The 127,491-nt window shown below is 38.4% G+C and overlaps 3 protein-coding genes across 4 annotated transcripts; 2 read left to right on the top strand and 1 right to left on the bottom strand.

The window, feature by feature from the left end:
- The first annotated feature begins 1,050 nt into the window (after positions 1 to 1,050).
- LGALS8 (galectin 8) lies at positions 1,051 to 13,391 on the top strand. 2 transcript variants are annotated; one of them, XM_065729884.1, is made up of 10 exons: positions 1,051 to 1,320; positions 1,622 to 1,746; positions 4,667 to 4,755; positions 5,497 to 5,707; positions 6,329 to 6,445; positions 8,329 to 8,385; positions 8,465 to 8,495; positions 9,810 to 9,894; positions 11,822 to 11,987; positions 12,389 to 13,391. In XM_065729884.1, exons 2-10 carry the CDS (start codon positions 1,705 to 1,707, stop codon positions 12,536 to 12,538), a joined length of 948 nt encoding a protein of 315 aa, XP_065585956.1. In that variant the 5' UTR covers positions 1,051 to 1,320; positions 1,622 to 1,704; the 3' UTR covers positions 12,539 to 13,391. The 2 variants fall into 2 exon arrangements, with proteins under 2 accessions (XP_065585956.1, XP_065585963.1); XM_065729891.1 differs by lacking the exon at positions 8,329 to 8,385.
- Positions 13,392 to 14,303: 912 nt separating this feature from the next.
- HEATR1 (HEAT repeat containing 1) lies at positions 14,304 to 47,600 on the bottom strand. The gene is made up of 44 exons (XM_065729903.1): positions 47,428 to 47,600; positions 44,867 to 45,083; positions 43,849 to 43,990; positions 43,380 to 43,481; positions 42,731 to 42,871; positions 42,186 to 42,397; positions 41,487 to 41,620; positions 40,528 to 40,636; positions 40,061 to 40,171; positions 39,512 to 39,629; positions 38,385 to 38,492; positions 37,890 to 37,994; positions 36,818 to 36,906; positions 36,293 to 36,504; positions 35,899 to 36,020; positions 34,670 to 34,867; positions 33,594 to 33,777; positions 33,286 to 33,434; positions 31,712 to 31,904; positions 31,026 to 31,198; positions 30,352 to 30,519; positions 29,797 to 30,039; positions 28,932 to 29,063; positions 28,447 to 28,553; positions 27,539 to 27,682; positions 26,599 to 26,717; positions 26,202 to 26,323; positions 25,291 to 25,419; positions 24,931 to 25,161; positions 23,878 to 24,004; positions 22,964 to 23,130; positions 22,379 to 22,425; positions 21,447 to 21,570; positions 20,611 to 20,751; positions 20,112 to 20,401; positions 19,388 to 19,538; positions 18,706 to 18,864; positions 17,720 to 17,854; positions 17,407 to 17,511; positions 17,144 to 17,312; positions 16,283 to 16,437; positions 15,756 to 15,914; positions 14,941 to 15,049; positions 14,304 to 14,517 (listed from the first exon to the last, which is right to left on the bottom strand). Exons 1-44 carry the CDS (start codon positions 47,567 to 47,569, stop codon positions 14,429 to 14,431), a joined length of 6,483 nt encoding a protein of 2,160 aa, XP_065585975.1. The 5' UTR covers positions 47,570 to 47,600; the 3' UTR covers positions 14,304 to 14,428.
- A 10,836-nt stretch (positions 47,601 to 58,436) lies between these two features.
- On the top strand, positions 58,437 to 121,750 carry ACTN2 (actinin alpha 2). Its single transcript, XM_065730025.1, has 21 exons — positions 58,437 to 58,794; positions 79,851 to 79,965; positions 80,607 to 80,726; positions 88,143 to 88,229; positions 89,174 to 89,261; positions 91,318 to 91,396; positions 94,133 to 94,214; positions 97,165 to 97,250; positions 98,640 to 98,732; positions 99,186 to 99,416; positions 100,470 to 100,617; positions 102,222 to 102,372; positions 108,021 to 108,129; positions 108,484 to 108,624; positions 109,007 to 109,189; positions 110,860 to 110,994; positions 111,470 to 111,649; positions 112,566 to 112,712; positions 118,297 to 118,362; positions 119,282 to 119,440; positions 120,376 to 121,750. The coding sequence occupies exons 1-21, from the start codon at positions 58,660 to 58,662 to the stop codon at positions 120,532 to 120,534; spliced, it is 2,694 nt and encodes an 897-aa protein (XP_065586097.1). The 5' UTR covers positions 58,437 to 58,659; the 3' UTR covers positions 120,535 to 121,750.
- The last annotated feature ends 5,741 nt before the right edge of the window (positions 121,751 to 127,491 follow it).

The raw sequence follows: 127,491 nt of genomic DNA, 5'->3' as shown, positions 1-127,491 counted from the left end.
TTCTTGTGTCTTTCTGTCTCCTTGTTTCTCATTGAACAGGCTTTATTTAACTGCTTTGCAGCCTGAGATAACAGCCAAGCATGCACGACTACATAAATTCTACTTATACAGGCAGAGAACCTTCCCTTAGCGTTGCAGGCTTAAAATTTGCCATCACATTTCCAGGCAGCAGTTCTGCGATGGAAAATTTCACGGGACCTGGCAGTTCTGTGCCCATCGCTTGTTTAGCGAAATGGAGCCTGGCTTGCAGCTCCCCCTCCTTGCTGTCACCTTTCCCATAAAACAGCCCAACAAATGACTTTGGCATGTTGCCACCTGGTGTGCCAGGATTGACCTCTGTAAGAGTTTAGGTGTATGGCACTGAATTGTGGCTGCGGTTCTGTTCTTTGTTCTCATTCAGTGAGAGCTAATTGCATGCCAAGGAAAGCTCAGTGAGCAGGCTGCTGGGGACTGGACTTTAGATCTAGGTGGTGTTTCTTTGGTTTGCTGTTAGGCTTGCCAGCGATATAGTCAGAATTACTTCCTCTGTTGCCTTCGGTTCCTAATTTTAAAAGTGAAAGCGTTAGGATTTTCCTGCTTCAGCACATTCCTGTTTTGCACCTTTGATCTTCTCAGAAATCCACAGCAAGTGCGCAGCGTAGGCTGGATATACAACACTGGTGTTCCCTAAAATGTGTTCCCTAAAGTATGTTCTCGACACTGGTTCTAAGCAGGAGAGTGAATGCCCTTCTGGCCCAAATCTCCCCCAAGATGAGCCAGATGTTGCAATGGGTCACGCCGCTGATGAGTCATTGCAGAGGGTCATAGATGATTTCTTTATTTAGTGCCTAGCAGTTTCACACAGTAAAACCTTCTCCTTTGTCTTTTTCCTGCCTGCCACTCTTCACTACACAGCTTGCTTGCTAACTTAGGGTGTTTCTCCAGAATGTGCGTGAAGGAACAGCCTAGCAGCTTTGAAGTTGGCCTATGAGCTTTGGAAACTTTCTTAGAAGGTGTGCTGAAGAAATGGCAGCGTACTTGGATATACTCATAAGCTGTTGTTTCTTTTCTTGTTCGTTCTATGTATTCAATTTAGGTTTTGCAGAGTCCTGTAGTTATTTGTGCAGTTCAGGAATTGCATGTGTTAGGGGAAGAAATGCCTTTTGCTTCCTGCTGTGTCAGTATCCCGTAGCTTCCTGTAAGATAAAGCTGGAAAAAGCACATTCTGCCCCTCGAACCTGGCCTTATTTACTCAATGGTAACAGCACTGGAAGTGAAATGAAAATGGGTATTTATTTTGGAAAAACACATTTGTAATGTGGACCTTTTCCAAGGTTGCAGGTAGGATTTGGCAGTAAATGTAGAGTTGTTAAGGCCTAGCTGAGGGTTATCTGTGTTGCCCTGTGCATTAGTGATTTTTATATAGGATTCTGTCTTTGTATGCATAATCTCAGAAAGCATATGATTAAGAACTGTACCTGTGTGAACTATCCCTTGCTGGGATGGCATGTTATTTCTTTAACTAAGCCTTTAGGTTTGATATTTCAAAACTTGATCACATTTCATGGAAAGATGCTTAACGTTATAGTTCAGAGAGTTTTACTTCATGTGGTGTTACTGATTAAAAGTTTTGGCTTTTCAGAGGGATCTACGCTTTGGTGCAGAGAGATCAGTACGCTCTGAGAGTCGTCACACAGGACTGAGACTTGAACTGGAGGAGGGAAGATGATGTCCTTGGATGGAATGCAGAAGAAAATCAGTAACCCGGTAACTCTTATGTCAACGACTCCTCCCTTGGGAAATGGGACTTAGCTTTATGTCAGCAGTTAGCAGAGCACTGCTATGGTTTTGTACAGTGATGGTGTTACTGAGAGCTTTTGGGTGCTTGAGAAAGAGCCACCCATTAGGTTCTAGTATTTTTCTGCTTGTGCTCTGGGGCAGTAGCCTTGCACTGGCATGAGGAGTGGGCTGGAACTGTACTTTCCATTGTCTCTTTAACAACAGTACTTCTGAGCCTTCAGGAGAGGAATTTGTCATAGTTCTAGCACAGAACGTTGAAAAAAAAATTCTAGGTCTATGCAAAATCTCTGTGGAATGTACAGTGCCACGTACCTGTACAGGACTTCCTTATCTCTTGTAGTTCTGAATTGATACATTCCAGTGCCCTCAAGTGCATTCTGTTGTTCAGTTCCACTGCTTGCTTGTTCATTGCTTGTGAAGTGGATAGACTAATGAGAGATGGGGAAATAGCTTCTGCTTTCTTCACAAGAATCCAGCTGGGAGAAGAGGGAAAGCTGTGTGGAGATGGAACTAAAGCTGAATTGCAAATGGAAGGGAAGGCTGGAAGTTGTAGATGAGGGTTTTGGAGCCTGATTTTGGTGGAGGAGGAGGAGAGAAGATGTGAAGAGGATTAGTAAATGTGTGGGTGAAGTTCTATGTGTAAGGAAAAGAGGAAGAGTTCAGCATAACTGGATGACTGTTGGGGGAGTGATGAGTATGGTGGGTGACAAGACCGAGCTGGAGATCATAACGGGATGAAACTGGGGCTTAGGCATCAAGAGCCTAGGGAGGGAATAAGAGCGATTATTTGGGGTTGGAATGTGGAGACAGGTGTGAAAGGTTGTTCCAGTAAACTCAGGACAGCTTTCAGACAAGGTCTGAGCAACTCTCTCTAGAAGACCTTGCTTTGAGGAATTAATTGAGTTGGAAATACCAATGGTGTTTTTCAACCTCAGTTTTTCTGTGAAGTTCTGAACAAGCTGAAGGGAAAGTTGAAGTGCAGGTGAGGAGATTAGCAGAGGAGATTGTGCCCGTGACAGCAAACTTGAAATGGGACCTGATGGTTCTTCAGATATGTATCGCACTGCTTTGCAGTTTGTATGAAATATCTCTCGTTGGCTGGTTCAGTCCTTGTGAGTTGTTGCACTGGGGTGCATGATGAGCTATAGCTTCAGTCTTGCTCTTGAGCTGAATGCATGGAATCACAAGATAAACTTCATAGGGCTGTGAAAACTTCCCAGTTAAAGTGAATTTTTCTATGAACAGCAACGCTTAAAATTAAATGTTTGACTTTTAGACGTTTATTCACTTAATGTACTGTTTTGAAACATCCAGAAATTCCTACTTTTTCTCTTATGCCCTTTAGTCTACTTCTCTGGCAAAAAAATGTCACACCCCATCTGATGGGACGCTGTCAGCCATCTGGCAAGCTGGATAAAGATTGTACTGTTACAGCCCTTTTGTTTTCATCTGTCCTCTCATTTATGAAAACTGTCAGATATTAGAAGCAAATTGATCTGTGATACCTTTCAAACTGAGTTAAATGTCAGCTAGTTGGCTTCATAGAAAACTTCTGAAGGTTTGTAAGAGAACTGGGATGAAGATAAATCAGGTAGTGTCACAAGCATTATTTTCTTAATGGATGATTTAAAATCAGCACAGTTCTTGAGACGTGAGGAAATTATAGGCATGTTCCATAATGATGGAACCTTGTTAAGTCTGTAGCATTACGCCCAGGAAATGCTCTATTATGGCCATGCAGATTCCATGTCTGAGCTTCTGGACAATGGATTGCCAACCTTCTTTTCTACTAGATGTATCCTTCCGGATGCAAGAAAGGGTTTTCTTGCTACAGTGTCTCCTCTGAGTATAAATAACTTCTATCCAGTGGGGTATTCAAATCCCAGCATCTCTGGGCTGCCTCCGTATGTTTCTTATTGGCTCACCTTTGGAGTCTGAACCAGTCATTTATACCCTGCTGTGATTCTCAAAGCTACTGCCCCCTCAGGATCAGTGTGTTTAAGCCACATTACGCACAGAAAATAAGCAGGATGTATTTTTTTAGTTGTTATTTAGATAAAATTGAGCATCTTTTGTTCAGCTTGTTGGTTAGGGAACTAAGCTATTAGAGTACTGGCAGTAAGCAAAAGGATTCCTTCAGTCTATTTGTTATTTCACTTGTAATACCTAATTTTATGTTGTCACCCTCCTCTACTGCATCCAGTTAAACCAGTAAAATACACAAGACTTTAAACAATTGGATCAGTTGTGAGTTTATAATACCTGTAAAACAAGTGTACATTATATGATGTAGGAGATGACTGCAAAGAGAGGTTTTGTGCAATATGTGGTTAGCTGAAGAGGAGAGAAGGTGGAAATGAACAATGCTCTGGATTTAGGGTTTTTTTTCTGTTATTCCCACTCTGCTCTTTGACATAGTTGCTTCTTTTCTAATCACTGTTTTTCGAAAGGGAACAAAAACAAGCAAATTGGCAGCTGCTGTAGTCTGTTGTTAAAAATGTTCTGGAAGATACTTCCTGCAAACAGCAAGGGACAGTAGTTAGTCCTTGACAGTGACCTAATTTGAAGTGGAATTCTCTTTATTAAAAGTGAGACAATAAAATATTGGCATTATTTTTTAGAGAGGTAAGTGTGAAGGCTGTAAATGTTTAGCTTTAATTTTATCTGAGAAGGCTGATCTTCAGTGATGAACATTTCCTTGTTTTTTCCTTCTGTTTGTAGCTTGTATTTAATGATTTACTGGTGTTTTGTTTAAACGGAATGCTGGTTGTCTTTCTTTCAGTGTGCTAGAGCACCACTTCAATAAATATTAAAATATTGTTTAAAAAACTATATGTATTTTGCTTCCCTCGTCAAATGTAATGTCTTTTTTCCCTCCTTATTCTAGGTCATTCCCTATGTTGGGACAATTCTTGGTGGCCTTGTTCCTGGAGAGCTGATTGTGATACACGGAAGTGTTCCTGATGATGCAGACAGGTAGTGACCACAGTATCACTTTATGAATTATCATCAGGTGAACAAGCCTGTAATGAATAAAATGTTTCCAGGTGTCCTGTGTAGGATGGCAAAGACTTCATCTTAAATCCTCGTGATAGTGTCACAGAGAATACAAGCTTAAGTGATAAATGAAGGTTTTGTGATGAAGGTTGGAAAATGAACTGATTTTTGCTTTCCATTGATCCTCTCTTCTCTGGTTTTACTTTGCCTGCTTTGGCATTATTTCCCTGTCATGTCATTCCACATGGCATCTGAAGAGGTTATCTGAGACGGACAGAAGTGTTAGACTGAATGTCGAACTAAGAGACTGAATGCATTGCTTGAAGGAATTAGCTTACATCTGAAATGAGGTGTGAACTATGGCTTGTGCCAGGTGTGGAGGTCCTGTTCCCTGACTTGGCCCGAAGTTCATTGGGTTATTTTGCTGAAGCAGTTAGTGGGTGGAGGTGGTAAATGCAATAAGTGAGGAGCTCAGGTGGTAGGAATGATAAGTATGATTAGTGCTTAACTATTGTAACTCATTGCAGCAAACCTTGGGAGAGCATTTCACAAATGCTTAGAAGATGGACAAACGTTTGATTTTTTTCTTCCTTGTACTGCAAATCTCATTGTATCACGTCTACACGCCCTGAGGCTCATCAGTAAAACTCAGGTCTGTTGAAACTGTATGCAATTTCTTGACAGACTGAAGTGAGTGAATGTGGTTTGTCTTATGTTTAGGTTCCAGGTGGATTTACAGTGTGGCAGTAGTGTAAAGCCTCGAGCTGATGTAGCCTTTCACTTCAACCCCCGGTTCAGATGGTCTGGCTGTGTTGTTTGCAACACCCTGGAGAGGGAAAAATGGGGCTGGGAAGAAATCACTTATGAGATGCCCTTTCAAAAAGGGAGGCCGTTTGAGATTGTCATCATGGTTTTAAAGGATAAATTCCAGGTGAGTTTGGGTTGATTCTTGTTCCAGTCGTCAGGTCAATAAAAAGGATGTGTTTAGCATACATACAGTATAATTTGAAGCCTTGGTTTCTTTGTTAACTAGTCATGGTCTAATTATAGAAAAGTTTAGGCGTTTTTCTTTAAAGAGATGCTAAGTAAATCACACCTCAGGTTTTTGTCTGGTTCCCTTCAAATTTGCATGAGTAGGCAAGTAACTTTCTGCCATCACAAATGATTTTTCCTCTGTTCTATTCTCATCTGTAAAGGACAGACCTGACAGTAAACCTATTTTATGAGTAGTGTAGGACAGTCCTCTTGGTGGGAATGCACAGTGCATTTTCTTCCCCTGTTAGACTTCTAACAGAGCAATTAGGTTGGTAAAACCACAGTCATAAGTCATGGAGGGATAAAAACTGAAGGTGTGAAATGTGAATAAATCAAATATCCCTCACATTAATGGAAAGAGAGACTGAATGGTGGATGAGGTGAGCTTGGTTGCTTTGAAGTTTCCAGGAAATTCTCTGCTTCTGTACCAAAGCACTGAAAACAGATACACATGTATAATTTGATTTGCAGACTGTTTAATGCGATTTTTTTTCCTTTTTTTTCCCCATCTCTTTAGGTATCTGTAAACAAGAAGCACTTGCTGCTCTACAATCACAGAATTAGCCTTGGGAGCATAGATACTCTTGGAATATATGGCAAAGTGCAGATCAAAAGTATAGAGTTTGTTTCTAATGTAAGTTTTGTATACAGCTGACTCTTAAGATTCCTTTTCTCTGTCTTGCTAAACTTCAGAGTAGGAATTATGGTGAAAAGGTAATTAAAAAAAGCAGCTACTTAGTCTAACTTCAGTAATAAGGGTGCTCCCCCTGCCCCTTCCTCTCAACAGCTAGCTCTGTTGAAGAAAGTAAACCAAGAGAGAGGGTGTGCAGAGAAATCCCTTGATATGGAAGGGTGAGAGAACAGAAAGGGGAGGTGGTAAATACCAGGGAGGTAAATGCCTTGTCCTTTCATTCTTCCTCCTTGCTGCTCATTGAGGCAGCCTATCTGTTTCTGTGCGATATACTTTGTCTCTTCTGCCCTGCCCTCACGGTAATATGGGCAAAGCTTGGGTTTCCTGCTGCCAAACACCAGGTCTATTTCAGGTCGTTAAACTAATAACCTGTTCTGAAGGAAAGTGGAGATTTGAGCCTGGCCAAAACAGAGCCTGAGCTTTAAAGATAAGTCTGCTCACTGGTCATTTGTAAAGCATGTGTACGGACTTTTTTGTTGAGCCCTGCCACCTGACCTTGGGTATGTTGCTGGAGAAACGATGCATCAAAGCTATAAGAGTCCCAGTCTTGAAGAGCCCGAGTGCAGGCAGGTGCAGTAGGTTGGTTTCTGTCCTAAGCACAAAACAAGAGTTGCTTTTGTCTGTGGCTACTGATTCCATATCCTTTGAGGAAGAGAGGAGGGGATGAGTGATTATTTCCTTTCTGTCTTCACTTCTGGTGCATACTTTTCTAAGGAGGATGAGTGAGTGTTTATCCTGAAATAAACTGGATACAATATGCTGTGGATAGGCTGGAATTTTATCTGTGCATGTCTATGTTGTTTATATGATGCACAGTGCCAAGGGACAGGGATGTGGAAGCTGAGAGGAATCCCAAGCACACTCCCACCCCTCTACCTCCCCATACAATCTATCCATGTATCTGCCCTGCTGATGCTTTTACGCCTGCCAGGGAAGCTGAGTGGGGTATCCTCAGATGCTAAAGGGTTAAGAGTGCTCTGACTATTAAGTAAGGATTCAAATGTGATGAAGTAGTCTTCTGTTGTGGTTTAACCCAGCAAACAGTAAACAGTATACAGTCATTTGCTCACCCTTTTATCCCCCACAATGGGATGGAAGAGAGAACTGAAAAAAAAAAAACCCACAAAAAATGAAAAAAAACAAACTAATGAAAAACTAAGTGGAACTCTAGTTGAGATAAAAGTTGTTTACTAAGAACAGGAAGAGGAGAATAGAAAGATAATAGTAAAGTTATATGTTTTATCCAAAACAAGATGCACAAGCAATTGTTTACCAACTGCCCGCCAGTGCTTCTAGCCACACCCCCAGGCAGCTGTTGCCTGCCCAGTCAACTCCTCACTCTTTTTTTTAAGGCTTTTTTCTTTTTTTTTTTTCTTCTTGATATTATGATGGTATTGGACATCCCTTTGGCCAGGTGCTGTCCCCTCTCAGCTCCTTGTGCCCCTCCAGCCCCTCACGCATAGGATGGTAGGAAAAGCTGAGAAGCTGAAATGTCCTTGTCTCAGCAAAAGCTAGAAGCATTGGTGTGTTATCAACGTTATTTGTCTCCAAAAACTAAAACATAGCATCATACTATGAAGGAAAAATCAACCCAGCCGAAACCAGGACATCTCTGAAAAGTCTTGATTTGGCTTTAGCAGTTGATGTTCAAGACTTCTCCTTTGCAGGAGGGCTTTTATTAGGGTTCAGCAGTGTTTTTCTGCACCATAGCCCAATTTCCACATTAACAATCAAACCGTCAAAGCAATACATACTCGTTATGTTTCTAAAACACCTTTATGTTCCATGGTGTTAGCAATGACATGTAAATATCTCTCTTTCTGCAGTCTGTACAGGGCTCTCAGCCATCATCTGTAGGAGTAACAAAGATAAACACAGAAAATGTACGTATGTTTTTAAAAGACTGAATGAGTCTCCCTGTTGTCTGATAAGCTACTTAATGTTGTTTGTTTTCTTTTGTAGGGGGAAATGCCAGATGGTTTGCAATTTGTAAGTATCTCATGTAGACATAGGCACATGAAAAGAAAAAACAAATGAACAAACCCCTTAATTATTCAAGAAAAAAAAGGAGCACAGAACAAGGGAATTGAGAATCAACTGGGAAATGATCATCAGTGAGATTTTATAGAGAGCAGTCCACTCTGTTGGTACAAATAAATGAGAAGCTATTTGTTAAACCATATAGAAAACCTAAAGGATAGACATGGTATCCATAGCCCTAAACAGAGGAGTAAACAGCAGAGTGCCTTAAACTTTAAAGGAAGAACCAAGTAATATCAAAACCTCTGTTCAAATAAGCACTCTTAGTTTTCTTTACATTAGGGAATAATTTCAGAACAAACTTGTGTTTAAAAGTATTCTGCAGTCTTTTTAAGCCAGATGACCTTGTGTTAATATGTGTATCTCAGGACTTCCCTGGTTACATATCCCTCCTGGTGACTGGTCTGTGCTTACCCTGGCTGTGCCTCAGGTGGCTGGATGCAAGCATTGCACCTTAGGGTTGGTTCTACCTAGCACCCAACTAGCAAGGAGCATAGGCCGAGTGAGTGCTCATGTTTTTGTAAAAAATTGCACAGAAGGACAGCATCCAGAGTGGAGTAAAGACCACACTCAAATTCAAAAGGAATTGGAAGCCAGCTATAGATACAAATAGAATTGTGGAGAAAGTGGAGCTGCAGGGTGTGCTTTGTTGGTTAACAGTGCCCTCCTTAACATTCTTAAACCAAATTCTAGGCAGTGTTGTCATTTACAAGTGGTGGACTTGACAGAAAAAAGAAACACAAAGTATTTGTCTTTTATTTTACCATTCATTCTTTTTCCTTGATCAGAATAACTTTTAGCACAGTGGAAAAGTTGAGGTGGGGGGGGGAGAAGTAAACATTGCTTTGTTTGCCACTGTGTAACTTCTCCACGATAGAGTTAATATCCCAGAATCAATATTTCTGTCAATAGAAATAACTTAAGCTGTGAGTGCAGATCACAGAATCACAGAACTGTAGGGGTTAGATGGGACCTCTAGAGATCATGGAGTCCAACCCCCTGCCAAAGCAGCTCCCTAGCCCAGGTTGCACAGGTAGGTGTCCAGGCGGGTCTTGAACATCTCCAGAGAAGGAGACTCCACCACCTCTCTGTGCAGCTGTGCCACTGCTCCGTCACTGCACTGTGAAGAAGTTCCCTTTCATGTTTGTTTGGGAAGTGATGTGAAACTGTAGGCCAGATTTCTTCCTGCTGTAGTAAAGCTTAGCTTGTTTGTTGAAAAAATGTAAGTCACAGTCATATTTTTCACTGATGCTGTACTTTCAGGCAGTTCCTTTTGTTGGGAAACTCGATTCTGCACTTCATCCAGGATGCACAGTTGCTATTAAAGGAGAAGTGAATAAAAATCCAAAGAGGTAAATCTTACCAATTTTCTGCTGTTAACTGACCTGCTCTTGAGAAGGAATAGGCTTTTCTATTGCCTTGGTATATCCTTACTCATTTAGAATTTTGCATCTGGAATCAATTGAAACTACAGCGCAGTTTTCTTAGGTACCTGCAGGATGCTGCTTTAGGAAAGACTTAAAGAACAGCTCAATTGAGAAAAGGAAAGGTAAAATCTGATTGTCTTACGTGCTAACCCTGCATCATTTGTGAGGTTGTGTGTCTGTTCTGGATTTCAATTGTGCAAGGCATGCAAGCACATATGCAGTACAAAGACAGCTTTTCATAGAATCATAGAATGGTTTGGGTTGGAAGGGACCTTTTAAGACCATCTAATTCCAATCTCCCTGTTATAGGCAGGGTTACCTCCCATTATACCAGGTTGCTCAAAGTATTTATTCTTAAGAGATCTAAGAATGAGGAAAGTGGAAGAATTGGATGGAAAAATGAGTGAGAGTTGAGTTGCTGATGTGCTTAAATGCTGCCATTACAAGAGATCTCTGTATACTTTGGTTAACCTTGGGGATGTAAAAGATTGAAGGTACTTAACTGACAACAATTGGTTTTAAAATTTAATTGGGGAGTATGAGCTATCATTTTGATAGCAAATCAGAAACAACAGATTGCAAAGAAGTTATTTTCCCAATGTAATTTAAAGAAAGAAAAGGGAGTGCAGCATGGTCAGCATAAAGTTGAGGAAATGTCCATGCTTCAGTGTGCCCTTCACTTTAAGGGTGGTTTGTGCAAATTACTAGAAACGTGTTGTTATTTTTGTTTTGCTTTGTGTCTATGCATCTCACTTCTTCCTCAGAACACCTGTCACCTTCCCTGGTTGTATGGCCCTCAGAGGTCATCTTATTACTAGGACACAGGGACTATAAATCTCATCTATGAAGTCTGAATGGACTTAGAATTGGATGGGAGAATGGATACTGACATAGCAGCATTTGTTCTCTTGGCTTGAAAAGCTTATTTGCAAATTTTAAATGCTGTCTTACGTGTGTGAAGAGGCTGTTGGGTGTTAAAGTACTGTTGCGTTGTCTGCTCTTTGCATTTGTGCCTTGAGCATTTAGACTTTTATAGAATTTCTAAGTTAATGCATTTCACTCAGGTCACACAACTTTAGGTGTTCCTTGTTCTCTGTGGAAGAGAGGTAGCAATTGCCACTCTGCAGCTATGAAGATGTTTCATATCTTATACTAAGTGGCTCAAGGCTTTGCAAAAGGAGGGAAATAGCATGACTGCTGCAGTTAATTTGGTGAGAGGAATATTTCTTCGGTTGCAGTGAGGTCATTGCAGCAGGTTGAATCATTTGGCTACTTTTTCCCTCTAACCCCTCTTCTTCAGAGTTACCCTCACAGGAGTCCTTTGCCTTGAGTTGATGTCAGATTACAGGATGTTTGGTCAGCCTGGGCAGAGCTACTCTGTCTACAGCGTAATGCTTTGTATGCACACTTTCCCACTGATGTTGTACATACAGGGAGTCCTCCCATTTTTCCTTAGAGCCAGTTGGAATTGCAAACATAATGTTTGTAGGTAAAAGAAAGCCTCCCACTCTCCATTGCACAAGTATAAGGAAAAGAGATAGCGGATGAAGTAGCACAGTGTTTCTGCCTGGTGCTGTAGGGACAGCACTTGGCTCAGGACCTGGCTGAGACATAAGCAGAAAGCTGTGGGTGATGAAGCAGATGTAGCAGGAGTTATAGTCCTACATGTGCTTCTCCAGCACAGCTTATGCCAAGGACAAGTGCATGTTACCTGCATTTTTGGTTCTTCAGATGGATCACAGCCCTGGCTCCAGAGCAAACCTGAGTATTGGCAAAGGGTGTGGTAAATACTGTGGACTGCTTCATGTTTATTAACCACTGGTCTAATAAACTCTTTAAAAATGTCTTCCAGCTTTACAATAAACCTGAAATCAAGTGACTCAAAAGACATTGCATTGCATCTGAATCCCCGTCTGAAGAATAAAGTCTTTGTAAGAAATTCTTATCTTCATGACAGCTGGGGTGAAGAAGAAAAGGAAGTCGCTGATTTCCCTTTCAGTCCAGGGATGTACTTTGAGGTAAGGTTAACTGAAATGCAGGGTCAGACTTGTAATTCTACCAAAAGAACAGTAGCATTGGTGCTTAAATGCCATGCTGATGCAGATTTGAATAAAACTGCCATTCTTGCATTTCAAATGCCCCAGGAATGTTAGGATTTAATGGGACTGTGGGATGCAAAGATTTGGCTTTGTTTTAATGACAGCCATCTCCTCCTGTTTTCTTCTAAATAATTGCAAAAATTCAGTGCGAGAACAAAGTCTTAATTGAATACTATTGAAGTTTCACTTTTTTAATGTTTCTTTTACATGAGGTTTTTTTTTTTTTTTTTTTTTTTTTAAGAGAAGCAGGGCTTGCCCAAGTCCACACAGATTGTCATGTTGTTTTCCATGTCTTAACCAAACTCCTTTTTATTTTTCAGGTGATCATTTTCTGTGATGCTCACCAGTTCAAAGTTGCTGTTAATGGTGTTCACACCCTGGAATACAAGCATCGTTTTAAACAACTTGAAAAGATCAACCTACTGGAAGTCATAGGAGATGTTCAGTTATTAGATGTGAGGAGCTGGTAGTTCTTTTCAGTCAGTACTAAATGAACTAATCCTATTCTTACAGCAGTTCTTCTGTCAAGTACAAACTAGTAGCAGCTCACACTGAGCCTGTCTTTATCTATCCAGGCTTCTGTGTCAGTCTGAGTTAGGTGAGTACCAGAACTGCTGTGAGATTAAATCCTCCATTAGTTTCCAGTATCCTGGCAAGCTAAACGTCTGCTCAGATAAATCACCTGCATTACTGAACCTAGCAATATGAAAATGGTGCATCGTACTGTGTCTTAGCAATTGCGCTCAGTATGATTAACTACTATAGTCATTCCTTAACAGTGTACATTCAAAAAGTGAAGTAGAAGTAGAAATTAGACTGAAATAGAATGTGAAGATATATCTATTCACCCTCAAAGGGTGATGGATTAAACATAAAATTATTATGAAATATATTCTGCTTAATTTATATTAGTGATTGCAACCTTTTTGCCATAACTGGTTCTCATGGAAGGCAAGGAGGGATGTGATCAACTTAGCCTGCTGCTGCAGTAGTACCTTCTTTGACTCTCCTAGTTATGTCATCTCCTGCTCGTAAGTACGTGGCTTAAATCAAACGTAGAGCAGCATTTCTAGCTTTTAGTTTTCCAAAGTGAAGCAAATGAAAATGATTTAGCTGGTTCTGATGCACTGACTTTGGAATGCTTATTTGATCAGAAATGGCTCCCAGCTGTGCTGTGATTGCTCAGGGACAAAAGTAGATGTCTGTTTGGTTTTAAAGTGAATGAAGCCAGATAGATACCCCAAGCTGAGACTTGGATTCTCATCAGTAGAACAGAGAACAAATCCTTTTGCAGTCTTGTATTAAAACACTACTTAAAGCTGTTCCTATTTGACCAGTTTTCCTTACAACTGTCAGTCTTTATTTTTATACATGCTTATTTTTAAAAATAAGTAATTACTGCTGGTTATCAGTGCTTGCCTAGGGGTTATTTCTATTTATTTTAACAGCTCCTGAAAGAATGAGTTTTGAGAATAAGATGTACCTAAAAAGCTGTTTAAGATAAAACTACCAGGTTGAGTATATAAAAAAGCATAAATAAAAATAACATCTGTGAACTCTACTTTTCTCCAAATGCAGTTAGTTATAATCCCTGTTTGGCCTGTTTTGTCTCATTTTGCTTAGTGTCAGTTTTGTCTCATTTTGCTTACCCATTTCTCCAAGGTGGCCCTGACTTGAGGCCCATTTCCACTCTGACAAGTTAGTGAGCTATAGAGCAGTTACTGTGAGTAGGCCTGCACCTTGGCTGTGCCACACATGTGGCCTGGCCTTCATGTGCTGATTGGAATAGAGGAGCCTGTAGGCAGCTTCCACTTGGTAAGGGCTGTTACACCACCTGTGCATCCTTGCCTTTATCTATTTAAAAGTTCAGCAAGATGTTCTCATGTGAACATCAGTACGAATAGAGCTGTTTTCTTTCAGGACTTTCTTTTCAGAATCTTCAGTGAGTTCATTTTTTACTTCAATAAAAAGAACAGAAATGTACATTCTCAGAATTGCAGTGTATGGGTTCACTGAGTACTGTGCTTCTGTTGTAGCAGAACTGCCCCTATGGAGATAGGGAGTGCTGTTGCAGGTGCAGGATATTCATGGACAGTCTCCCACGTTGTCTGTCCATGGACAGAATCTGTTTATAGCTTGCTTTGCATTCCTAATGTTAAGGGAAGAGCAAGTTAAGGGAGGTCATCTGATGACAAAAAACTGAACCCTAGAGCATCCAGAAATAAGAAAGCCACATTCTTACAGTATTTTTATTAAAAGATCTTAGATCAGTAAAAATCAGTATGACAATTTGCCTGTAACACATGGCACGTATGAAGTTAACACAGTTCAGACAAAGTATAAAAACAAAGGGGACAAACTTAGAAGTAGCTTTGGAGTGGTTCTCCCAAAATGACTTCCAGTTGCTGAATTGTTTTCTGACACTGTTGTTCAACTTCTTCACATTCATCTAGAAAAAGAAAGAAAGCAGGAAGTAAGTAGAAGAGTGATTACAAATCTACCCTAGGAAGACCTCATCCCTCAAGGTTTGGAACTGTCTTCGAACACCAGGTCTGAAATTGTTCAAAAAATATTCTGTCACCATCTCAGGAGGTAGGCAGTTCATTTATACTGTAACAGTGATCTGAAATATGCAACTTTGGAGGTTCTAATGCTGAGGATGCAACCATAATTTAACTAACTGAACTTCATAAGGGGGGTGGATATGACCCATTCCACTTTGCATCCTGCAGTTTAAGGTACCCTATACTAATGCATGCAATTTTTGCAACTACAGCAATTATCTTGTCTGAATCTTTGAATTATACAAACTGTGTTCCTTTTGGTCACAGGCCAGTTGCCTGCCTTCAGTAAGGTCATTTTAAAATATTACCTTCCATAAGCTCAGCTAAAAATGGAATAGATTCTGGTAGCAGAACCAGGTAGTTCTCCTTCAGTTTTTCTGCAACTTCGAGCAAAGCAAGCAGAGCAGCAAATCGGACCTAAAACAAAACAATCTCTATAAGGAAGCAAACATCTCCAACATCTTTCCATCTCTTGAAAACACACCTAGCTTTTTAAACAAGCCTTCCCTTACTGAAGGAAACTATTTTAAGCTAATGTAAACCTAAACATCTGGATTAAGATGTTGTATGTGGAAAAAGCATTACTCTGTATACAGAATAGCTCTGTATTCAGAATAGCAGCTGTTTCTTGAAGTTCACTGACAGAAGTCTTTAACTTCCCTTTACAATGCTGCTTTGTTCCACTGTTTCACTATGTCTTAACGTAGTACAATCTAAAAAACAAGTACTCCACACGATATAACTAAGTAAATAGGCAGGTCATGGCAAAGCTTTCTTTTATAAACATCTCCAAAGTTTCATAAATAACTCTCTTCTAGTTTCCTCTCTAAAGCATCTCTTTCCTTATAATCAAATAGGTTAGTTCTTAGTCAAAACAACTACTAGATAAATTAACAACAACAACAAAAAACCTATTAACACAAGCCAACCATACTGAAGATATTCAAAGGTGGAAGATTAACAGCTAAAGTAAGAGTAGAAGGATGTGTTGCATGCATCTCTGGAACTTGGCAAAACACAATCTCAGTATTTTAGTAGTGATTTCACTAACCCAATTCTGTTGTTCAGGGCACTTAACATTTTCTAATGCAAGAGAGAAAAATACATTCTGATGGCTCCCAACCTTAGAAGAAGCGTGCCTCATTTTCAGCAGGATGTGGTAATTCAGTGGTTTCCAAAGAGAATCATCTGCCATTGCCACTGAGAACTGAGCTATGCAGGGTACCAAGTGTGCTGTCACTCTTTCCTGGAATTTCTTATCTCCGCCAAGCATGTTCTCCAGCTGTGGAAGTAAGATGTTTGTCATAGAGATCCAGGTTCAGATAAACCTAGTTCAAAGTGCTGCTTCTAACGCGGGCTTTCAAGTACTTGAAGAGATGGGTCAAAGAGCAACCATCAGTGGGAATGTGCTGAACAATATCCATGAACTTCATGGAGTGAAGAAGTTTAGAAAGAGGATAAAAGAATTAGTAATCCAATGCTTTAAGTGTGACATTATCATCAGTAGCCAAAAGGCAATTAATGAATCCCTCCTGTTTCATGAAGGGAGGAGGACTGAGGCCTGAGAGGTGGTTGTTGAATTTTTTTTTTTTTTAAACCCTTCAGACAAAAATTACCTGACACACATTGCTTTTCTGAGTTTGTAAGTACCTGATCAACTAGAGGCATCATCAGAGTTTCTGCTCTTTCCTTACTTAGGAACTTCTGGGTATCAAACAGGAATAGCTTATGCAGACAGTCCATGGTGAACTGCAGCAGCAAACAGCTCTTTTCGGTGCTGTTCTCAGAGTCAAAGAAAGCTTCATCTGTATAGCAAAGGAAGAGCAGAAAAAGAAAAATCACAAAAATGAGAAATGCCTAAGCTAGAAGTTAGCTTTGTTTACAACAAATAATAAGGTTGTTCTATATAGCAATTATATACTCATCGTTTAGAGTGATAAAAGTGGACACAGTATATTATCTGACTTTTAGCTAATGCCCTAGAAGGTCTGTTGCTGCAATGCACAACCAGCTAGTTTGTAAAAGGAAATACTCTCAGGCTCCAGGAAAAGTCCATGGCTGTACCTGTAGCTATGGGGAATTTATTTAGGTTACTACAAACAGGAAATACTTCCTCATACAAAAAAAATGTAGTATCTACTTTTGTTAATAAGTAGAGGAGTCTAAATGCAACAAGTAACAGTAGTCTGGCACCTCAGATAAGTGAACAAATGAGGAAAAAAAATACAAAAGTAAGGGCAAATGCCAGAAGCAAGTCACCCTCCTTCCACACAGTTTCGTTCTCATGGAACTCTCTGGGACTGACACTGAAAGTTTTTCTGTGGTTTCAACTTTGTAACAGATGAAAAACATCCTTTGGTTCCATCAGAATCAGAAAGATGCTTTATTTATGAAAGAAAGAAGAAAGAAGTGAAAGATAAGTGCAGTGAAATTAAATGCTGTAAGGTTAAACTTTCACCAGCTACGATTAGTCTGTCGGTGTTTCTCTGTAGTTAGTAACTGAAAACTTACCAGTTTTTGAAACATTGAGCTGATTCAGCATCTCAGCAAAGGGCTTCACTAAGTGACCAGCAAACAGGGTAAAGAGACCCTTGAGCTTGTCTGCAATGCAGTCTGCTAACCGGTGGAACGTCAGCAATCTGTCCTTCAGGGCACTCTCAGTTTTGGACCAGTCAAAAAGCTGAAAGTGAAGGGCAGGTTAGCTCATTCCTGTGCCTGTGTGCTGGAGAATACAAAGATGCTGATACTGATAGATTGTATTTAAACTCCTTTACCTTGAAGAAAAGGGGTCTGAAAGATGCTTCAGAAAGTTTCATAATCATACTTATTAGACAATCGATAATGTAAGTCTCTGTTCTCCCAACTTCCTCCAAATCATCCTAGAAGAATTAGAAAACACAATTCCAAGTCTAAAATGTAAGAACGAGAGCTTCCAAAGCATGTTTCTAACTTAGGCAAAATACCTGAACGTATTATTCTCTACCCTCACAAACAATTTCAGAACAGAATAATTACAGCTCAAAAGACACTAACATAATTGGCAAGCACAAGCTGATCTGCCTCTGTTCATTCCCCTGTCCAAGCTACCTCAGCATGCTCTGTTCGGAAGTCCAGGGCTTTCAGAAAAAATGCTGTCAGCTCTGCCTGATGGGAGATCAGGTGCTCCTTCTCCATCACGAGTATGTGCTCCTTCAGAACATTCATAAGGGGACCCAGGCAGTTCTGACAAACAAAAGCAAGGCAAAGACAAATGTCATGCTGACACTAGCCAAGAAACAAAATAAGGCGGTTTGTTTTTGCACTGCTCATATTTACTCATGGGAATGCTAACAATAAAACCTCTCTTTGCTGTACTTTTTTGGGGGAGCAGTTAAGTCAGTAGTATTTCTGAAGAGAGTCTGTTCTCACTCCCACCCTGGAGATACAGCAGTGAAGTCTGAAAGGGCTGCACCTTCAGGGCCAGAAGCAAAGCCCAAATGAAAGCAATTCCTAACTCATATTCAAGGTATTTACAAATGGGATTATCTCTGAAGCACTCATCATTTAACACTCTAATGACACTAAACTAGTGCATTTCTCCTAGATCTGATTTTCCTGACTTGCTTTTGCAAGTCCATAGCAGTGCACATGGTGTCTGTTTTATATTTGTAAACAAAACTTCATGGATAACACACACACACACACACACAAAGGTGTTTTAGCTGTTGCTGAATGGGATTTGCACTGATATTTTTTAATGCCACCCCAGTGAACAGGCTGGAAGTGGGCAAGGGGGTGGGAGGGGACACAACTGGGACTGTTGGCCCAAACTGTCCAAAATGGTGTTCTGCACCATATAATGCCACTCTCAGCAATAAAACTAGGGAGTTTCTATAAAGAAGCCATTTCTTGACACTGGCTGGACACCTGTCTGCCACTGCCTCTGCACTGCTTGTTTCTTTCGTACTAGTTATACTGTCTTTAAATCCACCCATTTTTTTTCTCAGTTTAGCCCTTCCAGTTCTCTCCCCACCCTCCAGTGGAAGGTGAGCAAGCAACTTAGTTACAATGCAGAAGAATGAATAAGTTCTCACCTTCTGGGTTTTCTCCACTTCGCTGTAACACTTAGTAACTGCAGGCAGGAGTATTCTGGGAGCAAGCTTTGTTGCTAGGATAGTTTTCAATGATGTTACCCGTAGGCTTATCTGGGAAGAAGGACCAAACTCGACCACGATCTTTTCCAAGCGGACAACCTGTCAGGAAATCCAGCAGAAGTTGAGCAACTAACACAACTTCAGTAAACTCTTTAACAACTTATTTTCCAAATTTTACAAGTGCAAGCGTTTTGGATTTTTGTTACCACCTGGAGCACAGTACAGCAGGATTTGTGTGTGCAGTCTTGTTTTCAGAGACAAAGGCTAAAAAAATGCATGTGTCAGTGGCAGATGGTCAGAATCACTTCACTAAAGCTGCTAATCAGATAGACACACTGCTGAAATCATGGACACTACAAGATGATCTTTCAGGATTCAGCTCTGTTCCCAAAGAAGCAAACCACAACCTAGGAGAGGGAAGAGGAGACTCCTGTGCTCAGTATCTTAGTGATCTGGGTACGAACATGAGTACAAAAAGTAACAGGTAATGAACTTACACTTAAACAGATGGCACGCACTCCTACTTAAGTTTCAAAGTGAGACAAAAACAATCTCTTCAGCTTCTAGGAACTGGAATAATACTGTGGGAACCCTACATGTCTGCACGAGTCAGGTGGCTCACCTGCAGCAAACAGTCTGTGAGGTAAGGACTGAGGAAGTGTGGTAATGTTTCTGCAACCTTCAGCAGAGCAGTCACAGCACTCAGCAAGTAAATCTCATTGGAGATCAGCTCCTTCTTATTTTTTAAAGTCTTCAACAGTGCTGGCATCAGCCTGTGAATAAGCAAACATAAATACAGAACAGTGAAAACACTGAGCATTTGGATGCACATTTAATATCTCAAGATACAATGTTTAAGCCTTTAGGGACAGCTTGCACATCCATTTTTACATGTGCAATTATGAAAAATCAATTCCGTACTATTCTGGTTTTTTTGAAGGCTGCTAGGTTTACTCAAAAGATTTAATGACATTTAAGAAATTTCTGTTTGCAGTTAGAAATAAGCCTCAAGAACAACACGTTAGATGCTTGAATTCAGCTTGAGCAGACAGAACAAAATAATACCATGCAGGGTTTTCAGTGGTACCGTTCTCATGTTTTTAAATACAATCAATTCCATCAGAGCAGCAGAATCCCTAACAGACATTATAGAAGTCTCCTACAATTTGCCTGCTATCTTAGTTCTATGGGCAGGAAGCACCTTGAGCACTGTGAATGTCTTTGTTTCTATGTACACAACACACACAAGGGCAGACTGCTGCTTAGCCTGCATCAGTATTCCTCGTTTACCAAAACATAACTATTGCCTCCTGCTGTTGATGCTGTTCAAAAAAACCCAGCTATACCTTGGAAGCTGAGGGATTACTTGGGCCTTCAGCATACAGGTGACCTCAGCTATACAGAGCAAAGCACTTCCCATCACGTTCTTTTCCTCCTTCTCTGAAGAAACCAGATCAATGGCAGTTTTCAGAACAGGTACAAATGGCAATGGATTTTCTGTGCCAAAACCTTTGCAGAGCAGCTTGAGGCTGAACAGAGCAGTCTGCCTGTTGATGACTTGTTCTTCCTTCTCTTCCTTTCTTTTACACTGCACAATAGCGATGAGCTCAGGAACTAGTTCCAAAAGCTGCCGCACCTGAGAGCACAAGTGAACACACACTTCAAACATGCAGTTAGAGCTCAGTCTCTCCAAGGTAATTATGGGCAGATAGACTGTATCTCACTGCCTTTCAATGGCTGCCTGACAGCCTTGGCACTGGTGCTTGACATTACACAGAACAAACCACTCTACAACAATCTCTCTGCTTTTCTGCTAAAGGAATGGGTTTAACTGCTTCATCTCACCTGGCTCTTCTGCCACCTCGTGCGCTGCTGGATCTTGTTGTTCAAAAGGTCCATTGCCTTACGTCTCACGGATGGGAGCTGATTTGTCATTAGTCCCCTAATTACAGGGATGAAGGTTTCTGTTGGCAATAAGGCATTGACCTGCCGGAGAACACAAACAGAACGATGCTATGAGTGCCTTTCTGTGCTCTGCGACACAGCATTCAAAGTAGGGCAGGCAGACACTCCTCAACTTTCTACATAGGTTTCAGAATGAAAGAAGAGGATAGACCAGCAATGCTGCATCTGAAGCAAGCAAAAAAAACAAAGAAGGTTCCAGTTACAGCACTTAAGGAAGACAGAAAAACCTTCATAAGGAAGACAGAAAGAATTTCTTCACAGCACTGTTAATGCTACTGGGTAATCAGCCCTATTCTACAACTATACTTCTGATCAGAAAAAGAGGAGAAAGAAAAGCATACTGAGCATTTCTCCATTCAAGTTCCATGTAGAAATGTACAGCAATTCTTTAAGAATTAGTTAAAACCACTTTAAGAGTTAACAGTGATAAACACTGCCTGAGGGCTACTGTTCTCCACTAGACAGGTGCTGAGATGACTGCTTCCAGCCAGCAGAATACAAAGTAGATGAAAAAGGCATTCCTGATTTCTTTTTCTGCTTGTTCTGTCTAAGCTGTCATATGTAGCTGTTAAAGCTCCTATATGAATTCAAACAGCAATGCACCATGCAATGAAGATTATTACTAATCCAGCAAAAACATTCCTATGAGTTTTACAATTGTATTAATAAATAAAAGCAGGAACATCCCACTGCTAACAAGGACCAACAAGACCTACTTTATCCAGCATATCATAGGACTTGTTAAGCAGAACCCTCCAAAATTTGGCTGTTGGTTTGTCTGCATTTCCTTCCACTGAGGATGCCACTGTGTTTATATAGTGAAGAACATCTTCCAATAGCCTAGACAGAAAGGAACAATCTTTCAGTAAATAACAAATACTCTTAGGTAATTAACTTTGGAATGCACGAAATTTTACAGACAAAACAGCAATAATAAAGGAAAATGAAACACCCACTGGAGAGACTGGCAGATCACATATACATATTGACAAAACCTTATGGCAGTAAGGAAAATCATACGTGTGTGTTAAATAAATCTACATGGCACCCCCCAAATTAGCACCTACCTACAAAAGTAGGTCTACTTAAGAATGAGAAAATAAAAATAACCTGGGAATACACCATGTTTAAAAATAAGCATTTCAAATGTGTCCTACATCCCTTTTCACTTCGAATAAACATGAAACTTCAGCCTCCCCAAGAGAAATCCCCGATTTTGCATCATTCACCATTGCAACCCAATAACTACAATTGTAATCTGCATCTACTGTTTGTTTGTTTTTTACATCAATATAGGATCATCCATTAATAATATTTTCTCTTTTTAGAAATGAAGCAATACATTTTTCTGAAAATGTCAAATTATTTTAGACTTCATCACCAACAACAAAACAGTTACGGACAAGTAGGTAAATAAGCACAATCAGAAATACCGAAATAGTATCTTTTAAGAAGAAAATACTCCATGTAAAAAAAAATTAGAAATGTAACCTTAATGTAATAAATACTGCTTGTTGCTGGGAGCCATATTAAAAGTACCCTCAGAAAATATTTGGGAAAGAACATTCTGATGAAACTACACTGAAAAAAAACAATGCCAGGTTGCAGTAAGGGATAAGAATAGGAGAGGAGCAGATGTAAAGCATACCTCTGTTCCAACTTCTGTAGCTCTTCTGTTTCTTCACATTCAACTACCTTGTTTAAAATGGAAGAATGAAAATGTTTACTGTGGAAACTGAGGCTCTCCATATTTGAAGAAAATCAAAGAAATGCAGGCAATTTAGCCATAGAAGTAAATCTGTATTTCATGTTGGTGATTAATTCTCAGTTGAAATGCTGGAAAGCACTTCTAGCTAGATCCACTGACTAACTTTTAACAACTTTGTTTTTTTGGAGTTCATAGTGTAAGTCCCAGAGGAAGCTAGGAATTGCACAGACTGTGAATGAAAATTCAGTCTCTGTAAAGCCAGTGAGAATTCACTGAGTCCCTTCTTTTTTACCTTTTCAATTGCACAAACCAAGTCTACCTGCAAACGCCCTTTTAAAAACTGATGAAAATTACTGAGATGTTTCAAAGCTGTGTAAATTAACGTGTCAGCAATATACACTGAACAGTGCATTCTTTCCACCTTTTTGAAAACAAAACTGTACTAAAAATCAAATTAAATCTTATCCATTACAGCACAGCACAGCTACTTAATGTGATCAGTTTAAAAGCAGTCTGCCATATTACCTTTTTCACCAAACTCTGAGAACTTAGAAGTTGTGACATGAAGGAGACTGACAAGTATTTGAAATGCCGAAGTTGTTTGTCTGAGTGAGACTCAACATTAAAAAGCTGCCCATCCTGGTTTTTTAGCTTTGTCTTGCACGTTCTTGATTTTTTTGTCCCAGGATCATCTGTTGAAAACATTCCCAAATCAATTTACAGACAAGAAAGCAGGACATTTGATTTCTGATTACAGAAACAAAGGAAAATTACAGTCAAGTGGCAATCAAGGACAGTTCTTCTGCAGCATTCATAATCATGGTGAAATCCCAAAAAAGATGCACTGAAATGCCACAAAAGATATTTTTTTCTGTTCCAACAGCTGCAAGAGCAGCAGTGCCATCTGATCATTTTACATTAACAATCTTTCTTCTTGGTGCTAAAGCTATAGCACACTGACTACAAACAAGAGAGGCTTCTGAGAAAGACAAGCACTCTATGTAAAATAATTGTAAGATCTGCTTTCACTGTCTTTAGCAGATCCTTCCTGGCTAAGGAAACAGTCAAACAACATAAACACCAAGTCCCCCCTTAGAAAGAAGCAACCAACCTTCACCTCCATCTTCATGCTTATGTTAAAAAACAAAAACCACAACAGACTAATAGGCCTCATAATCTTGTTGCTATGAATAACAGCTTATTTCAGCTAAACGATTTACTGTACCTTCTAATTGAGTACCATTTGATTTTAAGTGCCCAAATGAATCTATAATTAAATGTATGTCAAAAAAACAAAAAACCAAGAACCTAAAACAACCCATATCATAACCATTTTATTAAAAAAAAAAAAGGGAAGAAGACATCAGAGCAATTCTGTGTTGCCCAGTTTTCTAACTAGAAGGAGGTTCACATGCTTCCACTGTGTGTTCTGTGGTTACCTTCTTTGTTCTCTGGTAGCTCTGTCAAGTACTGGATTATTTTCATTACGCTTTGGAACTGACAACGTACACTGAATTCACAACAGATGGAAATCCAAAATTCAGTGTCTGCTTCCAGCACAGCATCCTGTTTACAGTTGAAGAAGAGAGAAGTGAATATTTCAATAATTAATAAAAGATAAAATAACCCCACACTCTTCAGTCACTTTGTGAACATGCCATGATCAGCTGCAGCGAAGGCTGGCATGAGAGGTAAAAGCAGCAAACTGCTGGAGAGAACCTAGCTCCAGAGGGCAGAGGGTCAGCTCACTCCATCTGCATGGCAGTATCAGCATGCCCATAGAGGGTAACACCTCACCTGCTGGCTAAGTTCCTTGTTTTAAACCCCAGCTGGTGACTAATGTTGAAATAATGCATACTTTATCAAGGATACGTCCAGCCACTTAATACCTTGCTGAAAAACTACTTAAAGCAGGGAGAAAAGTTGTATTTCCTCACTATTTTAATCGTATAAACCAGCCAAAACTTAAACTTTTCTAGGCAGTTTTCAGTGAATAACTCAAAATGCCCTACACGATGGCCAAGACTGGCGCATCTCAGTAGTGTCACAACCAAAGTTCAACAAATAAGACGATAGTAATAGGATGCTCCAGAAAAATTATTTGAAACATAAAATGAGCTTTTATCCTCCTTTTAGCAGCCTCCTCCCCATGAATGACACTTTCACTTACTGCAAGGGCCTGCCAATACTAAAGCCACAAGAACATTTACATATTCCTGCCATAGTTCTTAACTTGGTTGTATGGGAAGACCCGAATGATGTTTCAAAACACAGTTAAAGAAAAAAACTTTAAAGATACTGAAGCCATTCATAATTTCATAATTCATAGTTAGCTCTTTAAGTCAAGGATTGCTGTATAATATGATCTGATGATACATTCATGCTCAGAGCTAATTATTTTAGCATAAACTACAGCCTTATCTTGCAAGACTATGAACAGGAAGGAGGAGATCTATCTTTGAGGAAGAAGTTGACCCTAGTGGTCTTCTAACCTTGTCTGTGCTTGCTGTCACAGTCACAGTTTTGGTCACATACTGCTCAAACAGCAGCACCAGGAGAACCCAGAGGAATCTGTCTCCTCCCACCGTAGTAATCAGCTGGGCCAGGATGGGCAGGCGCCGGTGCTCTGGCACATGGGGCAAAGCATCCACAAACACACGGATTATTTTTATCACCACCTCTTCCACGCCGCTTGAGGGCTCTGACAAATCACTGTCTTCAGCCTATTTACAAACAGGTAGAGGAGGTAAGCAGATTACCAAACTTAAGTTCTTCCTTATAAATTCAGCAGAGAGAAAGCACGTGGAGTTCAATTTTTTTCCACCTCTTTTTCATTAAGTAGACAAATGTACCTGTATGAGAGCAGGAATAACCATCTGCACTGTCTTATTTATTACTTGGAATGTGTAAGTATCATCCAGACGCAAGACGTTTGCTCCCATGAATGTAAAAATGGGCATAATGTTGTGGAGAACTTTATCCTGGAGAGAAAAAAAAAAAAGACATGAGATTAGTTTCTTTACAGTGCTGCTCTGTATATTATATCTTAAGATCTCTCTTATTCCTAAAGATGTCACTTGATTTCTATAAAATAAAATGAGAAACATTGTTATCTTCCCAGAATTGGCAATAAACCAATTTTAAATATATAGTATGAGACTACTCAGTTCTAAATACTATTTAGAGACCAAGACACACTCCCAAGCAAATCATTTAAGAGTAGAAATTGAGCTTAGTTTCATAAGATGATCTGTACTATTGAACTCAGTCTTACGGTGGTATGACAAGCAAAATCAGCTACGAGGAGACCTGCAGCTCCTCCCCAACCTTTTTATACTTTTAAACATCTATAATGATACAACAGAAAGCTCAATTTAAATATTGGCTCATTTTAGATAGACTGTAATCACAATATTATTTTAATAAGAGCTGGAGTGGTGGTATCACTAGATCAAGAATTAGATTCCTACATTTTATTTCAGCTTAGAGCAAGAAGGTAAGGCAACATTTCTCTTTTGGGTTTAGCGAGCTAAAAGAGTGTTTTAGATTTAAAAAGAAAGGTAAGACTGATGCCAAATATTTGTTTTTATTCTGAACTTGGAAATCTGTCAAAGTCAATATTAATGCATAATACAAGCTCAGCTCTAAGGTAATAGTAGTAAGATGGCAACAAAGAAAAGTTACTCCAAAAAAAGAGGCCGACTCAAACTGAAAGCAAAAGTTCTCCCAATGAAAAAGCTCTGTATCTTTAGGTAATACTTACAGGAAACATGCCAGCAACAGCACCAAGGAGAAGAAGTGCATGGTGATGTGTCTGGGGCATTTTAGATATTCTGATACACTGAACTATCAGTTCCACATTGAATTTTTCTTTGTCAAGGATATCTGTGAGCAAAAAATAATTCATTAACATAAGTTCTAATGGTCAACCATGCCAGAATAAACACAAGTACAAGCAATGGTTTCCATCTGCAGATCATACCTACGGAGTCTACAAAAAAAAAAAACCCAAATCCAGTCAACCAAACAAAAAAACCCCACAATAAACAGTGAAGATATCTTAGCATCACAATGTAGACTGCAGGAAGAAAAAATGTAGAGGCCATTGTTTAAAAGCTGTACTGTTGATAGTACCAAGAAATACATTTGGCAACTTTTACCTGCTGGGATCTTGCTGCCATCTGGAGACAGCTTCTGACAGATATTTAACAGGCAGCTGAGGATTAACTGTTTTGTATATTCCATATTTTCTTCTTCTGATGCCAGAGGTTCCAGACACCTACACATTCAGGAATAAATTCATGGATAAAAAAAGGAGATAGGAAAATAAGTGATTGAGCAACATATTAAAATGCAAATGAGAAATTGCAATGTTTATTCTACAGAAACTTTAATCTGAGGCTTCTAAAAAATGGGCACTTGGTATATTCTTGCAACCAGTTTCTCATCCATTAAACAGTCCACCCATCAAATCCAAATCTTACCAATTTGGACAGAAGGATGTTATGGGGGACCATCTCAAAGTTCTTAATCAAGTTCAGATAGATGACATGAGTGGCTCTTCTCTTGTCCACTGGAGCCAGTTATGCCATCACAGAAGACCATCAGGTTGAGTGGGTAGGACCTGCCCTTGGTGAAGCCTTGCTAGCTGTGTCACATCACCTCCCTCTCTTCCACATGCCTTAGAATAGCTTCTAGGAGGACCTGTTCCATCATCCCTTGGACAGGGATGAGGCTGACAGGTAGTTCACTGGGTCATCCTTTCTACCCTTCTTAAAAATGGGTGTGATGTTGCCTTTCTTCCAGGCACTTCACCTGACAGCCATGACTTTTCAAATATTGAGAGTGGCGTAGCAACCACGTCAGCCAACTCCCTCAAGACTCTGGGATGTATCTCATCAGAACCCACAGACATGTGGATGTTCAAACCTGATCTTCACTTACAGCAGGAGGGATTTACCTATCTGATTTACCTAAAAGAAATTCCAAATAAAAAAGGCAAAATACAGAACCTGGCAACACAACAGAGAAAAGTAGCTCACATTTTAACACCTTACAAAGTCTGCTGCAGAAGAGAATGTTTTACAGAGGCAAAATTACCGGCTCAGAAGGTTAAAGAGTGCAGGTACCAGTGCCTGTGGACGTTTGATTTTTTTCTTATGCTGTAGTAATTCCAGAATAAGCATAACCCTCTGCCAGCTGAAGTTACTTGTTTCTGGTGTCAATTCTGCATCTGGAGGCTTTCTAAAAAGACAGGACAAACAATCAGGATATACAATTGCAAAGAAGGTAGTACAATGTTTCAGAAAATAGAAACATAAGTTAAAAAATATATACACTTTCACAAAAAAAGTAATATTCTGTACTGCTTTTCCTGGGAGAGGTGACGATATTCATACTAAAACTCCAACATGGATCATTTTAATAGGTGATGTTTGTTAAATAAGGCCAAGTGAAATAAAAAAAGAACATAAGAACAGCTATTCCAGCCAAACCAAGAAAACCAACCCAATATCCAGTGCTTAATAGCCAATGCTTAACGTACAGTGTTCAAAACAGCTTCTTCTTCGTGAGAATGGAGAGAAGAAACAAGATGAAGCTGTCTAAAAATTAACAATTAGTTTCCATTTTAACTGGAAGAATACTGTCTTTCAGTTCACTAACATTTTGAAGAACACTGTTAAGCTCCAGCCATGTGCACAGTAGTCTGTCCACACGTCTTCATTACTGAATAAGTTTTATACCTACAAAACCAAGAGCAAATGTCAACATGAAAAATTGTGTAAGAACGATTTTTTTAAAAATTAAATTAGGACTACAGTTTCATCTGTTTTAAAACAGCAACACTGGTTGGTTTTCTGTTGCTGAAAGTAGCTCAGAGCTCTTTTACAGCACGGGGAAAATGAAGAAAAAGATATTCATGCTTTCAATACAAGCTGTGAAATGTAGTAAAATAAGAGGTGTTTTCAAACTTTTTCAAAACATATTTCTATTTCTAGTTATTTTACTTCTGTTGCTGCATTTTCTGCCTTCTTGTTTGCTGAACAGTGGTCAGACTTTTGGATTTCCCAGGAGGATCAAGTTCTGTAACGATCTGCTCAGCACACACTGAAATCTGGAACAAAAACAATACTGTAATTACACACGAACAATGTGTCATATTGTACCACGTACCTATGGCCCCTCCTTTCTCTTTAAAAAAGTGTCCTTCTCATGAAGATATGGGAATATAATCCACATATTCCTATTCTTAAATTATATCACCATAATATCTGAATGCCTCTCCTACTTGTAGTTATTGTAGTATAGAAAATGAGTGGTTTCAAGTGCAAGTAATACAATAAATTACTATATGCCACTAACAATTATATAACATGTTGTTCTGATTACTTTAGTGCTATAAATGATATAAACAATGGGCACTGCATGTTGCAATAGAGAACCACTGCAATACGTTTGAACAAAATCCCATCTTCTGGAATTTACCACTTACCCCTTTAAACACACTGCTGATTGTCTGGGCACAAAGTGGGTTCTTACAATTTAACAGTAAGTCAAACAGTACTTTTAGTAGCTTCTGTTGCACTCTCCCATCTGATAGAGCTGCAAAGAATGGTTTTGTAATCTACAAAGGAACAAATGAAAAGACAGGGAGAGATTTACCATAAGACAACAAAATAAAAAGCACCGAAACGTGGACATGCTAGATTATGTATCATACAGACAATCACACATATGCGTATGAATATATATAGTGAAAACATACTTATTAGATAGGTATTTACATACATAAGAAAATCTTTAAATTAGAACATACTTCTAAAATATCAGAATATATTCTTTCCTAAAATTTTCTTGAATGCTTTGCCTGATGGAGGGAGTGAACCTGGTGCTGCCTGGCACTTATTTCTTAAAATATAGGGTAATACCTGGCTAATAGAAGGTCTGAATCTGTAGATGTCCCTCAAATAAGACTTTCTAAACTAATATACTTCCTTGACAATTTTTTTTTATCAATTAGAAATAAAGCAGGAAGATCCTACACCACTGACAAAAAATACCCTAGGGATCATAGAACAGCAGTATCTGCAGGCAATCATACAGGTATTCAGGTGCATGCAAATACAACAATATTTCTACTCTGTACTCATCCAAGTACACGAATGAAGGAAGCAGCAACATCTCCTTCCAGTAAGTTTAAGAGCTTAGCAGCCCGTTTAGCTGTTTCAAAGACACTATGGACACTGCATAAACTTGTAATGAAACAAAGACAGGTCAAAAGCCATGAACTCCTTAGCACAGACTTCTTGCAAATCCAATTCTAAACACTACTATAAAGATCTTTCAGAAAGCCAGACCTGCCCAAGTGCTGTGATCTGGAAAGGTGGAACTTCTTCACAGATCTTTGTGGCAGCATGGAGACTTTTGACAAATAAATCCAGACTCTGCTGATTCTTGCATAGGAGGGTTGCTGAGTGTTCATTAAACTTTCCAAGTATGAGATGCAAGAGAACAACTTCATCTTTCAATACTGTCTCAGGTTCCTTCAAGACTTTCTCAAGCAATCGGTCTAATGCAGGCAAAAGGTGGGTGAGAATCATCTGCAAACAGAGGAAATTTGTAAGAACAGTTTGTTTTCTTTTTTTCCATTCTTCTTCTAACAAACTTCCAATAGCACATCTTCATTTTACTGCAACATCTGCTCCCTCTCTGGTATTATGTTATATATTCTATTTTATTACTATAAAAATACATCTGCCTATTACTGGAGTGTCAATGCCTAATAATCTACAAATTATGAAGTTACTGAACAGCATTACTATTAAATGAAATGTAAATTAAATGATTCCTCTGTATTTCAGTTAGATACAATAGTGACAAAAGAAATGTGAAACTATCAAGACTGCACTCACCTCACCATGGACTTCATGAAGAATTTTCATTAAGTTTCTTGCAACATATGATGGGCAAATAGGGTTTTGAACACAATCAACTATACTTTCCAAGGCTTCTGACAGTTTTTTCTTCTGGGATTTCTGTTTTGGTTGAGTCTGAAGCTCCTCAAATAGGGTTGCCATAATCTAGTTCAGTAACAAAGTGAAAATTAAGTTCTCTCTCTGTAATAAAAATGCCTTAAAACAACATTTATTCAATGCTTTTGTAATAATGCAATTCAGATGAATTATTCATCTGTAAATAAACCACAGATTAACATCACTTAAATGATATTCTCAATTTTCCATATGTGACACATTATCTGAATATTTTTACAGTCCTTTAAGGTAAACAAATAAGAAGCATGTTAAAGCTCTTGCTACATTTCCTTTTTTGCAGTGCTAGTGGCTTTATCAACTCTCATCAGTTATTCAAGTGAAATCCACTGCTTTTTCTTTCAAATTTGCAATTGAACTGGTCTGACACACATGGTCTTGGTAGCCCACCATCTAAACCATCTATAAAAAATCATATTCCTTCAAAGCTGGCAACTTGACAGAAATGATGAGCTCTTCCAGTTCACTTGATTTCCTCTTCAGGTAATCCTCACAGCCACAGACAAAACCAATGCACACCTTAATGTCAAAAATACCTGTGTTATGTACGTAGGGTCAGATATGATCTCCTCCATCTTTTGTCCCAGATGCTGAAGAACAGGATGAAACAGAGACTCTTTCACACTGCTCAAGGAATGGAAACAATTGAGAGCAGCCCTTCGAACTTCACTCACAGGGCTACCCAAATTAATTAGCAGAGATATCACCACTGCAAAAACAGAAAAGGAGGAGGAAAAGTGAACAGAATTGCACCTTCAGAATTTTATCGTAATTGTCTCTGAAGAGGCACTGACATTACTTTGGAATTAAAGAGTTGTCTTCTCACTAGAAACCTCCAGACTACAAGAAGACAACATAGCTCTGAAACACCTTCACCACACTTCTAATATTCACATTTAAACTTGCAGAATATGTATACTGCTACTGACTGCCACATCCTTTTACTAAGCAGAAGGTAAGGTGTTGTAACTGACTTCCTCAGCATACGAGCTTGTTTCTTTAACACCCTGAAGATTAAAAAAATAAGTGTTTCAACTGCTTCCAAGACTGCGCTATCTACTACAGCAGTGAATCAGCAAGAAAGAGCTATCTTAGCCTTGCACTCCTGAACAAAAATGACTAGAGATACCCTTCCTGGTATAAAATACAGGAAAATGACATGAAATTAAGAAATTTAAAAATACTGTGATTAAGACTTAGATGAGATGCCATTTTACTTTACCTGGAGAAGATAGTGATAACAGTTGTTTCTTCTTTTGGTAAGTCTGAGATACAAGCACTGCATAAGCAATATACAGAGCTCGAGTCTGTAGCATTGCATTGACTTCATAATTCAGATGATTTGAAAGGCTAAAGCCATAAGTCCATAAAACTGAAAGGAATTTGAAGAGAACCTCTGCATCTTTTAGATGTACCTAAATGCAATGAAAAAAAAAATAGAAGGGGAAAAAGAAAAGCATTTGTTGGAAAACTTTAATTTATTTGGGCAAATATTATTCACAACATCAGGTAAACCACCTAAATTAAAGGAGTACACATAAATAATAAAGAGTGATGCATGTACATACAGTATATTTTCCCTTCTCGTTGCAGACTAAATCCACATCCACAAGAATACTTTTGTTTCAGAAATCTGTAAGCCAATATCTCAGGATGGGCATTATAGCTTCCTTGTGTGGCACAGTTTCTCTACTGAATATTCACACTAAAGGTTAGTCTTAGGTTTTTACTTCTGGATTTTCTATATAAGCCTTTTTATAGGACCAAAATAAACCCTGAATCATACCTGTATTGCTGTACCTTGTCAGATACAGGTCAGAGCACTCCTGCCTCTTTCTCCCCGCCTCTTCAGCAGGTAGCTGCTCCAGAAGATTTGATTCAGTTTTTCACACATCTACATCCAATTATTTCCTCTTTGCTTTATGACCATTCTGTCAAAGCTTAACAAGGATGACTTCTGATTTTGAAGCAGTCTTCCAAATGAAATTATAGTTCTTGATTACTGCATGGTCTGACAATATCTAACACTCTTCCTGTTTGAAGACTGCCCTCTGGAATTCTCAGAGGTCTCCATTCAGCAAACAGGAGTGCCCACTCACTATCCAGCAGACTGAACAGACCTTGCTGGAACAAGAGACAAAGCTTACACATACTCTTTCCTGTTGTCTTTTCCAGGATTCCACCAAACTCTACCTTTTGCTTCAGGTAATTACTCTGGAGCAGGAAAAAATAATTTTCTTCTCCTTTTCAAATTAAACACTCAAAATCAGAGGTCAGCACTAATCCAAAAGTGACAGAAGCAAATTATTACTGCAGCTGTCACCTTCTCCTAAGGACATTAGTAAATCCATTCCTCAAACTTTGTGTAATCCATTCTCCTGTCTTGTTATTCATCTAAGACTTGCAGAAGTTCTCCTTTCAATTTTTGTATTTAAAAGCTAGCAAATTTTATAGAGCAACTGCTTGTTTTGCTTCAGGTAGGACCAGAAGTTCTAACTTAAGTTTAAGTTAGCAATGAAGGAAATCAGTGTTATGCATTCACACTTTTGCCCCAGCTTGTCCATTTGATTTTTGCTCTGGTTTTCTAGTGCATTCAATTGGAGTGAAATAATCAGCTGAAGCTTAGGACTCTAATTTGCTTGCAGCATTTGCACTCCACAAGCAATGTTGCATGATCAATTCTCAATTTTCTCACTTTTCTTTCAAATTATGTGTTTCTGAGTAATATTTGCATAATATTCAGCATAATAACTCAGAACAGTGTTCTAACTAAGAAAATAGATCTAAATATAATACCTTGAGTAAGAGATTCATCAATACTCTGTACTGAACAGCATCGCTCCCCTCACTAGCTCCACAAACAAGTAGGTCAAACAGCCCCAAAAGGAGGTGCAGGTAGTCCTTGCAATCTTGATTTAGAGATTCAGGATTCCACCAAGTTTCTTCTAAAAAACACAGATTATAACTCTGTTACAGCAGATGCATATAACAACTTGAGGAACAAAGAGGAAATAAACAGCTTTAGTTAAAATAAGACATGAACAGATTTCATAGTCACCTCAGATTGTTGCATAAAAGATGACAGTCAAAACCTTAATGCCTACCTTTTGCAAAGGATGGAGGAGGTTTTAGGTGACTAATGAAGCTTCTCAATAGAAACACAAATATAGCTGACTCCTCTGCATCAACACTTTGATCACTGTTGAGCTTTTCTATGTATGTTGTTAATAAGTCCACTGGCACCAAACTTTCCTGTACTGTTTCAACAGACCAATTTGAGGGAGTTTCCTGTGAATGAATATTTATTTAAATGGACACTGTCACAATCTCATCCAACAGAAAACAGAATTTAGCACTAACATCCAGCAGTATTTCATTTCTAACTTCAAAATGGATATTCTTAGGAAGTGAATTCCATTTCTAATTCCACATTGCTACATAATGTATGCAAGGGAGGTGTACATTAAAAGACACAGCCCTGCTCAAGTGGGTTTCTTATACAGACAAGAAAGCAAACTGTCTCAAATAAATAAACAAACAACATCAGCAACAAACCTGCTGGGAAATATTAATGAAAAGAAAGATAGGTGAAAGAGGCAGCAATAGTGTTTCTGAATGTTGTTCCTGCTCACCCAATGGCTGCTCCTAATTCTGTGTCATCTCCAAATAAACATCAATACTATTGCTTATGGAGTTTCACAAGCTAGGAGCTTTCAGTATTACTCCAAGGATTTGCAGGAAGCTGTAATTAATATAAGCCCTTTTTATACTCTGCTGTATTTCCTTCCTTCCCATATCAAACAAGACACCAAAGCCTCTACTCAACAACTAAAAAAAACCTTGCATTCCTAAGCTGAATAATGACAACACATGATGACACAAGGTAGCTGTTAAAAATGATTCCAATTTGGTGCCAACCTCGCAGCAGTGATGCACTGAGCCACTTGGTGGGGCACAAGGCAAGAGTTCTTCATTTCTTTATTTTTTTAAACAGGAACTCACTGGAGTGGTAAAATGTAACAGCAACTCTTAATGGCAGCTTCTATTACTGCTGTCAAGTGAAAGACTTTGCTTTGGAAACAGATTTTCAGTTTAAGGTTTTTGAATTTCCTGTTCCTATAATATAAAGCATTTTCTTAGTAGTAGAGGAAATGTATTACCCAAACTGTTTACATCTTACCTCTTCAGGATGACAAGCTCCAAGATTTCGTATTTTTTCATCCAAGAAACGAAAGACTCTGAGCGCCACTGAAAAATATTTTTCCTTAATCTGTAAATTGCAGCAGCACTGAACAAGCATGGAACCAACTACATGTGCAGTTACTTTCTGTCTCACACTGTCAGATTCCGTTTCAGCAACAAGTATCAGATCATCAACCTTGGAAATGGGAAAGGAGAAAAAGTGAGTCTGTAAGACAGTGTGACTTCACTATGACTTTCATAGAAACACAGGGGTTGGAAAGGAGCTCTAGAGATCATCTAGTCCAACACCCTGCTAAAGGAAGTTCCCTTGAGCATCCTCCACTACCAAAGCACCCGCATCATTCAGCAGCACACCCACATTTTCCCTAGCCTTCCTTTTACTACTGACACACTTAACACACTTAAATGAAGCTTTTCTTGTCAGTGCCCTCCCTTGGCAGATTTAATTCCAAGTGGGCCTTCGTCTTCCTCATCACATCCCTTCATGCCTAACGATGTTCCTATATTCCTCCTAAGCGGCCAGACTCCTTTTTCCACATTCCATAGATTTGCTTCTTCCATTTGAATTCTTCAATGAGCTCCAATCTCATCTACAAAGAGTCTCCATCTTTGCCTGATTTCTTACTCTTAGCGATGCACCAATCTTGACTTGGAAGGAGTGGTGCTTGAATGTCAACCAACTCTCCTAGGCCCCCTTCTCTTACAGTGCTCTAACCCATGGGATACTGCAAGTAGGTTCTTGAGAGGTCAAAGTTGGCTTTCCTGAAGTGCAGGGTTGCAACAGCTTCACGGCATGTTTTATTTGCAAGTGTAAATACATCACTGCTACTTTCTATCATTGGTAAAAAATTACTGCCTGCTGTAAAGGTATTCTTTGGAACCTAGGAATGCGCATACATGTGTGTGCACTTCTACTCACATGTAAACTTATTAAATATCCAGATTTTTTTTTCAAGAAACTAAAAACGAACCAAATTGAATTACACAGATAATCTGTCCAAACAGATAATAGCTTCATTTTTAATTTTCCTTATGAAAAGACAGAAATGTGTTTTATCTAGCTTGCACTGGGGTTTCTTATTGAATATATCTCCCAAGAAGCATGATGATGAGATGTTATGAACAACACAAAATTCTTCTATACCACGCCTGCTCTACTAAAGTGACCATGTAGGAATTCAAATTAGGGAAACATGGTATGCATACCATTTGCAATAGTAAGGAAGAGTCCCCTGAAGTCATGTTTTTAGAAAACAGCAGAATCATTTTCTTGTTGACTACTCCAACCAGTTCTGCAGACTTGCTAGATTTAACTGCTTCCTGAAGAACTATTCCATAGGAAAAATAAATAAATCAGAGAACACAGGTACACAAATCACATATTAAAACACTGACAGCTCAATTATAAGATGCAGTCAGAAAAATACTATACAACTTCATTTTTACAATGAGTTTTTTGAAGAAATCTATTCACACTCCTAGTATGACAGCATGATAACAACAGCCAGTCTCTCTCAATAAGCATTCAAGTTCAGTAAGTATTAAGTACTAAACTGTCACAATTCTTTTGTCATCAGATTAGTTACATTTAATACATTACCTTCTGGCCAATCCTTCAGTAAAGGGTGTAAAGAGCAGAGGTCAGATTCTGATAGACAAACAGACATTTTCCACTCTGAAGATTTTGAATTTGCATTAGTGAACACCATAAAGGGCAACAGCTGCATTACTGCCTCATCCAGTAGTTCCTTCTTCTCTTTTAAAATCTCCTCTTTGACTAAAATTTGTAGTGCTCGCTCCAGAACCTTATACCTAAGAGAAGAAAGTGATGTTGATAAGCCATTTTTTTTGCATGTCTGTTACATTTCCTTGTTTTATTCACCATTTTCCGTGACGTTTCCGAAGTTTTTTTTTCCTTTTTTTGAGAATCCAATTAGCAGCGAGAACAAACAAGGAACTCACTGGAAATAGTATACAAACAGCTGAAAAATCCTCTTATAATTCAGCACAGATAAAGCATAAGAAAAAATATTTAAAGTGAAAAGCATTTTAAACGTTCTTTGGAGTTACTCTCTTATTTAATTTATACAGGGAGAAAATAGCCTGAAAAAAGACACAGATGTACCACTTTCCATCCTTTGAGAGATCAGCTCTCTGGAAGATGCTCAGTAGGCTTGATACCACTACTTCTGGATTTACTTGTTTCCTGAAAATCTGGAAAGTAATCGAGAAAAAGAAATGTAAGTATAATAAAATTCAAAATAATTTACTGTTCACAATGGACAATGTTATCTGCTGTACCAAGTGGAAATACAAGTCAAAAATCACTAATGAAACTCCTATTGACGACCATGTAATAAAATTATCACTGGGGTAAGCTAATGTTATAAGGCTGCCCAGTATGGCCTCTCGATATGATGAAGTATGGAGAATTCATTAAATGTAGAAATGTTAGGTAAAACTGGTAAACTAAAGCAAAGCATTCTGAGTAATAACTGCTTTTACTTTACGTATTACATTTATGAAAAAAACCAAACATGTTAATAAAATATATTCAAGTTTAAATACAATCATGTCTATTCCCATATTTTAGTGAGGATGAATGAACACAAAAGGCCAAGTATACTGCTGCTAATAATATGTCCCACTACTACTAGTGGAAGCAGTAAAGACAGACTGTTACCCTTGTTGGAAACAATCAGTACAATGCATACCAGAATCCGATCCAGTGAACCTGAGCTGGCACTTAGTACTGAGCTCATATCAACTGACCAAATGACTCCCATATGGAAAAACTCAGCTGAATATTTCTCACTAGTGAAATGACTTGTCATTGCGTCATTTTCCATACAGAAGTCATTTGACATTGCTTGCATTTTTATAGTGATACGGATAGGATAAGCAAGATATCAAAGATTCAAATATCCTTTAGTAGCTACATAAGGAAATGTAAATTCAGGCTAACTACAAACTTGAAGAAAGATGAGAAAACTGCAGGAGAGGGGTATGTAAGACAAAGTAAACAACAGCCTCCAAGTCTATGCTGTTTCACCTTGTTAAAAATACCATACAACAAAGACAGGAGTACAAGAAGAGCAAAAAAGATAAGCAGAAAGGAAGTTATAAAGACTACGTTCCAGACATATCCTCGGAAGCGGCTGGAATCTCACCTAACTTATCAAAAAAAATACACATACCTCCAAAACACTGAAAGCAGACATGACAACATCTCTATTGTCATCTTTGAGGCGCCCAAAAATTGCCTCTTCTATGAATGACTGATCAAATCCTTCCTGAAGAAACTAAAGGAAAGAAGAGCCAAGAAAAAAATACGTTAGCACAATTTACAGGCTTTTGGTGAAGTACTGGAATTGTAGAACTAGAAAAATCATGTAGACTTAACCGCAAGTAACTAAGCTAAATTTCAACAACAAAAGGAAGAAATATAAAAGTAACCATTGACTTAGGTTTTAACTTAGTCTACAAGCAGCTTATTATACAAGAACTACATGCAGACTTCAGAACAAAGGAAAATGCTGCCAGAAGCCTCCAGAAAATATCATGTCAGGATAACACTTATGAACCGTCTAACGTGTCTACTGTCTTTAACCAGTACTTCTGGCAAACAGCTTTCAGATGTTATATTTGATATGTTAAGTAAGTCCTCCAAGTGAGAGAATTGGGACACAAACCTTTGATGTTTCAATAACATCCTTCAAATGCTGAAGAGCCAGGACTCGCACAGCTGGCTGAGGATGATTCAAACTAAGCAGAAGTGAGGTATCAGAGTCTTCCAGAAACTGAAATACAGATTTCAGAGTCACTCACCAGATGTTAAAAATACTCATACTGTATGTCAGGATAACGGAGGAGATTCTTTCTGCAATTTTTTGGAGAAGAGAACCTGACCAAAAAACTGCAGAACAATGATGTCATATAACTGTTTCAAACTTGGTCTTCCTCATTTTGGAAGACAGTTTTGGAACGCAACCTGAAAAGTACCATCAACCACAGACACCTTTTTGTCCTGGAAAAACATTACTCTTATCTAAGGATTCTGAGAAGGCTCTGACAGTGTCAGTGTGACAGACCACAGACAGAAACTGTTAAAAAAGGCATCCCTGCCAGTACAATTGCCTGCCTTTATCTCACAAACCTTAAAGGCCAGAAAAAGGGTCATACGCCTTCATTCTGTGTGCTTTGTTTCTCTGTTTTTCTCGTAATCCAAGTGTTATTTTGTAACATAAACTGTGTCTTTAGAAAAATCAGTACCAAAACATACACAAAACACTTCTTTTCCAAAGTGATTCCAGCCTTTCAGTCACTACAAACAAAACTCACAATACTTACCATCTCTTAATAATACAAAATAACAATAATTTCTTAAACAAATCTGTTGCACTTACAGTTATTCTCTGTTAGTCTGAGTTTCAATTACTCTTTAGAAATGGCACAGGAAGAATTCTGTAGATAACTTTATTCTTCATTCCTTGTTACTGAATGTAAGCATTTGTAAAATCAATGCAAAGTTACTGATAACAACAAGGTGGAAATGAGTACATTTTAATCATCAAAGAAAAGCCAGTACTCATGACCGTTCATAATGAACATGAACTTAAAAAATCCAAAAGCTTTTGGTTTTATTATAACTTAGATCAACCACCTTCCCCCATTTAAGTAAGGTCATGGGCATTTATGCTGGAGAATGGCAGAGACAGAGTATAAAAAGAGGAAGACAGACTAGAACTTAGCCACAGCATCATAGTTCTGACAGTGTAACCAAATAAGAGGTAGGATGAGGAATGAAGCTTCTACCTACCTTGTATTTTCCACAGCTTAATGAAAGAGAAATAAATTGGTGAAAAATATTTTGGTTGGTCTGATCTGTAGCACCTTCCAGATGCTCCTCCAACACAGAGTCTAAGGCTTTGGGATACCTGCCAAAAACAAAACCCCGTATGTTTTTCACAGGGCATTGCAGAAGAGCATGTATTTTCTAAAGAAAAATAGAGGGAAATGCAAGGAAGATGAATGCACAGGCACTTTTCCAAACCATTTATTTTAAGAAACTTTGCAAAGGCAATCAACCATTATGTCTTATCTTGGACGGTTGATATGCAGCCCACTTAAGTTAAATGATGAACAGAAATAAAAATGGGCCAGTATGTCTGTGCTCAGGTATTGCAGTGATGAGAAAACAGATAAGGACAGATCAGTAAAATAAAACATAGACAATGATCAAGAGTCAGTTGTTCTTATCGTATTTTTTTAGGCAAGAAGATAGTGTTTACAACACCCAGTAACCAAGATCATAGCTGATATCACTAGTCTACACACTGTAGGTCTGCTATAGAAAAATGGAACTTACTTTCTCTCAAGCAGTCTGATAAGAGGAAGCAGCTTTTGACTGATTGCAGCCATTTTGGTGGGATTAGATTCAATCTCTGTACCATAGGAGATAAACTCTTCAAGAAACTTGCTGAAATAACAAATAAAAGAAAAAGTCATCATTTTTAAGACAAGACAGTTCTCATTAATGTTATAAAATACACTGTTAAGCAGGTAATTAATATGCATTACTTACTGCAAGTACAGATTTGCTCATGGCCTAAAATTTCACACTGTTCTGTAAGTATTTCTACAAGTGCTAAAAGCATGATAAAAACATGGATCATCTGGATAATCATTATCCAATTATCATTCAGATTATTGTTTTTGAAATCTAAGCTTGGAGTTAAACTTGTAAGTAGAAAAACATGACTCTAAAAGGGTACTGTTATTAATACAGAAATAACTGTAGTACTCCAGGAAAATAATCAATCTAAGTTAACTCACGAAGCCAACAGATGATCTAAATCCTTTTCCAGTGGTATACTCTGAAGAATAGCTTCAAGATGTTTGATGTAAATATGATCCTCTGTCTCCTCAGAATCTTCTTGTTCCTCTAAGAACAATGAGTGACCATAGAAGTTGAGCAACACTTGGAACATAACCTTCTCATATTGATTAAAACTAACAGCTTGTATAGGCAATATTACCTGGTGAACCAAATGCACAACTTAAAACCACAGCTTCCACTGATTACTTGCACTAACTCTCAGTGTGCTACTAGCAGTGCTTTACACTAACTTCATTAAAATGTCAAAAGCTCTATTGCTACCATTAAGCTCAGGTACATTATTGAGCATTTCAGTTCTGCTACCACAACCTATACCATCAACTTGTGAGAGCTTCCTTGTATTTAATTAAAAGTTTACTGCTTTTCAACTAAAAAGCTTTCCCAAACATGATTTGCCAGTTACAACAGCTAACAGCACAAGTAGACTTGCTAGTACAGGCACAGGCTATGCACACTAGCCAGCCTCATTTTCCAGGCACATTTCCAGGCACATTTAATTGACCAAGCAAAGAACTCTATCACTTAAACTACTTACAGAGTACATGTAATCTATCTATAAATGATCTATGCAGAGGATTCAAAATATGGATTTTGTAATACTACACTACCTCTAAGAGTCAGAAATTCAATACTTTAAAATTAAATTAATGATGAATACTGAAAATCAACACTTAAGTTGAAGTGACACAGACAGAACAATGCCTGAAACAGCATCTTCTGTAAAACCTGGAAAAACAGGCACCATCCACACACACAAGCTCAACGACACCTTCATGTGTACTGATGCAGTTTTAGAGGCAGAAGCAAAAGGAAAATGGCATAGCTGAAACATTTAGAACAGCTATCTATCTGTCTGTGAGACTCGATGGAACTGTAAATACACACGCGAACTTACCTGTGTCACGTTTCATGATACTGCTGATCAAGTGAGGCAACAGGTAGCGCAGAAGAGGAGAGATATCATAGCCTTCTGAAAGGCCTTGTAGAAGTGTTACCAGCTCTGGGTTCCTGCACAGATGATTAAATGGCCTGCACAACAGAATGGGAGGTGGGGGGGGAAACAAACATATAGTTATCTGGCTTACCAACACTTTCAAAACATTCCTGAGGATTCAGTTCTTAGAAGCAAGTAACAGCACTGCTGAAAACAAATGCTGAAAAGATTGTAAGGGTTTCAGTTTCAGAGCAGCCCTTGCATAAGAAGCTAATACCTTTCTGCTGAAGGGACAGAACTTTTTTTTCCAAGCTATTTAAATAACCCCAAATTTGTGCTATTGTTATTATGCTAGCATCACTTCCATGATTCCCACTTTCACGAAAACCTTACTGACAGGCTTGAATTTTGCACATGGATAGAAATCCTGGAAGTGGCAGGAGACTGAACAATGACAGATTTGAACCACTGACATTCCTTAGCTGTAGTGACCATAAACATTTTTGAAGAGCCAAAGACACCTCCAAGCCCTTGGACACATCAACTACTAACATTTCTGACACAGAAGTTCGCCTTTAATGAGCAAGATGAAAACGTTCAAATTCCCAAAGTGCAACCTGAGCTTTTAAGCAGGGGGAGTTTCAATTGATGTAGACTTACTTTTTCCCAAGACTGTCTCCTCTCTGAGTTTGCAGAAGTAGGTTCAAGCAAGCAACTCCTTCCCTGGCTAACGAGGGCACTTTAGATAACGTCTTGCTTATCTGGAACATCAAGGAATGCACCAAGGAGGAATCTACTGTCACTTTTACTGTCATCTGGCATATTATCATATATGTTGCTGCTCTGTAATCCTGCACAGAGGACTTCAAGCCCTTGGAAAAGAGAAAAACAAGGATGTACTATTTCTGACATGCACTTTTTTTTTGTTTTTAAGTACATCAACATACAATTCCTTTTCATCCTGACATCCATGGAACTACATTACCTTTTTCTCCATGTCCTTTAAGTAACTATAAACTTTCCAATAAAGGAAGAGAGATACATGAGTTCTTAGAAGTGCTTACCTGGGCTGTGAGAAAGCATGATTAATCAAGGAACTTCACCTGCCTAATGTTCCAAACCATCTTGAATGTTAGCAACAGAAAACATGTTAGAGGAACACATTATGCTTCAACACACAGGAAGGAAAACAAAACTTCGAGTACCTTTTGGATGTAGGGGAGCAGCATGGAGACTATAGTGTCTGTTATCTTCTCTGCAGCTCCAAGAGCTGATACAATGGTGGAGGCATAAAATGCAAGAAGAACTCTCAGTTGAGCATAGTTGCTAGTACATTCTGAAAAGACCTGGACCACAGAACAATTAGTTGTTGGGACACAAAGAAAAGTGGGAAGACACATACAGCTTCCCAAAAATGAGCAATATCTCAAAACTTCAGCACATAAATTCTACCAGCTCCTGCTGTAACAACTGAAAGCATCACCTCTCCCTAGCAGTAAACTTGGCCAGAGGTAACTGCCCCCTGTTGCAGATAAGGTACAAATATATTAATGCTTTTCTTCAGCTATTATACTTTATCATAAAAGACCATTTACTCTGTGTAGTGCTCATAACTGTGAAGTGCACAGCCACACAGCTGCCATGCATCATTGGTTGTCAGCCACTTCTTCTTAAGAATTTCCATAAAGTGTAATCTACATAAACAATGAGAATTTTTCATGTTGCTTACATGCAAATGAGCTTTTTACTATTCAGTATACGATTCCAAATACTAATAAACATCATAATACTGATTTAAAGATGGAAAAAATCAAGCGACAACACACAAATATTGCTCTAGAACAAAGGAACAACCTTCACAGATTTTGCCACCAGTCTGCAGATGAAATCCATGAAATCCAGGTCTTTGTAGCAGTGCGTAATGAGAGTACCCCTTGCCAGAGGGACACCAGGTTTCTTTTCAGGGTGAAAAAACACGAAGTTAGAACACTCCAGGGTAAAGTGAAATGCCCAAAGTAAAAAGATTAATATAAGCCCTTTAAATTAATCCTACTGATCAGCTAACAACACCTACACCTTTAAAGCATTCTTTAACTTTGTCAAAAGAAAGAGTGATTATGATTGACACGTTCTATAACTGTACTTAGAAAAATAACAAGCAAGGAGTGGGGATGCAGGCTCCACTTCTGCAATTATATCTTTCAGTACAATCCTACAACTAATCATATGATCAGGTGAACCATATTCTTAAACTTAGAAATGAGTCAGGATACTAATGAAGTTTTTCATGTTTCTCCCAGCATGCATCTGTTGAGTACTTTACCCTTATTGGATCCAGCCAGTGCCATTTACTAGTTGGGCTTTTTATATTCAAAAGTTGAATAACTCTCACAAACAATTTAGTCTCGTGATATGGCAGAACACAACCAATCAAACTGTCTTGATTGTAGAGGTGAATATGAAATCTAAGAAACAAACAAACACATACGTCAGTTAAAAAATAACTGTAAGTCCAAAACAAAGACCCAGCCATGTTCTTCTCAGAACATCTGGTTTACTTGATTTCAAGCAAGATCAGAGGAGACTGTCACACTGACTCAGGCATCTGGTCTGCCTACAGTGCAGAACCCAAGACACATAGCCCATAAAGGAAAGTACTTCATACTATGGTTTAATGTCCCTTAGTATTAATATTACTACTAAATCTAAAGTTACAATAATGAACCACAATTTTCAGAACTATATATATGTATAATTGTGATTCAATCTTACACCAAAAGCAACTGCCCACTCTTTCATGGTATGAAACGTTATACTTTTCACAACTTGATAGGTCTATTTATATAAATAAGGACAGCACCTCATAAAAGTACTTGGCTCATTTTTATTTCACACCTTCTTAATTAACTTTGAAATAAGATGAATTAGTTCTTGTTATAATACAAGAACGTATCATTCATGAGTTCACAGTTTAAACTGAAAATCTGCTGTTACACGGCTCATTATCTCAAAGTGTATTACATAAATGTCTCTCTAGGTCCTCTGTAAGAGGATTAGAGTTGTGGACTTTGGTTGACTGCCATTCAAATAAGTAATTATTTTTATACAGGCTACAGAAATTTATCAAATGACAGAAATCTAACTGGCAATGAACAGTACCTGGCTCCACAAAGACTCAACTCAAATGTATATATATTTTTAATGGATATATAAATACAAATAACATTTAACCCTGTACTTCCAGAAAACTAAGCTATAATTATTCAAAATTATGTGGGAAAAAAACATCTTGCATTTCTGAAAGCCTAATGTACTGACATATACGGTTTCCAGTGGATTACCTGTTAATGAGCCATTCGAGGCACTTCTGTGCAGGCTTAAGCATAAAGTATGGGGACAGGTGAATCAGGAACAATGAAATATTCTGATTGAGCTGCTGATTGACTGCTTTAGTCTGAACACTGCGTTCCAAGCCTTTGGACATGGAACTAAACAAGCTGGACTGGAACACTTCAAAGGAAGGATCAATCTCTATCAACTCCTCTAAGCCAGTGCATCCTGTGGAAAAAATAATGTAAGAATGGTTTAAATGAAACATATGTAACCAATAGTCATATTCACCTTCATCATCACACTATCATACCCAACCACTTTATTATAGTGGTGTATGTCATCCATAACAAGGCAAATCAAATGGTAAGACCAAAACTCTTGCTACACAAAGTATTTCTCAATGAAGAAAATTTGGTAGTTTCATTTGCTCTTCCAACAGTGAAGGCCCACAGCATCCTGGACTGTGTGTGCAAGAGCATAGCCAACAGACTATGGAAGCTGAACTTCCCCCTCCATTTCACTTTTGTGACACGGTATCTGGAGTAATGGGTACAATGATGATCAAAACGTTGACATTCAGATACGAACCCAGTAAAGAACCACTAAGATGGCTGGGTCTGAAAAATGACATGCAAAGCAAATGACAAGAACCGTGTTTGCTCAGCCTTGTAAAGAGATCACCAAAAGGAAATCTGACTACCGTCTGCCACTCCTTAGTGGGGTAGCATAGGTTATCAAGAAAATGGAGCCAGACCCTTCACAGAGATGTACAATAGAAGGACAGGACAGAACAATTTCAGTTGGAAAGGGTGTACAAAGATCATTGAGTCCAACTGTCTGACTACTTTGGTGCTAACTCAAAGTTCAAACATCATTTAGAACATTATCCAAATGCCTTAAAAACACAGATGGGCACAGAGCATCAGTCACTTCTCTAGGGAGCTTGCTCTTGCTTCTAATAAGCTTCATGGTAAAGAAATTTGGATGGGAAAAGAAGTAACCTGGAACACAGGAAATTCCAAGTCAAAATATGTATGTTTTTACTTATTTATTTAACTCAGGGATCGTCAAACACAGACCAGAGCCCTAGTGTTAGATCAGAGACTGTGAAACTTCCATCCATCAGCCAAACACAGAACTGAAGAATCTGAACTAACTGGCCAGTGCTCAGTCAGATTAGTAGCAAATGACCTTCAGAGGTCCTTCCAGGCAAAACCACTTCACAATTTTATATGGCTGAAGCAAGCAAAGGTACATCTTTGAAAAAAACTAAAACTCCAGAAAATACAATCCATGAACTATACATACAGGCTGGGGGATGAGACACTGGAGAGCAGCCCTGACATTTGACATTTGAGGGTCTTGATCAAGAGCAAGTTGAATACGAGTCAACAGCATGCCCAGGTAGCCAGGAAGGCCAACCATACCCTGGGATACACCAGGCCCAGCACTGCCACCAGGTGATGGAAGGGACTGGCCAGCTTGTGCTGCTGTGGCCTCACCTCCAGTGCTGTGTGCAGGTTTGGGCATCACAGTACAAAAAGGACACAAAACTAGATCCTTACAGGTCCCTTCCAAATCAGGACATACTAACTGCTAACTGCAACTGCGCATGAGTATCCAAACAGTTTTTTATCCATCTGGCCATCCTCTGGATCGACTGGAACGTCCTAATGTTAACAAAAATTGTCGTGGAAGACAGCACAAAAAAAATCCTCAAACTAAATGACGTGCTGCTTCCTCTTTGCTGTAAACCTTCAGTTACACTGTCACAGAAGACATCCAGAGCCCATAGGCAAAGAATCATAGAAAATCCTAAGTTGGAAGGGACCCACAGGGATCATCGAATCCACGTACTACCACCCAAAATCCAAACCCCATGTCTGAGAGTGATGTCCAAACGCTCCCTGAACTCCGGCTCTCAGGGCCATGTCCACTGCTCTGTGCAACTTGTTCCATGCCCACAGCCCTGTGGTGCAGGCCCTGTCCCTAACCCCCAGCTGCCCCTCCCCTGACACAGCTCCACGCCGTTCCCTCGGGCCCTGTGGCTGTCACACAGAGCAGAGCTCAGCGCTGCCCCTCCGCTCCCTGGGAGAGCTGCGGCCACCATCAGGCCTCCCTCAGCTCCTCTGCTCTGGGCTGAAAAAGACAGGGATCTCAACTGTTCCTCACACACCTTAACCTCCAGACCCTTCATCATCACTGTCACAGCCCTCCCCTAAAACTCTTTACGTCCTCTTATATCAATGGAAGGACTTGTCAGCGGGCTTCTGCTCCTAGAACGCAGGTACTTAGGGTGAACATGAAGTATGGTCTCCACTCTCCAGTGGAGACAGACAGCAAATCTGTGGTGACTGTTCCCAATTACTTTACTTTTCACGTGTCCAGAAATGGGCTCAAATCAGCCTGTTCCATGATTTTGCCACTGACTGCAGTGATGCTGACCAGGCTGTACAGCCTTGAACTCCTCTTCTTAATTAAGTTCACTTTTACTGCTTAATCGTTCCCACCTGTTTTTGGATCAACAAATAACTTTCAAAATCTCTGACAGGTAAAGAGCAGAACTTACCAATTGCAAAAAACGTGTCCCTGTCAATAGCAGCGGCTTCCTTGCAATCGAAGAGCAGCGAGGCCGCCTCAGAGCGGTTCAGGAGGCTGGGGTCGGTCTGGGGAAGGGCGAGCCGCTTCAGCTGCTCCGCGAGGGATGTCATAGCTTCGCCTCCCGAGGAAACACACCTTGAAAGAAACCCTGTACAAGGAGATCGGAGCAGCCCACACATAAAGCCAGCATCCCGCACCACTATCCCCTGAAGAAGCTCCTCAAGCTCACCCTAACCCGAGCCCCACCGCCCACCGCGCGTATAGGAAAACACACCCGCCCCTCTCCATCGCGTCCCAAGCCGGGGCCTCGCTGCAAGCTGCCACCTAGGAGCGCACCTAGCTGGGGACGAGCCGTAGCCGGATCAGGAGTAACACGAGTGGGGCGGCCGCTCACGGTGACCCAACCCGGCACACCTCCACAGCGATCCCCAGCACCCACCTGGCCAAGCACCGCGCCGGATCCCACGTGCGCTACGCGCGCCGCTAACCCGGAAACAGCCGCTACAGTGGCACAGGAAGCCCCGCCCCTACGCGCCGAGGCCACGCCCCTCCTCCCCTTCCCGGCGCGGGGGCGGGAGCTGCGCAGAGCATGCGCCGTGCCCTGCTGTTTTATTGCGGGGGCGTGAGGTGTGCGGCTGCTGATGGGCCCTTGTGTTCAGGCGGGGAGAGGGGGTGTGAAGCCCTCATGCGTGGGAGGGAGGGATTGAGAGATTGAGAGAGAGGTCCTGATGAAGTGCCTTTGTCACGGAGTGCAGCTGGTGTTCTGCTGAGCCCAGCACACCCTCTGAAATCAGTAATCAGGGTGTATTAACAATACGGGTGCGCAGCACTCAGTTTTCCCATGTTGGGATCTGTCCATGCCTGAAGTGGCTCACGCAAGTGAAAATAACAGCAATCCTGAGAAAAGGGCCTTAAAAGCTAACTGTAGCTGGTGTGGGTGAGATTCCCACTGCAGTGCTGCAAAGTAAGGTGGATTGGAAGAGCCACGGAGAACTCATCTAATCATCCCCAAGGCGTTGCCACTTTGCAGCACATTGCTTGAAGGTTTGGCCAGATGCGTTTGGAGCATCCTTGAGGATGGGAATTCCAGAGCTTCCTTGAGTTTCTCATCCAAGGTTTGGTCATCCTCAGGATAAAAATGAACTCCTAGTAGAAAAGTAGAAAAAAACTGTCATCCCCCACCAGTTTGCCTTCAGGGCTGCAGGATTTGCACCTTCAAGCAAATGCACAAAGCCAGAAAGAGAATGTGGGTTGTGCCTGGAAAAAAATTGGGTGTGAGCTGATGGACATAATTATGCCAAATGTGACAATTCCAGCAGCAGGTGTGCAAAATTATTTCAAATATTGCTGAGGAATTGTACACAGGTGTCAGAAATAACAACTTACCCTATGTGGCGATAATTTAGCATGCAGTAGAAACAATAGACACAAAAAAATATATATGTTCAGCTTTGCAAAATATTGTTTACATGCTTAATGTTATCTACTTATTGTTCTCTTTCTGTAACCACATGCAGCTGCTCTTTGCATTTGGGCTTCATTGTGAAATGATCAGGCAGTGCCCTTCTGCAGTGTGTACTTTGATAAGGCCTTGAGGCCCTTAGCCCCTTGGCTTTCGTTAGGAGCAAAGAGATTGGAGTCCTTGTATTTTGTATGAACACAAATATATCAAACTAGAGAGTTAAGATTTACTTTCCCCATCTTTTCAGTCTATGCTTAAATTGGTGAAACTCAGGAGTAACTTTTGTGAGGTAAGAGGAGCTGTACAGTTGTGCAGCCAATGTAAGTGGAGGCAGAAACAATTTAGTTTCGGTTGAGGTTACAGAAAACTGCAGTTCTTGTTGCTGGAACAGGACTGAAGTGAAAATAATTTTTCAGTTGAACGACTGGGAGAAATTTGCTTGCTAGGCATGATATCAAGCATATCATCGGCTTACTGACCACTGTGGCAGGCAGTATCATGTTTCCCTGTCTTTTCTTGGAAAATGTACTGCAGCTTCCCCCAGTCATAAATTCTCATGCGTAGCTGCATTCCAGATCTAAAAATAAATAGAAACCCTCTGGATGGGTGGAGAGAAGCTATTTTGGGGATTTTACTATGTTAAAGGCTTTATGATATGGTACCACAAGCTAAGGGCTTCTAATCAAAATTATTGTGAAGGAAGCTTTTACATATCTGTTCTAGAAGTGCTTCTGCTAGGCACATGCAAAGCAGTCATTGCTTTGAAAGCAATAGGCAACAGCCACCTTTGTGACTCCTAACTTTATTCACCCAAGATATGTCTATTTTGTCTCAAAAACATCAGGGAGAATAGGGTTTTTAAAAATTTGAAGGAGAAAAGCAGTTCTTTCATCGCTGAGCTGCTGACGTGGTTTTTATCCTGATGCTTATTGTGTGTTGTGGTAAAATCAGCTAGAAAATTGGATTTTCATGGCCACACAAAACAGGAAAATATCTTGTGGCTGCTGTGATTGTGACAGTTTTTTGTAATTGTTGTGATTTTACATTCATAAGGCTGAATTTTTTTTTTTTTTTTGTATATGTTAGCTACTTATTGTCACAAAAAATACATGTGTCAGATACTACTGAGAGAAAAGATGTTGTAGGTTTGGGATGTAGTAGTTCTGAATTCTGTTGTTCCATGCATTGGGAGAACTTGGTAATCAGAGTGTGGCCGTGTGGCCGTTTGGGTCTTGGATGTAGTGAGCAACAAGGAGACTGTTGTGTACTAGACATGCCTCATCTTTCATAGCAGGGCTATAAATTATAAATGAGAAAATAACGGAAGGTTGGGAGAAGATAAAAGTGATCAGTAAGAACCCTGCTTCTTAATGCAGCATGCTTGTCTTACTGCAGTATACTTTCTTGCTATTACCACTCTCTACTGCCTCTGTTATTTAAGCAAGTGGCAAATGTTGGAATAACAGCAGATCTTGTATGGTGCAACAACCCATTCCTGACCTGCAGCTGTTCAAATCACTATTTACTTGCCAGATCAGCCAGTTGCTGGTTTTTTTTGGTTATGTGATTTCATTTTTAATTTTGTTTTTATATGCTGAGATGAATCACATCTTTTTCCCTGAAGGAGAAACAGTTTAATTACTACATAGACACATTAAATAGAAATTTCAACCTTTCTCTTGGCTAGTTGTTGAAGCCATTGCCACTTTCATTCCTTCATTTGCCCCAGTCACTTCCAGCCCATGCACCTTTTCCATACCTGATGAACATATGGTTAATCTAGAATGGCCTTGCAACTGTATATGATAATATCTGAAAGCAGAAAACTTTGTGTCTTCATGTAGGAATTAATTACATGCCTAGCACAGTGTCACTGTGGGCACTGACAACAACTGAACAACCTTTTTTTAACACACGTATGCATGTTTACATAAATATGTATGAGAGATTAGAAATTAGTAATAACAATAACTAAAAATATTGAAAATAGTCTTTTTTTTTTAAATATTTATGTAAGTATCTGCAATTACAGAAATGACCCCAAAGTTTCTTTGTGTTTCAGTACAGTTTTAAAAAATGTTTGTCTTTTGTCTTCCTTGTGCCTTGGAAACTGTTCATGCTGTTACGTGCTTTGGAGATTTCTGGCAGAGAAAAACAAACTGTGATTAAAAGGAATAGTGTGTTTGATTTTGGTATCAAGGACATGCAGCTGAGTATTACTGATAAGCCCAGATCTCTTAATCTGTTGATTTGCTAGCGGTACCGTATTTTTAGGGTTTAAATAATGACCCTGCTTGCTTGAGATGGTGTGAAGACTCAGTGCTACCTTTCATAGAGTGGACTTGGGAAATGCTAACAGCTAATTATTTACTTACAAAAGTATTTCTCAGCATTTTCTCCAATGTATTTCTTACTCTTTGGCATTCTGTGTGTTTTGTGTGTGCCAGCACTTGAAGAGAGTTCTCTGTGGAGAAACTACTTTGGCTCCTTCAGTAGAAGCTGCAATGTTTGCATTCATGTTAAGCTGGAAACATTTATTGCTTTCCTTAAGATGTGGTATGAGCTTTCTTCCAATTCAGAATTTATTTTTAATTATTCTCTTAACTGCTTATAAGTTCATTATAAATTATAGAGCAGATAGCTTAAAAGAAATCATTAAGATCACAAGTGTGACCCATATAAGGGGGATTGTTGAGCCATGGGGAATGAATGAAGTGTCTTGGTGTTCTGGAAGCTCATTCATAACTCAGTGGTCTCCCCTAGGGAAGTCCAAGGTACGTTTGAATCTGTCTGAACTGCAGAACAGGCTTTGTTCTGAATCCTTTCATCAGGGGAGAAGAGGCCAGGGGAGGATGTGTTTGACTATCTCAACTATAAAAACTAACTCTAGATTTTGCTGTAAATATATACATGGTACCTTTCAGCCCAGAGGGCTCATCTTTGTTCCTGGTTCCACCTCTTGTGACTACTGTCCATATGAACTGGAAAAAGAAAATAGAGCAGCATCTGACTTGGGTAAAAAGAAAAAAAACAACAGTAACAAAAAGTGCCTTCAGTTAAGAAATTCAGGAAGCTTATGACTATTCCACGTTTAATATGGGGCTATGCAGTTCCAGACTACAAATTATAATGACTCCACTACATTTATCCTATAAATAAACAGTCTTCAAAATGAAGAAATATCCAGATACTTTCCTCCTTCACTTACGTTGATCTAGACTTACACAGGGAGAGAGATCAGCCAGTTAAGAAACACTGTGAGAGACTGAGAGTCTACAAGAGCTGTCACTATGAGTTGATTGTTGATGGTAGATCTTATCAGTCTTGCACTGGAACATATGTTGTCCAAAACTGATGTCCATTGCTCCTGAGATGAGAATGTGACCAGAGTTACTCGGAGAGGTCATAACTGGACAGGGAACAATTGTCTTCAGAAGAGGAATTGGAAAATATGGGCCTTGTTTCGTGGCGGTAACAACACTCATTTTTTCAGTGCTGATTCTTAATACTGCTAAGTGTCAGAGTAAAGCTTTGTTGGACAGGATGTAAGGACAATGTTCTGGAAAAGAAGGACTTACACTATATGTGTTGCAGAAAGAACATGTTGTCTGTGTTTGGCAGTAATTCATGTTGAACTCAATGCTGCCTTATACAGGACTGAATTTGTCCCATCTTTGTACAATAAGGAATTAGTATTCATTTTTACCAATGAGCAATTCATTCAAAAAGTTTGTCTTGAGTGTGTAATTTCACTAATGTTAGTGAAATTACATTGGTGTGTCTGAAAGGAGAAATGAGGGCACAGTTACTGCAATTTGTCTGAGGTCATTTGGTGAATCTGAACCAATGCTGAGATTAGAGTGTAGCAGTGTCTGATGTCCAGTGTCCATATCCTGTGACCATAATCTCTACCTCATACCTCACCATTTTAAAACCTTTCAGGTCTCCTCTATGGCCCTGTGATAATTATTGTCTGGAAACTCTGACTTAGTTGACAGCCTTTCTTTTTAGATAATTAAAGGCATGTTGTGTATATATACCTTATCACACAGATACACCTTGAGTTCTTTTTTTCTTCACCGTGACTAAAACTAGTGCTGAATAATGTCATGCTTTAGAAAAAAAAAATTCTCAAACCAGTCAAGGGTCACAGGCTGGCTCACTGAGGGATTTTTTATATTGATAGTATTAATGAAGTACAAACTGTGTGGTCAGTTGCAGGCTTTAACATAGCCTGAGTCTCCCAGTTTCTCCCTTGCTTAGTATCTTTATGTTCTGAGGGCAAGCCAACATCAAACAGGAACACAGACAGGATTCTGAGAACATGTGGTTTTTCTGGAGGTTTGTAATAGGCCGTGCTATACTCCTAGTCCTGCTCTTATATTCTCATCACTGAGCCATTTTTAAAATCCTGGCTCTGCCTCACCATTTTTTCCAATCCTATGCCAGCACTATTTGTAGTTTCCCCACCTGTTACCCTGTGTATTACATCGTAACTGTCTGCGTATTGCTCTACAAATTCCACCTGCTAACAGACTGACTTGCAGCATTGCAAATAAATTACCATATACACTTCCCAGTTTTTTTGTTTGATTTTACGTTTTTAATCTATGTCAAGTATCTATCAAAGCTTCTGATTTTATTTTGCTCATTATTTGTTCTGCTTCTGTGAGTCGTACCTATCCATAAAAGAACCATACAAGAATTAAACAACAGATGCTCAAAAGATAATGGAGTTCATGTATCATGTTTTTTGTTTTTCTTCCTGAAATATTTAATAGAGAAGATAAGGGCTGAGGCTCACTGAGGTCTCTCCTCATTCCAGAAAGATATGATTTTATGTAGGGCTGCCTGGCAGTAGCTGTCACTAGAGGGTTTGTCCTCTGCTGTGCCTTATTTTTCAACGCTGGCTTTGGAGTTTGTGATTATTATGTCTCACATACTACTGACAGAGGCCAGATTTTGAATATTGGTACTGATATTTGTCTTGAAGCCTTTCTGAGAACCAGGGCTATCTGCTGCACCGACTACAAGACTGCTAATGTGACTCTAGGGATTGTGGGGGCATCCCCTCCAGTGATTGAGGGACCCTGAATGCCTGATGAAGCCTGACATAGTAGCTTACCCTTGTGCATATTTGCGTGCAGACTAAACACAGACCTCTGAGAGAAAATGGAGATGAAATAGGTGAAGCACATGGAGATTAGATTTGTTCTGTAGGTTAATCAAGGCTTTTTTATGATTTAGATAGATATGAAAAACCAAAGCTTCACTGACTGTTTTAGAGATGGGAGAGTGCAGCACTAGAAGCCTATTTGTCTTTCAGTTCATGGGATCAGTCTAATGTGCCAAGACTTAGCTTTTGGGGAAAATATGACTTGAAGTGATTTGCTAAAGGTTATGTAGATCATTTTAAACTGAGGTGGGTCACACAGTGTGCCAGCCTCGTGACTTTCCTTCCGCACAAAGAGCTGGCAACAGCCAGCAATCCCAGTACAGTCAGCATTTTCTCCATACTCCTGAAGCCCAAGCTGTGCCTTAGTAGTATCTGTCTTTCCTATAAATGTTTCTTGCTGCACTTCATCCATGGTTGAATTTCAGGGGTAGAGTAAGTTGTTTCTATATATGTACAGATGATAAAGCTCTTTGAGATCTTTTGAAGTCAGCAGTGCATTTGTTCTGTGCTTTCTCCATTTGTATTTCTAGTACTTAAAATAATAATAAATAAATAAATATATATATAGTACACACTTAGCTTCTGTTTAGTTAATGTTACCATACATGAGTAGGATAAAGATTTTCCAGAGTCAGAGACCGTGTCTCCTGTTGCTAGATGTGGGAGAGCTGTGCTCTGTGTCCACAGTGATGCTCTGACTGAGACTGGGCAGAATCAATTTTGTTTCCCATTTTAAAAAGCAGTTATGACATGCTTTGAAAATAACAGTACTCAGCAATACTTGTAAGATTCTATTAGCAGATTATGTAAGAGAACACTCAATTTGAATTTTTTTCTTTTTTTTTTTTTTTTGTAAAGTCATCATACTGTTCTTTTTACACAGAGAAATAGGCTGTCTATGGACAGAAACTTATATAAATACTTCTGATTTATGGAGATCTCATAAGGTCTTTAATCTTCCTGTGGCTGTCTGAGACAATCTTGGTAGATGTGGCCTATTGTGTTTTTACAGAGAAATGTTAAAACTGAAAACTAATGGTGATCACTTTCACATGAGCTGATTGTTTCACAGATGATGATTTAAGCACAGAAATCTGGCTTATTTCTTAGTCTATATCTGACTAGGTCAAATAGAAGAATAATGTGGAGAAACACTGATGAAATTTTCAGCATTTTTGTAGTTTTTATTTAAAAGTTGAGGTTTTATCTTCTGAGAGTTTGTGAGAGGGAAGAATAAGAAATAGGTCAAGGGATTGAAAGTCTGATGAACACTGAAAATACAGGAGTGATTTCTTGAAAGAATTTTCTAACAGCTTTGGATGAGCAAATGGAAGTTAAATAAATTGTTTCACAGTTGTTTTTTTTTTTCCATTAAAATAGTGTTAAAGACTGGCAGTGTTAAAGGCTGACACAGGAGGTGAAAACCATGCTTTGATTAGTTAGCAAAGCCCTTGGATTCTCAAGGAGCTTAATGCAGCTTGTGCCAGGAGACTTTTGCCTTCATAAGTTGGAGCTGTGGTGAGAAATATTGAGCGAGTTCCCACAGACCCATTGCTCCTGTTTGGAAAGCTCTGGCTCTGCATTCCTTGTACACGGGAACTACAAACAATATCTTATGGCCATGGTGTCCTCTGGAGTAATCCCTTATGAAAATTTATGTTGACATGAACCACAACACTATCCTCTTCTCAAATAAGAGTAGCCGACAATTCAGCGCTGCTGTCTCCACTGCAAATCTCCTGGAGACATCTTATTTATTTTAATCTGTTCAAAAAACATGAATATTCTTTTAATCTTACCATAAATCTATCTGGATCTCAAATGTCCTGCCATGGCAGCATAAAATGCTCTGTGTGGGTCACTGTCTTCCTTTTTCTCTACTTTGGATGTTCTTCCTTTTCTGCCCAGCTTGCTTATTTCTGTTTTCTTTTTCCTTAGGGACTTACAGTTTCTAGCTGTGTAGCCAGCTTTAGTGGAAATAGTCTTACTCTACCCCTGATGTGGGGATAAGCTGATTGAGAACATTGCTGCCTGTCCATGTCTGCTAATTCATACTACTCTATTGGGCTCAGCTTTCCTTTCTCTAGGTGATCTGGAACAGGCAACTCCCTTTCCTCTTTGAATTTGGCGTCATAATTCCATTTTGGCACTCTTTCCACTGTGGACCTTCATTCATATGCTTCTCATTATCTGCACAGTTCATTTATGAAATTAAATTAAAGTAGTAAACAAAATACCAGATACTCCTCCTAGTGCTCCATCTATAAATATCTTCTCTGCCTACTCATGTTTTCTGATTAAAGGGTAGTAAGTAGTTATTTAGAGAACCTAAAACAGGCCAGATTCCATCAAAGTAGGCCGTTCTTTTAAAATTATTTATTAATTATTATTAATATTGCATTTAGCTTCCTGTTTCAAACTTCCTAATAAAAAGCTTGTCTATCTAAAAATGCATATTGTTAAAGCTGAAGCTCCCTCTTCTGACATTTTCAGAAAGGGAAATAAAAGTAATTATGAGACCCTGTCCAACTAGATGATCTTTGAAGTCCCTTCCAACCTAGTCTATGGTTCAGTGCTTTTCTGCAATAAAAATCCTGAAGTTTTTTTTTTTTTTATCCAGAATGCATTGGCATAACCTACCTGATGTGTATTTTGAAATATTTCCCCCTTGCTTAAAATGTGAATGTGATCTTTTGGTTTTCTCAGACTAAATGAGAGATTCTGTGGTTCTAGGTGTTGCTTGCTTTGAACAGTGATGACATTTATGTTGGTTTTGTTATTAAAGTGATATGTATACCTGTGTACAAAGTAAACACTAAGAAAGGGGATACCTTTGCAGCAGTGGTTAGCAATGTTTTGAGAAAAATTCAGTCATTATCATGCATATATCCTTCTTTGAGAATGCTTGGAATTAAGGGTAGATTTCTCTTTGACATTCACAAGTCTAGTGTAATCCACAGCATGATGGGATTCTTGTTGTCATCGTAATAGCTCCATTTTTATTTCATGGCACAGGCACTCCAGCCATGATGAGGTCCAGAAGATGAAGTGTGGCTCCTCCTTGTATGAAGACATCTATGCCCATAAAGCTCACCCATGCTGTGCAGGGGAAGTGATGCTGAACCATTTGATATCACGTACTTGGATCCTCAGGCAAAAGAGTGCCAAGGAAAGGCTCACCTCTAATGCAGTAGTGCATTAAAAGGTCACAAGTCTTGTCAGCATAGGAGGCAGTGCTGGTTCAGAGCATTATAGCTTTGTATGAATTCTTCCCTGAGTTTTTTTTCTTTTAATACCTGTTTTTTCCTCCTGTAGGTTCTCCTGTGCTGTGCACAGTGAATAAGAGATGGTTTTGCTAACTTCAGAGGCTTTAACAGTCCTTGCTGCAACAGGAGTTGAGCATACCTCACAAAACATGGATAATTACCCATCCATAAGCCACACAAATTACATCAGCATTGGCAGAATGTGTATGTACATGAACATTTTGTTTGTAATCACTTTTAGACATGGGCTGAGAGTTTCCTAACGGATTACACGTGTGCAATTGAACTAAAGTCTGTGCACAGCATTCGACAACATTCGCTTCATTTTCGATGGAAATACTGTAGCAACTCTGAGAATATTTGTATTGAGCAAGGTGAAAAGCATGAAAAGGTCAGCTTCGGTGAGCATTTTTTTCTTTGTAAGGTTCAAATTGTATCCAACGTGGACATTGCTACAGAGGTTGGCTTTGGCTGATGGTAGGTGCAGGATAACTTAGTATAACTTGCCAGTTCCCAAATAAACCTTCATTTGTCTCCAGGACAACTGAAATGATCTGTCAAGGGAGAGGAAATATGCTTGGCAGTATGTTTGATCTCAGGTGCTATCTTCTCAAGTGTGGAAAACACAGGTACAAATTTGTGGCAGCAACCATATGAAGTTAATAGTTCTGCAGAGGTTTTCGTACTCTTCTTGGTGTCTGGTTTTGAGATGCACTGAACATTATTCCTAAATATGCGTCGCTGTTTTAAGGTGTTTCACCTCTTGGGTGTCCTTTTCTGCATCGGCTGTAGTGTGCTGTAATCTGAGAAGTGGCTGATGGGTCCACCTCGGACTTTAGACAGCGGCGGCCGCAGCGCGGACCAGCAGCGCTCTGCTGGCGCCTCAAGGCGTCCGCCCCGGGGGCGGTGGCGGTTCGAGCGCGGGCGCCCGCGGCCGCCACACGGAGCGGCTGTGGGCGGCCGCCGGCGGCCACGTGACTGCCCGGCGGGGATAATAAGCGGCCGCAATGAGCTGCGCTGGGCTTCTCCGGAGTGTCGGCCGCAAGGACCTACAGCAGCAGCAGCACAGGGAGAGCGAGAGCGGGAAGATCGCCACCGATCAGTGCCTACCTGACAGTTAAAGCCTCTGCTCTCAGCAGCTCATCAGTACTCACATCCCGTCTCCTTGGAAAAGAAAAAGGAAAAAATAATACACACACTGCTGTCTTCAACCCATCAGCAACCATACCAAGCTTAAACGTATATACATATTTAACTGTTAGAAGGCAAAGCAGTTGAAGCTGATCCCTGGGTAGAATGAACAGCATGAACCAGATAGAAACAAACATGCAGTACACCTACAACTATGAAGAAGATGAGTACATGACCCAAGAGGAAGAATGGGACAGGGACCTGCTCCTGGACCCAGCATGGGAGAAACAGCAAAGGAAGGTCTGGAAATAAAGTAATGTGTGTCTGTATGTGTGCTTCTTTGTGGAATTCTGGCCTCACTTGTAGCTGTGCTGCATCTGGAATTGCCGGGGCTGTGCAGTAAGGGGTTCTTATTTTATATCTTCCTTTCAGAAAGTAGCTTCTGAAATGTTGAATGTGCCTGATGGTTTCTCCAGAGCAGTAAATTGCAGCTATGACCGAAGTGTTGCATGAAGTGGTTCAAAACTGTGCAGAAAAACCCACCAAAATGACATGGAATGTTTGAGTTTTATTAGAATTTGTTCTCAAGATGGACTTGAGTGATTTTAGAAAGAATGTACTGCCTAGAAATATATGTAGCATAGGTTCGGAGAACTGTATTGATTGAGTTACCTTCCTATGTGCCATTCACTGTCTGGGTGAAAAAACAAGTCTATAAACTCACTGGACTATAGTATTGCAGAGGAAACACTTCTCACCTTATAGGTTTAGGAAAGCAGTTGTGTCACCTATACTCAGTTTCTGAATATAGGCATAGACTGTAACCCTACCAACAGTCTTGTTAGCAGTTTGCTACTGTAGTAATTATTACCCATTTAAATATGAGAGAAGAAAGATCTTATTTCAGAACGTTGAGTTGTAAGCAGCCTGTGGAGGAGAGGGATGAGAAATATCGTGAAGGGTTTGTTACTTCCTAATGTAGAAAGTGATGTTGAAATTGCAGCTGACAGATCTAGGATTACAAGGTTATCTACTGGTTACTGGAAGAAGAAAGAGGGACAGAGAGAAGTGGAGCATTAAATTATAGGGCTGTGTATGCTTTTTGCTATAGGTGAGCAACTCACTCCAAGAAGTTGTGTGGACTTTGATTAGGATAATTTTTAGCCCATGTCAGATCAAGAAAAAAAGAGTTGCCAAGATTGTATCTGAAGACAGAGTTGTAGTCATGGCTTCTGTATGACTGTAAAAGTAAGGGCTGTTAGAATTGTTAGGGCTGATGTGTTTACTTTTCCAGAATAGTTGATAGAGTGGATATTCTCCTCTCATTTTCACTTGTGGCCATCTGCTTAATGTGAGTTTGTCATGATTTTGTTCAATTTTCCTACATTGGTATCTGTTTAGATCCTTTACACACTATACACAAGTATAGTGTAAGAAGTCCAACAACTGGAACTCCTAACCAATTATTATACACCAACTTTGATGCTCATTTTAGTTTGATGCTCTTCATATCAAGTATTCTTTTATATTTTGCAGTAAGAATGACAGTGATTTAAGCGTTGATGATTTGAAACTGCTCAGCTATACCAAGCTGTGGTTATGTCTGATGAAGATTCAATTGCCCAGCAATTCAAAGAATACTTTCAAAATAAAGAAGTAATTGACTAGTTACTAGATAATCATCACTCTAATGTAATTTTCCTAGAGTGCAAATAAATAATGAGGATTTGGGTTCTGTAGGAGTTTTCTTATGTTTGCAGTAAATCTCTTGGCTGTTATAGAGTAACATGGAGTAGTTGATATGAGGCACCATAGCAAATTTTTTGTTTCCATTCCTCCAAACAAATAATGCTGCAGCATAAAGTCTGGTTCCTACATTCAAAAATGAAAGCTTACTTCCATAGGGTAGAGAGATAGTACCTTTGCTGCATTGTGTTGTCTGTTCCCAGTATTTGCTTTTAGTACTTAAGTGATATCACATTAAAATAAAATTTAAGATGGGGATCCTCATTCCTTGCCTTGGAAAGGAGTCTGAATTTATTACAACAAAGGAGTAATTTCACGTAAAGGATCTGAAACTTCTTATAATTTCAAGGCTTCTATATTCTAAGTAGTGCTAAGACAGCTGCAGAAAGTACGTTCTCACTTCCCTTACGTTAGGAAAAGATTGCAGATACATGGGCACAAATCTTTATTCAAACTGGTAATATAATATAGAAAAATGATCTCAGTGGAGCCCTCGCAGTTGGCAGCATATATTTTCTGTTAGACAGTCTTGGAACAAACCAGAAATAAATGCCATTGTTTCTATTGTGGGCTGCCCTCTCCAGACTTGCCATTTCAGTGATATGCCTGGTATGAGATCTGTCAACAGATGCTGGTAACACATGATGACGTCCATAGGATTACAATGGATGTGACGCCTAATTATAACCACGGTTCATAGAGTATTATGGTCTGCTGTTATCCAATCTCCTTGGTGGCTGCAGATGTCAGAATAAATATAAAGTACACTATATGAAGGGAGTCTCAGTAGTAGCTTAGCTGTGACTTTCTGAATATGAACACCAATTTAAGTGCTTTGGTTAGGGTGTCAAATCAAGGAAGTACAGCAATTTGACCATTTGTTGCATTAAGTGCTATTTCTAGGAACTTAAGTAGGTTCACATAGTTGCAAATTTCAAACAGCAACTTTGAAAAAACCACAGAACAACGGATCAATTTGTCTTCATTGCATTTGAGACAGATATGCTATCTTCAGTAGGAACTAGAGAACTACAACCTTGCTGTCTTTTAAACATGTAGATAGAAATGATCAGATTGGAAACTTCAGAACTCTGCTGCTTGACCCAGTACAGTTTGATTGATCTCGTGTGTTTAGACAACAGTTGAAAGATCTGTGACAGTGGCCCCTTGTTTCTTCAGTGCTACACTGAAATTCAAAAGCAGAGTCTGGCTGATCAGAAAGGCTGGGATTCTCTTCTTGACTCTTTAACCTGAATCAGGGTCAGTTTACCTTCTTAGACTTCAGTTTTCCTGCTGTTTAAAAAGAGGACCAAAAAAAAAAAAGACTATTTGTAAACAAATGATTGATGTAGTCTATTTTATGGTACGTTAGACTAATCATTGAGCCTCTTTCAATCACAACTATGTTGGATTGGAATGGAATTAAAAAATCATGCTACCTCATAGTGGAAGACTTAAAATCTGATATCTATTAACTTTCTAAAAAAATGTTCAACAAATTCTGCAATTCTTTTAGATTTGCAAGCCTTTATCTCAATATAATTCAAACAAACATGAAAAACTACAGTTTCCTTTCAGTTAGAAAACCTAAGACAACTCTACTTAAAATGCAGATATGCTGTACTGTTTGCCACATGTTTGAACTCCCAAGATTGCTCGGTGAGTTGTGTGTTAAACAGTGCTTTTTTTTTCCCCTCTTAATTATTTATGCAAGAAGAATTGATGCAAGAAAAAATTTGTTTTTGTAGGTCTTGGTGTGCAGAGTACCCGTTGTATCACTGTATGCAAAAGGAAAGACAGGATTACAAAACATAGACAAAATGGATGTTCTGACAGTGTTAAACTTAAGAGAATGCATGACAAGTCTAAGAAGGGGAAGGGTTGTTGTTTGGAGAGCAACTAGAGACTTTCATAAGCTCATAAAGAAAAGGCTCTCTTGGCCTAGGAGCTTCCATGCAGATGCCTACAGTGAAGTTTATACTCCCACTACATGGAAACATCTCTGTGCCTTAAGTAACAGGCAGTAAAAATTGTCTACTGCATACATTTCATTTTAAGATAACTGTTATAAATAATTTATTACAGGAGTGTACTTTTTTAGACTTTGGCATCAAATGGTTTTTATTAGCTTTTAAAAGAAGTCTTAAATCTTCTGGATAGAGAAAAAATCTGAAGATTATGAAAGAGGTGTGATCCCTTCTTCAGGACAGTTGTACTGTAAATGACTCAGCTGACTCCACATTTGTATGTTATACATTTCTTCCAGGTATTTGTGCGTGTCTGTGACAGTTGGGCTAATGTGTGTAAGGAAAGAACTGGAAACATACTCTGGTCTTACTGGTATTGTTATAGAAGAAAGTTCATATTCCAGCTTGCTTTATGGTCCTGATACCACCACTTTGTTGATTTAGAGGAGTTTTAATGTAGGTGCCAGCACCGAGAAGGCCAGTGACATTGTGGAGTGCATTCGGAAAAGTGTTGCCAGCAGGTTGAGGGAGGTGATTTTCCCTCTCTTCCCAACCCTGGTGAGGCCACATCTGTGGTGCTGTGTCCAGTTTGGGCTCCACAACACAAAAGAGATGCCTGTGGAAGGCTATGAAGATGATTAGGCGTCTGGAGCGTGTCTCTTAAGAGAAAAGGCTGAGAGAGCTGGAGACAAAAAGACTGAGAGGATCTCACCAATGTATTCAAATATCTTAAGTGTCTAGAGTGTGGGGCAGGACTCTCTTCAGTGGTGCCCAGCAACAAGATAAGAGACAGCAGGCACAGACTAAAACACAGGAAGTTCCATCTGAATATGAGGAAGAAACTTCTTTGCTGTGAGTGTGACAGAGAGGTCGTGGAGTCTCCTTCCCTGGAGATATTCTAAAGCCGTCTGGACATGATCCTATGCTATGTGCTCTAAGATGACCCTGACTGAGGACAGAGGGTTGGACTGGGTGATTTCCATCCTCACCTGTTCTGTGGTTGTGCATGAATGCAATTTCTGACTATTTTACGGTCTTTTATGATGGAATATAATAAATAAGAAGACTTGGAATATTTATTTGGCTTGATGTTGCACTCTGCAGATACAAATCTTGATGACACTGAGGCCGTGCATGTGTGATGACATCAGGAAACTTTCTCTAGGGTAGTCTCTGTCAGTACAATAGATTACATTTTTAGTGTGACCTATAAGGACTTGTCTGCATTACCTTATTTCACTAATAATATAACTCCTGTTGTCCTTGCATGTCAAATGGATAGTGGCAAATTCTTTGAAAGATGCTACCAGAACTGTGTATTATGGACAAAATGCTTTTTTTACTTGCATTGGTGCAACTTAATAATGTTCAGCAGATTACAGGGGTTGATTGCAGCCTGAAAGAGAGATTGACCTTGTGTTCAGTCTGACTTCAGTGTCTATAAATAGAATTACAGTCAGCGTCCTGGATTCACTCTGAAGTCGGTGTGGTCTTCTGTGGATGGAATTCAAATCAATTTCTTATCAGAAACCTTTTCTTGGAAAAAGTCTGCCTGTGAATGAGAAGACAGATTGTAGAAACCAACAGCTACATTCCTCAAACCAGGAACAGGAGAGAAATGGCCATGCTTGAATGAATGAAAAAGAAATGTGAGGCTGAAAAACGTTGGCAGGAGAGGCTGGATGCCACCAGAAAGATTCAGTACTGTAGAATCTGTGGATTTACAGGCTCTGGACTGAAATAATTGTCATGGAGAATATGGCTATATCTACAGTGTGTACAGTGTGTTCCAGCCTGGATTCTGCTCTTTTCTGATGTTCTATGGAAATGATCAGTTGTGGAGTGTTGTATTTGTTTTTCACAGACGGGAAAATATTTTCCCTTGAATTATCAGCCTTGGAGTTAAGATCTCACAGCACACCAACATTCCAGGACTCATTTCAGAAAGGGATTTCCTTTGTAAGGAGGCAAGTCTACCATGTACCAGTGTTGAAAGCAGAATGATATTGTGTGGAGAAATCATGATACACTGAGTCCAGTACTGCAACTCTGTGTACTTTATCTTTTATTCAAATAATTAGTTAATAAGTGTCTTGGAATTTCTACAGGTTAAGAGCAGGGTTTTGTATTGCTAGTAGTAGTTAGAAAAGCAAACCATTTCACCTTTCAAAACATATTTTATTTTTTCTTAGTAATCATCCAGCATTGTACCTGCCTTCTATAGAAACACAATGTGATTCAAAATGGTATATGGCAATATAGATGCAGGTGCACCTTTTGGTAACATTAAGTTTCAGCATTCCAAAGGCAAACACTCCAAAAGCCAAAAATGCCAAAAGCTCTAATATTAAGAACATACTCACGTAAAGCATCAGTTGCTTCCTTTTAAGTCCCAGGTGCTCTTTAAGTGACCTTCCTGGTGGTAGATGGCCCCATATAGGAGGCCAAAGAACTTGGTCATTAGTGGGGACAGATTCCATTTTTGCTACCAGTTCATCTTGATTTTTCAGCATGTACAGTGATTATATTAGACACTGATGAAACAGAGGAACGTGTAGTTGCAGTGTCTCTGGCTCTATGGAGAGCTGTCATGATGGTAGCTGGACTCTATAGAATTATGGGATGTGTTTAAGGCTTACTCTGTATGATTGGCCTCCTAGTGATTAGCACTTGCTAAAATAGTAACATGTTAAGTTCCTCTTGCTGATGTTATTTGCCTGGAATGGTGTTTGAGAAGAATATGCTGAAAGGATAGTTGAATGATCATATTTTGTCAGTGTGCTTCATAACTGATCTTGGACCAATGAGGTGTGCAGCTGAGAACTCTGAAAATTGTGGTGCTTGCATATGAAGGAAAAATCAAGTAAAGCTATTATGAAATTCACTTAATGAGAAATGATTATGGAGGTAGAATGGGACGTTTTTCCCTATTAGTGCCAAATGTGACAAATTTTTATATTGCTCTTTTTTTTTTTTCCTGTTTAAACTCAGCATCCCCTCCTCAATGTTATATTCCACATTGTAAGCTCTGTATGCTTTTGCTAGTGTTGTCAAATGGATAATTCCTACAGTTCCAGTTCAGCTGTTAATTTCTGCCAGCCCTCAAAGATCTGCCTAAAAAAAACCCAGTAAGCCTTACCAACCTCAGTGTAAAGAATTTCTTCATAATGTCTGATCTAAATGTGCCACCTTCATTACCGCTTGTCCTGTTGCTGCTCACTGATAAAGAATCTCTCCATATCTTGCCTGCTATAGGGTGCCTGCTTTGGCACAGGGGTTGGACTTGATGATCTCTAGGTCACTTCCAAGCCCTACAGTTCTGTGATTCTGTGATCTTCTTTGTAGGCCCCCTTTAAATACTTGAAGACCAAGAAAATCCAGTCTCCCCAGAGCCTTCTCTTCTCTAGGCTGAACAACCTCAGTTCTCTGAGGAACCATTTTGTGTCAGGAAGCAAAGGCTACTACCTTTCTGCCTATACTCACAGGCAGTCCAGCCTTCTCTGAAACGTGTATAGCAAAATGTCTGCAGATACACTGATCCAATTAGTAAGACAATAAGGATTGGAAGAAAGTGTGGATCTAAGTGGGTTTCCATAAGCTGCAGCCAAGGTGCTTAAGAGCTAAAGAAAAGCTGTGGACTTTGCTATAATCTCTTGAGAAAGGAATGTCTGCATCTTTTCCTCTGGATCTGTGTTTGGGTCATTGAAAGGCTGAGTGGAGAGGTATGGGAGGTGTTTGCTTGAAGTGTGCTGAATGTCCTCAGCTCTGAGACTGCAGTAAATGAGTCCAGAAAAAAGTCAGATCCTGAATGCCTAACATAAATTTAGTCACTTTTGCACAAACTCAGATACATTTAATAATGTTTAGCTTAAATGAAGCTTAGCAACAGGATTTTCTTTAGTTGTAAAAAAAAAAAATACTATATGGGTAGAATTTATTTATATCGTATTTATTATATAGGTAATATACTCTGAGTGAATATATTTTTTATCTCTGTGCATTATTTCTCTCAGCTAATACCAGAAAGAAAATGTATTCACATCTAGTACTTCATTTCCTTCTAAATGAAATATCATTGCTAGTAGTTTGGGGTGACTTTTCAAGTCTTCAAGTGTTTGAAGAACATGATTTCATTGAAAAGCTCTGTTAAGAAATGCACTATTTGTTCTTATAATATTACTGGGTTTGTTGGCTGCGCCTGGTGTTGAAAGGCTGAAGCATAAAGCTGATAGAAGTTATACCAGCAAATACAATGTAATGACCACCTTCTGTTACTGTTTCTATACTTATTCTGTTGTAGCTCTTTGCCCTGGTAGTACAAGTACCTCTTTAATGCAAACTGAGATTACATGGTCCTAGTAATGCTCAAAGTTCTGGTGTGAGAGGGTTACAGGACAGGTGTTAATGCAGTCGTGATTTTCCTCTGTTATTGTAAGTACTGGAACAGAGCATCTGTAGAGGTAAAGGTGGAAGAATTTGAAATAGAGTGTTCCATTTTACTGGAAGTGCTGACTTGAAGTAGCAGCTTGTAGAAATGCACTTACTTCTTCAGGAAGCATGTTCAGCAGCAGGAACTGACAGTTAAGTGGCTAATGTTTGTTTTTATATTTGGACCTTAAATGTTCATTCTTGCACATGGATAACAAAAACAATCTTGAATTTATTTTCTTAGTGCAAGAATGAATGCTGCTGTTCCCAGTTTTCCCTGCTTTTGATTTGCAAGGGCATTTCAGTTTGTCCGTGTATCTCCAAAACAGTGGTTGTGTTATCTGTGTGGTGGTTTTACAGATGAGAAGTGCTAGGTGTTTCTTTTTTCCTTGGTGTGAATAAGATGTTCTGTTCACGCCAAAAGCTTTCTCCCAACTGCTCTTAACTGTCAGAATCCCTTCAACTTGCAATTTGATGCCTAATCAATCCAGCCACCCCTTACTTTGATAACAACTAACTGAACCTAATACAGAGTACATGGATTCTACTCTGAGCTGCCTGCTATAAAAGCTTGTTCCTCTGTACTACCATAGCAGGAGTCTGCGGGAAGTGGCTACCCTGAACTAAAATTAGCATCTGTGTTTATTCCTTAAGCGTCTAAGGAAACGCTCATATTTTTATAGGTGTTGAACACCCAGGCATTTCCAATGACATCAAGAGGAACCTCTGAAAATCAGTCTGCTATTTTGGTACTCACAGAAAGGCCTAACCATCCAGCATTAAGTGATTTCTTTTTTTAAACTCAGTTTTATGTTTAATCTTGACAGCAGTGTAAGTTTTCACTGCTGTGAGACTTAAGATATCGCATTCTGGCATATGAGACTAGAAGAAAATGGGTACCCAGCTGCATTAAATACAAACAAAAAGTAGAACAAATGATTGTAGAGTTCAGGGAGTATTTTACCTAGGTTGGTTTCTTTAGCCTATGGAAAATATCAGCAATCAAAATTTATCTCCAGCTGTATTTCAAGATGTAGTTCCACCACACAGTTTCTTTGATGGAGCAACTGTCCACCCTTGACTCTACTCTTTTTTTGTAGACTTACAGTCCCTTTCGTTTTCTGCTACAGTGATCTTTGGCTGCAGACCGTATTGAATCACAGAATGGCTTGGGCTGGAAGAGACTTTAAAGATTATTTAGTTCCAACCCTCTGCCTTGGGGAAGAAGGTGGTGCTGAAGTAATTTAAAAACATCTGCAGTATTCCCATTCACCTAGTCACCACTTTTTAATGCCAAATCAGTAAAGCAGTTGGTAGTGCAACATCACAAGCAATTTTATCTGTACATGTATATATTATGTATAATGCTCATATCATTCATTTGGCATTACTATTAAAAGGCAAACAAAACACCATACATGAGGCTGAAGGTTACCTGCTCTTCTTTTGCCTGTGGCCTTCAGTTCCGTACCCAAGCACAGGTATGACTCCTGTTAAGGACAGTTATCCTATAAACAAAGCACTGTGTGTTTAGTTGAGCATCTTGCTTATCACAAAATCGTACTGTCTAAAACAGTTCATGCTTTCAGCAATTAACAATCTCCACTGTTTGTTATTTACCCATCTATTCTTAGCTGAGCCATTGAGAACATGTTAGTTAAATTCTGTATCCAGTTAGAATCAAGCTATCCACAGAACCTGAGTAATGTTTTGGTATTTTTAATGTCTATATGAGAATCTCAGTAAAAATAGTTTAGGAACTCTGGAATTTTTTGGAAAGTCTTCTGATTTATAGGATATTTTGAATGTTTTAGAAATATTACTTGATAGCTCATGGAAACATTAGAGTTTAAAACATAAGCCCAATATACTTAAATAGTACCTTTAACAGCAATCAGGTGGTTTTTTTTTTTTTTTTTTGTTTTAATCAAAATTGAAGAGTGTTATTTCCTAGTCATTATGTGCTGTAGTAAAATAATACAACACTCATAACTTGGTATATATGTTATAGAGATGCTTTTCACTGTATGATTGAGAATTAATGTGCAAGGTTTTCCTTTCTCTGTAAGAGTCTCAGCTGAAACTTTTGTGTAGATTGCAAACGAAATTAGATTTGTTGATATTACGTAATAGAGTGCAAAGACATGCAAAGACATTATTTAGTGTGTAAATATCTCAGAATCTGACTGTAACTTCTTTTCCCCATTGTATATTGATGTCAGAGCCATAAAACAGAGATGTATGTGCTGCTGTGTGTGCTATTCAAAACCTTTTAATTTTATAAAAAATATGGAAGATGTTTTTTTATGCTTATGGAAGTGCTTTAAAAACGAACGTAGTTTTATCACCACTTGTATTGGTGGTGTATACCAATTTGTAATGGATTTACTTACCTGGCAATGTGGTATAAAATTAGTGGATAAAGATAGCATGGTGAAGTAAATCAACAGTGAAAGCAAAGGAAAGACATTTGGAAATCCAGTCAACTAAATCCTAGATTAGCCTACTTTAATTAATCCATCTATTTCCAGAGGGCATACCTTTAGTTCCTTCCATGCTACATGGATGTGTGAATGTTTCTTTCATCTCATCCTAAATTTATTTGGTCATTTAAACATGTATTTGCTGAAACAAAAATGTTAACCAGCACTACCTGTGATAGTTCAGGAACTCTTGGGACACGAGGATGAGGACTCTGGGGCACAGTTGGTGAGAGAAGGAATGGAGTCTTGAATGGAGAATGGGAAGCACCGTCACATTAAGAAGACTAATTTGGCTCTGATATTGCACTGTTAATGCATGCTCATTGCTTAATGTACTGAAGAGAAAGCCTCAAGCAAGAAAAAGGGCATATACCTCACCTTGAAAGCACACCTGCAGATTTGTCACTTGCAGGTCCACTACAGTAGTTGTGATGTTTTTTGGATTACCTATGTTCCATTAAAACTCACCAGGGAGTGGCAATAATAAGAGATTATATTTTTGTTTCCTAATAACAAAGAATTGACCATTCATAACGCTGGAAAAAAAGAATAGAGAGAGAGAGAAAAAACAAACAGAAAATTGTCTGTCTTAAAACTTTTTATGTTGCTGAAAAAGTTCCCTTCAAATCCGTTCTCATTTTTACTTTGAATTCCTTTTCTCAGCATTTATTGTTGATACACTTGTAATGTAGAGAATGTTATATTGCGTTCCTCCTCAGATCATTGTCGCAGTTTTGGTTTTTAGGCCCATCTCCCTACCCTTTCCCCTTTCCCAGGGCATGGGTCTGTGGGTGCCCCCACCCCATTTGTTATAGAACCGGGCCAAAACAGACCATAAACCATTGACAGATAAGATCATTGCAAACAGTGAGGGATTTGCTCCTTATTATTCATTCTAACTAGAGTAAATTATCTGTAGCTGCTGTAGGACAGCAACTTGTGGCTCTTGAATGAAAGCTTATCACAGAGAGTGTTACTTGGATGCTGCTTGTGACCAGCTTTTTTCAAGAGTTCATGCATATCCAAATAAACAAACTAAACTGAAAAAATAGTTGTTCACCTCCAAGAAAAAGCTGCTTTGCAAAACTCAGCCCCTTGGCACTAAGGAAGGTGGAGAAAGCATTATTAGAAGTCTTCCAGTGTTGCAAACCTGTCTAGTTACAATATTCGAATAGCTCCTGCACCCCAGCTCATGTTAGAAAATATCTTTGCACTGAAGTTGGGCTTATAATTTATAGGGTTAGGTTGTATGGCTGGGGGGAACCTTTCACTTTTAGGTCACTCTTTTGAAACCAGGCCAGGTGAATAACTGACAAGGTTGCTAACACATGCATAGTGTCTATGAGATGAGTTGTAGTCCCAGTTTAGCTCTCGAGGGGACAGGTGTCCCCATCATTTAAATGACCAGAAATGGCAGCTTCATTGGAGATGCCCATAACTGGTCTTATTAGTGAGAGGTTGGGGCAGTGACTTTTTATTCTAGAGGTGAGAGCTAAAACAATTTCTATTTGTAAAAATGTGCTCTCAAATTGCATTTGTGGGGTTATTCACAGTCACTGCTATTCATAACAGTTCCGAGTAATTTTTTCTCCATACCTAAATGGCTGGCACATTTTATGATTCAGTAACTGTTTAAGGAAGGAAAGATAACTAGTAAGCAACTGGATTTCTGACTTTGATTTTTTTTAATGTAAAATTAACTTTGGATAACTGAGAAGAGATTCTGAAGATACTGGCAAATTACTACATGCCATTTTTCTCGTCTTCACTGTAGGTTCTCATCTTGCTTAACTCAGAGTTTTTTATTCACATGACATAGCTCTATCAATTTTTTATCTTTCTTGCTACTCTTTTTATATTGAGATTTTTTCAGGAGTATTTAAAATACCTTAATATTTAAAACACCTTAAAAGCCATGGTGAATTTTCACTGCAATAGTGTTGTGGGATGTGAAGAGTTTATGATTCTCATTATCCTTGAATACAGACATTGAGCACTTAAAAGTACTCAGCTATGTCTAACATCTGCTTCTGTTGTTAAATGGTTTATAGTCCCAAGTAAGGAATCGTGGATCATAAAATGCTCAGCATTTACACCTATGTATATATGTTAATTGATGTATGGTGTGATAAAGTTAGGAAGGAAATGTAAATATCATGATTTCTTTCCCAAGATAATAATACAGACTATGAGCAGTGTATGTACACAAATAATAAGTCATTACATCTGCTTTCATTTTAATTTGTGTTTTACTTTGAATCTTTTTCATTCTGTTGTGTTTCTTCAGCTTTGTTTCTTTATTATTCTGTCTTCACTTTTCCACTTCCTTATCTTCAATTTCTCTGCTGAATCTCTGCCCAAAACTGCATTTTTCCCTAAGAGAAATTATGGGTTCATAGAGTAGGAGAGGTAAGGGACCATCACTGCAGAAAGAACACCCAGACAGCATAATTTTACAGCTATCTGTTAATTGCCCAGTACTTGGATTACTAAATGGTAATTGTCATCTGCTGAATGACTTCTTATTTTGCAGTTTTAGGGACCCTCTATCACAGAACCTGGAAGGAAAACTAGTGCTGGCTATTCTCCCTTTTTAAGGTTAGAGTGTGTATGTCGATTAGGATGGGAATCTTCCATGAACATTGTAGGAAATATGACTGGGTGAATCCATCTATTCCTCTGCTTTCAGGCAGAGACAAATACACTGTTCATCACTTATTTAACCAACTTGTTCTAGAAGATCTCCAAGAAGAAAGATTCTACATTTACTCAGGTGATCTCTTCCACTATTCTGCTTATATAGTTGAGAATTATGTAAATCTTTCTCATTTTTGTTTATGCTCATAACTCTTTGTTAGCTTGAATGAATGCAGACAGCTGATTTATTCTCTTCCCTGTTGTGACCTTTTAAATGGTTGAGTCAAGAATTAGACTTATTTTGTGCTTCTATTGATTAGATATTTTATAGGATTCTTGTCTCTTTTATTTGTATATCACTTTTTTAATTTTTTTTTTCCGGTGGGGTAGGGGGGTGGGGTGAGATTTTCTTATTTGAGTGAATTTCTGAAATTTCAAACATGAAACATAGATTTGGACCATATTTGCCCTAAGATTGATCCTGAACACTTTTTAGTTTCAAATGGGATTTTAAACACTGCAGGTACTCCTACTTTTTAATGTCAGTGTTTCTGATTGAAGATACATTTGAAACAGGCAAAATTATCTAGAAGGCCAACGGCATCCTGGCCTGTATTAGAAATAGCGGAGCCAGCAGGAGCAGGGAGGTGATCATCCCCCTGTACTCAGCTCTGGTGTGGCTGCACCTCGAGTACTGCGTTCAGTTTTGGGCCCCTCACTACAAGGACATTGAGGCCCTGGAGCGTGTTCAGAGAAGGGCAACAAAACTGGTGAGGGGTCTGGAGCACAAGTCTTATGAGGAGCGGCTGAGGGAGCTGGGATTGTTTAGTCTGGAGAAGAGGAGGCTCAGAGGAGACCTTATTGCACTCTACCACTTCCTGAAGGGGGGTTGTGGTGAGGAGGGGGTGGGCCTCTTCTCCCTGATAAATAACGACAGGACGAGAGGGAATGGCCACAAGTTGTGCCGGGGAAGATTTAGATTAGACCTGAGGAAACATTTTTTCTCTGAAAGAGTGGTCAGGCACTGGAATGGCCTGCCTAGAGAGGTGGTTGAGGCACCATCCCTAGCGCTGTTCAAGAAGCGTTTAGATGAGGTGCTGAGGGATTTGATTTAGTAGTTCAGTGGGTAGGGATGGTGTTAGGAGGATGGTTGGACTAGATGATCTTATAGGTCCTTTCCAACCTAATGTACCTATGAACCTAGAACTGATAAAAATAGATGAGTGAATGACCCTATCACATTGCATTTTGAGAAGTTACATTCTCGGATCATTTAGGCACCTGCTGCCATAAAACTTTCATAAATTATATCATCAGTGGTAATGAAAAAGGAAGGAACTTCCTGCAGGAAACAGAGCAGCAGTAGCATTTTACCAATGGTCCACTGAAGTCCTGAATTCTATGAAGACTTACCTAAATTTTCATGCTCAGGGCTGATGCTTCTGTTTCACACATTAAGGCTTTCATTCCTCAACACTTCTGCCTTTTCCAGACATGTCAGCTGATCTGATAAAGATATTGTCTGCCTGTTCCTAGTAAAGCAATATTGTAACTATTTCTCCCCCCCCCCCCCCAAAGCCCTAATGAAACCTCATCTTCTTTCCTTTCATCCTTCTTGAGGATAGCTCATGTAGAAACCCATGCAGAGTTTCCCTTACATCTTGCCACCTCCTGAGTTTCCTTCTGTTTTATACCAAGACGATGTAACCCTTTTCCATTGTCTCCTCTGAAAGAAAGACCTGTTATCTCTTTATAAGAAATGGTTCAATAATCTTAACATTTCTCAAGGTTCAGGCTTGCCAGATTATTCTTGGAGGGATATTTACATGCTCTGTTTGGTTTTGTTTGTTTTTTTAATAGTGAGCACTGTAAAACAGACATGAAATCATCCAGCGCTAGGAGAGGGTCATGTATTTTACAGGAAACCCTAGACTCACATAGGATTAGACCACCTGCTTTTTAAGGATTGAGGTTTCCCCAGGCTGTTCTGTGCAAACAGAACACAGAAGAATGCTAGCATGACTTGTACTGTATTCTGTGTGATGAATTCATCCCTTTAATGATGTTGCCTAATAAAATTAAGGAGCTGGGACAATATCCCTTTAGGAGCTGATCTACTGGTAGTGGAAAGTATATCCACATAGCATGTCTGGCACCATTTGTTCAGCTATAGAGGGGGATGTGCTGGAGCAGGGTAGGCTTTACTCAACTTGAGATTTGGGGGTCTTGTGGTAAAACTTCTACTGACTTCCTTTGTGTGATGGTTTCATGATACGTTTTCTGCTGCTCTGAGGAGTCTGGCTTTGAGGTACTGCCTGTGGTTGGAGTTTCTTTTTAATGACTTTTTGGAACGTGCAATACATGTCCTACACCTTAAACTCCCTGGCATTCTTCACCATACTTTCACTGTGCTTCGTTTGGGTTGTTACTGTGCTCTAGTCTGTTTTAGTGCAGTTGTGTAAAAGTTCATGGTGAACTGCCACTCCTGTTACACTTACTCTAGTTGTCTTAATAAGAGGTACCATGTTAGTAACATATAACATAATACAAACATACCATGGGAAATAAGGGGACAGTTAATAGTGATTCTAACCAGTAAGATGTAACATTTTAGTTGTTTTCAGTTCATGAAAATTCAGTCCTGCACTAACTGAGCAAAAGGTAGAACTGCAGAAAATCTAATCAGTGCTGTTGGTTTACATCAAACTAGTTTATCAAGGCTGAACAGTTTTCTGCTGTTTTGCACCTTCATGCTCTTTTCTGGTGGGGGGGATCAGAATAAAATATTTAAGAGAATGAGGGCCAATGCAGACTGTATCTCGAACCCAGGAAAAAACCTTGATCCTGAAGACATTAGAATGCTGTGTGGACTCAGGAGCTAGGGGGTTATGTTGCAGGATCATGACTTACATTTTAAAACATGCATAACAGACAGATGGGAAGCTCTTCAAGGGGGAAACCTCAGTCTTGCCTGTGGGAATGTTCTGGCAGTGCTCTCCATAACACTCTTGCTGTGTGCTCAGAGAGCAGTAATGTTCCATATAACTACAGAGTGAATCACTGCATCCCATTTAGGCTGGAAGTAATGAAAACCCCCAGCTAGCACAAGCAGAGAGGAAAATTACTTTAGGAGAAGGGCTGTAAAGCACTGTACTAAGAAACAATGCTATTAGACTGAGATGTTTAGGGACAGCATGTATATATGTAAATATATTTGTACATGCACGCAAATGTGTTGAATGCTTATAATCGAAACAAATTGTCTTCAGGTGCGGTTTCCTGCTTTGGGTATTAGAATTTAAAATCTGCTTAGAATGAGTTATACTCTTATTTTCTTAACAGATGCGGGAATTATTAAGCTTCCTATTAATGCAGTCTTTTTCATAAGTTTCCTACATTAATACTGTATTTTTTTCCTGTAATTTTCTTATGGAGCTATTGCAGAAAGGCTAGGCCAAACAAATAAAAAATCCCAAATGTGCTACTCAGGCCTGTTGTCTTTCTGCAAGGGGGACATATAGGCAGGAACATGCATTTTTAAGTCAATATGGTTTTTAAAACTTGTTATAGCAGACAAATTAATTTGAATTGGTAAGAGTGAAAAGTTGTGTCAACCTTTGTTATGAGCTAGATATAGTAAAAACGACATGGATCTGCAACACGTTTTTGGTCCAAATCCACTTTTGAGTGCAAGTGAATTAATCAAATAAATCTTCCTGAATTTGTGAACAGTGTCTTCTGTGCATATCCCCATGAAAATTATGTGGTTATTTTGGTGGCGTGCATTTTAGACTCATTGTCAGTGCCTAACTGGAAATATACCTTATATCTTCAGCATATGCAACAAATTGTCTTATGATCTACACCATGGAAAACTGTATTGGAAAGGATGGTAACTGGTACTTTCTCAATTCTTCTTATCCTTCTTGTCGCAGGCACATATGGAGCTTCTTACTATAGTATCTTTCTGCTTTTCTGGTTTTGAAGCATTAACATAAGTAGGTTATCATTACACCCGCATGAAAATGCACATGTGGGCTTTCTCAGGGGTGTAGAGCTCTCAGAGGCATCACTCTCTGTGAAAGCATGTCCTTCGTTTTGCCCATATAGCAGTGCTTGCACTATGGAGCAGGCATATTCTGTTATTTCCTGGCATTAGCTGCAGTTGATTGATAGTTAATTAGGGTTATCTTCTTTCTCTGTCCTTCAATTGCAATTCTACCTGTAAAGTGCTTGTAAAATGAAGTGGCCTGAGTAAATTTTTTATTTTTCTCTGATACTTTCTTCACAGTCACAGGTCAATGAATCCAAATTACAGAGAATATGACACTGTTGGACTTCGCGGTGAGAATATAGTAGGCATAGAACATAAACTCTGCTCCCTTTTCTAAAGTTAGCTTTTCCAAAATGTTCATGTGACAGCGAGTTATAGTTCACTAAGAGAAAATAGAGAGACTGCAAATTTCTTGGCTTCCTGCCTTATATCCTCTCCTCCGTAGTCTCTTATCCAATAATGACAGCTATGTTTCTCTGGTAGTAGTAGATTTAGAAAGGTGAGGTTTTTTTATTTGTCTTTCGTAGAGTCATCCATGGTAAACAAATTCTAAAAAAAAATATCTAGCTTTCTAAGTACTTATGGCTTCTGGTATTCAACTTGGTGCCTTCAGTCCTGCCTTATCTCTCTGAGCAATCTGATACTCTGAGATGTGTCCAGCAGAAAAAGGAATTTGCTTTGTCTAAGTCATTTAATAGCTTTTAAATCCCAATGGATTACAGAGTTGAGGGATACTATATGCTGGCTGTATCTTGATCTCCAGAACTTAAACGTGCTTTGAATTGCTTCTTAATAACTATTAATAGAATGGTTAAAATCAAAGCGGTGAGAATTCAGGTTTGGAACAAGTGGTACCACGATGAGAATGGAAGGATGAGGTGTTAAATAAAATGTGAATTGTGGATAGTGTTAAAATTTGCAAGTGAAAATTTGCAGTAGCTTTAATACTTAAGTCAGCTGATAGCATCACTGAAATAAATGGTAAATGGCTCCTTAAGTAATATTCCTGTAACTATCTTTAATCCTAGGAAAAAAGCTGGCTTGGAAGGCACCAGGCTAAGAGGCCAAATGCAGAAGAGTCTTCTGTAATGTTCTGAATTTACACTTTCCATGAGGCAGGAGGCAATTATTAAAAAGGGATAGCAGCATTTCATAAATAGGAGAGCACTGGTAAAACTGAAAAACTGTAGTTTAGAAAAAAGATCTAAATCTTTTATTCTTAATATAGTAGGTAAATCTAGACTATACAAATACAGATAATCTGAGTAAAGAATCCATGTAGAATGTTTCAGCAGAGCTTCATTTGTCTCATGAATGGAGGTAACTCCAAGCTTATCATTCAGAATGCTACATGATAAACCCCAGTATTGCTGAAAACAGTTGTAAATAACATACAGATGTAAAAAGGTAGCCAATAAAAAATAGACTGACATAAAACAATTGAAAACAGCTTCACTCAGCAGTAGTAGCATCCCTGTTTATATCATAGCAATGTTGCATGCTTAGTGTCTTCATGAAGTGATCAATATTGAGAGAAGATGTGGAGGTGTGCAGATTAGGAGAGAAGAAGTGTTATCTGATTGTCTTGTTACCTAGAGATTCCACTGAGTGCTGGAACATCCAGTGCAAATTCTTGATTTTTCCACCAAGATTCAGTGAGCTTCTGAGACATAATGCTCTTATTTTTCTGCACTAAATATGATGAAATTTTTTTCTTTTCTGCTGTTAGATGTGTAGTTGTGCTCATTCTTTCTGTCATGGAGATCCCAAAAAGCTTACTGGGATTATTTGAAATTTTCACTCTCCAGTTTTAACTACTTTTATAAGAATGGCTGTATCCCCAGTATATTCAGTATGTCCTGTATTTTGTCTGTAACTCAGTGCCTCACAAAATGACCACACTTCCCATCACACTGGGGGAAAATTCTGTATTTTGGTCACATGCTAAGTGCCCAGCTGATCCTTTAAATGGAATAAAGATCCTTTAAATGGAATAAACCTGAAGAAACAAATATGCAGAGATGAAGCTGCAGGTATCAGAACAATGTGTATGTCCTAAAAGCTGTTCTTTATCACTGTGGAATCTCTGAGGCAAGCGTCCAGCAAGCTGCAAGAATTCTCTGCATGCATTGGATCAAAGAAAACGACAATGAAAATGTTACAGACAGAATGCTGCACTTAAACATTCTTTGGGTGTCATCATAAAGTATGAAATCTGCCCACTATAATATTCATGATTTAGTTTCATGGAAAGTTTTTGCCTTTGTTTATTGCTGTTTCCTATTCTGTTTCTGGGATCAAAGATTAAATAGTCTGATCCAGGAGGAGGGAAGAGAGAAGGTCAAACAAAATTTTGCAAATGAAAATGGAGATTTGGTGTACTTTTAAATTTTAAAGCAATTACATTAGAAGTTCTTAAATTGCTCATTTAAAATAGTAAAAGACAGGAAATTCCAAGTATCTGGCAATTTTAAGTATCTGAAGTCTAACTTACCAAAGTTAATTGACCTGTTTTATGTACCTGGAAAATACCTAGTAAATATAAATGTCTTATGTGATTTAACAATCACTGAAAAACAAGGAGAATTTGTCTAAAGTTTGATGAATACAGAATATTTGATAACAGATTTTAACTGTTCAACTGATTTTAACTGTTTTGAGAACAATTTTGATCACTAAATTTTATAGTAGACTCTGTTCTGATTTCATTAATGCAAAGGGTAACGTGCTCATGATCTCCCGTAGATCAGTGAGGTCAGTTTTACTTGCTTTTCATCTTTGCAAATAGAAGCACACTTGATTATCTACACAGGGAGAGAAGTGCTCATTGGTGGTATTGTGATGATTTTTACCTTGCAAAACTAAACATCTGCATTTGTGCATTTCATGAAGTAGTTTGCTGAAAACTATATAATACAGTTTGGAAACTAAATCCTTAGTAAGGCAGTCCACATATGCAGCATCTAAAAAGAAAAATTCTTCAATTATTGTAAAATTTGAAAATCAGCTTTAATTGTTCATGTTTTCAAAAGGCATTCAATTTCTTACTGTAGTTAAAGTAGAAGCAGATGTGATTTTATTGGTATCTCTACTATATTAACTCTCTCTTCTTCCATTATGTCATCCTGAAAATTGTTCTCACATCCTGTGAAAAATGTGTGTTACCTATCCCTGGCATGGATAATCTGCATAAGAATAGTTTACCCTGGCATGAATTCGGGTAGTAGTGGTTTTTGTCTCTGCACTTGGCATTGTCTACAACTTGCTGTCACACAGTTTCTCTGACGATTTATCAATCTTTCTTTTCAGGGAAAAGGGTAAAGGGTATGTCGCAGCATCAAATTATGTAATCACAATATCTAAGTGTAGTAATGACTATTAAACAATTCTGCCTTAATGTGTACATCTTTTATGATAGCATTTGCAAACAGAATGCAGCACAATATTGCTTCTAATTGAGCAATTATTTGCATCTTCATTAACATCTATAATGAAGGGTTATAAGGAAGATCCAGGAAACTACAGATCATCTTGAATGAGATCGTATGGCATCCTGGCTTGTGTCAGCAGTAGTGCAGCCAGCAAGAGCAGGCAAATGATCATAGCACTGGTGTGGCTGCATCTTCAGTACAGTGTTGAGTTTTGGGCACCTCATTACAAGAAAGACATTGAGGCCTTGGAGTGTGTCCAGCGAAGGGCAAGAAAGCTCATGTGGGAATTAGAGCTTATCAAGAGTGGTTGAGGGAACTGGGAATTGTTTAGTCTGGAGAAGGGTCAGGGGAGACCTTATCGCTCACAACTCCTTGATAATGGAGGTTTTAGTGAGGTGGGAGTTATCCTCTTCTCAAAATATATATTCTTCAAAATATAAGAATTTTGAACTCAGTGATGTATAAAGTGATCAAGTGGTGCATGCAAATTTCTTAGACAGCTATGGATGTCTCTGCTGCAATGTTTACTCAAATGGCTCAGCAGTATTTTGGAAAATATTATGTCGATGAGGCTATTTTTTAAATTTAATTATTTTATTTACTGTTACAGACGTTTACAGCTTGGTGCAATTCCCACCTCAGGAAAGCAGGCACACAGATTGAGAACATTGAGGAGGACTTCAGAAATGGCCTCAAACTGATGCTGCTCTTGGAAGTTATTTCAGGTTAGTTAAAGTTTGCTATGTATTCCTCTCCACAGTTCGGAGATGCAGTCACCAAGGTACAGTCAAAATGCTCCTGAATGGGAAGGGCATAGCTCACATTCCAGATGCACAATGAAGGTGAAAAAGGGAAAGATGACTTCTTATGAAGAGCAGTGAAAGATGACTTTTTATGAAGAGCAGTTTACATTTTACAGGAGATTTCAGAGGGGAAAATTTCTAAATGATAATTCTTTGTGAAATAGTCATATTTTCTAACATAATTGTTTTTAATGATCATCTAAGAATGTGAATTCAACTAAAGCTGTCAATTTATATTCTGAAATTGACTGACCTACTGCCCTGAATAAGGTTATTAAAAGCTACCAATCTTGGTCAGATTTTGAAGGATGCAATGGCTAATCTGGATAGAGTTCAGCTTTTGTATACAGTCAGTAAGGTGATGAGAATATCCTTCCCTCTGAATAATCAAGTACCCTAAATAGATGATAGCAGTGAACCAGTGATCTAGAAGCAGGAATCAATTGAATACTTTCCAGATGTTTTCTGTGCCCAAGGCAAGCTCATTCTTGAGTTCCAGTCAGTTGAGTGTCTGTAAACCAAGTGTGTATAGCAATAAATGCATTCATTTTATTATCCCATAGGTGAAAGACTACCGAAACCAGACAGAGGGAAAATGCGCTTCCATAAAATTGCTAATGTCAACAAAGCTCTGGATTATATCGCCAGCAAAGGAGTGAAACTTGTGTCAATTGGTGCAGAAGGTACGTAACAATGCTTGGTGGTGGACCTGACACTAGGTTCTAGGCACTCATGTTGCAGAAGTCTAGGTTGAGACCCTGGAACAAATTGTGCTAGCTATCTCTGGGTGACTCAAACAGCCCTTAATGCTGGCTTATATTTCTGAAAGAACAAGAGATGGAATTGTATGGACACCTGAGGAGGGATAGGGGTATAACTGTGCTCTAAGATTTGTTTTTCTCCGAGGTTAATTTGTCTGCAAGTGTTTCAGTCGGTGTTTAGATGGTGGTTTGTTCATCTTTACTTTTTTCCTGTACATTATTAAAAATAAATAAATAACTGCTAGAAATCAGGTTGAAATCTAGGGTATGCTTTATTGAATCTGAGATCTTTTTTTTTTTTTTTTTTTTTTTTTTTAACCTTCAGGAGCTGGGACTTGCTTCCATTTTATTATGTGCAAGGCAGGTGTGCTTCTAAAATTCAGGCATGATCAAATAAGGGGATGATCAAAAGCAATTCTAGTAGACTGAACATATGAAGCAACTTTATTTAATAAAGTTGTTACTTTGTTGATGTTCTGCTGTGCAAGTATTAAAATAAAAACACGCAGCTAGCTAAATGCTGATAAATGTGAACTGAGCAAAGGAAGACAGGCTCTGACTGCAAGTGAACCTAGGCATTCTAAGAGATACAAATGATGTTATAAAAAAGACAAAGGTCACAGAATTGCAGATTTGCATGGGTTGGAAGGGACCTCAAGAGATCATAGAGTCCAACACCCCTGCTAAACCAGGTACCCTACAATAGGTCGCACAGGTAGGCATCTGGATGGGTCTTGAATCTCTCCCTTAGGAGAATCCACCACCTCTCTAGACAGCCTGTTCCAGTGCTCTGTCACTCTTACCTGAAGGAAGTTCTTCCGCATGTTAGTACGGAACTTTCTATATTCACATTTTAAGCTAGTACTCCTTGTTCTATCACTGTATACCACCAAGAAGAGCCTGGCCTCATCCATTTGTCTCCCACCTTCCTTTAAAAACATTAATAAACATTAATCAGGTCCCCTCTCATTCTTTTTTTTTTCTTCCCCAGGCTGAACAGACCCAGGTTGCTCAGCCTTTCCTCATATGAGAGATGCTCCAGGCCCTTAATCATCTTTGTGGTCCTCCACTGGATTCCTTCTAGGAGATCCTGGTCTTTTTTGAACTGGGACACCCAGAATTGAACACAGTAGTTTAAATGTGGCCTCACCAGGACAGAGTAGAGGGGGAGGATCACCTATGTTGACCTGCAGGCTCTGCTGTTTAGGACTCTCTAAAATTATCTGGTCCATACATCTGTAGAAGTAATGGAAAATCTATTAGCATTTGATCATTCCACAGCAGTTTTACCTCACCCTCACTAAATATGTTATGGCTCTGAATCCAGTGCTTCAAACTCCAAAGGAAATAGAGTTTCTCAGGGCAGAGCATTTGGACTGTCTGGATCCACCCTTAATTCATTGGCAACTGAAGTGTGTGGGCCATTAGAGTCCAAAACCATGCCATCTATTTTTAGACACATAACAAACATTTTTGGGAATATATCATCAGTGGGTGTTGTAGTTTAAATTCATAGTGGCCAGCCAAGCTCCACACAACTGCTCTCTAGCTCCAACCAATGGGATGGGGAAGAGAATCAAAAAGAGAAATGTGAGAAAACTCAGTGGGTTGTGATGATGACAGTTTAACAGGTAAAATAAAAGCTGCACATGCAAGCAGAGCAAAATAATAATCTGTTCTCTCCTTTCCATTGGTAGACCAATGTTTAGCTATTTCCAGGAAAGCAGAGCATAACAGTTACTTGGGAAGGCAAATGCCATAACTCTGAATGTCCCTTTTTACTTCTCCTTTCCCTGTAACTTTTATTGTTGAATGTGCCATCATATGGCATGCAGGGATCAGATGTCATGGCTTTGTCCCTTATGTCCTCTGCCAACTTTTTATGCACCTCCAGTCCTCTTGCTGGTAGAGGAATGTTAGAAACAGAAAGACTTTGACTCTGTGGGAATCTTTAAGGTCCCTTCCAACCCAAACCATTCTATGGCTTATGTTATCAATACAATTTTCATTACAATTATAAAACAGAAAGTACTGTTCAAGACACTATAAGGAAAATTAACTCTATCCCAGTAAAAGCTAGTACAGTGGGAAAAGAAAGGCGATTCCCAAAAGCACTTCAGATCTCAGAAGAGCTCTGCTGAGTTTCAGAGGTCCTTGTCTCCCGCCACTAACTGTACAGGCAAGCCAGGGGGCAGCTCAATTAAATGAAGTGGAATGGGAAAATGTGCTGCTATCCTAACCCTCTGCAGTTAGGGGTATTTTAAGAATGACATGGCATTAAGCAGTCAGTAGAGGGTACTGAAGAGATAGTTTATGTATGGAAATGAAAATGAAACATACAGAAGCCTGTCTGACAGTTGGTGCAGAAATACTGAGAATACAGATAATGGAGCAAAAGACTGGTAGTTTCTGTCCTGTCGTGCTGGGACTCCAGCCCTGTCTGACAGAAAATAAGAGTGTAACAAAAGGTGATCTTGTGGTTATCCTCTGATCACAGTTTGCACAGTGAGGTAGTGTTTTCACTCATGAATTCTTCAGGTAAGATTGTACCATTTAAACTGAGATGCATCAACTCATATCTGCTGCTGAATGGAGTAAGGATGCCCTCTGCACTCCTATCTCCATCGTTTTGCTTAATTATTTTGCTTCTAGCAGGGTGCTTAAACTAGAGAGTGGCATATAGATTCATAGATACATTAGGTTGGAAAGGACCTACAAGATCATCTAGTCCTTCCTGCATCATCTGAAAACAAAGCATCTGTGTTATCTCAGATCAGACATTAAATAAGTTTAAGCTAATCCTGCTGCTCCCCTTGGAAGCATCTGGTGTGAATTTAGATTGTCAAAACAGGAAATTCCCTCTGGAAGGGAGGTGTGACAAGGAGCAATAACCCATGTATGAATGCTCTGTAATAACCATTATGGATGCTCTGTATTATGGATGATGTCCATCCATGCCCTTAATATTTCTTGCTGCATACAACAACAGGTTATAATAAGGGGGGAGATTAAAGTGATGTTCTTGGCTGTGCTGCAGGTTCTTATTTTTGTTTCTGGAATTCTCAATCTGTAACAAGAGAACATTAGAAGTGAAGCTTCATTCATTAATGTTTTAAAACTATTTTAAATTCTTGAATGGAACCACGGGTGGAAAAACACACTGTTACTGCCATAACTTGCAAGTAGAGAGAAATCTGTCATTGTAAGACATTGCACTATCTCAAGTATGGCTACTAATACACATTAGATTACATCTGTGTGGGCAGGAGCAGATAGATTCGTGTGCCTTCCCCTCCTACTCTAAACAGGCTGAACACAAAATTAGCTTTGGCCAAGACACGCTTAGTGCCCTATTAAGTTTATCACATCCTTACTGCTAAAGTTCTCTAAAGCACAATTCTGTGCTGATGCAGCAATGTAGTACTGCATCTGACTGGGTATAGTTTCATGGTGTAGAATCTCTGGCACCAATACCTGTTTAAACAGTCCCTATGCCCCTTTGTCCTGCATTCTTGCTCCCACACTTCTCTGCCCTGCCCTAGCACTTGGGCTGACAACTGTTTTTGTAGCTGTCCTGAGGACTGGATCAGTAACCTGACCTGGATTTAAAACACATTCCACCTCTTCTTTTAATTTTGTTACTTTTTTCAGCATTATTGGCTGGACAATCATTATAGTATGAGAGTGGAAAGTAGTGCCAGCAGGGAGGCAGAATGCAGGTTTCTTGAGCTGTTACAAACATCCTTAACTTCTTAACTTACTGCCCATCCATATGGCATGAGCCATGTGGGCTTGACTGCACCCATCATTTTTTGCATGCTCTGAGTTACGTGGATATCTGGAATACTTTTGAATTTCCAGAGCATGAAAGTTTTGTATCTAAGCCTGCTGAAGATCAAGTTTTATTCTGTGAAATACTGAGTGGACCAAGAGGACCAACTGGCATTTAAAATGGGGCCTCCAGACAAAGATTAAACTCTAATTCCTGTTGGATATCAGTTCAATTTAATATTTTTTAGGGAACAAGTATATTCTTTAAAGCCATCATTAGTGCTCTGAAGGCTGACATTCTTGGGCTGTTTGTGGAATGAACAGGGAGAGGTGATCACCTTTAACTGTGATGCTGAGCAAAATTCCAGTTCAGCTACTCTGATCTGATTGTGGAAGAATGTTTCTCTCCCTTCATTAAAATGAGGCTAGGAATTCAAAAAGCTAAAGCTAAAAATGTGAGAATAACCCTCATGAGCCATTCGTAGTCCAGAAAGATGTTTATCCTTAATTTAACAACAAACAAAAAATTACAAATGTGTGAGGACTCAATTTGCAAGGTAACTGTACCCTGAATGGGAAGAACAAAGATATATAACTATAAAAGATAAGTATTCTGTTAAAAGGAAGCCATACTGCATTGTTTTATCTTTGGGGGAGGAGGGAGAAATATTGAGTACCAAATGATGTGTGTCTGGTACAGAAAGTTAGATTAAAAGAAATGAAATAAAACCAAACCCAAATATGAAGGCAGAGGTCTAAAAAACAAAACCTTGCCACATTGCTTTGCCTATCTTTTTACCTTGGAAGTTTTTATTGGCCTCTCTTGCACTTCTCACCTCTCCTTTCCTGTTCTAAGAAGTCATCAAGACCTTTTTCCCCAGACAGTGGTAGCTTTGCATATATGAGGTGTAAGAACTGTGTTCCTGCCAGAGCAAACACACAATGTGAAGAGAATATCAGGAAATCATCTATTGTCCTGTAGAGTAAAATTATAGGCATTAATATTTTTTTCGACAAGGATACTTTTCAACATCCAGTGATTTTGTTTTCCTTTTGTTTAGATACTTTTTCATGTCTTTTGCATGTCTTGTTTGAGTTGTTATTTTTGTACTGATCAAAATGCAGTGAAATACGTGACCATGAGGCTGAGAGGGGAAGGAAGTAGCTACAAGCCCTAATTAAGTTTTGAGATTTGAAGACACTTGACGTCTTCCAAGACAAATAAGATAGTAATGATGCATGGAACACAGGCAAAGTTAGGTTAGAATTCTGGAAAATAAATGTAGAACCTGAAGAGGAAGGCAGAAAACTAGCCATTAATTTATAAACTTGAATTATCATGCCAACAAAGGATAAACAAGTGATGGGTGAGATATCTCCTATCACATTTGTTAATTCCACAGGTTCAAATGACAGCTTCTATTGCATACTAGTGCAAATTAGCATGTATATCAAGTCCTGGGGCCACCAGCTGTTTTGCTCTGTGAAAGCTGTCCCTGGATTCAGGCAACTTTAAAGTGGCGAAGTGAGGTCAGTTCCTTCTGGCACCTCTTTCAGCATTCCATGTTAGATGGAGGAAATTCTTTCTGTTCCCTCCCCAGGAGAACATAATTGTGCCCACAGGCAGCCACGGCTGCTCCATTTCTTGTGTGGGGCTGGAGGTAGCTTTCAAGCAGGTGAGCAGCTGGTGCCTTCCCTGCCCCACTGCTCATTTGGCATGAGGTGACTGGAAAAACAGCCTGCAGCTCCCTTCTATCATCCTCCCACCTCCTTCCCTTCCAGTGCTGGACTCTCATTACAGTCTCACTGTGTTCTTTCAATTATCTCACTATGCTTTGCAATGTTATCACCACACAAATGTTTTGGCAGTATATTTTTTGTAGTTGAAAAACTGAAGTGGTTTTGCTATCAGTATTACAGACAATGTAGGAGTACTGGATTCTAGTTGGCTGAAGGGATGCCCCTGTATCTGTGAGAAGGGTTGGAAAAAGCATATTGCTAGCATTCTGTTATAGATAGACTCCAGAAGTCTTGAAACAACTTGAAAACCCATAAGTCATGGAATCCTAGAATGATTTGGGTTGAAAGGGACCTTTAAGATCATCTAGTTCCACCCCCCTGCTATAGGTGGAGACACATTCCTCTAAACCAGGTTGTTCAAAGCCCCATCCAGCCTGTTTTGAATGTTTCTAGGGGGAGGGAGCATTCACAACCTCTCTGGGCAACCTGTTCCAGTGCCTCACCACCTCACTGTAAAGAATTTCCTTCTAAATCCATTCTAAATGTACTCTCCTCCACTTTAAAACTGTTTCTCCTCATCCTGCTGCTACCTGCCTTAATAAAATGTCCCGCATCAGCTTTCCTGTAGGTCCACTTTAGATATTGGAAGGCTGCTATGAAGTCCCTCCAGAGTCTTCTCATCTGAAGACCAGCTCTCTCAGCCTGTCCCTGTCCATCTCCGTGGCTCTCCTCTGGACTTGCTCCAACAGCTTCATGTCCTTCTTGTGTTGGGGGCCCCAGTTGAAGTCTCACAAGATCAGAGTAGAGGGGCAGAATCACCTTTCTTGATCCCCTGGTCACAATTCTCTTCATGCAGCCCAGGATACAGTTGGCCGCCTGGGGTGCAAGTGCATGTTGCCAGCTCATGTTGAGTCTTTCACCAAGTGTCACCTCCAAATCCTTCTCTTCAGGGTTGCTCTCAAGCCATTCTCCACCCAACCTGTATCTGGATAGTATCCCTTCTCTCTAGCATGTCAACAGCACCACTCAGCTTGGTGTTGTCTGAAAACTTGTTGAAGGTGCACTCAATACTGCTGCTGTGGGAAAAAAAATAAAAGGTGAAAAATCTTACTTTGTATTCAGGTTATATAAGCATGTATAGGCATCAGAGTTGTAAGACATCTGCAGTCTCATGGTCATGTTTCTAAACTTCTTGATAGGAAGCCATGTATCTTAGTCTCTGGAGGTGCTGTGTCCAGTGAGCTGTTCTTTATATCTAACCTGTGCTGGTACCAAGGGGTAGAATTCTCAAAAGGGCCTAAATAATATAGGTGGACTTATGAACATTTAAATTATATATATATATATATTATAGAGGTAACCTGGGTTGTACATTTCTAAGTCATTTAAAAATTCCTGTCTCTGAGACAAATTATTGATTTCTTCTTCAAACTGCAAATATTCTGCAGTTTATAACAATTTGGTGTAAACACATTTTTTTTTTCCCAGATCTTTCATATGTGAAAACAGCAAGGTTGATATTATTTAAACTTTATATATGTATTTCCCCTTAGCCATTATCTACAGAAGTCAATCTGAAACTTTTTGAGACAGTTACAAATCACTGCAGAACAGGCTTTTAGCAGGGAAGAGATAAAAGGACTCAGTGAGCTTCAGTCCTACTGTCAGGGTAGGGGAAACATGAGCTTGTTGAAAAATGAACCCAAGTGAACTTTGTATAGGCAATAAATTATGGTAGAAATGTAACATATTTTTTAAATACATATCTTTAGGAGAAAACAAAAAAAATGCATTTTAAATATACAATTATATTTTTTTCCTCCTTAGAAATTGTTGATGGCAATGTGAAAATGACACTGGGTATGATCTGGACCATCATCCTTCGCTTTGCTATTCAAGATATTTCAGTGGAAGGTAAGAGTAATGCAACCATGTTAAACAGGAAATTTGTTTTAAATTATTACAAAATAAATTGTATGCAAATGAGATGAATGTTTTAAGAATTAATTATTTTTTCACAGAAAGTGATATGGCTTATTCTCTACCTTGTGGCAAAGTCAATTTCTGGAGGGAAAAAGTAATTACTGAAATGGCGAAGTTCTGAGCATGTCTCTCGTTCATAAGAGATAGAAAGCAGTCTGTGTTCATGAGTTTCAGTGGCCTGAATCTACACTGTCCTCTGTGTGGTTGTCCTATTTCCAAAATACTTATCTGACCTGTACATTTCTATCCTTTTTTGCAAATATTATCTGATTATAGCCTTCTTCTTTCTATCATTTTTTTTCCCACTGCTTCGGGTTTTTTCTTAATTTTCACTTGGTATTTGTCTCCATAAAATGCACTGTTGTAGTAGCCTTTAAAACAAATCTAGCCTGTCAAAAATCTAGATTTCTAGAAACTAATCTCTGTTTTCAGCAGAAGTAATGCCAGTTCATGATTAGCATGCTGCCCTGCCTGTAGTGTGTGGAATGTAATCTGTAGACCTAGAATTCTCATTGATTGAGTTGCTTACAGGGTGCAAATAATTTAGATAATTATTATTATCTTATTATTATAATAAGATAATTTATTCAGAATTTATTCTTTTGCGTAAGCAAATGGACTGAGAGCAGAAGCACGTTTCATGTAGACACCAATTGAATCTGTTATGTTTAGTTCTATTACATTTATATGCAGTGTTTTTTCTCCAAGTATACGTTCTGCTGCCCAATTAATGTGATTTCTTAACCTCCTAATATCCCAGAAATATTATGTAGGCGAGGACTCTGAGTTTTAAAAGAATGTCCACATTCAAGATGAGGAGAAAATAATAACCTGAGCTCTTCTTAAATTTTTTTACGTTCTGGTGTTTGTTACAGAGACCTCTGCCAAAGAAGGGCTGCTGCTGTGGTGTCAAAGAAAAACTGCTCCTTACAGAAATGTGAACATTCAGAACTTCCACCTTAGGTAAACTTTCATTGTTTCAAGAGTTAGAAGCAGTCTAACGCATATTAGGTCAGTTTTTTCCCCCCACAATTATTTGACATAATTGAAAGCAGAATTTCACTCTTTACTTTAACCTGGGCTTTTTCTCACATTCTTATGATCTTCTGAATCTTACTCTGGTTAGCCTTCTGTGTCATTTACTGTGGCTTATGTAGTTAACTATTTAAAAAAATATATCCCTACTCCACAAAGAATGAACATATAAAACTACTAGATGTCCCTTTTATATGGGAATATTTAAGTACCACTGCATAATGATTCAACAAATTATTACTTTCAAATGAGAACCACTGGTAGGTATAGACTGTTCTTGGCAAAAATACCAATATGTTGAGCACACAGATGTTTCATTTTGTTGAATCAGTCTTCATTGTTTTGTAAAATAATTATAAATAAGGAGACAAAAAAGGTAGTCATTACCCAACAGTAGCACTTTAAATGTTCATTTTCATTATCAGAATCACTACCTAAGCTGCAAAACTTAGTGCAGCTCCAGCCCTGTGGTTCTGCATGTAAAAGGGATCTCCAGGCCTTACTACAAAAGCTGCTTGGCTTTTGGGATTTCACTCAGCTAGTTCCTGTAACTCTACTGGTGATCCACCTAATAAAACAATGTGATCTGCTATTCTCACTGCTTAACCGTGGGATTTTACCTTCCCTGAAACCTCTGGAGTACTTATGAGGACTCTGTATGACAATGTTTTGGTTTTTTTGAATTCATTCTTTGTGTGAAGCTCCAAGAACACATATAGTGAAAGAGAAGATACAGTTCACATGTGCATCTACAGATGAAAGAATTTGACGCACAGTCCTTGACTTGCCTTGAGAAATCTGAAATCTGTGATGTGTTACTTTCCTAGAAAGTGCAGCAATATATTTTAGTAAGGCTTTGTATGGATGCAGGGAGTAGTGTAAATTACAGCACCCAAATCTGAGCCTTTATATATACACATGTGGCTCTGGTACATGGTGTGGGGAAAACATCTTAACAGAAGTACCCTGATTGATATTTGTGGGGTTTTTTTTGCTCTTACAGAAGTGCTTTGCAATGAGCTGTCCAAACCATTCTAGTCTATACCTTTTGGAAAATTCTTGTTTTGATGCTTCTTTTGATTCAGTTTTATCTTCTGAATGATGTTATTATACAATGTATGTACATTCTGCTTAGTTATATTACATTTTTATTCAGTATGTTTATGTTATTTAAATCTTCACCTAGACTTCTCAGTGACAGGGATTTGAACAGTCTAACACCTTTAGTATCACACAGTTACTGCACAGCATACAAACTCAAACACACAGTCCCAGCGATCTGTTTTCATAAAGTATCTTTCAAAGTAATTGCTTCTAGCTGAAAGGAACCTCTCATAATCTTTCCAAAGAGATGTTATTCACAGCTCAATGCATCTCCTATGCTTGCCTTGAAAGGTAGTGGACACGAAATCACAACTAAGTGTCAGACCTCAGGTCTGACCTGTAATGTCTGTGAAATATTTTAAATAAACAAAGATAATTGTTGACTTCATACTTCTATGAGCACAACATAATTGTGTCATTAAAATAATATGAAATAACTGACATAGAAACAGTCAATTACTTAAGAAAATTCAAGTAATTGAAGGTTTGTTCTCCTTTTATTTTTGCACAAACATGCTCTAAGTGTAACAGGAGACTGTGCACTTTCTCGAATTTTTGATACTTAGAGGTATCCTGGAAAGTTGCTTAATTTAAGCAACTAAAATCAAGGTCTGTTGTACATAACATACACTTCCTAGGAAGTATCATAGAATCCTTAAGTGTGTATAGACTACAGAATAAATTATGTGCTGTAGGAAAAAGTGTGCAGTGACAAAATTTCAGAGGTGGAATGAGAGTTGACAGAACATAATTGTTGGGATTTAACAGGGGGATTCCTGATAGATTTTAAGCCTTGAGCTAGAATTGAACTGTAAAATGCTATGACTTTATTCATTATTTTTTTTTCCATTCCATTCTTTTTTTTGTTGTTGTTGTAAAGCTGGAAAGATGGCCTTGGATTATGTGCACTTATCCACAGACACCGGCCTGATCTTATTGACTACTCCAAGCTAAATAAGGTCAACAGTCTGGACAGTAGAGCATGTTGTCCTGCAGTGATTTGGCTCACTTCTGGTTTGCTTAGCATGTTTTCTAGAAGACAAGCTGAGGAGTGTATACTAATTCTAACTAATTTTCTATGTTCACTCCAAAATATATTATTTGGAGGAAAGGAGGCCATGACAGTCCTTTGTCTTTTTTTCCTTTTACAGTGACTTATACAGTGGCACTTAATACAGTGACTTCAGTATTAATTGCAGAAAATCCATTCCTTAGCAGCCAGCCAGTTTGACTTTTTTGGCATCCCATAAGGATGTTAAATCAAATACATTGTAATTCTCAATTCACAGCTGATACGTAGTACACACCATCCTGCTGTGTATCCAGTGTAAATAACTGTGTAGATTGCAGAGCAGTAGACAAAGACAAGATCATTAAGTGTAAGATTCATTAGAACAAATGCTACCCTAGGAATATGCAACTGTTAGGATTACATAGAAAATATCCACCAGTTCTTACTTTTAAATTTCATTATACTTCTAGCTATCCTTCCAGAAAGTGCAAAAGAGATAGATACCATAACTTATTTAAGTAGCATCACATAGGGATTACAAACCCATTTTGTTACATGGCAAAATGTGTTTGTTCTAAAAGATACAAGCTGGTTGGTTTGAAAGTGAGTAATGAAAAGTGAAGTAATAATCTTGGAATTTCCAGATCCTATTACTGAAGAATAAAAAACTGAAAAGACAAGCATGTTGGCATTTCATGTTGGCTCTCAATAAATTCATACATTATTGCCTCTCCAAGATGAACATATCTTGGTTTCTTTTGTGAATAACAGTAAAGCAGAAAACTTAATCATGGTTTAATCTGTTGTGTGTCACTTATAATTGGTGAGAGAATTTGGTAAATCATAGATAATATTTTTCTGACAGATTCTCTATGACAGATTCATTTTACTGGTGGAATCAGCTCTTATAAGAAAGCCTTTTTTGAGGGAAAAGATAACAGAAAGAAGTAAGACAATTTGAAAACTTTGTCTGCTTTATGATATGTTAAATTTATGCTGGGACCCTCAAATTTTAGTTAAAATTAAATGGATTTGAATACATTGTGTTTAATTTAAGCAGTTAAGACAACTGCAGACCTGAACAAACGGACAAACAATAAACTGTCAGTACCAGATTATTCTCTAATTCTATATACATACTTTCCTATGGATGGACAGATGCTCGGAATGACTTAGCTACCTGTCTCTGTGTATGTGTGCTCAAGCATGGCACAAACAAATTAGTATGATTGAGTTTGTGCATAGAAAAGTGGAACACAGTTCAAAAATACTTCTTGGTAAAACCAGTCTACATGTGAGTGCTAAGAAAAGGGAATAACACAGAAACAGATCTGCTTCAGCATTACTATTTCCCTTTAAGAGGTTTCCAAAATAAGAACAGGTCAGGTTTCAAATTGAGACTGAGCTGTGGCACGTAAAGCACATGCAGAAAAATCCAAAAATAGACCTTGCTTTTCTGGCCTGGCTGCATTTGATTGACTACTCATTTTGGTTACATTAACAGCTGTCTTGGTGTCCTGTTTCTAGGTTTCTTATCTCCTGCATGCTGTCTTTTATTTTTCTCACCAATGTGCTTTGTGTGAATTTGTAGCTGGAAAGATGGCCTTGCTTTCAATGCCCTTATTCATAGACACAGGCCTGATCTTCTTGACTATGACAAGTTAGATAAGGTATTTCTCTAGTTGTAGTTACTATGGCTTATAGTTTTGCTTAAAAGTATGGGTGATTGGGATCTCCAGAATCTGCTGATTTCAGATAAAATTATTTTGTTGTGGAGCAGTATTTACTCATGGGCATAGCAGCAGGCACACTAACAGGAGGTGCCCATCACTCATCCATAAGCAAAGCGTCTCGATCAAGTCAGTAGGTCTCAGATTTAGTGTACGTCTTCCCATTTAATGTCAGTGCTAATTTTTATATACACATTTAGTAAATGCTGTATTACACACAGTGTCTCATGTAACAGCAGGAATAAGTTAATGGGTTTAAATGTTGTCCAGATTTCTTCTTATGTCAATGATGCTCAGAACTGCTAAATGATGATTGAGAACTTAAAAAAAAATAAAATTAAAATCTCTAAAGAAGATAAAACTCTTGATTTCCAACACCTCAAAAGTTCAGCACACACACAGGAGTTACAAATATGGCTATCCAAGTCAAAACTAGCAGATTTTGTTCCTTCTGTGTAACTATTGTTTGTGCTTCCCTCTTTCCATGCATACACTAGAACAACAGAGAAATTGTTAGCTCAGTAGTATTTTTATCACTGTAATACAATGTTTACTAGGTGTTGAAATGTCCAGAACTAATTCTGTGATGAGCAGTCTAGTATACCTTGCTGGACTAGAGACCTTGACTGTATGTATTACTGCAACGTGTCATTCAGAATGTATACTCATACACTTTATGAGTATACATTGTTTATGTTATCTACATTTCCCTTCAGAATGTATTGGAATGTATATAGAATTAGGAGAGTTCTAGTGTCTTATTAATGTTTACCATTGAAAGAATAGTAGTAGATAGATCAAAGGGCCGTATACCCCTACTCTGCTTTTTGTAGAATAGTAGTTGTGATTCTGCTATACAATTGGGAAAAACGGAGTAAGCTTTAGTGCACCTACTTTATTGCTTCCAAGAAAAAACTGTATTTTTGACTTGTGTTTTTTTTTTTTTCTTGCAGGATGACCCCGTAGGAAATATCAACCTTGCCATGGAAATTGCTGAAAAACATTTGGATATCCCTAAGATGTTGGATGCAGAAGGTGAGAGCTATAGTGAAGTTTGCGTTACTCATAAGCAAGAGACAATAAAACTTCTTTTGTTTTGTATCTATGAAATTTTCAGCATTCTTCCATGTGAATGGTCATGAAGAAACTTCTCCTTTCTGATTTATTTTCAGTCTTTTCCTTCTTGTTCTACATGTATTGGATAGTTCCACTCACTTTTTTATCATGCCTTATTCTATATGTTATTGTTTGTACTTCTAGCACTTTGGACCCTAACCTCACCACATGGCCCCATTGACAAATGAGGTTCAGATACAGAATGAAAAGATAATTCTTGCCTATAAGAAAGTATAATCTATTATTAATAAAGAAAATACAACTGTTAGCGGCTTAAAACATATTTACATCTCTAAAAGATAGGACTGGGAAGAAATAGAAGTACCTTTCAAAATATACTACTGATAATGTGACTTCTGTGAAAGAGCTAAGTTGAGGCAAGTTAGATTTTTTTCACATTTAGAATCCTAGAATGGTTTGTGTTGAAAGAGACCTTTAAGATCATCTAGTTCCAACCCCCTGCTATAGGTGGAGGCACATCCCTCTAGACCAGGTTGCTCAAAGCCCCATCCAGCCTGGTTCTGAATACTTCCAGAGAGGAGGCATTCACAACTTCTCTGGGTAACCTGTTCCAGTGTCTCACCATCCTTACGGTAAAGAATTTCCTTCTAAAATCAGTCTAACTCTACTCTCTTTGAGTTTAAAACCATTTCCTGTCAGTATATCATACTTCCTTTATATTCTAGCCCTTTGTATTATTCTTGGCAGTTATGTGAGGGTGAATGAAATCATTCATTTTCTAGCACACTCAGAGTCTTTGTCATCAATTTTTCCTCTTGTATTTTCAGTGGAAATGTGTTTTCTTCTTAACTACGTGACAGTGATGTAGATCAGTAAATATGTTGGTCCTCAAGTTAGAAAATCTCTCTGTTATTATTGAAATTGTCATCTCATTTCTAGATCTTCACATACAACTGTTTTCTACGCTGGCAGAAATCTTTGTAGTTTGCATGAACATTGTTCATCATTCAACCATAATTGTTGTAAGACCACCTTTTTTCTGCCTTTGTCTGTCAAGTAATCAAAAATGTCAATTTTTACTAATGCATTCATACCTCAGTCACACCCTCTCTATGCTTTTAACCTTTCCTGCTCTAATAGGATAAAGCTATCAGTCAACCAAGCCAAACTCTTCCGTGGTTTATACTATTAACTAAAGAGACAGACTGGCTTAGGAATAGAAAAATGGTTACTATCCAAGCTTTTCTTAGCACAAAATGTATATCTACAGGAGTTCTGCAGGTTTCCAGCATATATCAGTACTTTGTCAGTCACAAGGACCCTTTGCTAATGTAGTCTATGTTCTTATTTTGTGTCAGTTGATGGCTGTATTTTCTCTCCGTAGAATTATTGCAGTAATTTAGCTGAAGTTGCTCTGGAGTGGCAGTTTAAGTGAACCCAGTAGGTTTATAAGCCATGTCATCTGCTCTGGAAGTTTCCACAAAACAAAAACTAGCAATACCTCTCTGAATAGTCTCCATTTTCAGATGCTAAACCATTTCAAAGAGTCTAATATATTTTCCAATTTTGATTCCTAAAGCTTAGGTATCTTCACAATGAAATCAGTAAACTGAGTCAGGATGAAAGATGGTATATTTATTTTTAATCCTTGTAGCTCTGAGCTGGCATCATCAGCATAATCTAATGGAAGTACCTCATAAGAATTTCTGAGCAGTAAACCCTTTTCTCTCTACACAGATGTAGTAAACACTGCCAGACCTGATGAAAGAACCATTATGACTTATGTTTCCTGTTACTACCATGCATTTGCTGGTGCTCAGAAGGTGAGGTTGTAGATAGATCAGATCTCACCCTCCACCTTCTTTGTTGTTTCTTTCAGCAATTTTTTCCTCTTCTGATCTTTCCCTCACTAGTTCTTAAGACAGCATATTAGAGCTGAGCTCATTTCCTGTTGTCTGCTTTTCTCTATGAGATACTGTCTCTGTAGAGCCAGTAGTATCTACCCATTTGTTCTGTAGATACAAATTTTCCTCTCTCACCTGTCTGTATATTTACTAATAATATCCAGTAGTTTTTTGACATCTGTTTACTGGACTTGGTAGGACATTATTCAGCATTTTTTGTGGAACTTTTGTGCTTTGATTAGAAGCACTCTAAAATGTTAGAGGAAAATTAGCACACAGTGAAAAAGCAATTCCAAAAGCAGAAATTCATCTTTTTCTGCCTGCTGGATATTATTCTTGTTACGTATGTCAAAATCTTCATAACAGATGCTCAGAAAATGAATCCTTTTCTTATGCTTTCAGGATTGTTTTTTAAAATAGTAAATACTCGATGGTAAGTACAATCAGCAACGTAAAACATCGCTGCTACAAAACAGATAGGAAAATATACAGACATCTCAGGAGAGCTCTGGAATCATGTTCTGATGAGAAGTGTAGAAAAGGCAAGGCAAATCAGAGAGTTGGATGTATTGTAGGCATTAGTACGGAGTTCTGATATATAATGTTACATTTAAAACTGATCTATATGTAGCTTCCAGAGAAGATCTCCTCAGATCAAAATCTAACTTGTCTTTACTCTGTATTAGTGAGGTGTTCAAGCCAGTTACCATGCAGACAGTCTTTATAAAATTAAGGTAATTTCCTTTGTGGCAATACTTCAAGATCAAAATCCACATTTTGTAAGAGTTTGTGTTGAATTCATAGAGTACGGATTTTTTTTTCTGTCAATGCCCATCAAACTAAAACCATGTTTATTTCAGCTTTGTATATTTTCCAGAGTACAGAGCTATCAATGTACAAGAAAACATTTACAGTGACAATTATGGCGTGCTTTTATTTATTCACCATCTTCTACTCCTTGTACCTTTTTTTTTGTTTGTTTTCATTTCTCCCCCACCTTATAGATATTGTGAACACTCCCAAACCTGATGAGAGAGCTATCATGACATATGTGTCCTGCTTCTACCATGCTTTTGCTGGAGCAGAGCAGGTATTAATCAATTGTCCCTTCAGGTTGCTGTGTCTTTGATTGTTTCACTTTTCCACTAGTTTATATTTAAAACAAAACAAAAAACCAATCCCCTCCCCACCTTCAAAAACCCCAAACTCACTAATATTGTATTTTGCTGTTTTAATTAACAATTGCAAGTATTACTTAGCACTAATACTTGTTTTTAACCAGCACTGAACCTGTTTGTTAAATGTTGTGTAGCAAGTTGATCCTTTTTATTCTAATAGATAATTGTGATTCTAATGTTGAGTGTCTTCGTTTGGTGATTGTGAAGACCATTTCAGAAAAACTGCATTCAAAGGTGCTGTGAAAAAGAGTTGTTTGTTGCTACATCAACATCTTATGCTTTTGCTGCATGAAAGTATAAGACTTTCAGAGACTGAGAGTATTCCAGACTTACTCATGTTGACTAACAATTCAGGCTGCCTAGAGATGTGAGAGGCACAGAAGCTGTTGAATTATTTGTAGACCATAGTGTTAGTATAAGAAGGAAGAACATTAGAAGATCTAGTATAAAGGATGGTATTATCACAAACATTTCATTTCCGACTGCTCTATTTCTTACATTTCTAGCCTACAAATGGACACAGTCCAACTTATGTGGAGAAAAATAATGCCTTAAAGTAATTGATATTTTTTCTTCTTCCTCTGAACTGAATTTCCCTTCCTATCTGGTAGGCCTCCTACACCACATTGTACCGTAGCTATGGTGCTGTGCACTCTTCCATCTGGGTGTGCAGGTTTTGTTATTAATAGAAAAGAATGATTCCAAATGCTATTTGTAACAGGTTTTAAATTGATTGGATATACTTCAGATTCACCTTTGTATGAAAGCATGCATTTGTGATGTGAAACTATTAATGTCAATTTTAAATGTGGCAGAGCTGCAGTGCTTTCAGAAATGAATTTGGCAGGAGTCTAGAAAAGATTTGCTGTCAGTAGTTAAGCTACATCTATTTTCAAGGGTGTATGTGCATGTGGGTCCCTCGATTTACATCGCGTGATTCCCATGTGGCTAACAAACCTAATACTTATTTAGTGTGCTTAAAAAAATTAACCTAATAAGATAACTTTTAGAATGGTCTAAGTTGCATTTGAAAGGAAGGTATTAAACAGCTGTAATGATGGTGTGAGATTCCCCCTTGTATATTAAGGCTTCATGTACAACTGAATGAATTCTGCACCAATCTATGCCTCATTAAGACCACTGGAGTCTGTGAGTACGGGGGATAACCTAAAAGCCTAAATTAACAACTATAAACCAGTGCGATTTTCAGTTGCAGCTGCCACGTTCTCTTTCTTTCTCCAAGCCTGTTCCTTTCTCAGAATGTTTACAAGTATGTCCTGTTTATTTGCTATATTTTATAGGCTGAAACTGCAGCAAACCGGATCTGTAAGGTGCTTGCTGTGAATCAAGAAAATGAGAGGTTGATGGAAGAGTATGAGAGACTTGCAAGTGAGGTAAAGACAGCATTTTCTGTAACACAGTGATGATTATGTTCACAGAATACTGAAAGCTGAAAGATTCACGCACTGTCTGCATGAAAGAGAAGTAAAGGTGAACCTCACAGTTGTAGATCTAATAGCTATGACTACTTGAGACATTGAGATTAATACTTTTGAAAGTGTCCAGTGATACTGGGCAACTTGTGTTTTAATTAGCTGGAGTCACCTTACATGTTCCTACCTGAAAGTCAAGGTATTTCCAGAAACATCTAGAATATCTGAGAAAGTTAGGATTATTGTTCTGTTGAGAAAATCTTGTTCTCACTTGCCACTAAGGCCCTGACCCAATTGAAGTTGATAATAGTAAGATGGAGCAAACATGATTGAAATTTATGCATTCAGTGTTGTCTTTGTTTTTTGGTTCCTCTTCTGTTGCCTTTATTTCAAGTGTTTGTGTTGATTTGAAAGCTTTTAGAATGGATTCGCAGGACAATTCCTTGGCTGGAAAACAGGACCCCGGAAAAAACAATGCAGGCCATGCAGAAGAAATTAGAGGATTTCCGGGACTACCGCCGCAAACACAAACCTCCCAAAGTTCAAGAGAAATGTCAACTGGAGATCAATTTCAACACCCTGCAGACAAAACTGAGAATTAGCAATCGACCAGCCTTTATGCCATCAGAGGGAAAAATGGTTTCAGTAAGTAAAGGAGGCATAGATATTCCATTCTTCTTTCTACCAACATTCTCACAAAAATTTCAATATGAAGGTCTGGCTTACCGTTTTGAGCCATCCTCAGAAACTTTGGTTTGCTGCACGTTGTCAATATCAAATCACTCTCTTAAACATTCCCTTTCATTCTAAAATCTTTCTTAAGCATGCTCCCCACTCTTTGAAAACTTTCCTTGGTAGCAAATTGCCTTGAGATGGAGCTTTCTTTGGGATTGTTTGTTTACATAAGCAAAACTGACACTGATTCCACTCATGTTGATGTTTCTCATCAGACACAGAGAAACAACCAGAGCAGAAAAAATGTTTCTGTTTTTCTATTTCTTAAAATTTGATTTTTCTCATGTCCATTAAGATAATAATAGTCTTACTGTGGGTCAGATCATTTTTTGCGGAATACAGCAAACCTGTGTCTCTACTCTGTTTTAGCACCATAATTTTATTGATTAGATTTGATAAACAGATGGTTGCATTGCTTGCAAAGGGTGTCTGCCATGCCCATACTCAGAAAATAAGGGCTCTCTCGCTTCAGTTTCCTTCTCACACCTTTGAGCTTCTAAGAAAAATCATGAAACTTTGTACACCACAGATGATGAAATGAATTTATATTCCAGATAAGATAAGCATAAAATCTTCTTGATACTGTTTTGTTGTTGTCAGCTTCTGAGAGCACAGCACATTTATTTTGATAACAGACAGCTAAATCATAAAAGAACATGTAGCTGGAAGATGAGAGAGAAAACTAGCGTGTCAAGAAGACACTGAACCACTTGTGGAGGGGACTCTTTCATGATCCCGAACCCACTTGGTTAGGATGCTTTGTCAGGTGCAGTTGTTCAGACTATCTGACTTCTAGAGCTGCCTGACAACTGACATTTTCAGTAGTTCTGGTATTTGGCAAAATCTGGACATACAGACTTTTTTTTTTTTGGAGGAAAACTGTGAACAAGTCAGAAATCTGTGAATTTGGATAAAAAAGAGATTATGGTTTCATTCACTCTTTCTTGTGTATTCTCTTAAAAGGATATTGCTGGTGCTTGGCAGAGACTTGAACAAGCTGAGAAAGGCTATGAAGAGTGGCTGCTGAATGAAATACGAAGACTGGAAAGACTTGAACACTTGGCTGAGAAATTTAGACAGAAGGCTTCCACTCATGAGCAGTGGGCATATGGTAAGCAGAGATGGTCTCTAAAATTTTTCACATTTTAACCTTCAAGGTTGAACTGTCGGTGATGGATATTTGCCAACTAGGAGTTCTCTAGAAATTGGCTTGGAAAGCTTTAGAGAAGTAAAAATGTGAAAACAGATAAAACTGCAGGTTCTGTTGCCTACAGTCATGGTCCTAATTTGGAAGTACGTTGCTAATGAAATATAATTGTAAAAATCATACCCTTTTTCCACTAAGCGAAAAGTCAAACCTATGAGGACTATTCGATAACTGAATAAGGGCTCTTACTAGTAATGCATGCTTATGTACCTGTATACCAATGATCCAGCCAGGAGTGCAGTGAGTACAGAAATTCAGTTCTTCGTTCTAAACTCTCAAATAAACTGGGACCTGTGGCTGGCTAAATGTGGAATTATTAACAGAGCTCTTCTGGTTGGTCATCATTTGTCCATCGTGATTTTTAATAGTTCACATAATCTACATAATGATGGACTCACTTCTGCTTTGCTCCATACTCTGGATTATACTTCATGTATGGTTCTGTTTTTTAAAGATAGCCTAACCTTAGGCGTAGTTGTAATGGCTACAGGACCAACCATTTTATAACACCAACACAAAGTTTTGTTGACGCCATTAAGCACAGTGATACTCTGTCATCCTTTTTATTTTTTTGACCTGACAACCATTTTTTTGTTTCTGCCACACTTTTGCCTTTTTCCAGCTACAGTCTTTTTAAACTGTGAAAGCAAAACTGAGGCTATCCAATAACACAGTTGCATACATAACGGTAAAAGGCTACCAAGCAGATACTAGAAAAGATACTACAGTGTTTATCAGCCCTTAGAGCCTATTTTCTGAGCATATTCTACTCATGGTGACATATTATGGCTGTTATACAGGGAGAAATTCACATAAGCTTTAACATAATAAGTGAAACAACAGTTCCTTCTGGCACTAGAATCTGGAGAGCTATGTAATATCATGTGGTAAGCTATAGTTCTAGAGGCTGTCTGTGTGGATTGTTGTCAAACACAAGAGTTAACGAGGAGTAATATTTCAGTTTCTGATTTCATTTTTGCTTTTCTTGCTTCTTGCAGCTATGTTGGCATTTTCCACTTAAAATTCAGTAATTGATACAAAATGCAGCTTTGTAAGTCTATCTAATTTTGGCAGGAGAGTGCTGAAATAAATCATGAAAGCAGAACATAAAAAAGACTAACAGTTGATTAGCAAGAGTGAAGCTGAGCATAGCAGTATGATTTCTGGTTCTGTAGATTAGTAATATACTCTAAAGGTTTTGTCAGAATAGTTTAGATCCGTGGTTTTTGCTAATATACCACTTATTGAGAATTTCTCAAGTAATGCAATACTAGCTATTTTAGACACAAATAACCATCCTGTGCAAGAATCAAGATCTTCAAAAATATTTTAATTTCATAATTAACACTGTTATGCTGACAAATTGCCACTTATTTCAGTGAGGCAGGGATTTCATCTTATGCACGTGATTTTGACCACGCCTCAGCTGAAAAAAAAAGACTAAATTCACTATTGTTCTCACCAATAAATTAGTAAAAACACACTAATAATTTAATTTCCTCTTTCAGGCAAAGAGCAGATCTTACTTCAGAAGGATTATGAATCTGCATCTCTGACAGAAGTCCGTGCCATGTTAAGGAAACATGAGGCTTTTGAGAGCGATTTGGCTGCTCACCAGGACAGGGTGGAACAGATCGCTGCCATTGCCCAGGAGCTGAAGTATGTTCCATTTAAAGGCTTGCAGCTGCTGACATTTAACTTTGCGATAAACTCTTTCCAATGAATTTGATAGTGTCATAGGTACCAACGTAAGAATTCCAGAGATAGCTTCGTAAGTATATTATCTGAGCTGGACACTGAGACCTTTCCCTCATCTCCCCTCTACTCCCAACCAAATATAGACATTCAACTGACCAAAAATATTTGAAAACAAGCATTTTCAAATTCATTTTGGAAATAAGCATTTCCTTCTGCTAAAGGCTCCATGGTGTGTTCATGGAATGCTGGAGGTGTCTGTTTCTTAGTTCATACAGTCTGCTGAGAGGAACTGGTGATACACTGTTAATTTAGAAAATAATGCCAGTTAGACAAATCACAGATCAAACGTCTTCCATTTAAAATCTGGTATTTTCCCACAGGTTTATTGGTCCTTTAAAAAGACTTGATATCCTCAAGTTATCCTTTCTGCGTTGGTATTGTGTCATGCAATGACATCTCTGAAGATTTTATTGTCTCTAGCATACTCCAAGGCAAGCAAACACACAAACTCTATTGCTCATTCAGCATACAACAAAGTTGAGACCATTAGACAACTACTTAGCTGTATCTGTATGGTTGACATCAGCTAGGTAGTTCAGAGGTGTGAAAAGCCAAGGCCCCTGCCTGACAGACGCTTCTGTGGCAACAGAAGTCCTGAGCATTGGTGCAGTTACTGTGGCTAGGCTCTGTCTTTACTGGTAGGTCTGCTTTTGTTTGTGGGAAGGCTGTTAATTCACATGGGTGAAGCACAGTTTTGTCAGCAAAGCTCTGCCCACGCTGACAGGACTGTAGTGATAATGTCTCTGTTCTGGTATAGTCATTTGCATGTGTGCACCAAGCAAAGGACATTTGATTTTATAATCTTATGCGTTTAATTGCAGTGATCTTGTACTGTAAATCGGTAGCACTACTCCTGATCTCAACATCTGGCACATAATTAAATTCATTGCTCACCCATAGTACAAATCTGCAAAGCCAACAGGAACAAATGTGTGTTAGTGGTTGAAAGAGGAGCCAGCATCAAATTCTCAGACTCCTCCTCGTGGCTTCAAGCCTCCAAGTTTCAGTTTTTTGACTCTCTGAATAGCCAAAACAGGTAGTACTCAGAAAGCAAACAACATATCCTCTTTTTTTTTTTTTTTTAATTTTGTAAAGGAGCTGAAATCATAACCAGCACCACTTTCATTAATATTTGGGAAACCAAAAAGCCACCTAAAAATATTGTTCATACCTGGTAGTGGCAGCACTTACAGTAACTGTAAAACGAATTTAGAGGAGAAATGCTATTTTTAAGAATTGGTTGTTTGAGGAAAAGAAAAGTATGGTGGGCAGAGTAAATACTGTCCTTTAGTTAGTATGAAAGAAATCTGAAAAATGTAGAGGATGCAGATTGCACTAGTTATGCCAGCTTATGATACGCCTTCTGACATATCCTGATCTTTGCTGTAAAGTTACTTGTTCCTTTTATACTAGAGAATGTTTCTGAAACACCTAATCATTGTTAATTAAACATTAGCTTTGCAAGTGATAGAAACTTTGGGAATGTAGTATACATAGCACAGCATCTGCTTACTAGCATTATGAACCCTGTGTCCTTTACCTTTGCTGAGGCCAGTGAACACTGTATCCTGTCTATTTTGGGTCTGTCTCTTCTCAGTTGTTTCAGTAATTTGCTGTATGAAGTTAAACAAGATATCTGTGGCCTTGGCTCCAAAGGTGCTGAAAACCAACTGCTTTTAAGATGCTCTACTTTGACATCTCCTCTAAGCCACACAATATAGCTATCAGTTCAGTATTTTCAATATTCAGTGCTGGTTTTCCCCTGAGACTTTGTAGCTCAGTGAGACTTATTGCCTGTGGAGAGTACTGAATAAAAGGATATGTCAAGTTTTATTATTAGCTGCAATCGAATGGGCAGCTTCTGTTTAAATGTTGATTTTAATTATTTATCCACAGCACAGTTCTTCAGAAATCCCTTGAAATTATGGAGGAAAACTAATTTTTTCCCATCATATTTTTACACTGAAATGTTAAGCAGTAATTGAAAGTTAAGGAATGTGCTTTGGCACCATATCCAAAGCCAATTGAAGTCAGCATGGGTATCTTATTTTTGGCTTTTTATTTTTAATTTTTGTGGTCACTGGATCAGACCCTTACAGGAATCATCACCTGAGTCTAAATTACAAGTCAGTACACCTCTGTGTGTTTTGCTTTAGTCATCCCTTGTCTGCCTAATGTTACAATTTGAAACTGAACAATCACTGCGTGACCTTGAACCACAGCAGTTACAGCATTTTCTTATCTGCTCTGGTATTTTCTGCTGCAGCAGCTAAGTCAACTGTGAGATAAAGTTGCTAAAAGTTTGTTGATTGGTGTGTGTGTGTGAAGCAGGTGATTCCAGCTAGGATGCTGCTATACGACTGTTACGTGCTCTAGCCTGTGTAGAATTGGAAATCCTTGCCATTGAGGTATGGAAAGACATGGTTGACACTGTATACAAGGCTAGGATAAAAAAGAAAGAAAGAGACTTAGGGATTTTTAAAATGGGACTTGCCACTTGTGGCATTGCAAATGCTAAGCAGAACTAGAGTGAGCCATAATACGAAATGCTGAATTCACCTATGGTCTTGTGTATTCATTTCAATGTTTTCAATAATCAAGATAATTTTTAGTATATCCATCACTTCTAGTATAGCACCTTATTTCCAGCCAAGAAGACAGCTATCTGTAGTTGTTTTGAAGAGTCTTTTTGCTTCTGGAAACCTGGGCTCAAATTGTGCTTACATGCATGATATTATAATATGAGCCTGGTTATGAAGCAGTGCTAAAGCATGATGCTCAGCAGGTTATTTTTGTGACACTATCATGGTTCCTAAAGTGAGGTCATACTCAAATGCTTCTCTGGATCAGGACAAAATCTGACTAAACTTTTAATTCTTCAAAGGTAAGAGTGAATTATACATAAGATAAATAAAAATAACTTCAAGATTTTTAAATTCCAAAGTTTCAAATGAGTAAATAGGCTGTTATCTTGGAAGTTCTGCTGCAGTGCTTTGTTTATGCTTGATAAGAAAAAAAATGTAACGAATATGAAATCCAGTGTCTTCACAGCTTCAATGCACAGCACGTATCCCAAGAAGTAGTAGGATAGCAGAGATCCTACAGGGAATGGCTGAACCTCTCTGGCAGATCTGCTGCAGAAACACTGCATATTACTTTCCAAGACTCTGAACAGAGCTGGTACAATCAGTCCCTCACTTTCATGGGAGAATACCTGCCCTTATCCTAATAAAGTAAAGGAGTTAACTGATCCCTTGAAGCAAAAGTATAATTTGCAGTACTCTCAGTGACGTGACTGGGAGCATGTGGAAAAACATCCCGTCCATGTTCTGGTATATTTGATTAAGTATACAAAAAGAGACCAGAATACAAATCTCCACATTCCATCCAATTAGTGAGCTCACAGCTCACACAGGATCATCACCTGAAAGTCTCAAAATAGTCGCACATGTCCAAGCTCCTGACTTAAAATTTCCTGACAGATACCTGGTTTATATTGCATTCCTGGAAGGCTAACAAAAAGGCTTCCTCCAGAGTAGGGAGCAAGGTTTTAAGTTAAGGACTCCTTGTGTAGGATGTGTAGTCCTTGTGGGACAGCGTTCTCCTTAGACATGAGGAGATTTTTTTTACAATTTTGAGTTGTTCTATTAATTATTGAGGCATTTTTTTCACTTGTTTTACCATTTTTTGCTTTCAAAGGTCAACTGATTGCAGCACATATGAAGCCTTATTTAAACAGAATGATCCAGATATTTCTCAGCTTTATCCCTAACCACATTGTTCCTACTGATCTAAGGGGAAAAAGGATAAGCACTGCCCCTGGCCCTACAAGTGTACTTTCACAGAGAAAATCTGTTCCTGCTCCCATTTTGTCCTCTGTGATTCTCTCAGCTACTGGAGGAAGAGATCTGTACATTCCTTTTGCCACTTGCCTACAGAAGGATGTTTAAAAGGATAGAACAAATTATATCTGCGTTTAACATCTTGTTCAAGTCTTAGAGTAAATCTTAGCTTCATATTGCCATATTGTCACATAATCACAATCTCTGCAATGCTTAGTACTGTGCAAAATGTCCTCAAGGAGCAGCCAAGAGCTAAATTCAGTGGATGATGATACACTGGTAAAAATGAGCTTCTGAAGTGTCTAACATATTTTATTATGGTCGTGATGGCTTCAGCAGAATCATGGGGATTATCTGTCAGTTTGAAATGGTATGGAATCCCAGGACAGAGCTTGAAAAGTTAGTCCAGGCAGCATAATAAGTTGTTTTCTGTCAGGATAATAAAAACACATTAAGTAGGTGAAAAAGCAGTGCTCACAGCTACATTTGGAATGTACATTTTTGCTGCTTTTTGGGTGGACTGATTTGCACTGGTGGCAAACCTGAGTCTGGAGATTCCTGTACCTAATCAGTTCTAGCGTGGGAGGAGTTCCTGGAGAGAAAGATGAAAACTGTTCCCCATGACCCAGATCTAGGCAGCCCTCATTAGAGGTGGATTATGCCTTGAACACGAGCTAAGGTCTGCTTCTCAGTTAAATGCATAGGTCACTCTGAAAATAATGCCTCCTATTTATTTCCATGAAAACTACAACAGATACAAAGAGCACACAATAACAGTATTTAATAGAGAAAATTCTCAGCTACAAAACACTATTTTTCAACACAGTCACGATCACTAGCTGTGTATTTTCACCAGTAATGAGCAAGAGCCTGCATGACACACTTGTGAAAATCCACACCAATGGAGGTGACTCACTGTTGTGGTCACCATGGCTGAAATGCTTCACCCACCACCTCACTGCTCACATCCACTGTTTGGTCTCCATTAATGTATCAGTGAATATCAATGAATGTCAATGGGTGCAATTTTTTCCACACAGAGACATTCAGTTCCGCACACTTGCTTCATATGCACTTCCATGTCAGATGCCACTTTGTCAGACTGCTCTTCTGCCACCATCTGTCACACAGCAACAACATGTCATGGAAAATTCAGCCTCTACTGCCATACCACCACCATCTGCCTCAGACTCTGTGGGCCAACAGAATAAAAATGGAGGCATTGCTTTTAGAGCAGCCCTTGTAATTTCACAATGCATTAGTCTGAAAAGGATCACTAGGTTATTTAAAATGAAGCTGATATATTTCAGGCCATTTATTTTAATGCTATCGCCTTGATAAAGCCTTACACTGAAGCATTCTGGTCTTTAGGAGGCCAAGATGCTTGTACCACAGGACAAGCTGAAACAGTGATGGTTAGGCACCTTAATTGTCTTTAATACTTGGATGTCACAAATAGCTGATTTTTCTTACAATGGAAGAGGTTGATTCTGTTTCTGTGCTGTGCTTCTTGAGATATTGCATGTTTAAATCATACATGTCTACACTGCAACACTTGCGTACCTGGAGGAGAAATATTGTAAAAAAAAGTAAAAAAAAAAAACAAAACAACAAAAAAAAGGGGGAAGAGCAGTGGAATACCATGCAAAATGCAATTGTTTCTGCCTCTCAGAAAGTTTTCAGACTTATGTCTTCACTTCTTCTTAGTGAACTGGACTATCACGATGCTGCAAGTGTCAATGATCGATGCCAAAAGATATGTGACCAATGGGACAGCTTGGGAACACTTACTCAGAAAAGAAGAGAGGCACTGGAGGTAAACAATATAACAGTGATCAGCTCAGCTGAGAGGAGAAATTTATACTTAAAAGAAATCAATAAAGCAAGATTAGCAGATTTTAATTGGTTTGCAGATAGATTACAATAACAATAAAAATAGCAGGGATGGGAAAAACAAGTCATTTTATCTGTTACCCTTGAAAGGCAGACATTCCTTTTAATGCCTGATATGAAAGTATCTTTAGTACTATTGCCATAAAGCAAGTGGTGAAATCAATTATATAATCATCTGCTTTTGAAAAGATGAAGCATGACTTTGTTCATAGGTATGTGTATAAAATTAGGTCTTGTGCCTGATAATAAAGGAATTCACCTTTTCACACCTATACAGAGGACGGAGAAGTTGCTTGAAACAATTGATCAGCTTCACCTGGAGTTTGCCAAGAGAGCTGCTCCTTTCAACAACTGGATGGAAGGTGCTATGGAAGACCTACAGGACATGTTTATTGTTCATAGCATTGAGGAAATTCAGGTAAACGGTTGTCTGTTTTTTTGATTTCTGATCATAGGAAAGACAAGAAAAGAAATTTTATCTTTCTTGGAGAGTACAGCATAGGTAAGATATTCTGTCCTGACAAGTCCCTTGTGATAGACAATGTCTTTTATAAGTAAAGTTATTTCTTGATTGGCATTGAAGTATTCTAAAGATCATAGAAGAACTGATTGTCTTGGTAAAGTTAATGAAGGCTTTTTCATGACTGTATCTATGTGTATTAATTCGTGTACATCAGATACATGTACACAGGGTGTCTGTGAGTCTGAGAGAAGGAACTATGGTTATTTACAGCAGATTCACCAGATGCTAGAAGGAACATTGCAGTTGTCATGCTCTTCTTCTCTGTTTCTGATTTTAGAGTTTAATCTCTGCACATGATCAATTTAAAGCTACTCTGCCAGAGGCAGATGGTGAAAGACAGGCCATACTGTCAATCCAGAATGAAGTTGAGAAGGTTATTCAGAGTTACAGCATGAGAATAAGTGCAAGCAATCCTTACAGCACTGTTACTGTGGAAGAGATTCGTTCCAAGTGGGAAAAGGTAATGTATTGTAAATGCATAAAAGAACACTGTAATGTAGAATTTTGGTTTAGGAATACTGAGAATATTCAGAGAACTTAACACTAAACATGCAAATTTTTCTAGATCATCAGATGCCAAAATGAACCAATCACTGTTTAAAAACTGGTGGAACTGGCACAAATTAATTATTTCCTTCAAACATATTTACTAATATGGACAGTGGAAAGAGGTAGCAGCAGAAAAGCTATCACTTATTGCACTAGAAGCATATTAAGTGCAGTTAAACACATTTTGCAGCCATAAGGTACAGTAAAATTAATAGATCATGACAGAAGCTGATGTCAAGATGAAAGAAGTAGAGGGATACGTTAGCTTTCATAACATAAAATATTTTGAAATACTTCAGTGATTTCATATTAATTATAGCATAGAATTCTGGTTCTGTAGATTATAGTTTCCTTCAATCATATTTGTTTGTAGTTAATTGAGAACAAGAGCTCAGTTCTAGGGACAGTTTCTATTGTCATCAACAACAAAACTGTCAGAGGTTCCATCTACATTTAAATGAACTTCAGTAGTGATAATGAAGGTGTCTTTCTATAAGTTGTGTCCTATACCTCAATCCAGCTCCAGTGCCACTTCTATTGTTCATATTTTATATATTCCTTTACAAGGTCCTTGTAATATCCCTTACTACTCCACTCCTAAATTTCTTGGAACTTTCTACAATATGCTCTCCCATTTGTTTGCTGGGTTCACTTCACAACATTCCCTGTTCCCATCACTCAGTATTACCTATGACTTCTCTTGACTTCTCGGTGAGGCAAGAAAAATATGTGTTGGTGTTAGTACAGAGATGGTGTCTGACCAGTGGGTGCCTGCCAGAAGAACAGAAAATGATTTAATTCATTTTCTCAGTATAAGCAGTAGTTTACATGTCTCTTCTACCCAGTTTCTGCTTTTCACAAAAGCTGTAAAAATCTAGCATCTTTGGGACCATTAATGTTCTGTCCAGACAAACTGAAATGGCTCAAAACTGAAATTTTTTCAACCTGAAAAAATTACTGGAGAGAGATTAAAGAGAAACTTTTTTTCCTTAGGAACCAAGACAGATCATATGCTAAAGGTAAACGAATTTGTAGAATATATGAATTTACCAAATCCCTAAACCTATGTAGACAAGGCTGTGATTTTAGTGGGTTATAAATGCCAAGCAATAAGGACTAAATTCACAATGTCAGGGAAATCTAGAAAGATAAGCCAAAAAAAAACCACATTTGCAGCGTATGAGAAACCTTCAGATATACAGGAATGACAGCACATCTCATGTTATCCTATCTATATGATGATATGAAATATGAAATATTTTCCGCTGTTTATTCCTGGAACTATTAGAGATTGAATATTGTCTGTGCTTCTATAGAAAAACAAAATTCAACTTAAATAATCCTGTTGAACTTGAGTCCCTTCAGAGTTGAGAATTTCAGTCTCTCTAGTCAGGCTGCCCAAGACTGTGGTAGCAATTTCTTATGCTAGCATAAAGGTAAATAGAACAGTGATAATTTTCTGTCTTGTGATATTAATCTTCAGGCCAAAGAAAAATTACTAACTGTAGACTTATTTGTTCTACTTGCTTTAGAAATATTCAGTCATGAGCACTCACACTTAATGCTCTCTCATTTTAACAGGTGAAGCAGCTGGTACCTCAGAGGGATCAATCCTTGCAGGAAGAACTAGCCCGCCAGCATGCCAATGAACGCCTGCGTCGCCAGTTTGCTGCTCAGGCCAATGTCATTGGGCCATGGATCCAGACCAAGATGGAAGTGAGTATCAGACAGATGCTCATGCAGAAGCTGATGAATAAAATGTTTTATTATTGTTATTATTATTGTTGTATGTACAGATAGTCAACAATCTCTCTGATAGTTCGCCAGCTGTTTAATCACAAAGAGTTTAGTACCTGTGGAGTTGATTCTTAGAACTCTAAGATTGTACAAGTGGGACCCCTGATGGTTGGTAGGACATGTAGCTTTGAAAAAAATATGACTAGTCTGCTCTCTCTTTTGCTTCTGCTCTCAACAGAAAAATATTGGTAACTGGCAACTCAATACTGATTCCAGAAATAAATGCGTCACATTTCTTCTGAAATGAGTTTTCTACCGTAATGTTTATCATCTCTTTGTGAAATTTTTCTTACTTTTCCTTCTTAGTCTGAAACTATTACATATTTTTGTGAATGCAAGTCATATTAGAAAATCCGAAGCTTAAATTTTGCATGGTGGGGGTGTCTTTTTGCAGGAAATTGCCCGCAGCTCTATTGAAATGACAGGGCCTTTGGAGGACCAGATGAATCAGCTGAAGCAATATGAGCAAAATATCATCAACTATAAACACAACATTGATAAACTGGAAGGAGATCATCAGCTTATACAAGAAGCCTTGGTGTTTGACAATAAACACACCAACTATACTATGGAGGTAAGCATTTACTCCATTTTGTATTTATTAGTTCATTTTGCCCTCTTCTGCCCTTTAACTGCCTTCTCTGATCTGAAGACACTGGCAGACATTCTGATAATATTGTAAAACTTTTTGTCACAAATGTTTTTTGTCATGCATACTGATGAGAATGGCCCAGTGCAAGACTGAGGCATACGATATTATGAAGAGGCCTTCCATATTCTGATAAAGGTGGAACAGAAATTAAGCACTAGTAAGCGCAGTATAAGAGCTGTTGACTTGATTTCTCCTCTGATTTCCTACAAACAGAAAGTTCAAATGAAAATATAGCTCATCATGGCTTAACTTGTTTTCCTTCAGATGAACAGTAGTACAAGTAGTGGATTTTTTTTTTTTGCTTATTTTTGTTTTTCTGTGACAAAGCAATGTTTCATCTTTACTAATTTGCTATGAAAATTTACAGATTACCAGTGAAGATCCCAGTGCTGCTGATGTGTAGGAGGACAGCTGTTTTACACACTCACGGGAGACTCCTCAGTTTTAATGAACACTTTCCATATTTGTAAAGTGACTTGTGAGATTAATTTTTTATAGAATGTTGGAAAATGGCTGAAATTGAAATGCAGGAAACAGTGTTGTTTGAATACAGCCTCTAACTAAACTGAGATTATAGAAAATAACAGCACTGAAGTCCAAGTCTTATGATCCAGAATAAACTCAGGGATGACTTACAGTAAAGAAGTACCAATTTGAACCCAGTTCCACATTTTCCCGAAGACCACTTTTATTTTTAATGACCCTCAGTCATGACGTATAGTTAATGGTATGGATAAGGCATCACATAAGTATTTAGAGCTATTTTTTTGCTGCGTTTTTCATAGTTTTAGAAAAATATATTTGCTTCTTTAATGAATCAGTATTTTCTCTCTCATAGCACATCCGTGTTGGATGGGAGCTCCTACTTACCACCATTGCTCGAACTATCAATGAGGTTGAGACTCAGATCCTCACAAGAGATGCCAAGGGTATCACCCAGGAACAAATGAATGACTTCAGAGCATCATTCAATCATTTTGACAGGGTACAGTACTCCTGCCTTTTCTCATCTAGAAATATTTTTTGTTCCCAAAAACAAGTCTCTTTCCATTCCATATATAATCTTAAAAATCTTATAATGCAGTAACAATAGGCTATTTTTAAAATGGTAATAAAGATCAATTAACAAAGTGTTTACAGCCTTATGAAAGGCTTAGCATTGTACACATACCCTACTCTCTAAATATAATGCAATCACAGTTCTGCTAGTATTGTTGAGTAGTTGTTCGAATAACAAAATGATCAGATACACAGTGTTTTGGAAAATAATGTGCCCCCTTACTTTAAGGCAGTGCAACATGGCTTCCACTTCATTAAACTTAGCTGTAATCTTGATGACAATATTTTTGTTTACTTCTTTGAATCACAATTTGTAGCTCTAGAAGTAGATTTGTGGGGAATATAGCTAAAGCACTGATAGTTGCCTAAGAAAATCTTTATTTTCCTGTCTGTAATAAGAGTCAATATGTTTCATTTATCTAATAAGAAATGAATAAGAAAGTAGGAATTAAAACACTTCTATGAAGAAAACTCACTCATTATGTGATTTATACAGTACTCACAGAATCACAGAATTGTAGGGGTTGGAAGGGACCTATAGAGAACATCTGGTCCAACCCCCAGTCTATTTATGGAAACAATAGCAAAGGAATGGATCTGATATTCCCAGTTGGAGAACCATCTTTTACATGAGTTAGATCTACTAGCTCTGTGCTCACAGGATCACCTTCAAAACTGAGTAGAAGTAGCTTTCTTAGGTAGAAGAAAGTCATATATTAAATGGTTTCTTCAGTGGCCTTCAAGCCAGTCTTTCTGCAAAGGGTAGACAACAGTAACACTGATAAAACAGAAGCTTATACTGATTAAATTGCACTGTAACTTAAAGGGCAAATATGGCTTTATCTACACAGGCTAGAAGGAGACATTGAGCAAAGATGTCTGAGAAGAGCAGGCTTGTTTTCATTTTTGTATCCTCCTTGTTACACTGCACACTTGAAAATTTATTGTCAGTGACTAAAAGAAATCTGGGAAGCTTCAGGGATACTTCTGGGTACACAAAATACTGAAGGCTCTAAACTTGAAAATTAGATGGAGAGGGCAGAAATTAGTTATTTTTTGGTCTTGATCATCTCAGAGAAATGAAGATGAACATAAGCACTAACATGAAAGTACAGACTTCTCTATGTAAGTAAAAGAAAAATCAATCATTCAGCAGTATATGTAATAATTCTGTTGCTCGTAGGAGCATTTCTGTATTCCTGGCTTAGTTTAAAAAATACACTGAATTAGTCTGCAATTCATATTGATGGATATCCAGAAAAGATTTTAAAAACTAATGCTGTCCTTGACCAGGAGGCTTTAAATACATAAGCAAAACAGAGTCACTTATGCATGCTAAAACTCTGACTTGTAAGGCAGCATTTCTCCAATTTAAGGAATGTGTTAATGTTTGACCCTTAATGTGAGTTGAGGATGTCAGCAAAATAATAATGTGCAGAGCAGCTCCCTTCTCCACTCTGAAGAATCTGTTTTAGTACACATAAAATCTAACAATTTTTTATGGAGTATTTCTAAAGACAATTTGCTTTGGTTATAAATCTGAGGACCAAACCCCTTTCTTCCTCTCCAGGAAAGCAAACGAACAACATATATATGGCTTTTTTAGTTTATAATAAATCATGGGGCTTAATTCTGTAGTTGTTAGCTCTTTGAAAGGTAACTAAGTTGTTGTTTTAAATGGTTTCTACATCTTGAATATTAAAAAGACAGCTATGTGATATTTTGCAAGTTTTTTGGGGGGCTACATGCTCCTGACCCCAAAATAACACTGAGTAAGGGGACACCATGTATAGAAGAATTATAGGGGCAGAAAGAGTTTGTGTTTCCTTCAGAATATCCACCAGTGCAGCTATGCTAGCAGAAAAACCATTGCAAGTCATCGTGTTACAGGCGAGTGGTAAATCCACTGCCTCCTTTTAGGCAAGGGGGCATCCTTCTAGGATCTTCTCTTTCCAACAGACACAAGTGCAGGCTGGTGCCCCAGAAGTTATTCCTGTGGATGTTGCTGCAAGGTAACTCCCTGCTGGAGGCTATGCCTAAGGGCACAGTCTCGTTGTAGGTATAAATATAAACCTTTAGCGATGCTGGTGTATTTCTTCTCTTCACTTAATGTGTTTGCACAGAGGAAAAAAAGCAAAACACTATGTCTAAATCACAGCAGTTTAGAAGTGTTCAAAATGGTGCATACCTGAATAAATGTATGCAGCCAAATTGGGGCAGTGAAATAGTTACGTTGTCAGTCACTGATTTTCAAGTCTTTTAATGTGGAATCCTTTTTTAAGATTCAGGATATTTAGAACATTGTAAGTAAGATGGGATAAAATGTCTGCAGCTGCTTTGCATGCAGTACCCTACTGGCTGTTGATGTGTTCTACTATCGATTTTTGTGCAAACTACAGATTTTAAGAAGGAGTTCTGCATGCAGAAAAAATGAGCATCCTGCAACCCTTTATTTTACTAAAAGAAAAACAAGAGCTTTCCATTAAAAGAACCACATGATCATGCTTATGCTGGTCAATTAATAGTCATGAAAATGAAGCACGTATTGGAAAACGTATTACTTTCACTTTAAATCTCACTTTTTAATATAAGGCCACATATAAATCATAGAGGAAAATGAAAGTTCTCTGGGGTCTAATAATGAAACAAGATGAGACCTCAGTATTTTAGTTTGTACTGACAAGAAAAGATACAAGAGTCAATTATTTAAATGCTTTACAAAAAGAATTTCAGTGCTTAATGTTGGTTTGTAAACAATGCAAAGAACCATTTCCCAGTGAATAATCCATTACATGGATTTGATCTATGACTTGATTGCAAAATACCATTGTATCTCATGCAACTCTGATATATGGCAAAGGCAAAGATTTTTTTTTACGTACTGAAGATGATACAGATTAAAAAAAAATCATTGCAGGAATGTGAAAGCCTGCTTTAGGAACACGTACTTGAGCTCTCTTCTGGGGAATCCCAAAGCCAAATGCTGACTGGGAGCTCAAGCACAACCATTGACTTCTCTTCTAGTTGCTTTGGTAGATATGCTAGCCTCCCTTTCATGATCAACTCTCCTCCACTGCCTGTTAGATAACTACAACTGACACGCGTACTGACCACCCCCACAACCCTGGTCTGCTTGAATAGCTAATATTTTCCTACCAAATCCTGTAGGAAGAGGAGGAGGGACAGGACTAGGATCTTAGCTCCAGTTTTGAAAACACATTGTAGTCACGCAGAAATTTCTTTGACTTTAGAAATAAGATAAAATGAGCTGATGTTGCTTCTATAGTGCCTTGCAGTCATAGCCTGAACTCAGAATGGTTTTCGACAGTTTTGAGTCAACCTATGTTAACATTTTCAGTGAATGATAAAATAAACCAGTTTGAATGCTTTACAGCAGGAATTATCCCATAAAATAGAGATGTTAAAGGTTGTGGTTTTGACTTTCAACTAAATTCTGCTCCAGATTTGAAGCTTTGCTTTTTTTAACATAATTCTTCATCTTTCCCTACTGGAGCTGATTTTAGTTAGTTACCTGAAAATTTTGAAAAGCAAGTTATTCATCTACCAAGCAAACCCTCTCTCTTATGTGTAGCAGTCAGTCTGTCAAATCAATAAGGGTAGTATTCTTTCAGCTTAGGAACATCTCTTTAATTGTATATGTTAACACAGACAGTACATGTTTTGTATGAACAAGAAGAAAGAGATGAGCCAGTCTACTTTGAAGAATGTAGTGTGAATTTTTTGACCCACAGAATGGAAGAATTATTTAGTTCATAACAGTGATGCAGCTTAATGTGGTAGTACTAGGAGGCACTTAGAATTTAATGGGGAGTCTTTAAGATCAGTTTTCAAAGCAAAACCTTACTTTATAGATGATTAACAAACTGAAAATAAGTTATGTCAATTATAAATTTCTTTTGGATCTAGGCAAGTCAGTTGTTCTTTCATTTGATATATGCATATTCAGTTTTTAAGTAATAGCAGATCGAGAGAAGTAACAGTGATTGAGTGTGGAAAAGTTTTGCACAGGTTCAGTGATTTCTTTACTGTATCTCAGATACACTGTATTGCAATAGAAAGCAAATGGTAGTTCAGAATAAAGACTGCGTTATAAGCAAAAATGTTAAAAAAGTACCTGTAGAGGAAGCACAATTTTAACATAGTAATTGAAGTCAAGATCCAATTCCACTAAGAAAAAAACTAAAACTAGGTAATTCACTGCAATAAGTTAACATTTCCATTAAGTTCTATAAACATATGGTTATTAATACAAGTGTAGAATGTTCTTTACTAACCAACTAACCTGGTCTGTGATCTTTTTCCTACTTTCCTTTTACCTTCTAAATGCATGACCTGTTATGGAATGCTAGGATGAATCTGACAATCTACACTCTGATGAATTTAAAGCCTGCCTCATCAGTCTAGGACAGGTTGGAAATGACCTGCAGGTAGAGGAAATTGCTGTTATTCTGTTTATACTTAGGTTGATATAATAATTTGCAATTGTGGATTTAAACACCAGTGTATGCAGCACAATGCTTTGAAAGGATCCTGTGACTGGGAAGACAACTGGGTTAGATGAGCTCTCTCAGCATACCTTGGAGCCACACTTCTCTGACTGTGCATTTTTTCAAAGATTTTCCAGGTTGCTTCTTTTACTTGATAAGAGATAACTATGGTGAACTCCTATCCTTCTTGCACCCAGACTTCTGTCCATTTTCCTTTCCTCAGACTCACACAAGTGCTGTACTGCTCTCTCCTTACTTAGGATGACATGGTTCATTCTAAACCACTATATTACACTGCAAAACAGAATAGCCAGGAATGCTGCATATGTGTTACTGCCTTTAAAATTAGAAACCTCCTTTTATACAGTCTTCCAGTTACCTCCTTCTAACTCTTATAAGTGTCACCCTTTAAGCTCATCTCTTTGTTATAATTCAGCTTTTGATAGCTTGTAGTCAGAAGAAGGAAAATCTCTGTATTTTTCTCACATATGAGCAGACAGTTTTTCCTGTGTACCTTTCCTAGCCTTGCAGTGGAGTCTTTCAAACAGCCAGTGATATGTTATTTTCAGACTGTTTTCAACTATACTCCTATTCACCGCACTGTCCCTTGCAGAACCGTCAATAGACATTGCATATCTGGGAGGCAGTTTGTGTGCATCACCTGGGTTTGGCTAGTTTAGTAACAATTTTTTCTCCTTGTCCTTCTCTTTGTCTTCACTTGTTGTGCTCTATGTATTCTTGTGTTCTCCCTTATCTCTCTCCTGCCTTTTCCTAATGTTACTCCTTGTGCTGAAAATGTCTGTTTCCTGTGTGTGATATGTTAGTTACTTCTTCCTTCTCTAAAACTGATGATGATTCTGGTGACCTGCTTGGGCAATGTCAATGAATACTGTTTATACACTGGATCCGATTTCCCAATGGTCTAAACTCATCATCTCTGAAAATGACCATGGATGCTTCAAACCTTCCCATCCATATTCCTTATGTTATTTTGGTCAATAGAGGAAGAATGGACTGATGGACCATGATGATTTCAGAGCTTGCTTGATTTCAATGGGTTACGATTTGGTAGGAATTTTAAGAAACATTAGCAATTTATTCTGCTTACTGTTTGTAAAACTAACAACAGCAACACTAAAGCTTATTTAAGGTGATGGAATTCTAATAATACATTTTAAACTAGAGATACTAGTTCCTTGTTTGTTTTTTCTCCACTTTCCAATGGTTAAGAAGGAAGTTAAATGTAATGCTAGGCAGTGTATAATACTAGACTTCTGCACTGATCTTTGATTTATAAGGAAACTTTTGAAGTTGAAATTTACTATATGAATATATTTTATTATTCCTTCTCTATAAAAATTTTTGTCTGCATGAAGAAGGATAAGTTTGATGTTTTTTAATTCTCACAAACTACCTTTGGACACTGCATTTGACTTCCTTCATTTATTTTAAAACGTTTCCCTGTCCATACCAGTTTGTTCTTTGTAGCAGAAGGAAAGATCAGTGTAAGTTGAACTGTCCGGTATTTGGCGTGACATTTTCAGAATTGCTTCTTCTAGTTCTCAGTTCAGAGTGTCTGCATGTGCCTTCCTGGGATATTTTTCCACCTTCCTGTGCAGTACCTTAGTTATGATGGGAACATTGCTAGTTTTAGGAGGGGCTGAAAGATGAAGTATCAAAACAAATTCAACAAGTATTAGAATGGGAAAGAGGAGAAGTTGACGAAAGTTAATTGAAGGTAAATACTATGTATTTGGGACAAATAATATTTTTTTCAAAAGCACTAAGACCACTTTACAGAAGAGAAGTAGTCACTTAAGATCCCACATTTCACCGACAGTGGCATCTATGTTCTTAAGTCAGTAAGGTGCATTAGAGACTTTGTAGTTGCTGCTCCTTATTGGTTCATGAGAGATACGGGCTGTCAGAGCTTGATATTACGGTGACCTTTTTTTTTTTTTTTGGATTGTTTTGGATTCTCTGAAAGGGTGAAGCTGAGTTTGCTAGAATCATGTCTCTGGTTGATCCCAATGGACAAGGAACCGTCACTTTCCAGTCCTTCATTGACTTCATGACCAGAGAAACAGCAGATACGGACACAGCTGAACAAGTGATAGCTTCCTTCAGAATCCTGGCTTCAGATAAGGTCAGTCTTTTAGCTGCTGGCTCTAAGGACTCAATAGCTCTCCCTTTCAGCCTTTACTAGTAATAGTAGAGCTTTGTTCTACTAACTTGTAAGGGTCCAGAGAAATTACTTCCCTTTCTTCTTGTTTGGAACCAGCTCTCTTAGCTGAAATGTGTACAGTTTTCAAGGGTATAGCAACACCTAGCCTCTGGAGGAGCGAGGGCTCCTGTTGCCAGAGAACCCATCCTATTGTTGTCGAGAAATGAGAGATCACAGCAGTACCCATCTATTTGCTCAGGCTCACTCTATTGATTTTCTCATTCTGGCTGTTTCTATTGATTTTGTGATCTTGGTTATTATGGACCACATTCTAAATTCAGGATGTGTTCTCAGCACAGCTACTGTGGAACGTATTTTGAATTCCAGATATGTTCTCAGTACAGATTCCTGTGGAAGATAAATGCCAATGTCTTAGGCAAATGCAGTTTTCATTATGTTGTTATTTTAAACAATGCCAACTCTGCTAACAGTTGATATGAATGTATCCTTCATATCATAAGTGAAAATCATTCAGAGCAGTAGTGCATCTTTAATAATAATACAGAAATACATTAGGCTGTTGAACCTAACAGATCTAACTGAAATCATATCAGTCCTGTCACTGCAGAAGCAGCAGTGAGGCATTCTAGAGATGAGCTCCTGTAGTAGTAGCAGGTTATCCATGGCTGCATAGTACTCACTGGGTAACATACAGTTACCTAGCCTGAGACTGGATTGTGACCTAATCAGTTTGTTGGTAGGTCTCCTTCAACACGTCATTAACGGTAAAGCTGACAAAGGAACATTTGGTTTCAGGAAAGTAGGCAGGACATCCAAGCTTATTAGTCACATAATGAATGTATTTGATGTCTTTGAAGAATAAATACTGAATTTGTCCATCATTTCCCCCCTCACAGCCTTACATCCTGGCAGATGAATTACGTCGAGAGCTGCCTCCAGAGCAGGCTCAGTACTGCATCAAGAGAATGCCACAATACACGGGCCCGGGTTCTGTTCCTGGAGCTCTGGATTACACCTCTTTTTCATCAGCGCTGTATGGAGAGAGCGATCTCTGATTCTATAATTGGCTGTATTCATAGTAGACACAACAAATACCCACCTGATTGCCCGGATTGCTTCTCAAAAGGTTTGACAAGCTGATTAAAAAAAGGAGTTTTACAAATGCAGTAGGTACCTTCATTGTAAAGTTCTATTACTAAAGTAACTAGTGTATGTTAATGTGTGCAGCACGCTATATTTCTGCATTGTTGGTTTTAGGTTGTCTGCCCTATGCCAAAAAATATATTTTAAAGAAAAAAAAAAAGATGCAAGATATTAACTTTGGAAATATCTATTACAAAAATAGAATGCAAGACCGAAGAACATTGAAACTGTCAATTGTTAAGAATCACAAAATATTTATCCATTTATCAGAATTTTTCAATGCCACGTATGCTTCTTTTACAAAGTCACGCTTTTACTTTCATGGAGCAATGTTATTTTCCTCTAATGCTTTTTGATTTTACATCCTGGTGAAAACTAGTAAAATGTTAAAGTTTTTCAGGGAAGAAATATATCAAACAAGTAAAGTACTTAATTACTGAAACATTTGAGAATGCTATGTGTCTGTCTCTTGAAGATGGTTTTATATACTCACAAAGAATTGTAATATAGGTGAAGAAGGCCTGAAAAGCTGATTAAATTGCAGGTTCAGCATTATGTAAGCAGTGCTTTTCTTTTAAGCCTTTAACTTTTACAGCTGAGAAAGTACAACTTTTGTAATCAGAAATGATAGGGAACCTAATTTTATGTGAGTTGTTTTGTTTTGAAGCCCTCATTCTTGTCTGTGTTGAACAGTCTTTGTTTCTTGGTATAAGAAAGCCAGTCCCTTGTTGCATTAGTGGGCAACACTCATCTCTATATTGCAAAATGCATTCTGAGCGAATGTATTGCAGATGTCTTGCAGCTTTAATTGTTCAGTGCTCAACTTACAGTTCGTCTCAACTTCTACTAGTTCACAGGCAGTTCTGTCTGTATTATTGTCTTGATTTCTGCTGGTTCTCAGGCAGCTCAGTCTGTGTTATGCTCCTGTGCACCAGTTATTCTACTGTTTTTTTCCATCTTGAGAAATGATTAAAAAAAAAGGAGTAACTTTTTTACTTGAATCCTGTCACTGAGGAAATGCAATGTAATCAAACAAAACCATTTACAAATGGTGAAGTGAGCTGTGCAGCCCAGTGCTATTAAAGCAATGATGTGCCTATTAAATAAAGTCTGCTTTTTAAAACCTTATGAGATTTCTGTCATTGGAATCATCTAGTATTTCCCTCTAAGAACCTGAAATATATCTGAACATTAAAGGAAGTATGTCTGCTGAAAGTAAGAGTTAAAAATAATGTCATGCATTTCTCTACACTGTGTTTACATGAACAAGTGCTATGTGCTAGAGATGCACTTAAGACCTCATGAAGTGACATGGAGCTAAGAATGAATGGGACAGTATTAGGACTCAAATCACCAGAGCACACGTGTCAATAGCTTATTAGACTCCTAGCTTAGATGGATTCGATGACATTGAGGCCATGGTAGTTTTGAAGATCCTGGCATTAACATTTCTGCGTATCTCTTTTTCTTCATGCACAAAAAAGCAGATGATAAGTACACAATAGTGCTTTCATTGGGTCTTCCTTTGATATCTTTGAGTAGGAAACACTAAAAATAATCACTTTGTATATGAGTTCACTCCTAAAATAATCATCCTGCAGCTAAGGTGCCTGTGGTGTGAGCAATTCCAAACTAATCCCAGAGGAAGACAATGACAGTCACTCTTCCTCCACTACCTTGTGTGCAGAGACCAGCAGGGGGCTTCAGAGGGAAATACAAGGCTAGAAACACATCTCCACCAGTACAAGTGCAGCCTTGCGCACTGCCAGAAGGTGCTACTGCCACTGCTGCTACTGACGTGGTGCAGCATTATTCTCTTTTTGTGAAGACAGTGCCTGTACAAGCAAAGTTTGGAGAGCTGAGCCTTAGAGCAATGATATTTCCAGGCAAACAACGTCTAAGTAGTCCAGATCCCATTAAAAAATCTAATTGTAATAGTTTGGTGCAACTAGAAGAATAAAATGTTGAACATCCAAGCATAGTATAAAAGTAAATTCTCATTTCTACAGACAAGAAAATATTTAAAAATGGCACGATGTCTTTTTAGATCTGACACTCCAATTGGGTGCCATTTGTGTCCTCTGCTACTGATTACTGATGGTAGTCTAATTGTGATAACCTCCCTGCTTTTGACAGTATGAAAGAGACTCCCAAACTTGTCCTTTAACTAAATGTTCTCTTGATCAAAGCAAATGAGAAGTGTTCTCAGCACCTTGAGAAAAAATCTTCTGTAAAGCACTTTTTCCATTCCCAAATCAGGTTTCCAGTTGCTAAAGTAGAGCAAACTAAACTGAGGCAGACAGCTGAAGGGATTAATTATTGATCCCTTATTTTGATTATTGATCCATACTTGCCTAAAATGTCATTCCACATTTATATCCTTCTTACATAGTTTCCTGAATTTTATTTCTTACTGGGCACAAAAGGCTTTGATCAGAGCCACTTCTGGTGGCATGTGTTTACATCAGAAACACACTCTCTGTTTCTTGGAAGAGGCCATGCACTTTTTGGAAGGTAAGTGCAGCTTTCTTTTTTGACTTAAATGGCTTGTGGTTTAGAGCAGTTCTGTAAGGAAGTAATCAATAGCTGCTAATATATGAGTAGAGCTTTACGCACATGACTTCAGCATTGACAGCAGTGTCAGTATTTTTGGTGTGTGAGTTTTTAGAAACAGCTTCAGTAATATTCTGATAAGAGAATATTCATTAGGCAAGAGGTGATGCTTCCCCTAGTCTTAACGGCCTGTGCACACATTTTCTTGTGAATCTACTTTCTGCTTCACAGGGCAATTCACCTGATACTGTTTCAGACCAATTATTTTAATATAGGAATACCGACTGTTCTAAGCTGGATTTTATTTTGCTGTATTTTGCAGATTCTTTTTTCAAGTGTTTGATTCCTTTCTGATTTTAAGTCAAGGTGTGGGCTGCCATCACAAAGAGCAAGCCAATCTCCACATTTTCCATGATTTTATTTTCCTTTTATTTATAAATAGAACAGTTCTGTTCTGGTTCCCACACCAGCTGGGAATATATATCCAGTGTACTTAGAAGGAAGATTATCCCTTCCAATAGCAGCCTGTATTTGTATTATCTTCAAGTGATTGTGGTATTGAGCCATATGCTTTTGCTAGAAGTCATGTATTATTCCAACAAACAAATACTTATATCCATATGACTAATACTGTATTGCACAAATTTGATTATCAAAGTGTGGCTCTCATTACCTGGAAATCAAACTTATTGGATAAATGTCCTCTGGATATAAATGTCCTGAGGCTATTTTCACATCTGTCCATCCTTTGTATGCTTACTTCTCTTTGTTCTGTTTTTAAACCTGATTCTATTTGATCTCAGTTCATGAAAACTTTCTTCCCTCCAAGATAACTCTTAATGCTTTAAATGAAAAATGCTCTCAAAAGCTGTTCTCAGGGGGAGTGGTTCCCATCTGTACTCTCCTGAAGTTGAGCCTTCAAACTGAGCACTGGCTTCTTGTGTCAGGAACTCATATACAGAAGAACTAGTGGTGGGCCACAGAGTTCTAGCTAGTTTGCCATCAAGAGTGTAGGCAAAGAACTTGCCAGAAAGTCTTGCTTTGACTGGGACTTAACTGTCAATATAGGCAGACTAAATTAATCTTTAAAGCAAATAAAAAAGAAACCCAAACCAAGAAAACAGAATGGCTGCGCCAAACATCTTGTTCAGATTGCCATCCTGGCTCCCAACAGCTGCTGAGAGCAGGCACAGTGAAGGAGTGTAAAAGCTGGGCAGCACGTTGCTATGTGTGCCCAGAACAGTCTTTCAAACACCAGTTACTTTTGCATCAGGAGCTTGTGGGACAGTGCATGCTGATGCCAAAGATTTATTCTGTCTTTCTGCTGTAGCTGTATCTCTGAGAACTTTTTACTTTCTCTCACTAGGACCTACCATTCCCCTAAGTTCTCCTGCACGCTACTGGATATGTTTATAAAAAAAAGGAAAAGAAAGTTTACTGCTTTTTCTTTCACCTTTTGCAAACTGATCCTCAAAGCTTTTGTTTTCAATTATTATTATCTCTTTATGTTTAATCTGCCAGAATTTCATTTTCCTCAGGCAATCCAAGAAAGAGCAGATCCTACTTCATGTGAGATAAAAAACAGCAACAAAACCCAGCCAAGTCAAAGTTTTAATAAACTTATTATTTAATAAACTTGATTATTTAGCTGAAAACCAGTAGTATTTGGTGGATGCCTGAGTGACTGTGGTGAATAGGTATGGCAGACTCAGTGCTGTTCAACGTTAAATCTTGGAGATACTACCTACCTACATGTCTATGATCCACTCAGCCTTAAGAAGACTGTGAACTCTCCAAATCAAATATTTGGAGTACAAATATTTCAGAGTAAATAATTGGAGTAAATATTTTAGAAGGAAAAAATAACTAAAAGCATTCATTTATGACTGACCCCATTTGACCACCCTTCAACTCTCCCTTTTCTGGGAACTTGGGCTTGTTTTTCGTTAAGATGTTGCTCCTTTCAAGCCAGGCCTGGGACACAGCTTGCCCATTGTCCTTATTTGCAGGGAACAGTTGATAAGAATAGCTATAGTGGAACAAATATTCTGTCAAAGTCCTTTTGGAATAGCTCCTCTTCTCAAGGTTTAGCTGAGAGTAGTTCCCCCTTTAGTCTGGCATTTAATTTAAGTGTTACTCTGCAGACAGAATTTTCTTTGGCAGAGGCTGATCATTCACCTTTTCTGAAGAGCCATATTTCTTCATGCAGCTTTATGGTCTCTTCACAAATTACCCCTTTCTAAAATGGCCTTTTCCCACTTCTAACAGCTGTCCTTAAGAGCTTACATGTTCCTGACTGGGGATGTTAACTTAAATCTAGTTTAATGATCTCAAGTTTCCCTTGAATCTGATTTTGATTCTCAAGCACATTGGAAATTTTAGGAATAAAAAAATGATTCTCTTGTAATGTTGCCATTCCAAGTAGGGCATGAATCCAGTTGCAATAGTACAACACAAGTCTTAAGTAACTACAGAACAGAGCGCCAAAAGCTGTGTTCTGAAATCAGATGAATCCGCTCTTTCTCTCAGAATTTCTCATGCTTGAATGCTTCACTTGGATATAATCCCATGAAGTTTGACTGTTCTTTGTTGACAAGAATAATCCCAGTGTTATTTATGTGAATGGCTTATTGGGTCTGTCAGCTGTACAAATAAAAGCAGGTAAATGCAGGAATAAAACAGTTTGGTAATGAATACTACAGAGGTAGTTAAAACACAGAGTCTAATGCTAAAAGAGCATCCTAAATTTCAGTGTTTGATCCTATGTACACGAGTGTGCAATTTGAAAACACGGGTGTGTAAGCAGAATAACAAACTGCTGAACCAGATCTCACAATACAAAGACTGCTTTGCTTGAAATACTCCCTCTTTTATAGGATCAGTGTTTAGCTGTGTGCAGGAGGTGGGCAAAGAAGTAGCTTGAAAATACCTCAAAATACACTTAAAATACCAAAATGTGATCTGACTTGAAGATGTAAGGGTTTATTTAGCTAAGGATATCTATTTTGATTCAGAGTTAAATCCTTTTGCAACATTAGCTGCACTAAAGTGTTACTTCCTACCACCTTCAGAAACCAGGGTGCTCAGCACGATGATAGATATTTGCATGCATGATACCGTGTGTGCAATAGATGTTTAAATAGGGCTAACCCAGCAGCATTACATTTGTTTCTGCTGTTGGTCTCAAGCTGACACAGGAAGCAACTTTTGTGAAACTGCACAAAGCTACACAGCTTCACATCACAACTCTTGGTAACCAAAATACAACGTTTTCCCCACATGAAATAGCTAGAAAACATCCTCAGTTCTACAGACTATCCAAAGGAGTTGTTCCCATCTTTTTTTGACAAGAGTACACTACCTTATTTTTGGAGGACACACACTATCTTTTTTTATTTATTTCTATGCTGACAGTTCATCTCAAAAAATCAGGCAAACGAGGACTTTGGTGCAGAACTGGCTTAGATAAGGTATTTGAGAACTTAAGCACTTTTATACAATGAATATTTAGTGTCACAATCATTTTTTGCTACCCTAAAATTTGCAAGATGAAACCTAATGGCTAGCAGCTTCTGAGACCACTGTATAGATTACCACTAAATACTAAATAAATTCCAAGAACAATGCTGGATTAAAGTCTAATTTGACCACCCATAGTGCTCCTAACTCAGCCTCCAAAAAGGTGTGCTAGAATAGGATGCAAGACTTTCCCAGATGTTGACACCTTTATGTTCTATTTTCCTTTGCCCCAGTGTTCTAGCAATTCTAAGCTGCTCCTGGTGTTAATCTAAATGTCAGAAAGGGAAAAGTATTTTGACAGTCTAATTTAGCAAAATGACAACAGCACTCCAAAAGACACAGGAAAAGCACTTTTCAAGTATAAGGGCATTCTCAGTCCAAGTTCTTGAAGGTTTCCTGCAAACAATACTTGCAGCAGCATGAGGACAGCAACACACATGTGACTTCTAGCACTGCTGAGCATAGTAATCACTGAAAATAAGACAAGAAAAAGGACTCAAAATCTTCCAGTGAGCACCACAAATCATATTAAGGGTAATGTTCCTTATAACTGCTCCCCTGTTGGATGGTCTGGTTTGATAATCACTGCCCTCAGCCACTCAGTGCTCTCCCCCTGAGCCTCTGCAGAGTATCTTGGCTTGTTGCACTCACTCAGTTGTCCTTAAAGCACACAGATTAAGCAGAATCCGAGAGTGAAGTGCTGCTGCCTTCTCCTCTTGCTGTTGCCCTTTACTAGCTCTGGAGGCTGTACAGCTGCAGACGAATCAGATTTGAAAACCATCCTCACTGAAAAGTGA

The sequence above is a fragment of the Cyrtonyx montezumae genome, unplaced genomic scaffold (assembly GCF_038088225.1).
Source record: "Cyrtonyx montezumae isolate F1298 unplaced genomic scaffold, pur_monq_1.0 scaffold_0, whole genome shotgun sequence".
NCBI classification, from domain to species: Eukaryota; Metazoa; Chordata; class Aves; order Galliformes; family Odontophoridae; genus Cyrtonyx; species Cyrtonyx montezumae.
Note: the sequence above shows the minus strand (reverse complement) of the source record. Positions and strands in the feature narration are given on the sequence as shown.

Coding starts and splice junctions, on each gene's coding strand:
- LGALS8 (XM_065729884.1), top strand. CDS start 1,705: ATGATGTCCTTGGATGGAATGCAGAAGAAAATCAGTAACCCG. Junction 8,496..9,809: donor AGATGGTTTGCAATTTGTAA/GTATCTCATGTA, acceptor ACTTTCAGGCAG/TTCCTTTTGTTGGGAAACTC. Junction 11,988..12,388: donor GTCCAGGGATGTACTTTGAG/GTAAGGTTAACT, acceptor TTTATTTTTCAG/GTGATCATTTTCTGTGATGC.
- HEATR1 (XM_065729903.1), bottom strand. CDS start 47,569: ATGACATCCCTCGCGGAGCAGCTGAAGCGGCTCGCCCTTCCCCAGACC. Junction 21,571..22,378: donor CTACAGAAGTTGGAACAGAG/GTATGCTTTACA, acceptor CTTTCTGTCTAG/GCTATTGGAAGATGTTCTTC. Junction 17,855..18,705: donor AAGTGGAGAAAACCCAGAAG/GTGAGAACTTAT, acceptor TTTGTTTGTCAG/AACTGCCTGGGTCCCCTTAT.
- ACTN2 (XM_065730025.1), top strand. CDS start 58,660: ATGAACAGCATGAACCAGATAGAAACAAACATGCAGTACACCTACAAC. Junction 58,795..79,850: donor GGGAGAAACAGCAAAGGAAG/GTCTGGAAATAA, acceptor TTACTGTTACAG/ACGTTTACAGCTTGGTGCAA. Junction 110,995..111,469: donor GGATCCAGACCAAGATGGAA/GTGAGTATCAGA, acceptor GTCTTTTTGCAG/GAAATTGCCCGCAGCTCTAT.